The sequence below is a fragment of the Hippopotamus amphibius genome, chromosome 6, assembly GCF_030028045.1.
Source record: "Hippopotamus amphibius kiboko isolate mHipAmp2 chromosome 6, mHipAmp2.hap2, whole genome shotgun sequence".
Classification (NCBI taxonomy): domain Eukaryota; kingdom Metazoa; phylum Chordata; class Mammalia; order Artiodactyla; family Hippopotamidae; genus Hippopotamus; species Hippopotamus amphibius.
The window spans coordinates 102,524,750-102,668,928 of NC_080191.1; the positions used below are offsets into that span (position 1 = coordinate 102,524,750).

Below are 144,179 nucleotides of genomic sequence, written 5' to 3' on the forward strand. Positions count from 1 at the left end.
CTGCTGTAGCTTGGGGATCAGTCCCAGCCAGACAGTGGCTGCAGACACCGTGGGAACACACCTTGAGCTCCTGTCCTGAAGGACTTTCTACTCTGTGTTAAGGAATTTCTATTTCATTCTTCAGAATCAAGATGGGGGAGGGCACATTGAGTACATTTAGTAGGGGAGTTCACTCACTTAACATTTCGAAATACTTATCCAACACTTGCTCTGGACTAAGGCTTGGGCTTAATTCTGGGATAAAACTGCTGAAGACAGAAACATCCCTGCTTCAGTTATAAAACTGTCGTAGCTAATGATGGGAACCATCTTTGTGCCAGGCAGAGTCAAACTCTCCACCTGTGCTCTTTACAACAGTCCCATGAGATAGCTGTTATTACTAACTTCACTCAAAGTGAAAGAACAGTTAAAGAAATGAGTTCCTGTTTAAATGCAGGCCACCTGGCTAAAAAAAATTTTTATTGAGGTGTAATTAAGAAAAATTAGAAGCAAACACTTATCTTTTTTTCGCTATATACCAAAGTGATTGTTATACATATATACTCTTTTTCATATTCTTTTCCATCATGGTTTCTATATACAGTAGAACCTTGTTGCTTATCCATTCTGTATACAGTAGTTTGCATCTACTAATCTGAAACTTCCAATCCATCCCTGCTCCCCGGCTCCCCGCAACCACAAATCTGTTCTCTATGTCTGTGAGTCTGTTTCTGTTTCATAGATATGTTAACTTGCGTTGTGTTTTAGATTCCACATATAAATGATATCATATGGTATTTGTCTTTCTCTGTCTCACTTCACTTAGTACGACGATCTCATCCACGTTGCTGCAAACGGCATCATTTCATTCTTTTTTATGACTAATATTCCACTGTATGTATGTACCAACTCTTCTTTATCCATTCCCCTGCTGATGAACATGTAGGTTGTTTCCCTGTCTTGTCTGTTGTAAATAGCGTAGAAGCACACATTTAAAATGTACAGTGTGGTGGGTTTTAACAAATGCATGTGCATTTTGACATCACCCACCAACAAGATACAAAACATTTCCATCACCTCCAAAGGTTCCCTCATCCCTTCCCAACCACTGATGTGATTTTGTCACTGGATGGGATCTCCTTGAGGGTGAGAGAGTGGGCTCTTGTCCAACACTCGGAAATGAATTGTCCGAGGAGACACAGTACAGACAAAGCAAAAGCCTTTATTGGAAAGGGGCCCTGAGAGCCACAAGGTAAGGGAACCCGAGAGAACTTCTCTGCCTCATGGCTCCAGTCTCAGGTTTCATGGTGGTGCAGTTAGCTTTCTGGGTTGGGGCTGTCTCTGGCCAATGATCTTGCTTGTGCCTTCATCTGGTCCAACTCAGGGCCCTTCCTGGAGCACCCCTCCGTCAAGATGGTTTCCAGCATGAGGGTTTGGAGTGGGGGGATTGGCAAGCCATCCTATGGACTGGTGGTCTCCTCCCCTTCGTGGTCCCGCCTGGGTTTTCCAGGGGCTGGTTGTGGGCCCTTCACTGGCTTTGTCTTCTTTTGAAGCATCGTGGGTGGGAGGCTTAAGCAAAGGTGTTATTATGGTGTCCGGCCAAGGCAGGCAGGTCTCGTCAATGTTTCCCAGACAGCTGCTCACGGCATGGATTAGACTTGTCTTTGCTAGTGTTCCATGTAAACAAGGTCACTCAGTCTGTACTCTTGCGTCTTGCTGCTTTGACTTAGGGTGATTTCTGAGCTTTGTCCATATTGTGGCGCCTCTCCCTAGTTTATGCTGATTATGGCGGAATTCAGAGTTTTACGGGAAAGAGAGAGACAGTCATCAAGTAATCACCTAATTGAGTATTTAATTACAACAGTATGAGGTTAACGTAAGGAAAAGGACACGGGAAAATGTATTACCTTGTTTGTTGACAGTTCAATCAAAACCATACCCTGGCGGAGGTATACAGGGTTAAGACCCAGCTTGTGGCTATAAACGCTATTAGAAAGGATCACATAAGAATCCTATGTCCTTACTTCACTTCCCTAATTAAAAAAAAAATCAGCTCAGATGATGTATGGAAACACCGCTCACCTCCTCTTTACACTCAGAGAGGCGACGGCTCCGTGGCGCGCATGCGCCCCTGCGCCCAGTCTGGCCAGCAACAGCCTCCACAGGAACCGCCCGGGCAGGCAGGCGGCGAGGCCGGCAGCCGCTCGGACGTGGCACCGCTACTGCCGAGCCAATCTGGGGCGCCTCGGCGGTCACGTGCACACGGCCCCGCGCAGGCCGGGCCCCGCCCACCACCCTCGCCCTCCCCGCCCCATCCACTGAGCAGGGCCTCGGCCGGCTTGGCACCCCAAGCACCTGCGCGGGCCAGGCTGCGCCTGCGCAATGGGGCCGGTGGGCGGGGCGGGGAATGCGGCGGCCGCGGAGCAAGGCTGCCGGCAGGCCGGGAAGCGGAGCTGTGCCGGTCGGCCGGTCGCCGTCCTCCCTCAGCCGCCGGAAGTGAGCTCCGCCACTCCTTCCGCGCGGCCCGGGTCCTCACCCGGCCCCCGAGCGCGCGGCGGCCGGCGGCGGGCCTCGGCGTGGGGCCGCCATGGACTCGGCGGCGCTGGAGCGGGACGCGGTGCAGTTCGCGCGGCTGGCGGTGCAGCGCGACCACGAGGGCCGCTACTCGGAGGCAGTGTTTTACTACAAGGTGGGCTGGGGGCGGGTCCCCCTCCCGCTGTCCCCGGCCGGGCGGTGGCCGGACCGAGGCGCCGGGGCCGGCCCGGGGGCTCGGTCGCCGCTTTGGCCGCGGTCGGTCCTGCTGGCGGGTGCCCGCTGCCCGCTGCTGAGGGCGGCGGCGGCGGGGCGGGCGGTCAGCTCGCCGCTTCTCATCATCGCGATGTGCGCGGATGTGCACGGAAAGTGCCCGGGAAGGACGCAGAAAGTCAGTCAGGAAAGAGGACAGCGCGCGCCCCAGTATCTGACATATGTGTATCTTTTGTCTTTCTACGCGCGTGTGCACATACCTTAAAAAAAAAAAAAAAACCTTGGATCGGACTGTTTATACTTTTTTGTTTGTTTGTTTATACTTTTTAAAAATCTGTTCTCATTTGAACTTTTAAAATTTTTAAATTTTTTTAAAGTTTCGTGATATAACCTTGTTAATGATGGAGACATAGTATTCCATTACGTGGGTGTGCTATAGTTTCTTTACAAACTCTTCTGGCCATTTTCTCTTCATCTTGGATCCTCAGCGTCGTCCTACCCTCGTAGCTAATGCTTTACACTTTTCTTTGATATTTCCCCTGGATAAATGACTGGGGCCAGAGTTATTAAATCACAGTAGGAGCTCACTGTCCGCCGTCTGCGCCCCAACGCTGAGGACCTGCAAACACACCCCTCCAGCTCCAGCGTGCCCTCCGCCTCCCGGTGGAGGTAGCCGTATCCTCTTGATAGTGTCCTCTTTGCTTTTAGAAAGAATGGCAGGCTTTGATAATACAGTAGTAGTAATTTTTTCCCATAAATTTATGTGCTATCCATACTGTGTGGCTGGCTTTTCTCAGATTAGTATATGACTGCCTTCATCTTTTAATCTGTATTTACAGACTTTGGGTGTGTTTCAGAATCATTCTTTTCGGACTTTTTTTTTTTTTTTGACAATTTCATACCAATTTCGTGGTATTTCTTTAAAACTAAAACTGTGTTTTATTAGTTTTGTGAGATAACTGACAAACGTTCATAGGTAAATATAGTGCCATATGAAGTAGCTTTTTCTAAAGCGAAAGGAAATAATACTGTGCAGTGCCTCTTGTTTTGCTATAGGATTCCATTCATGTTATTATGAAGAATTTCTTTTCCGTGAGAGAATCCGAAGAGTGATTGTGTTTCTAGGAGCTATTTATGTAAACTGTATCAGATACTTAGTGTTTTCTGTTTTCATGCTGTTCTGTTAGGAATTCCTTCATTGTTAATCACTTTTAAGTGTAAATGAAATGAGCAAGAAGATAAAATTGATACCAACAGTTTTAAAAATTGGTTTTAATATTTGCATGTTCAGTTATATTTTCCTCCCCTGAAATATCTGAATTGCAGAATCTGAGGAAAACCTCTCTCTTCTACCCCCAATTTCCATTTGGATCAAAACTGTACTCTTCTTACTGATTTTGTAAGTTCAGGGAAACAGGTCCTGCTCCAATAACTGGATTCAAAAAGTGTTGCTCAGTAGGTGGCTTCTTTGTATCCAGGTAATGAGGCTTGAGGTTCCTTGAAGCGGAGGCCTAGATTCCTGCAGGGAAGGTGGTGGTGCTTGGGAAAGTCTCTCTGTTGTGTGTGTGGTAGCGTTGGTCACCCTACTGGAATGGTGATGGTGAGAATGGAGGCTTTTCCTCACCAGTGCAGCCTAACTGGCTGAGGAAGTCACTGGCTGAGGAAGTCACTGGCTGAGGAAGTCACGGACTGAGACGCATCCAGGTTTTCTTAATTAAAATAAGTTTACTTCATACAACTGAAATCTGCCTTAAAATGTGTCCCCCTTTGACAGTATTTTCTATGGAGAAAAAGATTTTCTTTCCAGAGATATTTAACCTTTATAATTTCTTCCAACCTTTTATTGATGTTTAGTTTAATTGTATCAGATATTGTCTGTTCTAATGCTTTCAAGACCCAATTCACCTTTTCACAGTCTGACCTATTGCATAAAGAAAAAGGAAAACAAAGAACATATAACTCACAGTTATTCGAAGAAAATATTTATAATCAGCCCCTTCTATCTGACTTCATGTATTTTCAACAGTATGAGAAAATTGAGAGCATTGAGAACTGAAAAATATTAGTAAAGGAATATATAACTAATTTACTTTATGAAAAAAAATTACTGGTATCTTAAAGACATTCTTGTTTTGTCATTCATAGAAACCAATAGTGAGTTAGAAAGTAGTAAAGAAAACTCAAACTGCAGTTCATCTGATTCCTTTGAATTCTTTTATTTTTAGGAAGCTGCACAAGCTTTAATTTATGCTGAGATGGCAGGATCAAGCCTAGAACATATTCAAGAAAAAATAAATGAGTATCTGGAAAGAGTGCAGGCTTTACATTCAGCAGGTTGGTAAAGAACTACTAACCACATCACTGTTGTTTTTTTTTTTTTCTTCTCTCCCGTTACATCTTACTTTTCCCCTGTGTTTCTCTTTCCTTTTTGTTTACATCCTTGATTTTTGATCCTTACTTGTTTTTGCTTATTCCTTTTTTGGTAATTACATCTTTGAAAATCATAATGCGGGAATAAGTGGTAGATCTGTGAAGAGGAACCTTAGAGGTGGTATAGCCTGATATCCTAATTTCCCAGGGGGATGAAGATGAATTATGTGCATTTGAATAGTGTATCATTGGCAGAATCAGTATGAGGACCCTGTTAAAATCTGCTTTTAAATATCTGTCCCATGCTGTATCCTGCTATTAAAATTAAATGACTCCTCCTCTTCAGTGTCTAAAGACTTCAGTAGTGGGTTCAGTCTTTACTATTTTGATATCCTCAACCTCAAGACCTTAGCTAAACTCTTGTTTTAAATTGTATCTTGGAAAAGTGACACGTAAACAGAGACCTGGAACAGCCTGTATTTATTTTTGCAAACTGCCTGGCAAATGCTGTAAAACAAGTTCACAGGCTTAATGATCACAGTTCTGTTAGAGGTAAGTGGTTCCTGGCAAAATCTACTGTTCACGTGGTAGGGAAGAAAATGACCACCTATCGACGTTTTGTTTTAGAAATCCATTCATGTCGCTGAGGACTCTTTCTTTTTAACCCCTTTTTTCTGTGACTGTATAATAAAGGCACAAGCTTAGAGGAGGCTTATTCAGCATTCTCTGTTGGACTTTGTGCTACTTTCCACCACTCATTCTGAATAGATACGAGCAGTTACAAGCTCATAGTTAGGATAAAGTAGATTTGATTGTTGGGTTTCTTGTTATGACAGTCCCTTGTCCCCTTATAGACACGGCAGTTTCCTTTAAGATAGTGCCCAGAAATTGCATGCATTGAGAAGTCGACTGCCTTTGTGTCAGGGCCTCACTTAATACAAAGTTATACTGATTCGTGTATTCAAAATACTGTGGAATTGAGGCACTTCATTTTCCCAGCTAAGTAAATGAAGTTTTTAAATTTATAAATGTGATGTTTATATGATACTCAGGCACGGAATGAGACAGCCCTAATCTCTGGAAGAATGAAAACTTCCCAGTGAAACAGAAGTTCAAAAAGGATTTTTAAAGCATAATATACCTTCAATGGTTTGCCAGCTTTTTGACCCATTTGTTCAACAGGTGGAGTGTAATCTGTAGAGAATTAAATGTTTTACTTAATTATCATTTCAAGCAGAAGAGTCCTTTTTCAAATAAAAATCTTGTTCAGAATCCCAATTTTTAAAACAGATGAAGTCTGCTGACAGTCAAGAGACTTTGAGAGATGGCTTGACTTTGGGGTTGGGGAAAGGTAACCCAGCTTGAAATTCACCAATGTAGTATAAAAAAGTCAAGACTTGGAATTAAAAGATGTAAGTTGCGTCCCTACCCTTCCACTTGTAGTTGTGAAACCTTAGGCTAGATAGTCGTTTTCAGCCAGCATCGGTTTTGCCCCTCAGGACATTTGGCAACGTCTGGAGAGATGTTTGGTGTTTATGCTGGGGTGGGGATGCAGTACGCTACTAGCATCTGGTTGGGTAGGAGGCAGGGATAGTGCTACAGGGAAAATCCTACAATGCATAGGACCGTCCACAGCAAAGAGTTATCCAGCCGAAAATGTCAGTAGTGCCAAGGCTGAGAAACCTTGAGCTAAATATTTTAACATTCTTTTAAAAAAGATTAGTGCATACTGTAGAGAGGTGTTACCCAGGGTTATAGTTTTTAAAAGATCAAATGCAATTTTGAGACAAACAAAATTTAAAGCTTTTTTTTAAAAAAGATAACAGTTTTATCAAGACAATTCACATACCATAAAATTCAGCTTCTTACAGTGTACAGTTTGGTGGTTTTTAGTGTATTCCCAGAGTTGTGCAACCATCACCACTACCTAACTTCAGAACATTTTTGTCACCCTAAAAGAAACCTTAGCCACTAGTAGCCATTCCCCATTCCTCTCACACCCTAGGCCTTAGCAACCACTAATCTATTTTCTGCCTCCGTGGATTTACCTATTGTGGACATTTCATGTAAATGGAATCATCCAGTATGTGGCCTTTTGTGTCTGGCGTCTTTTATTTAGCATAATGTTTTCAGGGTTTATCCGTGTTGTAGCATGTTTCAGTACTTCGTTTCTTTTTGTGGTTGAATAATATGCCATTGTGTTAACATACCACATTTTATTTATCCATTCATGAGTTGGTGGACCTTGGCTTGGTCCCACCTTTTGTTTGTTATTAGTAATGCTGTTAGGAACACTTGTGTCTAAGTTTCTGTGTGGACATATGTTTTCAGTTCTCTTGGACATATACCCAGAAGTAGAATTGCTAGGTCATATGGTAGCTTTATGTCTGACTTTTTGAGGAACTGCTAACCTGTTTTCCACAGTGGCTATTCCACTTGACAGTTCCACCAGCAGTGTTCATTTCCTTTGCATCCTTATCAGCACTTGTTATTTTCTGCTGTTTTATTTTAGCCATGCTAGTGGGTATAAAATGGCATCTTACTGTGGTTTTGAGATGTATTTCCTGATGGGAGATGATGCTGGGCATCGTGTGCCCCTTGGCCGTACTGTATCTGCTTTGGAGGAATGGCGGTACAGATCCTTTGCCCTTTGCCCGTGGTGTAAGTCAGGGTTCTCCAGACAAACAGAAACAGCAGGATGTACTTAAAGAGATTTATTATGACTTGGCTCATGCAATTATGGAGGCTAAGAAGTCCCACTGTTCGCCCTCTGCAAGCTGGAGACTCAGGAAGGCCAGTGGTGTGGTTCTTCAGTCCAAGTCCAAAGGCCTGAGGGCAGGAGAAGACCCGAGGTGTTGGGCTCAGGCATTCCTGCAGTGAGGGCAGATTCTCCCCCTCTGCCTTTTGTTCTTTTCAGGCTCACAGTGGATTAGATGGTGCCCACCCACATTGGCGGGGGGCAGTCTGCTTTCAGTATCAATTCAGATGCTAATTTCATTCAGAAACATCCTCACAGGCTACCCAGAAATCTTGTTTAGCCAAATGGCTGCGTAACCTGTGACCCAGTCAGTTGACACAGTTGATGATGTAGTCATCACACCCATTTTATATAGGGTTTGTCCTTTTATTGTTGAGTTGTTTATATATTCCAGATGCAAATCTCTTAGGGATACCTATCTATATTAGGGCACTCTGGCTGTAGAATTTATAGAAGTTTTAATATAACCAGAGTGCGGATAATTTTTGACTCACCCTCATATTAAGAACAAACAGAAGCACTTATTTCAAAGAGCAGTAAAAATATAGCTTATTCTGGACCCAGGTGAATGGGAAATAGCATGAATTTTACCATCGAGGCCTAGTATATTATATAATTATTGTCTGTACTGAAAAAAAATTTAAATTACCTTAAAACATAATTGTTTCTTTATATTTCATGTTTTCCAAGTTTCCGTTTTAGTGGGGAGAACTACTATGTTTTATTTTTTAAATAAAGTCTGGTAGGGACAGATAGAAATTCGGAGAAATTTTTTTTAATGATTTTTTTTGACCTTGCTAAGCTTTTTTAATGAAGGATTATAGAGTTTTGGTAAAGAATGTATTAAAATGGTATGTTGTTCCCTGGATATATATATAGGTATATGACTTTTTCCCTATTCTAGTTCTTCTACGTGGCTTTTTTCCTTTCCTAGTTCAGTCAAAGAGTGCAGATCCTTTGAAATCAAAACACCAGTTGGACTTAGAGCGTGCCCATTTCCTCGTTACACAAGCTTTTGACGAAGATGAAAAAGGGAACGTTGAAGATGCTATAGAATTGTATACAGAAGCTGTAGATCTCTGTCTGAAAACCGTATGTATAATAACAAGTTAAGTTTGGTGGTATTATGCTAAGAAATTTCTCAGCTTACTAGTGAATTTTACTTAATTCCTTAAATAAAAAAATTATCCTGTTGCTATACATGTAACTAAGTTACTCCTCATTAAAAGATAATGAAAAGTAGAAAATTAATAATGGATTTTAACATCTTGTTAAAAATTTGACAGTATTGAGATTGAGTCACTTGGCAGTTGTTTTTTATTTTTATTTTTTATAAATATTTATTTATTTATTGGCTGCATTGGGTTTTTGTTGCTGCGCACGGGCTTTCTCTAGTTGCGGCAAGTGGGGGCTACTCTTCATGGTGGTGCACAGGCTTCTTACTACGGGAGGCTTCTCTTGTTGCGGAGCATGGGTTCTAGGTGTGCAGATTTCAGTAGTTGTGGCACAGGCTTAGTTGCTCCATGGCATGTGGTATCTTCCCGAACCACAGATTGAACCCATGTTCCCTGCATTGGCAGGTGGATTCTTAACCACTGTACCACCAGGGAAGCCCGGCAATTGTTTTTTTAAATTACGGGTACCATTTTTGACGTTTTTATACCCCTATAACTAAAATTAACTTATTACAGGAGGAATTCACCATCACAATCTGTGAATTTAAAATAAACTTCGTGGGGGAGGGATAAATTAGGAATTTGGGATTAACAGATACACACCACTGTATTTAAAATAGATAACAAAGGCCTGCTGTATAGCACAGGGAAGTATACTCAGTATCTTGTAATAACCTGTAATGGGAAAGAATCTGAAAAAGAATAGAAGTATATGTATAACTGAATTACTTTGCTATACACCTGAAACTAACACAACACTGTAAATCAACTATACTTCAGTTTAAAAAAAAAAAGGAAAATGTTGGTTCATCACACACACACACACACACACACAAAAACTTCCCCCTTTTTTTCAGTTTCATACACTAATAAGTTAGTGGTTTGGGAGAGCTTTATAAATTTGCAGTGTAGAGTCTATATTCTGAGTGGTTTTTACTGCTTCCCGAGGAGCCCGGTGGGCCTGTTAGCTCTACTGGCTATCTGGTGCATGAGACTAACACATTGACCGGAGGTGTGATGTGGTAGACAGTGGTGTTCTCCGTATTGTTCAGAGGGCCGGCTCTTTGTCCAAGGTCTTTTATTCAGAGGAACCGTCTAGCCTCATTCCTGTAGGTACCGAGATTACGGGTGAGTGCTGGGGTTTTTGTTTTTTATTATATAAGTTTCAGTGCACAGTACAGCGTTATAATTCAACCTCTGTATGCACAGCAGAGTGATCACCGCCACAAGTCTGGTTACCTCCCCTTACCATACAGTTGACCTCTTCACCCATTTTGCTTATCCTTCAGCCCCCTTCCCCTCTGGAAACCACTAATCTGTTCTCTGTACCTGTAAGTTTGTTTTATTTTGTTTGTTTTGTCTTTTAGACTCCACATATGAGTGAAGTCCTAAGGTGCTTGTCTTTCTCCTGCTGACTTACTTCACTTAGTACAGCAGCCCTACTCTTCTGGGGTTCCTGCTGCTCAGCCTTCTGCGGCGCTGTGATCCTAGGGCTGCGTTCCACTTACCACCTGTCCATGTTATGTGGTGTTAGGGTTTACCCTCAGTGACGAGTTTTCAACACAATTTTAAATGATACCTTTAAGGACAAAAATAAAGTGTCTTGGTTCATTCTTTCATAATTTTACGAAGTGTAATGTGCATTGTAATTTTTTTTTGCTTAGAAATAACATAGATCAAGCAAGTTAATAATTATGCTTTGGAATGTCTGTCTCTGTTTCTCTTAAGTCTTACGAAACCGCTGATAAAACTCTGCAAAATAAACTGAAGCAGTTGGCTCGACAGGCACTAGACAGGTGAGTTTTGGTCCCTTGAGTTGTCATCCGTGGGTGGCAGTGCACTGTTACCTCAGGGTGACAGGTTTATCTGAATGTGCGGTGGAGCTCGCAGTAACAAGCCTGAGATCCAGAGCAAGCTGCTGTCTTCCTCTTAGTGAATTTACTCCTCTCTAGGTCCCTGCTGCTTTTCTCTACATGTCATTTTGGCTCACTAGATGGTAAACTCCTTAGGGGAACAGAGAGCAGCTTATTCATCTGCGTCCTCAGCCCTGCTTTAAACACAAAAAATGCATCAGTCAAATGTTTTATTTAGTTTTTGCTGTGTCTAAAAAAAAATGATTATGGTATTTGAAATGGAACACTTCCCTTCTGTTGTGTAATATCAGACTTCCAAAGAGAGAACTTCCAGAGAGCCTTCGAGAGCTACTACTAGAAATGGGGGCATCAGGAGCGAGCCAGCCATTCACATACCCCAGTTTGTACCTGTGTGCAGCTCCCTCGGCTCTTTGCTCAAATGTCAACTTCTCAGCAGACCTGCCTTCACCATTCTGTTTAAAACTGAATGTCCTCCAATACTTCTGTCCTGGTCTGTCTGTTCTAATATTCTTTCCCATAACTCTGTTTTCTAAGGTGTATGAAATTTACCAGTTTATCCTATTTGTTGTCAACGTCTGTGTCTCTTCCAGCCCCCATCCCCCAAATATAAGCTGTGTGAGTGCAGAGAATGTTATCTTTGTTGAGTGCTGGAACCGAGCGCCTAGCAGAGAGCCAGACATACAGTATGTGCTCAGTGGCTACTTGTCGAAATAATGAACATATTTGCACAAGAGAATTAACCTCTTGTATAGACAAAGCATTATAGACAAAGGAAAAGGGTGGAATAGCATTTATAGTTACAGCACAAATTAATCAAATAGCTCCTTTTGAGGCTCAGGCTAGGTAGCTGTGCTGTCCCCAGTCCTTCTTTTTTATCGAGCTGTAGTGGTCATCCCTCCTTCACTACCATCAGCTAACATTCAGTTTGTTTCTCCAAATTCATGAAGCTATGGGCACTCGACACATAGACGTTCTCCATTTTGACTTTCCCCCGTCAGAATCATTAGGTGGCCTTTATTACCTGTGGGGGTAACCCATCTAGTGCTCCTTGAGGGCATCCTCAGCACAGGGCGTGGGGCAGCCATGGGCTCCTGTGAGGACCTCTAAGAAATGGATACACTCTAGGCAAAAGATAACAGTTTATTTGCATATAATTTCATAGTATTAAGACTCCTAAATCTCATATAAAGACCTTAGATTAAGAACTTCCGTTTTTTTAGCTTATTCTTTGACAGAATGAAGTCAAAATTCCCTTAAATACCATGTGAGGCCTTCTGTGATCCAATCCCTGCCACCGGCCTCATCTCCTGCTGCCTCTCATTCTTCTGAAATCACCTCAGCTTGTTCTGCTGTTTCGCACGTCCGCACATTTGCTCGTGCTCTTCTCTGCTTAGAACCTTCCTTGTTGTGCGGGTGGACTCCTCTGCAGCTCAGATGTCAATTTGGCAAAATGTTGCCTGACTCACCCTCTTCCCATCATTAAGTCAATAACTCCTGCTGTGCATTTGCACGCATAGACTACTTCCAGCCTCGCATCTCACTTTTAATGCAGTTGTCTTTCTTTCCCCAAGACACTAAGGGCACCTTGGGTTTGTGTTTCATACATTCTTGTATCCCCCTTACCTTGCATAGGATCTGACATGCAATAAGTGCTCAATTAATGTTGTCAATATAGTGTTGTTTGCAGAAATACTCCCCTTACTTTTGGGAGTAGCTTAGCAGTGAACTGTTGAGTGGTATGTAAAAATTTTATATACTGATTTTATTGGGGATGCTTGACTGGTTCTTGAAGTAAACTTTGCGTTCTAGAAAGCTTAAATGTGAGAAGGAAAACTAGAATGGTTTTGCTGTACCTCTCTCTATTATAGAGCAGAAGCACTGAGTGAGCCTTTAACGAAGCCATCATGCAAAATCAAGGCAACGAATGTTAAACCGAAGCCACCTCCAGTGAGGGCACATTTTCCACTAGGAACTAATCCCTTCCTTGAAAGACCTCAGCCGTTTATAAGTCCACAGTCATGTGATGCACAAGGACAGAGATACACAGCAGAGGAAATAGAAGTTCTCAGGTAAATCAGTTTATGGTTGGTGGTAATGAACAGTTTTGCTAACATAATCAGTGCAGGTAACGTTACTTTCATTAGGTTTGCAGAGTAGTCACATCTTGGTTATAATGTGTCGTGCTATTATGTAATTATAAATTATGTCATCACATAGTTACAACTTGAAATAGTTAAAATTTGTTGTAGTATATCTCAGTATTTGCATTGCCGCTAGATGTATTTTTTTTCTGAAAACCTTAGCGTTTTTCAACATTGAATAATAAAGGTTATGGGGCAAAGTAGAGCTATGGCAATTGGCAGACCATCCATCATCTCTTCAACCTTGCGACCAGAGCCCTAATAGGAAAAAAATTGTTACCTTGAAATAGCAGTCTAGGCCAGAGTCAGCAAAGGGCAGCCTTAAGCTTTGAGTGGTTTTCCACATTTCTTTAAAGGGTTGCAAAAAAGAAAAAACAATAGCCCACAATATGTGACAGACCTCATTGCAAAGCCAAAACTATATACTGTCTGGCCCTTTACAGAAAGAGTTTGCCAACACCTGGGCTGGGAAGCCAGCTCAGTGTCTGGAAGCAGCCTCAGGGGATGTTAAAAATGCAAAAGAACAGGCTGTGGAAATCCTCAGTCGCCTGTTGTGAGCCAGTGCGGCTGCTCTTCACTTGGAGATCAGCCTGCTTAGAGCTGCCGCTCATCGTGAAGAAGTTGCTCTTTCCGGAGTCCTGAAATTGCACTGGAAGGGCTCCTTCCTCTTTAGCAGCCACCTGAGGGCATTTTTCTCTCTTCCTGCTAAAGATTTTAATTCTACACCTACTAATCTGGCTCTCTTTGCCTAGAAAAAATGTGTATGAGCCAACACAACACAAAGCAGGACACAAAGAGTGGTTTGGGGCCTGAGAGACAAGTCAGTAGCAGCCCAGCACTGTGGCTACTCAGCGTCCACGCACTCCCTTCTGCACGCGTTTGAGATTCTGCACTGCAGCAGCCCTGTGTTCCTACCTAACAGGATGCAGCTGTCCTTCACTCAAGTGAAAAGCTCTCACCATCTCAAAATGAGGATACACAGACGTTATGTTCATCACCCGTTGTATTAATTAGTCCTCAAAGTCAGTCATAGTCTCACTGTATATTGTTACCTAGAGACTAAATTAAGTTACCTTGCAACTCCTTCTAAGTAAAGTGCGGGAAAGAAACAGAAGGAAATAGCTAATATGTGTGAATAAACACATACACTAAACAGGAAGAGTGTATGCAAAGCTACTGCAAGCCACATTTCTTGAATTTGTCAAGAGGCCATAGCTGTTATCTATGCCACTTCCTTCACTACCCATTCTTTAGTCTCATAACCAGAAAATATAAGAACATATTTCCCAGAATTGTAAAGGTCATGTTTTTTAAATCCTCAAAGAACTAAGCAATTGCTTTTTCTCTTTAGGCTTAGGATATAAGTTGCTTTGTGTCCTGGTGACACTTTTTTTTTTTTTGGAGTATAATTGCTTTACAGTATTGTGTCACTTTCTGCTGTACAACAAAGTGAATCAGCCACATGTATGCATATATCCCCTCCCTCTTGAGCCTCCCTCCCAACCTCTCTATCACACCCCTTTAGGTCTTCACAAAGCATCAAGCTGATCTCCCTGTGCTCTGTAGTAGCTTCCCACTAGCCATCTGTTTTACATTTGGTAGTGTGTATCCGTCAATGCTACTCTCTACTCAGCCATAAAAAGGAATGAATTTGAGCTATTTGAAGTGAGGTGGATGGTCCTAGAGTCTGTCATACAGAGTGAAGTAAATCAGAAAGAGAAAAACAAATACTGTATGGTAACATATATATGGAATCTAGAAAAATGGTACTGATGAACCTAGTGGCAGGGTAGGAATAGAGATGCAGACACAGAGGATGGACACTTTTAATACCTCTACTGTAGGCCTATCTTGAGACAGTTGTTTTGTTGTAAAGGATGTTAGTCTTAAAAGAATAACTTATTGAATTGAATTGGATTATTTTATGGTATTTCACTATTTGAAAATTTTGTTCAAATGAAGTTATCAGCATTACAGGAGATTGTGAGTTTAATTTTATTACAGTACCATACCTTGTCATTTAAATTTTAAGGAGTTTAAATAAAATTGATAATTAAGGTAGACTTGAAGATTTACTTTAGACTTTTTTCCTTGTGTTTTATAGGACAACATCAAAAATAAATGGTATGGAATATGTTCCTTTCATGAGCATTGATCTGAGGGAACGTTTTGCTTATCCAATGCCTTTCTGGTAAGTAAGCACTATTGCAATTTTTACTCTCAAAATTGTTTTAATTATTTAGTACTTTTCCTATCCTCTGAAGTACAATTAAATCCATAGCCTTGAAACTAAAATTTGTAATAAAGAAATTTGATTGGAAAAGAGGCGTGGCTGTGGGAAGGAGGTGGGGCAGCCTTGCGCGAGCGCTGCTGAGCGTTTCCTGGTGAGAGGACACAAGGCGCCTCCTTTTGCCTGAGGTTATACTCATAGTGTGACACGGTACCTGGCCAAGGTAAGTAAGTAGTGGGTAAATATTTGTCCAGTTGGTGTTGGATCACAACAGAAGTGCAGGTCAGCAAGGGCATTGAATAGAAAGGTGGGATGGAGTGACAAGATCGTTGTTTACTAAGATCCAGTTCAAGGAAAGGGTTCACTGTGAAAGTGTTATTTACCACAGCCTTCCAGGACAGTGGCAGCTTATGTCAGGCACCTTAAAACCATTGTTTGTTTCAGGACTCCCAGCTTCCAGTCATCCCAAGGAAATTAAAATTCGATTAAAGATGTATATAATAAGAGCATTTATCAAAGTGTCTGTTACAGCAAAAAATTATTGAAACAAACTTGGTATCCCACAGTATGGGATACCATATGGGAATGATTCAATAACGGCATGTTCATATTATTATATTACATATTATGCTACCCATAAAAAATAAGTCTTTGAAAAATACAGGAAAAATGCTTACATTATGTAAATTTTAAAAGATAGAAAATTATACATAACATCCAAATTTTGTTTTTCCTTTCATGTATTTATAGATATACAGAAAAAAATGATGTAGGTTATACATCAAAATGTTTACAGTGGTTATCTTTAGGCAGCAAAATTAGGTGATTTACTTTTTAAAACATTTTATTTTTCAAAATTTCTGCAGTGAGCATGTCATATTTATTATCAGAAAGAAGCAGAGAGTTGAATGCTTATTGTGTACAAAATATGTAAAGACTGTAAAGAACAGAAGAGCTGCTGTCTCATTTCTAGTGTTTTGCTCTTCTTGGGTGGGCAGAATTTAGACATCTCAAAGCCAGTAAGTTATCAGCCAAGGTTTTCACTCAAGGCACCCATGCGATGCTAGTGACTGATTTGGATCTGGGGAATGTTTAGATCTAAGAAGCTTAGCTGACGTTAAAGTCACGGAGTCCAGACCCACACTCTCCATTGTCATCTCCTGTGTGACACTTCAAGTTTTTTAATCTGCCTCAGATTTTAAACTAATGATAGAACCCTTCTCATGGTGTTACTGTGGTGATTAAATGAGTTAATAAAATATAAAGCACTTATATTGGTGCTTGTTCTATAGCAAGCACTATGTAATAAGGATTAACTGTTAGAAAATAATTATTCTGTTAAATACTAAATTATACTACATAATTTGGCTGTATGTTTCAAATACTTTAAAAATGTTTATACCCATGTGACCAGTGATTTCACTCCAAGAAACCAATTCTAAAAAGTATTTACAGATCTCATCAAAGATTTATATAAAAGATATTCATCAATATTATTATAATTATGAAAATGTGAATCAGTTATTCTAAGATGCTCTTACATGGTTATATCCAAGTAGAGATATAAACTTGTAGTCCCAATCTTTGTGTAACATATTAAGATAATTCGTATTTAGTGCTCATACAACAAAATTGTAGTGCTCATACAACAATTCTTCTCTAAGAAGAATTTTGTACGGTCATGAACAGTCAAGTTTTCAAGAAATTGAGTAACACGGGAAAATGCTTGCGATGTAATTGAAACAGAAAAATGTAACTGTACCAACTCCCTTGAATTAGCCATGGCACTTGTCAGAGTTGGGATTTTACACAGTGTATGTGATCCCTTGCTCTGTGCTTGTCCTCCACACGGCACCACAGGCTGCATGAGGACAGAGAACCTGTGCCTGCACAGTGTCTGGCGTGTGGCAGGTGCTCAGTGAATACTTACTGAGTTGATTAAATTTTAAGAAAAATCAAGTAAAATTAAATGCTCTAACTGGCAAGATTCTTCCTTCCTTGTTTTCTGGATTATTTTACAGTGAGAATAATTAGAAGAAAAAGTAACCGTAAACGCTTTAAAATGCAAAGCTAGCAGACTGATGACAAAAAGCTCCTGGTGTATGAATCTTTGGCTAGAAAGATTGGGTGACTAAATTTTTTTCTTTTTTGGTCATGTATTATAATAAACATTATAAAATATTTTAAATATTTTTAAAGTTCTAAGAAGTAAACATTGAATCTGTTAATTGAGTGGTGACTTTTGAGAGAACACATATTAAGGAGTCTTGTATTTAACTGAACTATGGTTAATATGGCAGGTTAATAATACTAGGTAATTTGGTTGTAGATTTGAGTCAGGCTTATTTTTTCTCCTAAAATTTTGTGATAGCTGTCCTTAAATTCTTCTGAATTCACTCAATTCACTGTCTGTTTATAGTCAGGTCCTGATATACACAGAACAGTGGTGGTTCTATGAGATATATGAGATGATGATCAAAAAAGTTTGCAAAGTGTTATATACCATATTCTGCTCTAAGAGAGTTCCGGTAAACATTGGCTTATTAAAGGTTCAGAGATGTCCTTCCAGTGAAAAAGCCAGTACTTTAACAAGGAGTTTTCAGAGCCCGCTTGATCACAAAACTCTTTCTCCTAATGTCTATCAGCAGTCTTTTTTTAAAAAAAAAAAAAGTTATGTTTTCTCAGTTTGCATATCATACACTTTATATAACCCTAGAAATCTTCTGAAACCCAAAGATTTGTTGCCCTTGCTGTAGAAGCAGTTTGAAGAAAGGTAGATTTTAAAATTTTTGTGTTGTACATCAATTTTAGAGAAACATTACACAGTATATTCCCTACACGCTGTGAGTAGAGGATAATGGATAAGATGGTGGATTTGACACCAGAGACCTGGATTCTTTCTTCTGCTTATTAGCTTTGTGATGTCGCAAGTTATTTAATCACTTAAAGCTTTTCCAGAAAATTTGCTTTAATAGAATTGTTTTGAAGATTAAGTGAATAATGTATGTAAAATAACTTCTTTGTGATGCCTGGCACATGTTTATTACTCAGTAATTAGATACTCTTATCATTAGCTTTGCAGAGAAGAGTTTGTCAAGAGCCAACGTAAAGATCTGTAGCTTCCTTGGTGCTTTTGAATGAATCAGATTGTATTGTTGTTAATGGCTCCATTTTGTTGAAGCTGAATTTCTTGAGTATAACTGTTCTAAATTAAACTCTTAAAGTATATTCTTAAAATAAATATAGAAGAGTGTAGGAAGCTCTTCTGTTTTCAGTTATCTATGTACATTTTTTTAATCAAGGAGGATGATCAGATTGGATTCAAGGTTAAGTGTAAAGAGCCAGATTTGACCAGAGAGTTTTTTAGGGTTATATAGTTCAGCCGTGATCACTATACCAAAAAAAAAGTCTCTAGGAAATTTAATTTTGCTTTTGAGTCATCTTTTAAGATTAATTTTATCATTATTATTATTTAATTTTTATCACCTCAGTGATAGATGTGGCAAGCTACCATTATCACCTAAACAAAAAGCTACATTTTCTAAGTGGGTACGACCAGAAGACCTCACCAACAATCCTACAATGATTTATACTGTATCTAGTTTCAGCATAAAGCAGGTAAACTATTTTTATAATTTTATATAAAAAGCTAACACTTTAAAGTATTTTGAATATGCATTTGCCTTTTTTTTTAGATTTTTTATTATATATTCATATGCATTAGTATAATTGGAAAAATTATTCATCCTGCATGCTTAGACATGCTGGAATATGATAACTCTTGAACAATTACAGATTTTTCTGTACACCCTGTTTATTGTTATGTGTTCGCAGATGAGAAAGTTGAGAGTCCAAATTTCACCTTTGATAAGAGAATAGATATAAAAGATAGAAGGGTGTTGGGCTTATTTAAAACACTTCAGTGGTAGAACAACTCTGTGACTTTATTGTAAAACTTTATTAATGACATTTTAGCCTTGAAGTCACAGATGTTTTCCATATTAGTATAAAAATAATGGTCCTGAAATACTGATTCAAATCTTTTGATGTGCATATACATTTTAATAAAGCAACTTTTAAAAAATGCGTGTAATTTTTTTGTGATTAAAAAGAGTGTGGTTCATTTGAATGTGCTTTTATCCATGTAGGAGTGCATCATCCATGTTTAATTATTCTGAATTAACTTAATTGAAATACTTGGTTTTTCCTAGGGTTTGTTTGAACAAAGTATGTGCTAGTTGGCATTATGGCATTTCTATTTATTATCTTCCTGTTCAAGCTACAGTCAAGATGTTTAGTATAAAAAGTTAGGCTCTAGATGCAATGCTTAAATATCATGATAATGTTGAAATTGCATGAATCAATGAATGTATTAATAAATTCTTATTAACAGACAATAGTGTCAGATTGTTCCTTTGTGGCATCACTGGCTATCAGTGCAGCTTATGAAAGAAGATTTAATAAGAAGTTGATTACCAGGTAAAATTTTATATTTGTCCTTTTAGCTCTTTTCATAAAATTGTCTCTTAACTAGAAATTAAAAGCTTAGGCTTTATCTGCACAGAAAGTGAGGAGGGCACATCACTTAAAATATTATGATCCTTGTGTGTCAAGCAAATGGTTTGTGAGCATGGAAAGATTTGCTAAGATAGTCTAAGAACATATGCACATATAGTTAGCATAATATGAATGAAGTAAATATGTTTTGAAATAAATGAAATTGGTCAAATTAAAATCGTGTCATATTTATAATTGCATTGTACTATATAGTAGCCACAAGCCACATGCGGATATTATATACTTGAAATGGGCTAGTCTGAATTCAGATAGGCTGTAAGTATAAAATGGATCAGATTTTGAAAACATAGCACAAAATGGATCAGATTTTGAAAACTTAGCACAAAAAAATGTCTATTGGAAAAGATCTCAAATTGTTATTTATTGAAATCATAATGTTTTCGATATACTGGGTTAAATAAGACTTTAATATAAAATATAATGTACATAATATAAAATAACATTTTTGTTGGCTAGAACTGCATTGTACTGAACTGTTACTGTGAAATACTTTTTCTTTCCATTTTTAAAAGTTTTACTAGCTTAAAATTATTCATTGTAAAAATTAAGCATTATAATTTTTTTGTACAACTCTTCCTGAGTGGTTTTTGTTAAGTCCTGAAAGTACAAAGATGAATTAGATACAGACCTTAGTTTCAAGCCATTTGCCATCTTAGATAAACAGACCGTGTAAGTAAATAATTTGCCGTTTATCAAAGAAAACTGATACTGATAGTTTCTACAAATATTTTATTAGATAATTTGGTGTACTTTATCAGAGTTCTCCTAACTTTATCTCTGTCAGAGTTGTAGTTTCCTTACTTGTGATTAATTGAAATGGGCTTCTCTTTTTGTCTTGGGGCCAATAGTAAGTAGATTATTTTAACTTGCTTAAAATATATCCACCTAATAGAAAATTAATTAGAGTATATAATTAAAAACTGATCATTTTCCAGAAGATTGTGAAATGTATGCCCTGCTGTATGACTCATAAGATACTTCTCATTTATTTATATTGAATAAGAACTTTGACTAGGGTGAAATTCTTTTTCAGTTACAGGCCTATTATAGACAACTATTCTTATGTTTATTTTTATGAAATCGCTAAGGCAATAGCATGTGTCTAAAAAAATGTGATATTCTGCATAGTAGTTTACACGAATAGTAATGCTGGTGTCTTGCAATTTCTCTTCCTGACTGAAGCATAATTTACCCTCAGAATAAGGACGGTGAGCCAGAGTACAACCCGTGTGGCAAGTACATGGTGAAGCTGCACCTCAACGGCGTCCCCAGGAAGGTGAGCACTTCTCCCCTTCGGCCCCCCTCTCTTCCCCACCTCTGACTCTTGAGTGGAATCATTAAGAAACGGTATTTGTGTAAACATTTAAAATGTCAGTTTAGTTGATTTTGATTCTGTGATATTATACATGTTACTACCAATAACATCATCAATAATAATTAAAAATAAAAATCATGACAAGCATAGAGTCTTTTAAAAAATGGGTTTGGGAAAATGTACAGAATGTTCCAAGAAGTAACACTGAGCTAATGATTGCTAATGCTTAAAATGAATTTTAATCGGATGGTTGTTAAATTACCTTTTTGATTAAAAGGATATCAGACATACTAAGTCTGTTAGGTCAAAACAGTTTATGTGTGTAGTCATCAATTGAGATGCAAGATACCTTTAACATTGTTTTCCTTTGGGAAATATATACATAGTTTTAAATTGCGCATCTTTAATTTCTTTAAGGATTCCGAACCATGGTGTAAGGGCCTTGTGTGGTTAGCATTCTCTAGCTCCTGTGGACTCACAGAAGTCCAGAGATCCCCACCTGGGAATTTGTTACAACTGCAGAATTTAGGCCTCATCCTGGACCTGCTGAATCAGAATATGCATTTAAATAACGTCCCCTAGTGATTCCAGTATGAGAAGCTGACAAGTTGCTCTGTAGTTGAGTAATAATCAAATTTGAGTGTTAACAAGATCACCTGGAGAGCTTGTTAAAAAAGATTCTTGGGCCCCATCCCCAGAGTATCTGACTCAGTAGGTGTGTGTGTGGTGGGGGGAGGGGTGCAGAATTTGTATAGCTAACGGGTTCCTAGGTGATGCTGCTGCTGCTGTTGTCTGAGGACACCCTTTCAGAACCACTGGTCCAGCTGATTTCTTAAAAACTAAACAAAATTCTTGACAGTGGTTTTTCTGAACTATAATTTTTAAATAACCTCTTGTTTAAAGAATCTTTCAAAATGCAGTTGCATAGTTCTGTTAATATTAAATCAAAATTTTTCTTATCCTCTTGTTTCCCAGATCACTCTATAATGTGAATTAGAAGCCATATCTTTGTGGTGATTACTTCTGTATTTCTATATTATTTAAATGTATTTTTTAGCCATAATATTTTACAACGAAACATAGCATGAATCTTTTTGCAGGTGTAGGTTAATACTATTATTTACCTTAATAGTGAGAGGCCCTTTTGCAATTATTTTAGATATAATATACATTTCTAGGATCCCTAATAGTTTTGCTGGTAGATCCATAACATTTAAGCAACCAATTGGCTCAAAGTTAATACCTGACAAGGAGATTAACTTGTAAACCTGAAGGAAAAAACATTTTATAATTGATCAGATTCTAGAAACATCAAACTGTCACTACCTTAATAATAGGCATAGCATACCTTTTATTTTATCAGTGTGAAAGGTGTGGAGGTTTTTTGATAGAAAGAATTTTAAGAGATTTTGTACCACCTAAGGAAATTAATGTTCTCTTTCTCCAGGTGATAATTGATGACCAGTTACCTGTTGATCATAAGGGAGAATTGCTCTGTTCTTATTCTAACAACAAAAGTGAATTATGGGTTTCTCTCATAGAAAAAGCGTACATGAAAGTCATGGGAGGATATGATTTCCCAGGATCCAATTCAGTAAGTAGTAAGATGATCCAGATGCAGACTTTTGCTATCTAATGTGACTGTTTTACTTTTGAAAGATTATAGATGATATATTTGGTTTAAATGAAAACATTATCAACCCCTGAAAAATGTTGATCAATCACCATATTATGGGAGTACATATTTTCTCTTGTAAGGTTGTTCACACATTGTATAGATTTGGTGTTCAGGAAAGCCTAAAGTGTATGTGCCTACTGTTGTGGTGGGATACGTGGCCAGTTAAATACAGTATAGCTTTCCAAAGAAGCCTCTGCAGATCAAAGGTGGATGTGTCATATTGTCATCCTTGTGTATTTTTTTTTTTTTTTTTTGTAAAAAACTGACAGTGGTATGTCTTTATTTGGAATAAGCAAGTTTAAGAAATAGCTATTTGTCATCTTTAAAACAATGCACTGAAAATAAGTCTTAATTTCAGAGTTTTATTGTATTGCACTAAAGGAACAGCAGGACGGTTATACAATGTTCTCTCTCATTCAGTTTTGAAACTCTATAGTACTTGCAAATTCTTAAGACTACCTTTACCACCAGAGCATTAAGTGTAATAACCAATTTCTTAAGAAGTAATGGCTCACAAATTAAAACACATTTAAAATAGCTTTAAATGCATTCTTCACAAGTAAGTCAGCATATATTTTTGTATCATGTTCACGTATGCTTAAGAATTAAAGCAAGTATGTTACTCTGGTGGAAATATGGGAAATCTCTCATTCATGCAATATATAGGGATATTTCAAGTCAAAGGGAAAAAAAAAAATCTCACTCTTATTTTTTTAATGTATCCATATATAATCACCTACATGATAGATGAGGAAACCCATGAAGTTCCCTACAGGTTAGATATATATTTTCAGTTCATCAGAAGCACCTGATATCTACAGCTAATTTATAACTAAATGGCATTTCAATAAAACCAAAACGAGCCCTACCGGTTCCTATAAACGAAAGCTTCCGATGGACTGAGGACAGTCAATAATTAATGCAATCATTCAAGGGACTGTGGCTGTTCCTTAAGGAGTGCAAGTTCAAACCTGTCAACACCAGAGGTATCATTTTATATTAATTTATATGTAATTCCACTTAATTCTTTATCCGAGTATAACATATGAAAACAGTCTTTCCACAAGCAAAAAATGTGGAAACATTTAAAAAATAAGGAGTCATTTTCTAAAGTAACTGATCAGATTCCACAGGCTACTCCTGGAAAGAGGCTCTTGCTGCACAGAATCCCTCTGTTCGGCGCTTTTTGCATGCACGTCACTGGACCAACTCTTCTGAATGCTGTTCTAAGAGCTCACCAAAACATAGATCATGCCATATAGGTAGTAAAAAAATGCTAGAAGATAAAAAGCTAATTTGCACCATCCTTCTTTCTGACAATATGCTAGAATATCTGCGTTCATGATGGTTGTAGGGTCATAGAGTCCTGGTCCACTCATCACTGATCTACTCATATACCTCCAAATATGATATGCCAAGAGGGGCATATTGAGACCCAGTGTAAGCCTCTCTGCTGCACAAGGAAACATAACACAGAAGAAAGCATGGATGAGGTACTCTGGAAGGACAAGAGGATTCAGGGTATTACACTGGTCTATAGGATTCTTGTAATGTCTTCAGCTCATCAAATGCTATAATGTGCCAAATGGCGAAGAAGATGAGCGCGGCGGTGAGCAGCAGCGCCAGCATGTAGCAGAAGGCCGCGAACGTGAACGCCATGGCCGCGGCCGAGGAGCAGCGCGCAGCGCCGGGCCAGCGGGGAGCGGCGGCGCGCGGCCGTCTGGGTAGAACCGCTCCCCTCCCGCGGCCCCGCCCCCGCCCAGTGCGCCTGCGCACCAGCCGCTGTGGGCGCCGTGTATATTTTTTTGATTTGTAAATTTAGGTTCAGGGAGTTTGGGGTTAGTTTTTCCCAACCTTAAAACAACTTAACTTGTAAAATCAAGGTATGTGCCAGTGTCCTTTAGTTGTAAACTACTGGCCTTATGCTAGAAATTATTCAGACTAGCATGACTTTGAATTATAACACTAATCAGCCTGTAGCCTTAGAAAAGATATTTACCCTTTCTTAGCCTCTTTGCTTGTCTGTAATATAAGGATACTACCCACCTCTCAAGAACTGTAAAGATTAGGTGAGGTAATATAAGCAAATCACCCATTATTCATACCTGGGTAGTATCCTTGCCTAATACCTGGCCTCCTTCATCCTTCTGGTTCTTAACGATGCTAGTAGTCAAAGAATGTGTAGGTTGTAGTTAAAGGTAATAGGATGTTAAAATTTCTTCCCAGCCTGCATGTTCAGTTGCTCTGTCCTTCAGATATTTTTAGTTTAGCTTTCTAATCCATTGTCTGTTGATTTACCCAGTCAGCTTAGAGAGAGAAGGAATGAGCATATATATAAAATGTTAGTAAAAGTGACTGTCATATTGTAAAAACTCACTAAATGGTGAGCGACTGTCATCATCATCAAAGCAGTTTTTTCTGTAAAATGTTTTGAGTTTTTGTCATATTTATCAGTAAAACAATTCTTTGTATTCAGGAAAAACAGCAGAGATTGTAAGGAGAAGACAGGCTTGTGCTTAAATCCAGGTGGAAACTTGAGTTGAATAAGGGATTTATTATTGGTAGAGAACAACTTACTACCTTCTGATTTATTCCTATCAGAATCATCATATCAGATCAATGAGATTTAGTAGCTACCCTGGGGACTTATTTAAGAGCTTGAAAACCACATTGACCGTCCTGACTGTGTTTGAATTGCAGAATATTGATCTTCATGCACTGACTGGGTGGATACCAGAAAGGATCGCCATGCACTCGGACAGCCAGACTTTCAGTAAGGATAATTCTTTCCGAATGCTTTATCAAAGGTAAACAGCTCTCTGTCTCTGTCTCTCTCTTTTGTACTAAAAGAGGCTATTTAAAAACTTTGTGTCTTATTTGGAATGGATATTGCAGAGGCTGTCATTTTCAGTTATTAGGGAAGTTGTGTTTTTAAAATAGATTTCACATTATGTACTCCCTCTAGCCAGTCCTCGGTCATCTGCACTGATGCTTACAGTTGATCCAGATGGTAAATAATCCAAAACATTTGAGTCTAGGATATGTAATTTTATACTTCTTGAGTACTTACCAATTTGAGGGAAGGTCAGAAAAGAGAAGGTTGGGAACATAAAGAGGAAGATGGCTTAAGCCTTAAATGGATAATCTGTGTGAGGAGCTAGAAAACTGTCTGTACAATAATACACATTCAGCCTTGAAACCAGTGATTTGAAAACTAAAATGATGAGGTTTTGGGAGAAATACATTTGGTATTTCACATCTTCACCTTTATTTGTAAATCATTTGAAAATTTAGCATTTATTTTCGTTCATTGATAGGTTTCTACCTCAGAATTAAGTTGTGTAAAACTGGAAGGGAGAAGAAAGAAATGTGATAGCTTTTCCAATTTGCTATAAAATAGAAAAGTACTTGTTAATAGTTTTCTGGCGGTGTTGGGAATAGCTCGTTTTAGAAAAGATTTCCACTTTGTGGAAATTTTCATGGAAGCCATGAGACTAAAGGAAAGATTGTGTGATCTGAGATTATAGATGTGTTTTCCTTTGATTATTGGCCTGTCGGGTCCGTTCCAGGTTTCACAAAGGGGACGTCCTCATCACCGCATCCACGGGCGTGATGACTGAAGCTGAAGGCGAGAAGTGGGGCCTGGTTCCCACACACGCATACGCCGTGTTGGACATCAGAGAGTTCAAGGTTTCGCCTTATATTTGTTTCCCATGTTTTTCTTGTTTGCTAGTAAGATGTTGCAAGGATTCCAAGTGATACATGAGTCTTTTAAATACTGACATATCAAAGTTTAAGCCAAGTTTTAAAATCATTCCACCTATTACATTAAGCAACTTGACCTCTACCACTGGAAATTATGAATAAAAAGATGGGAAATGTAATGTCAGTGGCAGCACAGATATTGACGACAGAACAGGAACGTTGTATGCCTCTTTTTTTTCCCATAAAAGTAGCAGGGTCAGGGACTTCCTAGGTGGCGCAGTGGTTAAGAATCCGCCTGCCAATGCAGGGACACGGGTTTGATCCCTGCTACAGGAAGATCACATGTGCCACGGAAAAACTAAGCCTGTGCACCACAACAACTGAGCTTGCACTGTAGAGCCCATGAGCCACAAGTATGGAGCCCATGTGCCACAACTACTGAAGCCCACGTACCTAGAGCCTATGCTCTGCAACAAGAGAAGCCACGGCAATGAGGAGCCCGGACACCACAATGAAGACTAGCCCCAGCTTGCCGCAACTAGAGAAAGCTCGTGTGCAGCAACGAAGACCAAACACAGCCAATAAATAAAAAAATAAATTTTTTTTAAGAAGGAGTAGGATCGAGGTGAACACATGTCCCTCAACATTCTGGGCTGTCTGTTGGCATTAGGGGTCAATCGCAGTGTCAGGCTGTAGAGCATAGTAGACATTCAGTGAATACTTGTTGCACAGACAAAAAATAAGAGGATACCTATGAATAAGAAACATGCCATGTGTGAAGCAATTATATTCCAATAAAGAGCTTAAAGAAAAAAGAAAAGAAATATGCCAGTGGGTTTGTAAGTGTTTTCCTGACAGCCCTTGCATGCTATGAGGCCTTTCTCTCTGTTCGGGTATTGGCATGGTTGACCTCATTACTTCTCATGTTATTGATTAGTTATTTTTCACTGAAAAATGGATCTGTTCTATGGATTAAAAAATACAAAATTATTAAGGAAGGACTCTTTCCCCCTGATGGTATAGAAACTAAGCTGTCTAGTTACTGGGAAGTTTAGCAGTGAATTCCGGTTTCTCCAGCTTAAACTTACAGAAAGCAGTGATCACTCAGCAAGAGCAGGCCTACCATGTGTTAGTTAGACTGATGTTCTTATGTGGCACATGGAACTATATGAATTATGAAGGCAACCGGGACCTGCTGCAACATTTTAAAATTTATAGTCTCAAAGTTTTGTAAATCAGCCACCGTTGTGGTGCCCCCAGACATTCTGTTCAGAATTGTCTCTTCCTTTAAAAGTGGCATAAAAATTGACTATGTAAGGCAAAAAATAGATAAAAATTTATGTGAAATTGAATAAGCTGAGAGGTTTGTGTTTGTTCTAGAAATGTAATTTACCACAAACACTAAGTAAAACATTGGAAATAACAGTTGCTATTATTTAGTCATAATTTTGTTGTTAGAACATGCTTTGAGATAGGTGTTAATGAATGTGTCTGGCAAGAGATTTAAATTTAGATAATGAAACAGTCCATATGAAAGTAAGCTTGAATATGAGGAAAATTTCTGTAAAGACATATCACTTACTTCAAGTAATAAGACTCTTTGTTATGATTGTTCAGGGGAAACTAGAAAAAAAATAACATATTTAAGAGAAAAATAGGTACCTGTGGTTTGACTTGAAAACTGAACATTAAAAAATTGTTAAACTTGAGTGAAGAAAGCATTTCAAATAATAGCCTTGTTAAAAACTGGTAGCATTGTTCACACAGTATCAATTCCATGTGTCAGTTATTCTGTAATGATTAAGGCTGCTTGTTTTTTATTTTTTATTTTAAATTCAGGTATGAAAGACGTACAACACTACATTAGGTCCAGGTGCACTGCTAGTAATGCAGTATTTCTGCACATTACAAAAGAATCACCACAATAAGTCACCATCTGTCACCAAAGTTATTACAGTATTATTGACTGTGTTCCCAGTGCTGAACATTTCATCCCCGTGACTCATTTATCTCATAGCTGGAAGTTTCCGCCTCTTAACCTCCCTCACTTATTTTACTCATCCCCCCACTTCTTCCCCCTCTGGCAGCCACCTGTTTTTTCTCTGTATCTGTGAGTCTGTTTCTGTTTGTTATGTTTGTTCATTTGTTTTGTTTTTTAGATTCCACACATAAGTGAGATCATATGGTGTTTATCCTTCTCTAACATTTCACTTAGCATAATACCCTCTAAGTCCATCCATGTTGTTGCAAATGACAAGATTTCATTCTTTTTTATGGCTAACATTTCATTGTATATATGTATACCAAATTTCTGTATCCATTCATCCATCAGTAGACACAGGTTATTTTCGTATCTTGGCTCTTGCATATAATGTTGCAATGAACATTGGTGTGCATATGTCTTTTTTGGATTAGTGTTTTTGTTTTCTGTGGACAAATACCCAGAAGTGAAATTGCTTGATATATGGCAGTTCTATTTTTAATTTTTTCAGGAATCTCCATACTGTTTTCGTAATGGCTGGACCCAATTTACATTCCCACCAAAAGTGAGTGGGGGTTCCCATTTCTTCACATCCTTGCCAACGTTTGTTATTTGTTGTTTTTTTTACTTTGGTTATTCTGACAGATGTAAAGTGATATCTTATTGTGGTTTTGATTTACACTTTCCTGATTAGTGATGTTGAGCATCTTCTCATATATGTGTTGGCCATCTGTATATGATCTTTGGAAAAAAATGTATTTTCAGATTCTTTCCCCATTTTTTAATTGGGTTATATATTTTTTTAATAAATTTATTTAACTTATTTATTCGCTGCAGGGGGGCTACTCTTCATTGTGGTGTGCAGGATCCTCACTGTGGTGACTTCTCTTGTGGAGCATGGGCTTCAGTAGTTGTGGCACGTGGGCTCAATAGTTGTGGCTCATAGGCTCTAGAGTGCAGGCTCAATAGTTGTGACGTGTGTGCTTAGTTGCTCCGCTGCATGTGGTATCTTCCTGGGGCAGGGATTGAACCCATGTCCCCTGCACTGGCAGGTGGATTCTTAACCACTGCGTCACCGAGGAAGTCCCAGGGTTATATTTTTTTATGTTGAGTTATATGAGTTCTTTGTATATTTTGGATATTAACCCCTTATTAGATATATTGCAGATACCTTTTCCCATTCAGTAGGTGGCCTTTTCATTTTGTTGATAGTTTCTTTCACCTTGCAAAATTCTGTAGTTTGATGTAGTTCCATTAGTTTATTTTGATGTAGTTCCATTAGTTTATTTTTGCTTTTGTTTCCTTTGCCTGAGGAGACAGATACAAAGAAATATTGCTAAGACTGATGCCAGAGACCATACTGCCTATGTCCTCCTCTAGGAGCTTTATGGTTTCAGCACTTACACTTAAGTCTTTAATCCATTTTGAGTTTATTTTTGTATGTGGTGTAAGGTAGTGGTCCAGTTTCATTTTTTTGCATGTAGCTGTCCAGGTTTCCTAATTTATTGAAGAAACTATCTTTCCCGCACTGTATATTCTTGGCTCGTTTGTCATAAATTAGTTGACCATATAAGTGTGGGTTCATTTCTGGGCTCTATACTGTTCTATTGATGTATGTATCTGTTTTTGTGCTAGTACCATACAGTTTTGATTACTGTAGCTTTGTATATAGTTTGAAATCAGGGAGTGTGAGGACTTATAGTTTTGTTCTTTCTCAAGATTGTTTTGGCTGTTTGGGGTCTTTTTGTGTTTTCATACAAATTTTAAAGTTACTTGTTCTACAGTAGTTCTGAGGAAATTGTCATTGGTATTTTAACAGGGATTGTAGTGAATCTGTAGATTGCCTTCGGTTGTGTGGTCATTTTAACAGTATTAATTCTTCAATCCATGAGCACAATGTATCTTTCCATTTGTTTGTGTCATCTTTAATTTCTTTCATCAGTGTCCTGCAGTTTTCAGAGTACAGGTCTTTCACCTCCTTGGTTAGATTTGTTCCTCAGTATTTTATTATTTTTGATACAATTGTAAATGAAGCTGCTTTCTTAATTTCTCTTTCTTATAGTTAGTTGTTAGTGTATAGAAATACAGCAGATTACTGTATGTTAATTTTGTATCTTGCTACTTTACTGAATTCATTTATTAGTTCTAATAGTTTTTTGGTGGCATCTTCAGGATTTTCTGTATATAGTGTCATGTCTTCTGCAAACAGTGACAGTTCTATTTCTTTCTTTCCAGTTTGGATTCCTTTCATTTTTCCTTTTGTCTGATTGCAGTGGCTGGGACTTCCAGTACTATGTTGAGTAAAAGTAGCAAGAGTGGACATCTTGTCTTGTTCCTCATCTTAGAGGAGATGCTTTCAGTTTTTCACCGTTGAGTATGATGTTAGCTGTGAGCTTGTCATATATGGCCTTTATTATGTTGAATTATGTTCCCCCTATACCCCCTTTGTTGAGGGTTTTTATCATAAATGGATGTTGAATTTTGTTAAAAGCTTTTCTGACTATAGAGATGATCATATGGTTTTTATTCTTCAGTTTGTTGATGTGGTGTTATTACCTTGATTGATTTGCAGATATTGAATCATCCTTGCATCCCTGGGATAAATCCCACTTGATCATAGTGTATGATCCTTTTAATGTATTGTTGGAGTTGGTTTGCTGATATTCTGTTGAGTGTTTTTTGCATCTATATTCATCAGTGATAGTGGCCTGTGATTTTCTTTTTTTGTGATGATTTTAGTTTTGGTATCAGGGAAATGCTGGCCTCCACAAATGAGTTTGGAAGCATTCCTGCCTCTTCAGCTTTTTGGAATAGTTTGAGAAAGATGGGTGTTAACTCTTCTTTAAATGTTTGATAGAATTCACCCATGGAGATCTCTGGTCTTGGACTTTTGTTTGTTGAGAGTTTTTAAATTACCGATTCAGTTTCATCACTGGTAATTGATCTGTTCATATTTTCTATTTCTTCCCAGTTCCATCTTAGGAGATTGTATGTTTCTAGGAATTTATCCATTTCTTCCAGGTTGTCCCTCTTATTGGTGTGTAATTGTTCGTAGTAATTTCTTACTATCATTTGTATTTCTGTAGTGTCAGTTGTAACTTTTCCTTTTTCATTTCTGATTTCATTTATTTGGTCTCTGTTTTTCCTGATGAGTTTAACTAAAGGTTTATTGATTTTGTTTATCTTTTCAAAGAACCAGGTCTTAGTTTCATTGATATTTTCTATTGTTTTTTTAGTCTCTGTTTCATTTATTTCTGCTTTGATCTTTATGATTCCTTTCCTTCTACTAACTTTGGGTTTTGTTTGTTCTTGAGATTTTTCTTATTTCTTGAGGTAGCCTTGTATCACTGTAAACTTCTCTCTTAGAACTGCTTTTGCTGCATCCCATAGATTTTGGATTGTTGTGTTTCTATTTTCATTTATCTCAAGACATTTTAAAATTTTCTCTTTGATTTCTTCAGTGACATATTAGTTGCATATTATTTAGCCTTTATGTGTCTGTGGTTTTTGCAGTTCTTTCTTGTGGTTGATTTCTAGTCTCATATTATTGTGGTCAGGAAAGATGCTTGATGTGATTTCAGTCTTCTTAAATGTATTGAGACTTGTTTTGTGGCCTAGCATGTGATCTGTCCTGGAGAATGTTCCATGTGCACTTGAAAAAAATGCGTATTCTGTTTTTCTGTGGAATGTTCTATAGGTATCTATCAAGTACACCAGGTCTAATGTGTAATGTAAGTTGTTTTCTTAATGATTTTCTGTCCGGATGTAAGTGGGGTGTTACAGTCCCCTAGTATTATTGTGTTACTGTTGATTTCTCCCTTTATGTCTGTTAATCTTTGTTTTATGTATTTAGGTGCTTTTATGTTGGGTACATATATATTTACAGTTGTTATATCTTTTTCTTGGCTTGATCCTTTTAAAATTATGTAATGTTCTTCTTTGTCTCTTGTTACAGTCTTTGTTTTAAACTCTATTTTGTTTGGTGTAAGTATTGTTACCCCAGCTTTCTTTTTGTTTCCATTTACATGGAATACCTTTTTCCATCCCCTCACTTTGAGTCTGTGTGTGTCTAGATCTGAAGTGAGTCTCTTGTAGGCAGCATATACATGGGTCTTGTTTTTTTATTCATTTAGCCACTGTATGTCTTTTGATTTAGTCCATTTACATTTAAAGTACTTCTTGCTAGGTACATACTTACTGCCATTTTGCTCATTGCTTGGGGGTTATTTTTGTAGGTTTTTTTGGTTCCATCTTCTCTTGTGATGGACAACTGTCTTTAGTGTTATGTTTGGATTCCTTTCTTGTTTTTTCTGTGTATCTGTTAGAGGTTTTTGTTTTCTGGTTACCATGAGGTTTGTGTATAGCAGCCTTTATATATTGCTGTGTGTGTGTGTGTGTGTGTGTGTGTGTGTGTGTGTAAATTCAAATGTGTTTTAAGAACTCTGCATTTTTACTGACCCCCTCCACATTTAATGTTTTTGACATCACATTTTACATCTTTTTGTTTTGTGTATCCCTTAACCATACTTATTGTGGATATAGATGATTTTACTACTTTTGTTTATTAACCTTCCCACTAGCTTTAGAAGTAGTTGATCTACTACCTTTACTGTATATCTACCTTTACCAATAAGATTTTTCCTTTTGTAATTTTCTTATTTCTAATTGTGGCCTTTTCTTTTTCACTCAGAGAAGTGCTTTTAAAATTTCTTGTAAAGCGGGTTTAGTGGTGCTGAACTCTTTTAGCTTTTGTTTATCTGTAAAAGTCTTATCTTTTTCTCAGATCTAAATGATAACCTCACTAGGTAGAGTATTCTTGGTTGTATGCTTTTTCCTTTCAGCACTTTGAATATATTGTGCCATTCCCTTCTGTCCTGCAAAGTTTATGCTGAAAGTTTATGCTGAAAGTCATCTTATGGGAGTTTCTTTTTATATAAGTAGTTGCTTTTCTCTTGCTGATTTTAAGATATTTCTCTTTACCATTAATTTTTACTATTTTAATTACAGTGTATCTTGGTGTAGACCTCTTTGGGTTCATCTTGTTTGGGACTTTCTGTGCTTCCTGCACCTGGATGTCTGTTTTCTTCCCCAGGTTAGGAAAGTTTTCAGCTATTATTTCTTCATTTAAGTTCTCTGCACCTTTCTCTCTTCTCCTCAGACCCCTATGATGTGCATGTTAGTATGCTTGATGTTGTGCCAGAAGTCTCTTAAACTATCCTCATTTTTTAAAATTCTTTTTTCTGTTCAGCTGGGGTGATTTCCACTGCTTTGTCTTCCACTTCACTGATTCGTTCCTCTGTATCATCTAATCTAGCGTTGATTCCTTCTAATGTATTTTTTATTTCCATTATTGTATTCTTTAGCTGTCTGTTTCTTCTTTGTATTTTCGAACTATTATTAAACTTCTCTCTGCATTCATCCATTCTTCTGAATGCATTGAGCATGTTTATGGTCATTTCCTTGAACTCTTTATTAGGTAGATTGCTTATCTCCTTTGCTTAGTTCTTCTGGGGTTTATTTCGTTCCTTCATTTGGAACATTTTCTTCTTTTTTCTCTTTCTGCCTAATTTTTTGTTTTTATTTCTGTGTATTAATTATGTAAGTTATATTTCCTAGCCTTGGAGAAGTAGAGATGTCTTTGGGTAGGAGACACTCTGTGAGGCCCAGCAGCACACTCCTCTGGTCACCCAAGCTATGTGCTCCGGGAGGTGCCCCCTGTGGGCTAGCTACATGAGCCCTTCCGTGGGGCTATCGTGAGCTCATTTGGATGCCAGGCCCTGCTTCACACATAGGCTTGCCAGCCACCAGTGGGCAAAGTTGGGTCCCAGCACAGCTGGCTGCACAACCTGGGGGGTCATAGAGCTGGTGTTGTTGCAGTGATGGGTGGGGCTGTGTCTCAAGATTAAGGCACTCAGAGCATGTGTAGATAGAGTAAACTGTGTCCTGGGGACAGGTTTCTTTACTGTGATGATGCTTACTTTCACATTGGAATTCTATGAAAGTTACTAATCAGAAACAAAACCAGCTTGTGCAGGTGTCTCACACTATGGAATTGATTGTTTCCTTTTGTTTGTATGAACTCTTTGTAGTCAGGGTTGATCTTTATCTAAAGGCTTCTTCACGTGTGTTAAAATTGATAGGGGTTATTTATTCTCTTTGGGTGTGTATTTGAAGAATTTCCTGCGTTCATCTTTTTTATGTTATTTTTTTCCTGTCGATTTTGAGATACTTCTGTTTAAAAACATTTTCATATTTATCCATTCAGACTTTTTTTCTCTAGGACTCTTGTGCCAATTCACCTCATTTTGGCTAAAACTATTCCCAATCTTATATCATTTGTAACATTCTTTACTTAGTGATATGTTCTTATTAAGACTTGAGTGAAAGTGTTATCCTTTTGTTTGACTGCTTCTAACTTCTTACATATTTTAAGATCTTCATTTTAGCCTCAGTGAACCTCATTTGGGTCATTTTTTTGTGTCCTCCTTGAGGCTATGTTCCATAGTCTTCTGTGATGGTACATCTCTGTTTACACTGCTGTCTCTAAGTTCAGACAAATATTACCGAGGGATTTCTGAACGTGTCTAAGGCTTTTCCTTTGGTGCCACTTGGAAATAACTTTGGGAATGGGATGTTTCATCATAAACCATATTATTTTTTTAGTTCTCTAGCATTTCTTCCCCTAGTCAGGTTCCTCTGAATTGCTGGTTTCCTATCCAGACGAAATCTACAGCCATATCTTTGTGCCCTTGAATGTCAGTGATACCTGGGACCAGCTCTGAAAAGCTTAGCAGCAATTTCCTCTCCTTTATACTCCTTCTATTAAGAAGCGATAGAGTCCTGAAATAAGATTTCCTGCTCGTGTAGAAATAGGTTTTATGAAAAGAAAGGAGTTAGGTGTTCAGCATTTGTTGGCTGATGTGTGGCAGGGACAGGGTGAGGTACAAGTGATATAGAAGAGACTGAGAACAAAAATTATATGAATGAGATTCTAGGGAATATGGCCTAAGAGAGATCAGTCTGGCTTATGTCCAGAAATCACATCTTCCCCAGGCCATGATTTGCCACATTTAAAATGGCAAAGGAATGTGTTTTTTTTTTAAATGTCTTCCAAATAGTTTGATTTGTGACATCATTAGGAAAAGAAAACAGTTTTCTAAGTTGACTCCTTGAAATAGGACAAATCTCTTGGATTTATAAGTTTTTGTTTTTCTGAATCAATGTAATCAACCCTGTAGACATGCCCAGTATTTATTGAGCACCTACTGTGTTCCATAAACTCAGCAGAGACTTCTGAAAAAGGATAATAGTGTTAGCATTTCAAGGAGTTTATAGTCGCATTGGGGAGACAAGACTCCTGCATTTGCACAAGTAGGAAACGACGTAAGATAGGATATTATTTGTTTTAAACTAACGTAGTACAGATTGTTAGCACTGTGAAACTTTAAAGGAGAGGTAGTAATTAAAATGAGAAGGGAGTTACTAAGTGCTAGTAGCTCACAACACTTAACCTTCACAACAGCCCAGAGAGAGTAATGACCAACCAAGGCCCATAAAGCTGATAAATAGTAGAGCTGGAATTTGGTCCTGTTTCATTGACTCCAAAGTTTGTGTTCTTTTCATTGCCTCAGTCTTCACTGAGAGACAGTGGGCGAAGAAGCTAAAGAGGATCTGGAAAGAAGAGTAGTTAAAAGGGATCAGAGAGGGCCTTCCAGGAACAAGGGTAGTATGAGCAAAGGCATTCAGAGGTGAAACTGAATAAGGATCATCTGTGGGATTGTAAGAGGAAGGCCTCAGTTAGAGCCAGATGCATGGGGCATGGGTACTGGAAAACAGGGAGGCCAGAGGAGAGTAGGCTGTGAAAGGAAATACCTGATGCTCTAAGACAATGTGGTGCAACAGAACTTCCTGTGATGATGAAAATGTTCTTTGTGCTGTGTGATGCATTAACTGCTAGTACATTTGGTCCTTGAAGTCTCGAAATGGGGCTACTGTGACTAAGGAACTGATTGGTAAACGTAATTTAATTATACCTCTTTTTTTTTTTTTTTTTTTTTGGGCCACACCAGGAGGCATATGGGATCTCAGTTCCCTAGCCAGGGATCAAGCTTGTGCCCCCTGCATCGAGAGCACAGAGTCTTAACCACGAGACCGCTAGGGAAGTCCTGATTTAATTATGATATAAATAACCACGTGTGATTAGTGACTGCATATGGACAGCATAGCTCTAGGGATAGGTAGCCATTTACAGTTCTTTATCAGATATGGGACTCGGGGAAGTGTTGATTAAAGAATAGTAATTTCAAATTTATTTGCAGGGAAAAGAACTGGTAAGGATTCAGATTGCATCCTCACTTGAAGAATAATATAACTAATAAAAATATGGTAAAATGATTGTGCAATTTTGTCATTTCCTGTTTTTTTTAATAGGGGCTGCGATTTATCCAACTGAAAAATCCTTGGAGTCATTTACGTTGGAAAGGACGGTATAGTGAAAATGATGTAAAAAACTGGACCCCAGAGTTGCAGAAGTATTTAAACTTTGATCCTCGAACAGCTCAGAAAATAGACAATGGTAAATATCTTTAATAATATTTGATCTTTAAATAAGTAACATACTTTAACAGTGTGCAATTGTACTTAACTGACAGGTCATTGAGTTTTTTTTTAGACTAACAAAGACATGTAATTTTCAGGAATATTTTGGATTTCATGGGATGATCTCTGCCAATATTATGATGTGATTTATTTGAGTTGGAATCCAGGTCTTTTTAAAGAATCAACATGTATTCACAGGTAACTTTTTTGCACGTTTCAGAATATGCTTTATAGTAGTCTCCCTGTTTTCATTTAAAACGATGTTATTTGGGAAGACTAGTATTCTCTCTTTGTCATGCCCACAGATGGCTATGATGTAACAGTTATTTTCTTTGTATGATTCTTGGTTATGCCAAAAATAAAAAACAAGAAAACCCAATAACCTAATTGTATTTGAAACACAAAACTTTTTAAAATAGTATTTCACTATAGGTCTATGAGAAATTTAACTACTGTGTTCTTTGTTGATCTTGTCTTTTAGTACTTGGGATGCTAAGCAAGGACCTGTGAAAGATGCCTATAGCCTGGCCAACAACCCCCAGTACAAGTTGGAGGTGCAGTGTCCACAAGGGGGCGCTGCGGTGTGGGTTTTGCTTAGCAGACACATAACAGACAAGGTACTGGTACCTTCTTATATCCTGTACAGAAATTCTTTTAAATATAATTAGACCATCGTGAGCGAGATATGTAACTTGATCACCAACCTGTTTCATTTATATAGGTGGCTTGAAAATAGTGTTTTATTCGATAAATGAATATTTTCCTCAAAGGAAATTGATAATTTATAATTATACACTTAAAATCTCATTCAGAAATCATCTATGAAGAAAAATATGAGGGGGTTTATGCTTCTGGTGAGGGTTTTAATGTTGATTATACATGTTTTAGATCTAAAGACTTAACATTAAGATATGCTAAAGGGGTTTGGAAATGCTGATTCATTGGGCCTGATTTTGTAAAGGGTAACCATAATTTTAATGGCTTTATAGTATTTGTAGTATATTGCTTCATACAATATGGTCATTTATTGAAATGACCATTTAATTCAGAAAAATGACATTTTTTATGACACTGAATAGAAATGCTCTTAAACTTAGAAATAATCTCCTTCCTCCCTTCCCCCCCCCCCCCCCCCCCCCCCCCACACACACACAGAGGAGCATTTTGAGCCCATTTTCCTAACCATATTGGATTCTTTGTGCTTTTAGGATGATTTTGCAAATAATCGAGAATTTATCACAATGGTTGTATACAAGACTGATGGGAAAAAAGTTTATTACCCAGGTATGTTTAGTAAACAGACATTCAAACAAACATTAAAATTCTATCTGTGTGATTAATTTTAAAATGACAAATTTTATGCAGCTAATATGCAGAAATTAATAATTATGTTGACACTAATAGAAACCACTCAAACAGATGGGTGGGTATTTATACTACTTGTGTGTTTTGTTTTATTTTTAATTTAGAGACCTCAGGAATTTGGGATTTCTGCAGTCTTGCACATTGCCATCTAGAGCTTTATTTCTAAAATTTAAACCCTATCTTTTTCTCTGATCAAAAAAATCTGTGGTTTTCCATGGAGTCTTGGATAAGATCCAGGCTCTTTGGCATGATGTCCAAGGCTTTTTAATCTCCTGGCCTTCACCTCGCTGTCCCCCTTTGTCTCATGCCCCAGTGTTTCACAGCACCCTCAGCACAGGTCCAGCTTCTCCTGATCTCACCATGCCCTTGTGGCCACTCTTTTCACACAGTTTCTTCTGCCAAGAATTTCTTCTCCCTGTCCCCTGCCCACATATTCCTTTTACCCTATTCTGCATAGTGAATGTGGTTAAGATCCAGTTTATGTTACTTCCTCTGTGATGACCTTCGTGCCAGGCAAAGTGAATCTTTCCCAAAGGCATTAACATATTGTGCTGAGACCATTTTGCTTTCACGTTAAAAAAAATATATCACTTACTATGTGATAGGAACTGTTAGTCTGTGTTCTAGTTTGGGAGAGAAGTAAGAATAAACAACCTGGTGGTGACACACTCGTGTAAAGCAGTGCACAGGCTCACAGTTCCGTGCCCGCTTGGTCGCTTTGGTTGGGTGGCCGTGGAAAGCCTCTTTGAGAAGGGATAAGAGGAACTCTGAATGACAAACAGGAGTCAGTCACGCAAAGAAATAGAGGTAAGAGCATTACAAGCAAAGGGAACAGCAAGTGCAAGGACCCTAAAATGAGGAAGAGAAAGGTGTTTTCGGGGAATAAAAAAAGGCCAGGAGGCCTGAGAAGTGTGGTATCAGAAGCCATCAGAGGTATGCAGGCTTAGATCACATGGGGTTCTGTCAGCCCAGAGAAGGGTGGGATTTTGCTCTAAGTGTGATGGGAGATCTTTGGAGGGTCTTAATCAGGAAAATGACATCTGATTTTTTTTTTTTTTTTTTAAGAAAATTCTTTGTAGAACATATTGAAGGGGACAAAAAATGGAAGCAGAGAACCCAATTAGGTGGTTTTATTTATGTGAGAAGTGATGGTGGTTTGAACTTAGGGTGGTAAAGTGGAGATGAGAAGTGGACAGATTTGGGTTTGGTTAGGACTGTCAGGACTCGTTGGGTTAATGTAGGGAGCGAAGAGGAGTCAAGGATGATTCCTGTGTTTTGGCCTGAGCAATAGAAAGGTGTAACTTTTACCGTGATGTCAGGGCTGCTGGGAGCAGGGAACGGAGCAGATTTGCCATGGAGTAAAAATTTAAGACCCCTGTCTGCTCTCCAAAGTGAAGGTGCAAAGCAGGCAGTTGGGTTTCTGAGCAGCGCTTTGGGACAAGGATAGGGTTGCAGGTACAGACGGAGGAGTGGGGGGGATAAAGATGGCATTTGAAGGTAGGACAGGGAGAGTTGTAGGTACAGAGATGAATACCCAGCCCCTGGCCCCTGGGCTCTGGCATCTTAATGTTGAGCAGAGAACACGTTACCAGAAAAGCATTTGAACAGAGTACCTGATGGGTTGTGTGAAACCTTACTCTATCTCAGGGGAAGAAAATATTCCATGGGGGGAGTGGGCAGCTCTACCCATTGCTATTTCTGAGGTCCAGTGAGATTGGGTTAGAGAAGAGACGGTTGGACTTAGCGCCCTGGCAGCATCGTTGACCTTGACAGGAACAGAGTTGGCCAGAGGTGGGCTGGAATCCCAGGTAGAGTGGATTGAGGAGGGCCTGAGGTAAGGTTCTTTCAAGAAGGCTGTGCAGAGCAGTGGGCACTGATGGGGGAGATGGGATCAGAAGCGGTTTTGTCAAGTTGCGTTTTGCTTGATCATAGGAAAACATGGCCTTCCTCCCCAGTATGCTGCATTGAGGGCATCCCAAGGTTTTTTGGGGTGTGCATAGCACACAGTAGGTCCAGTGATAAATGTCAAACTAGCCACATTTTCCATTTTTCATGTTGGTCATTATATAACCCAGAAAGCACAAATGTTGTGAGTATATTCCTAGCATTAACATGTTACACAGCTTTTGAATTTCAAACAACTTGTTACTATTTGTACTTGGATTTTAAAAAAAAAACAATGCTTCCTCTCTTATACATAGTGACTCTGCCATTTCAGGGTACTTTCTGGTTTAGTTTTATTTTCATCATAACACTCTGAGGTAAATCGGACTGTTCTCCATCTGACAGAAGAGTAAACTGAGACATAGGTCAGACCTGTTCAGGATCACAGACGTGCCCATTCTTTTCCCCTTCACACTTTTCCCACTTCAACCTCTAAGCTTGAGAGACTTATTAACTTTATCTGTTTGAGATACTAAAATTTCTTCTACAAACTGCATTATAAATACTCAGTGTTCCTAAATCACCTCAGTGATATAGCACTGATTTTCAATGACTTTTCTTAATTGATATGCACAAAATGACTTTATGGTATTAACCTCAACTCATGAGACTGTCAAAGAATCTATGGGGCAGCATTGTCTGTAATAGCAAAATATTGGAAATAATCCAGATCTCTACATTGTCTGAATAACTACATGGGGGGTACAGATAAAATATGTCCTATTCATATGATGGCATATGATATTGTACATGCGGTTTTAAAAGGAATAAAATGTATCTATGTAGATCAACATGGATCTCAAAAACTTGAGTGAAAAGTGAAAGATCTAAAACAAGACATATACTGTTTTCCATTTTTTTAGATATATGCTCGTGTGTAAGTCTGAAAGACGCCCATCAGATCCATCAGAGTGGAATTGAATAAGATTTAAGGGTGGTGGTTGAAGGAACTTTGTTTTATATAGAAGCTATTATGACAAAAAAATGTTAATTTAATTCTGAGTGGTGGGGAATATAGATATATGTTCATATACTTCTTTGTATCTTTTAAAAAAATTTCCTCAAAAGAAAAGAAGTTAATCTTGATTTTAAGATCCTCTACCAGGAGAGAAAAATACAACATAGGGCAAATAGCAGGGATTATCATATACCTTGTTGAATGTATTCCAAAAGATTTTTTTTTTTTTTGCTTATTGGAAACTAAAGTTTTAAATTGTTTAATTGTAAAGTTTTAAATTGAAATTGTAATTCTATAGTACCATTATATTTTAAAGATAGAATTAAGGAGATGTACATCCATTTAATTATTTTTCCTACATCAACCATAAAACTTAAAAACTAAAGAAAATAAAGTCCCGTCTTCTGTAAACCTACTTGTTTATTTGCAGCTGACCCACCTCCATACATTGATGGGATTCGAATTAACAGCCCTCATTATTTGACTAAGATAAAGCTAACCACACCCGGAACCCATACCTTTACATTAGTGGTTTCTCAGTATGAAAAACAGAACACAATCCATTACACAGTCCGGGTAAGTAAACCAACGTGACAGAACAATAATAGAAAGTCCATAACATCTCTGTTTTGTAAGTGGGATTATCTACAGAAGAGGTTTATTTTTAAAGATAGATCTCTGTATATTGTTGAGTGTGTGTTGATAACAATTCAGTATTATGATGATGCTTCATGCAGAAAGTAGTGCTTTTGAATAGTAAAGTTTTTATTCTGAATAACATTTTGAATGAACACTTTAGTTTTTAAAGTAGTCGTCTAGTCCTGAGGTAATGTGGTATGTTGGACTAATAGACTCAGAGAGCAATAAAAACTCCTTTAGTCTAAATAATACTTTTATTGACTTAAGAAGACCTTGAATTTAGTGAAAAGAAATCAACTGCCTATAAACATATGGCTCTCATTTAGCTGGGAAGGTCATTGTAATTTTGTTCTGCATAGATTTGTTTGCTGTAGATCAATAAAGAGGCTCAATTCGAATCGATTTTTTAGTGACAAAAGGGACATTGGGGAGCTGCTTTCACCCCTTCATCCTTCAGATGCAGAAGCCAAGACCTAGGGAGATTGTGGTGTGTCCTGAGGCACAGAGCCCTAGCTGCGCAACCCGCGGTTCTTTAACCCTGCCCTGATGTCAGGCCGCCTATAGAATCAGGACTGTTATATATGCCAACTGATTTCTTAGTCTTCCAAAACGTTCTTTCATCACTTTAGTGCTTTTATAAGTATAAATTTTATCAATATAATATATATTTTTTTTACTCTAGGTATACTCAGCATGCAGCTTTACTTTTTCAAAGATTCCTTCACCATACACCGTGTCAAAACAGGTAAGAGAATTTTCCTCTGAGCCATAATCTCATGGAAATCTTAGAATTCCCTTTCCTTTTTCTCGTTTTTGTTTTTTGTTGTTTTGTTTTTTTCCATATTTGACAATTTCTTACAAAGTAGAAACATTCTGGGACTTGTCAGGACTACAAGGAAAATGTAGTCTCCAGTCTGGGTTGGAATACAGGCTCTTCAGTGAGCACCATTAAGTGATCCTCTGGGAAGAAATTAATTCAGAGAAAGAAGATTCATGCAAACCTTGGTCAGTAGGGAAGGCCTTAAGCAGAATTTGGGATTGACTCTGCAGGGTGGGCTGAACGTGTGGAAGAAGATTTGAGGGAGAATTCTTGGCAGGGTGGACTTGAAGGCTGAGAGATGGAGACAGGGCTGAGAGTAGCAGAGTAGCCAGGCTGACTTGGAGAGGTGCATTGGCTGCAGGTGGCAATAAAGCCTGGAAAGAGAGGCTGTGGCCACGGTGGAGAGTTGCTTCTTTTTTTTTTTTTTTTTTCTTTTTTCAAGGCACAAAGGAATTTTGTCTTTAGAGTTATAGAATGTGAAGTTTTGTTAATACAAAAGCTTTGTCTTATTAGATTAATGGAAAGTGGAGTGGTCAGAGTGCTGGAGGATGTGGAAATTTCCAAGAGACTCACAAAAATAACCCCATTTACCAATTCCATATAGAAAAGACTGGGCCACTACTGATCGAGCTAAGAGGACCAAGGTTTGTGATAAGTAACTTTCTTAAATTAATAATGTTATATTAAAAATGAGTTTAGTGGAACAGAATAGGGTTTTGAAACATACATATGTGCGGACACTTGATTTATGATTAAAGATGGTATTGCAGAGGAGTGAGGAAAGGGCACTGTTCAGTGATGGTGCTGCGATAATTAATGTCTGTGTACCAGGAAGTTGATCCAACCCCTGTCTCACAGCCAATCGGAAAATCAGTTCCAGGTGGGTTACCAACACAGGCAGTAATAACCTCAGGATAAGGAAAGACTTAAGACACAAAGAGCACATAAAAAGATTTGTAATTACCCTACATTAGTAAGAAAAAAGTCTGCAGTTTTAAAAAATAAAAACAAAACAAAAACTTGAACAGGCATATCATAAGGGAAATAATCCAAATGACCAATAAATTGTAAGAGCCAAAAATTAGAAAAGCCAGTGCCCATCAGTGGCGTTTAAGATTATAAAACATAGAGTCCTGCATACCAATGAAAATAAATTACAGCTCCCACAACATGGCTGAGTCTTAGGAACAAGCTGAGCAACAGAAGCCACACAACAGAATGTTATACTGTGTTTCCACTTGTGTGAAGTCAGGAACAGGTAAAACAACCTGCGGGAGTACGCACACTTAGGTAGGCACACTGTAGACAAAGCAGGACGAGTAAGCTCTGCGGGACAGCGACTGTGATCAGAAGGGAACGCACAGGGACTTCCGCGGTGCTGAGAGGGTTTTGTTGACTGATGTGCAGGTAACCCAGGTGTTTGTTCACTATACGAGTTATTTGTTAAGCTATGTATTTGTTTTATGTGCACTGTGTTATATTTCACCATTTTAAAATGTTTAAAAAATACAGAGAATACAAATAAAAAAATAAATCTAGGCTTAATTGTGCCTTCCTGTAATTACAGACTATTTCAAAAGAAACTAATAATCCTTTAGGTAAGACTAAGCTATTTTTTCCACAGTCATTTTAAAAACCTTTACCTGTTTGATAGGTGAAATAAGGTACCTCATTGCCCTTTTGTATTTCATGTCCACGTAGCTTGAATATGGAAAAATTGACAATGTGTATTTTTCCTTTATTCAAATATCTATTCATGTCTTTTGCCCATTTTTCTGTTGGACTTGTCACGTTTTTCTTAATTGTAAATGTGAATAAGGGTAGGTATGTAAAGGTATTAAGTCTTTCACATATTTGCAGGTATTTTTCCCAGATTAATTTTCTCACATAAAAATTTTTCATTATAATCATTTTACTGTCATTATAAAGCCCCATTTTGCTGTGGGCAAAACTCTCACCCTACTAGCAAATAAATTTTCACTGTATTTTCCTCTAGTTCTTTTATGGTTTTATTTTTTACATTCTTTTTTTAAAGTCCACATGGAATGTATTTTATATTTGGTGTGAAATAGTTTAATAGTTTTTTCTAAGTTTTTGTCACCTTATCACCACCTATGTAAATAATGCTTTCCCTACTGATTTAGAATGCCATGTCTGCCATAGGCTAATTATTTCTGTAAATTTATAGCTTATTTCAGGGTTCTCTCCCATTCTACTTTTTCTGCCTAATACACTATTTTATCATTTAAATTTAACATTATTCTCTGGGAGCCTGTGGTAAAAATACAGCCTCTTCTAAAGTAAGTTTAATAAAGTATTAATCTTTATGGCTTCAATTTAAAAATATAAATGGTGTTTTCTGTACTTAAGAGTAAAAATAGTATGAATGTATCTCAGAGCACTGTTTCCTCCTCCAGGAGTTTTAGAAGCACGTACTGGATTTAATAATAGTCCATCTGCAGTTCAGGTATAGTTATTTTGAGTATGTGTTTGAAACGACTTAATAACAGCAGGAATTTGTTCTTTTTTACTGCTAGGCAATATAGTGTTGGATTTGAAGTTGTAACAGTTTCTGTGGTGGGAGACCCTGGTCCCCATGGCTTTCAGAGGAAATCTAGTGGCGACTACAGGTAATGTTGGCATTTTGATAGCTCTCTGACTTACACTTCACTTGCTGTGGCATCATCGCCTGAAAACCTTGTTCTCATTTTCCCTGAATACAGGTGTGGGTTTTGCTACCTGGAACTAGAAAATATACCTGCTGGGATCTACAATATCATTCCCAGTACTTTTTTGCCTAAACAAGAAGGACCCTTTTTCTTGGACTTCAATAGTATTATCACCATCAAGACAACACAGCTGCAGTGATGGAGAAACTTCAGCAATTGCTAGGTCTCGTACTCAGCAAACACCAAGTCTTCAAACGAGGACACAGATCTCCAGGACACTAAACACATCAGGACAGAATTAAATCTCTAAAAACGTTCCTGTGGAATCTGGTGCTGAAGTCAGGGTATATGTTGAGAACTGTATGTAGGCAGAATTATCCTACGTCACTTAGAAGTACCATCTACATGGTTTTGTGTATATATGGAGTGGGCTTGCATTTAGGGCCCACATTGTATTAAAAAGTGTAGATGATTAAAGATTAGACTCAGTCAAGCACTGAGATAGATGCTCTTGCTTAGAGGGAACCAAAACCAGAGGAGGAAAATGAGGGATGTAAACTCACTGAGTGGAACAGTAGGCTGGGGTGATATTATCAAATATTTATGTTACGTTTGTCTTCTTGGCAGAGCATGTTGTTAGGTACACCTGCTTGTGTTGCGACTCTCCTGTACATACTGGGCAACTAACTACCAAATGAATCATGTTACCATAAGATTCTAATTCTGCATTATTTATGACTTTAAATGTTGACCATTGCCCATAGGTTATGAAAGGATAAAGCTTTAAGAAACACTGAGTCAGCATGAACACGCTCCTGCTTAAGAGTGGAGGTTGCTGAGGTCAGACACCTGTCTCCCACTGACGCGTGTAAGGAGAACCGAGGTGTATTCATCAGTGTAGTTTTCATTTATCAGGTTGATGAAAGTAGTCTGAGACATTGACGACATTACAATTTAGTTTGTATGGTCTTTTTTTTTAATTGCTGTGTAGTTCAGTGTTCTTATGGTAACAGCACTCTAAAGAAAATACAATTGAGAATTTAATATATGGTAATTGGGTTGCATTTGAAAAAATTGCCAAGATACTGTTATGTGTAAATTCCCAGTTGTTTACATAAAAAGTCAGAGTAGAATGTTGTTCAAGATTTTAAAGATCTAAAAATTAATACAGTGGGATTTTTCATCTCTAATTATTAAAACTTCTTTTGTATTTCTATTACCTTTAATTGAAATAAAATGTTTATACTTATGGAAACTGCATAGTTTAACCTAGAGAAATTATTAAAGGATTTCACACGGTATGTTCCATCTAAAAGAGAACTCATTACTTGCGTGAAAACTCACATTTTTACAAAAAAAAAAAAAAGTCTGTTCTTTTACATTCGGGATATAGTGGTAGATTGTTGTATTAGTGAGATTTCACTTTGGTAAATACTTAGTGCTTTCACTTTTAGCATGTTTTAGGTGGATTAGTTTTCTATGACTTTCCAAAGAAAAATCTAAAGCATAAGAGACATATTTATTATAAACATGATTTGAACCTTCTGTGTGAAAGATCTTATACAGGATGCAAAGACCTAATCCCTGCCCTCAAAAATCCCATAGAGGAGACCTATATAAACAATTTACTGTATTATAATGTTGAATTCTGTAACAGAGCTCCAAATAGGGCTCATGATGTACAAGTACAGATTAATTTTGGTTGGACCAATACAGAAAGAGAACAGAATCAACTGGGGAGCTTTTTAAAGTCCAGTGCCCACGTGTACCTGAACCACTAGTCAGCCTCTGGGGCTGAGAGCTAGGAGATGCCCAGGTGTCGCAGACGTGAGAACCAGGCCGCCACCATCAGCGCCTCATCTTTGTTTTCCTGCCACTGCGTCTCCGTACTGCTCGGCTTTAGAAGCAGCAGAAGTGGAATTCTGATTCACACCTGGAAATCAGGGCTTACATTGTTAGGATCCAGGACCTTAAGTGAAAATAAGAACAGATGACCACTGCATTCCACGCTCTTCCTTTTGGCAAGAGGATTGCCTGGAACAGAAGATTTGGGCAGCATCAGGATTTCTTATTTGAAGTCACAGACATTTTCTTAAAGCCATTTTTATTACACTCAAGGTATTAAGTACAAAATAACCTTGTAATTAGGATACTGTATCAGTCATTAAAAAAGGAGAAAACAGGACAGTATGAAGATTTACAAATGACATATATATATAAGCTGACAGACTTAATGGGCAACTTGAATGGGGTTCCTTTTTTTTTCTTTTAGAAATGCTGTTTTCTTAACAAAAAAGGACAAATAAAATACAATGCTCTAAATATGTGTAACCGTGAAAACAGGAAAAGCAGTCTCATAAACACTTATACTATTAGCACAACAGACACCATTGCTTCTATTAACAGCCTTTGCCAAAATGTGCCTACTCCCTTTCCTAGCTGTAAGGAACAATCTCCTCTAAGAAATACAAGTGCAGCATAACCCTTAAATACTTTTTTATTTTTAAAGTTACAGCCTACAGAGAAATTAACACCTTGTCAATCTAGAACAACACTGGCAACCATTCCTCATGCACTTCTCTTAGAATAAGTCCCCTGTGCTGGTAGGATGAGGTTTATGCTATAGAACCTTCTCTCCCACAGCCATGAACCCCCTTCTATGACAGGCCCCTGCTGCCCTCGTCCCCCCATCCCCACACTGGCATTCACCTTTCCCACCCCAAAAAGTGCAGCTCATGGTAACCTTTTATAAAAATGATTTTAATGGGTGTCCCAGCAAATTTACTTTTTTAAAAGCCCCCCTCTGAAAACCAGAGATGATGAAAATGAATTGTGTTCTTAGATTTTTTTTTTTTTTTTTAAGCCTTCACTGGGTTGAAAAAGGTGTTGTTCAGAATATTTTAGTTTTGTCTTGTGTACTTGTTTTCCCCTCGGATCTAAAGGAGAGAACAAGGCCATTTTCCCAAACGAGCGAGCCGCCAAACCTGCTGGGGCTCAGCTTCCCGGCCCCTTTCCTGGCTCGGGGGTCTTCCCCGGGAACCAGTTATTGCTTCCGCAACACTGACAGGGAACGTTCCACAAAGCCCGTGTGCCTGGTCACAGCCCACCTGGAGCAACAACTCTGCGCTGAAAAACACACCAGCCCGAGAGCTCTTACCCAGAAGAAACGTCTCCGGCCCTCAAGCTCACTGAGACGCCATTAGTGCAGTTTAGAGGAAACGTCTGGGATTTGGCCTGTATTAAATGATTATTGGCACAATGTTCTCCATACAGTGTCACGTATAAATACTGATATGCACGTGGGCCAGGGCTGCGGCCGGATCAGCCGATCTGCACCACGCTTGTGTCTGCGATGACCCTGTCCCTACCCTTCGAGCCCTGCAGGGACAGCTGCCGCATCCTGTCCTCCAAGGCCTGGCCCTTGGGGGACGTGCCCCTCGGGCTCTTGCCACTGTCACCGCTGCTGCCGCCGAGCCCCCGATGGTTCCTGGCTTTGTCACTCGTTTTATTCTCTGCCCCTTCCGCCCTGTCTCCTGTAGAAACGTAAAGATCATGGAATGAGTACTGGCAATTCCAAGGGTCCCCTGGGCCCACCCGTCAGCCGACTCAACCCCCAGACTCCCCGTGTGGCCCCACCGTGCGTGTCACAGAAGGGCCTCCATCACAGAACTGCCTACTGCTTCCATCCCTCGGGAAATTGTATATATCCCTTATCTTTGGAGATGAAATCTGTCGTAAGAGCTGGGAAACAGACACCTCTCTAGCAGGCTCGTCAAGAGGACTGTCGTGTTGAGAGACACGGAAGGAAGCAGGTCGGGAGCGGAGCCGGGAGCCGTCCCAGGCGCCCACACCACAGCACGTTCCTAGGCCCTGAGCGCGACATCCAGGGAGGGCACCCTGGGGCAGGGGGCTCGACTCACCTCGCTCCACCTCGCACTCGGGGGAGGAGGCCCCACTGCACTCGCTGCGGGGACCCAGCACTGGGAACATCATCCCAAACTCCGACAGGGACACAGAGCTGGGCAGGTCCAGGCTGCCAGGCCGCACGGCCGCGGGGAACGGCTCAGGCATCTCTGACAGGCTTGTGGGTCCCGAGCTGAAGCTGGACACGGACTGGGTCTCCGAGTCATCTTCAGACACAAAGGTGCTGCAGTTGTCATCTTCGAAAACCTCGGAGGCCACTGGGAGGAGAGAGAACAGCCGTCACCCGGGCCTGACGAACAGCTCACACTCCCCCAGTCGTGTCCGCTGCAGGCAGGAGCTAGCCGGGGCCTGGCAGCCGCAGGAGCCGGCCTCCGTGGGCGCTGGAGAGAAGGGACGCGGCCCTCCTGAGCACGCGGGACCAGGCTCCAGGGCACCTGGAAGGGAAGCCGCTGACCCCGTGGATACCTCAGTGTGCTCACTGCCACTCTCCAGCCCCTGCCCTAGAAGCCACTGTCGCCAGGCACTGCCTGAAGGTGGCAGGCGACTTCGGCCACAGATCAGGGGCTTTTCTCCACCCCAGTCCCCCAAACAGATCCCCACGTGCACAGGAGGAGGGCCAGGCTGCCTAACGCACGCTGAACCAAGCCAGCCGGGCTTCAGGGCTACTCCTTCCTTCCGCAGGACGCGCGGCAGGCGCTGCTGGACGAGAGGGCCCTGCGTGGAGTGTCTGCTGGGCCCTCATCACCTTCTGAGTAACTTGTGACCTCATAAAAGACGTGCCCAGAGCCCACTCAGATCGCCATGTGTCACAGGAGAACACAGTTCCCTCGTGGCGCTCTGCAGCGTGTGCCTCCAGTTCTGTGGTCCCTCATGACCAAGGTCCAGAGACACGTCATTCTCACGGCGTGGAAGCTGCCTCAGCGCTGAACTACTTCCCCATCGGCCCACGCGTGATCCCACTCCCCTTTCCTCCTCCCTCAGCTTTAAAAATAGCCTGGGGCAGCCCATGGAGGATGACCATCCACGAGAAGCGCTGTGACACTGGGCACAGAAAATGGGCTCAGCCCAGCTCAAATCCCATCTCCACGACTCGCTGTGTAGCCTTGGTCAAGTTATCTAACCTCTCTGAGCGTCATGCTCCTCTCCACACAGGTTTATGAGATGATGTACACTAAAGTCCTCACATCACTGTTCCTCAAGTTATAGTTTCCTTTTCTTCTCCTTGGGGCCTGACATTCAATGTTTGCTGGCTGAATTAAGGAACACCAGAGGAAGGAGTGTGGGGAGAGCCAGTAGCCATCATTCCACAGAAAAGGCAAAGAAGGATGTGCACAGTGACAGTGCTGGGGGGTTTCTGGATTGACATACAGGGAGCTACAGCAGCCCTCTGTATCCATGTCCCAGGGTGGCCCTGGAAAACAGGTCCGCGTGGTCAGACACCACGCGTGGACGGACCATGGGGACCGGCACGCCTTCATTTAATTCTGACCACCGCTCTCCGCAGCAGACAGCAGGGACTGTCACCTGCCCCACTCTATAGGGGAAGAAATGGACAGGAAGTTACACCCTGGCCCATGTCACGTACTAGTCACCGTGGGAAGGCCAGGACTTGAATCAAACCTGATTCCCAAGTCCCTGTTCCAGATGATGCGTCTTCCCTGCGGGACATCTCGGAGCCTTCAGTGCCCTCACATGTACTTGGGATCTCAGGGGTGAAAGTGTAACATTTTCCAAATATACCCAACCGCAGAATCCTGACTCTGAAGATGCTCAGTAGCATCTTGGTGGACACAGTGTCCCACCAACAGGGGAGGCCCCCAGAAGCAGGTCACGCTAGACTCACACACACCCGACTCACCAGAAACGGCGTCAGGCTCGGGCTTGCGCCCCGACAGGTCCTCAGCGGCAGGGCTGCCACCCTCGGCCCCGACGCCGCGCCCACGGGGCCCCATGGCGTTGGAGCGCCGCCGCTCGTGGATCTCGTCCGAGATGGTCTCCAGGTTCCTCAGGGCCGTCTTGTACTCGCCCTTCGCCAGGGCCAGCTTGGCCTGCAGCTCATCCACCGTCTTCTTCAGCTGCTGCTCAGGAGAGGGGAGGCTCCGTGGGTGAGGTCGCCCCCGCCGGCCTGGCAAGTGCTCGAGTGATGGCTTCAAACACCCGCGCCCATCACTCTCAAGACGTGGCCGGGGACTGATCCCCACCCGCAGCTCTCCACGCACCCAACAGGAGTGCAGCCACCACCCCCCAACTCCCGCCAGGTGACAACACAAGCTCTGTACCCAGGAGCTACCACTGGAATAAGCCCATCGGGGAGCAGCGGTGCACGTCAAGGTCCCACGGAAGTCCCACACTCCAGCCATCTGATCCTGGAGCTGTGGTCCTCCCCTTCGGGCTGCATCAGGACCCCCTGGAGGGCGTGTTAAAACCCAGAGGGCTGGCAGCCTCTGTTCAGTCGGTCTGGGGCGGGCCTGGGGATGTGCACTGCCAGCAAGCTCCCGGCCCTGCTGAGAACCACTGACCGACCACAGTACAGAAAGTGACTGAAGCATGTTCAGAGGGCGTCAGGGAGTGCTGAGGAGGCAACAAGACCATTCTGAGGCTTGAAGACTCGGTCAAGGATGTGTCCCTCTCCCCAGCAGCCGTGGGGCCATTGGAAAGCCCACTACAGAAAGAGGGGGTTTGAGGGCAGAAAACTCCGATCTGCTTCAAAGCCGAAGGCCACACGTACCTCAAGTTGCAGGTAGTACTTCGCCTTGAGTTCAAAGTAAGGCCTGTAGAAGACAGGAAGGAAACCCATAAGAGCACGATAACTGTGACCCCAAAAACCTCCCCAGGGCATCCAGGGGGCGGTGGCTGCAGCTGGCCAGGCCACCCTCCAGCCTTTACTCAGCTCCAGTGCGTCGTGAGATGGCGGCGGGGGGGGGGGGGGGGGGGGGGGTGTGCTCCCAGCTCCCAGGCCTGACAGATACAGATGCTCACCGAGGGCCAAGCTGTCAGGAGGCCCATCTCAAGACGTGGGAAACCCACACACGTGCACGGGTATCCCAGGGCCCTGCACCCTGCTGCCCTGTCCTCTCTGGGGTGCTGTTCAAGGCCACATGGGGTGTGCCCAGCAGCCAGGGCGGCCCGACCTCCTCTCCTAGGGCTCACCAGCAGATGAGGCCAAGAAGAAGCTGCCCCAACACACACCCGCTCTGTCGGGCTCACCCGGGGAAGGGAGTGCCACCACCATCCCTTGCTGAGCACAGCGGGGCCACCGCAAGGACAGGGGCTCAGGCTGGCCTCTTGGACTCCGTGCAGGACTAGAGGGGCTGGACGGTGTGTAGACCCAGCCAGGTCATGGGCAAGGGAGAGGACAAGAAGGGCCAACACTCCATGGGTCCTGGGTCAGCGGGAAGATGCTGGCTCTTTTCAGGAACTCAGGTGTCTGAGCATACAGAGTGGACAAAGCTTTATTCCTGAGCCCTTGACCCTCCAGGAAGCTCGGGGTCTGTCTCTGGCTGTGGGGTCTAGGCCATCCCAGGGCCTTGTCTCTCTGCTTGGAGGCCCAGCAACTGTGAGTGAAAGCAGGACCTGCCCCCAAGATCAGGGCTGTGTAACAACATATAGGAGTGGTGGTGAGAAGAGCTGGAGGAAACCTCCATTGAAACCAGTCTTCACAACACTGTAAATCAACTATACTTCAATAAAAAATATATTTTTTAAAAAATTATTCCTTTGGGCCCATCTGTGTGTGTAATGTAATTTTATAGTATTAGATGAATTGGGCTTTCAGTGCTGTTTTGTGGCCCTACCTTTATTACATATAAATATTATGAACATATTTACATACTAGTGAAGATAGAATCTATGTTATTATTTTAACTGCTATAAATTATAGCAATGTTTGGAAGTGTCAGGACTTATTTAACCAAAGGCTATATACTGCTGGACAATTTCACTGTTCTTAGTGTTGGTATAATTATCACAGGGAAGAGCAAACTCTCACTTCATGTTGGATCTGTTTCTCTGGCTTGAAGTTTTGTTTTTGTTATTATAAAAGTTTTATAATAGTTTGAAAAAAGAAGAAGTTTTGCTTTTGTTATTATAATCACACACGATGGCCTGCCTCAGGGAACCCTGCCCCTCTGCCTGAATGTTAAAGCGCCTCTGCTCAGCTCACAGGGAGACAGTCTGACCCTGCCCACCTGTGAGTGGATGCAGAAAAGAAGAAATTAACACACCCCTCCGCGAGGCTGACCAAGCCAGGCAAAACTAATGGCCTTTTTACTTTATTTCCTCACTTCCTCCCCTTCTCTGTTCTATAAAAGAAACTGGCATCCAGACCCTGATGAGATGGTTTTTGGGGACACTAGTCCGCCATCTTCTCGGTCTGCCGGCTTTCCAAATAAAGTCACTATTCCTTGCCTCAACACCTCGTCTCCCAATTCATTGGCCTGTCGTGCAGTGAGCAGTGGAAGCTTGGACTCAGTAACATTATACAAGTAAGAAACTTTTGGAACAGGGAGGAAGGAAGGAAAAGAAAAGAAATGAAACCAGTCTTGCACCATTTCACCTACTCCTGATCTATGCAGAATGTGTGTTATGTACATAACTCACCCCCACTGTGCTGACAGGTAAACTGAGGGATGGGGCCTCGTCCATACCATCAGCCACAGAGCCAAGGGCACAACCTGAGTTTCCCAAAGCCCAGCCCCAGCCCACAGGCCAGGTAACAGTTTGCTCCTGAAATTTCTTTTCCGGTGCTCCGGGTCGGAGCAGCCCCACCCCCGGGGGGTTACAGAGACCTCGGGGGCAGAGGGAGCCCAGGCAGGGGGCTCTGATGGGGTGGGCCACAGAAACGGGTGAGAAGATGGAGCAGAGGAAACAAGCACCAGCCCGGGACCCGCTCGCCCAGGCTCACTTGGACTTGTTGATGGCTCTCTTGAGTTTCTTCTCCAGCTGCCGCATGCGGCCCATGGCCGCGTTGTACCTGGCCGCCGTCTCCTTGTGCACCTGCTCGCTCCTCGTCTTGGTGTGCTCTGCCTCCATGACCTTCAAATGACAGCAGAGGTCAGCCTGGCCAATCCCAGAACCGTCCCTTATTGGGGTATTACTTATGTCATTTAAAAAAATTAGGAATTTGGGATTAACATATACACACTAGTATATATAAGGTAAACAACAAGGACCAACAAGGACCTATGTAGAGCACAGGGAAGTAAGCTCAATATCTTGTAATAACCTATAAAGGAAAAGAATATGAATATATATATATATGTATGTATATAAATGAATCACTGTGCTGTACATCTGAAACTAACAACATTGTAAATCAGCTATACTTCTATAAAAATTTTTAAAAATAAATGAAAAAAAAATTGGAGGAAATTAGCAGGCAAGATTAAGATGAAACGAACTTCCAAAGAGAACAGGATTGATTGCTTTTCCCTATTCATGTGTTCTGGAAAAGTCATGTCAGATAAGATTAAATAGATTGGCTGAGGCAATGAGCAGGAAAGAAGAGAAGGAAAAACAAAAAAATCAGAGAAAAAAGAAAAATAACATTCTCTGATTCAGTAGACGTCCACGTCCTCTAAGTAGCCACCATGGGCTCCTCCTGCGCCCACCCGGGGTCAGGGGCTGAGGGGCAGGCAGGTGGTACCAGCGGGAACTCAGACAAAGCACGTCAGGAGGGCAAGGCGGTGGTGACCTCAGCTGTCCGGCCTCCCTCCAAATATCCTGAGTTAGCTGTAGACACACAAGAATCCGGGACCCAGAAGGGTCGAACTGAACAGATTTGGGGGTTCACAAAAAGTTGAGATCTGGTGGGAAATTCTTGTGGGAACATTTTAAAAATGAGTTCAAAACCCAACAATCACAGACCCTCCACGGCAGCTCAAAGGCACATTCCCAGAAATAAGGACAGTGTTGGTTCTGCCTGCCACCCATCCCCAACAACCCCCCGCCAGAAAAAAGCATTGGCACAAGGCCAGCTGCGAGGAGCAATGATGTAGGAAATAAACAGCAGTCTAGGCCACATAAGCGGCTCACAGCTTCCTTTCTGTCTTCTACTTAGAACTCACCCAAGTGTTACAGGATGAACTAGAAAGGCAGCGTGGAGGTGGGGCTAGAGGGCCGCACTTTATTTTACCCGAAGAGCAGCCAAGAGGAGCCCCGAGGGCGCTCAGGCTGTTGGTCCACTGTCTCAGACCCAGCAGGACAGTTTCAGGAGGACACCACCCAGCAGGCAGCCAGGGGTCAATCACCCCCTCCAGGCAACAGCCACAGTCAGCCCAGGGTAGTTTACTTACGCACTTCTAATAAGGGTTTTTTGTTTTGTTTTAAGTAGCAGGAGAAATTCTGAAAGCCCTTGATATGAGCATAAAATGACTGGGCGTCCGATGTAACACTCTCTTCCAGGTTATCTCTGCCTTTCGTTGTCTTGGAGCTACTTTATGACCCTGTAAGTTGTGGGAAACTGATAGTAACATGAATGACTCATCCCTAGAAATGAAGATTAACTGTGCCCAGTGGAGATGCATTTGATTACTGATTGCCCTGTAAATACTGACCAATTCTATATTTGCCTGAAATTCTTTTTGGCGTTCCTGACCTTTGCATGAGTGTGTTTTTTTAATTCTCCTCTGAAAGAGCTGTAACATCTTATTAGTTCCATCCTTAATCAATGAGTTAAATAAATTCTTTGACAGGAGAACATTTTATATTTATCAGAGTCAAATCTTTACCTTCTTTAAAATATATATCTTTTAACAATGGTTTTCATGCTTGAGATACTTTTAAAAACAGAATTAAAACAAAGTCAGAGAAGGGAAACATGGAACCGGGACAAGCTGCCGTGTGCTGACAGGCTTGCGAAGACGACCTCTCAGTCAAGACCAAGGGGCTCGGAGAACCCCTCCCCTTGGCTTCTAACACCAAAGATGTCACAGTGACAAAAAATGCGCTCAAAACCTCCCCAGCTTGGTCACTTAGGGAAACAGCAGTAACTCTTCAGTCTCGTCTTAAATCTTAAACTTTGAGGACTTACTGGTGTAACCTTTATGAACATGCAAAACTCAAGCCTATCAGACAGATGCAGACAACGTATTGTGGTGATCTGTTCCACAACCAGAGGATTCAATGCAAGGTTCACCTTAAAGGATCTGTCTGAAAGCATTTTAAATAGATGATCTACAAAAGCTGTGATGTGAGGCTACGGTACAGAGCACCCCCTGCAAGAAGCCGGATTCTCACCGACTGCACACAGGCCCTCGTTCTTCCTTGGCCCTTAGTCTGCAAAAAGCTCTCTAAAATTAAACACGCGGAGGCTCCAAGCACCTGGCAATATTTCCAGTGCAGACGGAGGCGGCAGCAAGCACGCCGTCCCCTGCTTCACCCTCCCCAGGCCGCGTCTACGACCTCCCGTCCCAACTCCCAGACCCCACGTGCACACAACCTCCTGCTCTCGGAGGAGAGCACCCCCACTCCGCTTCCTGCCTCCAGGGAGAAAGTCACCAAGCAGGTCACCTTGGCTACATCTCCTAGGTAACCAAGCAGCCCCTCTGTCTGAAACCTGGGATCAGGTTCCCAAAACCCGCAGACACGCACTCCACCCCTCGGGCCGGCTCTGATGCCCAAGAACTGACCACCCACTGCTGCCCAAAGGGGAGAGTCTGAGGCCCCAGGTGTCTGAAACCTGCAATCAGGCATGAACTATGTGCCCAGGGATGCGAAGGAAAGGCGGGGATGAGGGCGGATGCTGGGAAGGTGGAAGCCACAAAAGGAAGCATAACACAGATGTCCCCGCAGGCCTCAAGGTGGCCAGACGCATGCGCAACCCAGCCCCGAAGCACCAGGGCCCAGGCCTGCATGAAGGCCGGGCTGACGGCTATTTGGCTTGGACTCCAGGCCCCTGTGCCCCGCTCTGCGCCTTGTTCTTCAGTTTACCACCAGCATATTCAACTCAGGGCTGTGTACTCTGATTCAGCACCTACTGTGTACACAGAGCACACCAGAGACCAAACCCCAGACCACCAGCCTCACCACTTGGGCAGCTGGGATCCACGCTGTCATCGGGGCCACCACAGCCCAGGGTGGTGGGAGTGGGGGCAGCAGAGGTCACGCTGGGGGGCTCGGTGCGGGGTGCTGAGGGAAAGGGCGTGGGTAGGGGAGCACTTAGGGCCGAAGGGGGCTTGGCACAGCCACGTGTCCACTCTCTGCTCAAGCAGATCCTTGGTGCTGGGACACCAACAGGTACGGAGTGGGCTGCCAGCCGGGCTGGGGCCCCTGTCAGCAGAAGGACCTGAACCGACCAGGAGACGCTCAGCCAGCCCGGCACCTCTGCCTCACACTCAGCTCTACCAACCCCTCTCCCAACCCCGAGGCCATCCACCCTCATCCTCAACGTCCTCGAGCTAAGAGCAGGCTCCTCTGCTCTCAGGAAGGCAGTTCACGGGCTCCTCAGGTCCTCAGCCCACTCAGGCTGCTTTCTGATTCTTCCTGCAGCCCTCGGAGCACGGACCCAAGGAGGGGGCTTCTCAGGGCCTCGGGGCAGGCACAGGAGAGCTGGCTGCTCAGCTCAGGTGCATCCCCGGGCTCAGATCCACGCCCCCAGGCCTTAGATCCACGCCCCCAGGCCTTTCCTCTCCAGCCGCTGCTGGTTCCTAAGAGTTTACGCCTCCCCACACCCAAGCCACGTCATCGTCTTCTCTCTGGTCTCTCTGCACAGACATCAGAAGAGCCAACCCCTCCCTCCCCAGATGCCAGGCCTCCTCTCCCTCCTGGAGGATGAAAAGCTATCGCCTCCCTATAAGGGCTGCCTCGCAGCCAAACCAGGTGAAGCTGGAGGGGCCTCTGCTGCCTACAGCCCAAGCAGGAGCAGCAGGGACCCTGAGCCCCCAGGGAGGCCACTCAAGTGCACTGCGGCTTCCAAAGCCCTGCTGACCCCAGCTCTGAGTGCAGGACTGTTCCTCTGTCCCTGCCTGGGGTATTGCGTGCAGCCTAACAATGGGGACCCCGGGGCTCTGGCCTGGCTCCAAGCAGGGCTGCCAGCTGTCACCCTAAGTCTGAAGGAACAGAAGGGACACACAGATGGCCTCGGGTAAGGAATGCGGGGACCCCAGGGTCCTTCCACTGTGCCTGGAGTGAGGGTCATGCAGCCCAAGGCACTGCCACTTCCTCAAGACAGCCTGGACCTTTCTGAGCTCTGCATCTCTCTCTAGACTCTTATGTGGCACTTTCTTCAGAAGAAGAGGGTGAGATGATGCTCCCTTCTCCTGAAGAAACAGGCTTCCTGGAGGACCTAGAAGTTGGCCGAGGTCAGGGTTATATTCTAGACTTTTCATTGTCTTCGCCCACCAGCACTCGGGCCAGCATGTCCCTGGGAGCACGCTCAATCAGAGGGCAGCAAAGCCGCACACGAGTGTCTACACTGCCCATCACATCCCGGGGGCATGCCCCCTCCAGGCGGGGTTTCTCAGTGACACGGGCACATGATCGGGGACAGCTCTGCCGCGGGCTCTATCCCTTGCTGGTGTCAGTTTCCAACTCTCCTTCTCCCTCATCAGGTCAAGGAGCAGCATCTGAGGCCCATGAAACTGGGGAGGAATCTAGGGAAGGGGAACAGCAGCCCGACGATGGAAATCCTGGCCTGTGACCCAGAAAATCTGCTCACGTGCAGTGGTTACCCCCACGGTCAAGACACCTTCGGGGGCCTCAGTGAAGGCACACATCAGAGGACCCTCCCAGGACCCTGAGGAGCCCCACGGGACATCAGGAGGCTCAGGGCCGTCTTGTACAGCCCCACAAGTTGCACACTGCACAAGCCCAAGAGGCACCATTCCCAAAGACTGGTGTGAGCAGTGCTCCCCCTCCTTGACTGCCACTCACCATCCACTGCAGTCCTGGGACTTAAAAAGTAGAAGGGGAAAAAAAGCAGAAACATGTTTTGTTCTTTTTTAAAGAGCAGAGTAAGTGCTTTCCGAAACAACTCCTGACTAGCTGATTTGGATCTCGGTTGGGGTGGAAGAAGGGCAGGAAGGAAAGGCAGGCCTTCAGCTAATTTCTTGGAAGGAGCTTTTTTTTTTTTTTTTTCCTGTCCTTTTCACTCAGGCTATGGCTTGTAAATTTCCAAGATTTCCAACTTCCTCTTTTGGCCTTTCCCCAGTGGCCCCAGGAAAGCTGTGTTTGGCTCTCCCCGCATAATGTCCACTAGGTGGCAGGAGGCCCCAGGCCACAGAAGCCCGGCCAGGAGTCTGGGCTTCAGGGAGATGTGGTACAGAGTCAACGGAGATTTGACACCAAGTCCAAGCCCTTTGTGTGTCAGGCGTTCTATTTAAGGAAGCACAAGGCCATCTTTAATTATCAGGTCCCCCAGGACGTGAGCCCCCGTGACAGGTGACATTGAAAAGGTTCAACTCCAGCCCCGCAGGCAGCCTCCCGGGGTGTCCAGACCAGGGTGGCAGCCGCCACCCCCACATCCCCGGCCCCCCAAGGTCTCACCCACCTCCCCACAGCAAACCAGATGGAGGAGGGGGAGGAATCTGGAACACCCTGCGTGACTCCTCGGAGCCCAGGGAGTTGGGGAGAGGCGACACATCCAGCTCTACCCACCACTTCTGATTCTGAGCAACGTGGCCGGAGGGCAGATCGTGGCAGCTGGTGAAGGCACACAATGATGGCACCATACCTAGGAGTCAACGCCGGGTGACAGTGGTACACGACCCGCTTCCTGCACACACGCTGGTTCCCCAGACCCCAGCCCAGCCCAAAGGGCAGCCCACGCACCCCCTGTATTCTGGCCTCACCTGCCACCGCCCCCGCTTCTCACCGGCGGCACACCCGCCCGAGTCCAGGCCCAGGAAGGGATCAAGGTCCCCCACCCCGTGCTCCGACCCCTGCCAGTCCCCTGGGACTCAGACGGAGAGGCCCCTGGAGAGTGATCGGGTCCCGCGGGGAAGCCCAATCCACAGTCAGGACTGACACAGGTGACCTGAACCAGACGAACCTCAAACGACAGGGAAGGGGCAGCTCTGCCCGTCACTGGGTGACTGTCACCGCCGAGGACGGCTTAGTCCCAGGCCCGCAGAGTCCCCGTGGGGATGACCACCTGTGATACGTACAACACGCCTGGCGGTCTCTTTCCTCTGCTCCGGGAAGCCAGTGGGGAGTCCGGGTCTGACGGGCACCCGCACCCCAAGGGTGCAGGAACCCGGCGCGGACGCAAGCCCACCCCCTCCCCCCGCCCCACGCCCACGTGCAGACGCAAACCCAGCTCCCCACACGCAGGCGCACTGCAGACGCGCCCCACAGGCCCGCTCCGCAGACACTCACCCTCTGGGTGGCGTGGTTCAGCATCTCCTGCCAGGCCGAGTCGAACTGCCGCTTGTCATCCTCCAGCAGCCGCTGCTCGGCCAGGGAGATGGTCTCCTTGGCCGCGCGGAGCACCTCGGTGGCCCTCTGGAAGTCCTGCGTGGCTCTCTGCGCTTCCAGCTGCGCCTGTGGGAGAGAAACCTCATGAGGCCTCGGGCACCGCAGGGGCTCCCGCTGGCTCATCAGACCCTCCAGAAGGGGGGCGTCCCGACGGCCTGGATGGGGCCTGTCCTTCTCTGCCTGGGCAAGTCTGTGTCGACGCCGGATGGGGGAGTGGAGGGTCTTCACAGCCCGGGACCCAACACACCAGACAGACACGCCAGCCCTGGGTGAGAGCTACAGGCAGCAAACTAGCCCATCCGTGGTGACTTCGGCCGACCGCAGCCCTTCACAGAGATGCTGTCGTTTGCTCATGAGGCCAAGGATGTCAGCGTCCCCAACACCATGTGTCCCCAACACCACCCCTGAGTAGACTCCTAGTTCAGTTTACAGCACGTGAGAATCAGAAAAGCCCTGGAGATTCATGTCCGACAGCGTCATCCTGAGTGGGAACCGTGGCTCCCAGAGGCCCTGACTGTCCCTGAGCTCACTCAGCTGTGACCAGACCCCAGATGCTCCGAGTCCCCCCTACACCGCGTGCGGTGACGCTGCGGGACACCCCCACCCCCCAAATTACACACGCAGACACCAGCGATGGGCAGAGGGAAGAGGTGAGGAGCGGAGGGAAGAGGTGATGGGCGGAGGGAAGAGGTGATGGGCGGAGGGAAGAGGTGATGGGCGGAGGGAAGAGGTGATGGGCGGAGGGAAGACTAAGGTCACAACGCCCGTCCCTGCTTTCAAGGACCCTCAAGTGGGAGGATCAGCAGAAGCGGCCGCCGAGCCCGTCAGCCTGGACTGTGGAGACCATGAAACGTCACTGATGCAAACTGAGTGTAGAACACCCCACATTTTAAAGGCGTAGTACAAAAAGAGAGTAGTGGTCTCCTTAATAACGTCCACGTTGATCACACGATGAAATGACAGTATGTTGTACACACTGGGTTAAAACATATTATTAACGCTAATTCCACCTGCTATTCTTACATTTTTACTGGGACTAGAAAATTGTAAGCCACACAGTTGACTCACATTGTGTTGCTTTTATGCAGTAAAAACGTGTCCCCCCAGGCGTGGGCCATGAGGTAGCAAATCCTGGTCCCTGCGCTCAGCACACCCACCCGCAACGACCCGCCAGGGCTCCGGCAAGCCACTGCCAGACGCTGGCCTGCTGCAGCCTCCTGCCCGCCCACCCCCGCGGACCGGATCCGTAAATCAGTTACATAAGCTGGGGGACACCCCTGGGGCAGTCCCTGGGACCCAGGAGGTGGGCAGAACAACACCCCCGCATCCCCAGAGTGAGTTTCACATGACGGAGAGGAAGTGTTTAGATACCACAGGCCAAGGACACTTTCCCAAGACCGTTAAGAGGAGGAGCAGAGTCAGACTTGAAGCCCATCAGCCCCCAGGGTGAGGGATGGCTGTGTGATTCCTCGGGCACCCCTCTCCATCACTGCGATCACGTAACTGCGGGTCACACCCGACCGACCCTCAGGTGACAACGACCTGCAGGGAGCGGAAGCGGGCCGGGAGGGGACATTCAGAAGTAATGCAGTGGGGAGATGTGAAGGAGAAATTCCTTCCCGAGGGGGGAATCCAGGACAGCTTCTTAAAGGAGGAGGATCCCGACCTGAGATGGGGATGATCTGAAAATTCAGGGTGACTGGGAGGCCGGGAGGAAGCAGAGGTATAAAACAGAGTGTCTCTAGGAGGCTGGACAAAGGCTCCCATCAAGCCTTCGAAAGGGACTCAAGGGCTTCCCTGGTGGCACAGTGGTTAAGAATCCACCTGCCAATGCAGGGGACACAGGTTCGAGCCCTGGTCCGGGGGAGAAGAGGAAGCCCATCTGAAGTGGCACTGCAGAAGAACACGCGCTCCATCGAGTCCCTGGGGAGTTTCTGAAGTTTCTACAAGGTCCCTTCCCTCCTGTGGTATCAGAAATGTGCTTTCCGTGTCATACTGTAGATCCTGCTAATGTGAGGATTTGGTCTACATTTAACCCACAGAAGCCAGATGGCATCTCTCCATCACTTATCCCCTCACACATTTGTTCATTCATTCAAAGTGCTGGGTGTGTGTTCTGTACCCACTGTCTATTCTCTGCGTCTTTCTTGCAAATAGAGCCCTCATGTCTCTGGGTGAGGCAATGTCCCAGCTAAGACCCTACTTCCCAGCTGTCACTATAGCTAGTGCCCCTGTTAATAACTTTTAACTAAATGAGATGTAAATAAATACTGAGTGAGACTTGTACCCCTGTTACTAACCTTGTTACCAACTTTTAGCTAGTACTCATGTTACTTTTAGCTAAGGAAATGTAAATAGACATTGAGTGAGAGACTTCCAGGAGAGCTCCTTTGTCTTTCCATCTGTGATATTAACACAATGGCTGGTGCTTCAACAGCCATTTTGAGGCAACTCTCTTAAGGATGAAGGAACAGTAAATTAGGTCCCTGCCCTGAACTGACTTTTTACATGACAGAGAAAATAAAGTCTCATGTTCAAGCCAGTGTTATTTGGGGGGTTTCTGTTATATTCAGCCAAATCTAAACCTAAATAACACACCTTCCCCTCCACACAGCTGGGCTACCCTGCAAACCTGAGGGACATGACTACAGCAGCCCACATAGACTGGTCAAACCTCCCTCAAGTTCTTTCTGGCTGCTCACAGCCCATTTTACAACTATTAAGCCCAAGGAAACAAACTCTGGGGGCTTCCTAAACAACCCCAATGCACGCAGCCTCTTTGTGAGGCATTTCAGAAAACATTTTCTAAAACCACACACACAAGGAAGGACCAGGCGGGCACACACAAGGTGGGGAGGGGAGCCTGCCATCACCCCCCCCCCCCCAGCAGGACACAAGCCACTGGACATGGATGACACATCTCCTGGACACTGAGCTCTAGGGGGTTCCAAAATAAGGGGTTCCAGCTCAGTTGGGTACACAGACATGTTCATTACAAACTCCAACTCAAGGCAGACAGTGACAAGTGACAGGTATAAAGCACGTGGGAATGTTGGAAAGAGAGTGATTTGTCAAAGGTTTCTTAGGGAAGAGTCCCTGAAGCAGAGGGTGTCAGGCACCAGCACCACGGAGCACAGGAGGCACCCGAGAGCTCACACACACATGTAACGGAGGACGCTTAACTCAGAGACTGCTTCCCCGCCTCCTAACAGGACACATGACCTCAAAAACCAGAAGCCAATTCAGAGCCCCAAAAAAGAATGGGCTACCTGGTTCTCACCATCCTATGAAAGATGACGCCTAGAAATCCTTAGCATGACCAACTAGCTTTTACCTTCAAACTCCAACAAAGGACCCAGGCCCTGGTATTAATACATTATCTGAGTAACAGCCCTACACTCCCAGGCTCTCCAGTGTGCACACAGCCCAGCGGGGCTCACTCACGGCAGGGAAACACAGTTTGCAACTGGAGAGCTGAGGCCTGCTCGAGGCAGCGCTGAGGAGATGCTAGCAGAGCCAGGCGGGAGCTGTAAGATACAACACAGGAAAAAGGTGAAATATCTTCATGACTCGTGAACACCAATGGCTTTCACAGAAACAGCTCTATGGACAGCGTGTTAAAAGGCTGCTCGTGAATGGATTTGATAAGTGACCTTCATGAGACACTGGCCCCGCCAGGGACTGTGACTGAGACACTCAGAAATGCGTGGGTTCCCACGATGTCATCAATAAAGGGGGAGGGGGTGGAGGCTGTCGTCATGGCCTTGACTCCCCTCCGCGTCAGCCCACAGCCGGCCCCAAGAAGGAACAAAAGCACCTGGATGTTTGCGCTGGTCGCAACAGAAGCAGAAGGTGAAGGAAGGAAGTTTGCCGGCCACCAGTGCAACCCCTCATGTTTCAAAAGAGGGCCCAGAGGAGCAAGGCAACCTGGTAAATGTCACGCAGCGGCTGGGTAGCTGGCCAGAGCCAGGAGATCAGAGCCCCTGACCCTTGGTGGGGCGATGCCTGCTCTACCACCAGGTCCCTGCAACCTGGGTCACGTTGCCAATGCCATGACCGTGGGGCAGGTGGACAGTCTACCCGTAAATAAAACACAGCCAGAGGAGCTGCTGAGAAGCCAGACTCTGCAGGACCGTGCCCCTACCTGGGATTCACGCCATCCAGGAAACTGAAAAAGATGGAGACCACGTCACTCGGCTGCCCAAAGCCAAGCTCCAGCCGGGGGCGGCATGAAGAAAATCAGAGCAGCTACTGTTTGAGCATTTATTCTGAGTCCGATAATATATAGTAAGGTGTTCTGGGACACGCCTCATTTAGATCTCAAAGCTACCCTGCGAGGTAGTCCGACTGTCATCCCTACTTTATAAAGAAGGCCAAGCTCCGAAAGGTTAAAGCAACTGCCCAAGGTCACACAGATAGCAAGGGTGGGTCAAGACTCAAACCCTGACTCAGCGCCTTCACGCTCAACTTCTACCAAACACCACCTGCGGGGCTACACACCCCTGACCAAGAGGTGCTGGTCCGGTGAGGTCCCTCTTACGTCTCCTCCCTCATCACAGGGCCACACTGGCCACTGCTAAGCAGATGGGGACGGGTGGGGGGTCACAGGGAGAAAAGATGCCAGCCACCAAGGAGAGCTCACTTCCCTTCCACAGAGTGTGGGTGAGGGATGTGGGATTCCCAGTCAGGAGCCGGGGATCAGATGATGGGGTCTCGAGAGGCTGATGCTGGACGCTCTCGGAGAGTGACCTCTCCTGCACCCTGACACTGTTCCCTCACCTGCTCTCGGGAGCAACGTGGACCCCACTCCCAGGGGAGCACGGGGCAGTCACAGTTTCTCATCTATCAAAGCCACACGCCTGGGACTTCCCTGGTGGTGCAGTGGCTAAGAATCCGCCTGCCAATGCAGAGGACACTGCAGGCTCGAGCCCTGGTCCGGGAAGATCCCACATGCTGAGGAGCAACTAAGCCTGTGCGCCACAACTACAGAGGCTGCACTCTACAGCCTGCGAGCCACAACTATTGGGCCTGCGTGCCACAACTACTGAAGCCCGCTTGCCTAGAGCCTGTGCTCCACAAGAGAAGCCACCACCACGAAGAGCAGCACCCCCTCCACTCGCCACAACTAGGGAAAGCCCACGTGCAGCAACAAAGACACAACGAAGCCAAAAATAAATTAAAAAAAAAAAAAAAAAGATTGTTAAAACACACACACCCACACATCCATTCAGGTCACAGGCCTCTGGAGAGCTTTCCCTATTCCGTTCTGAACGCCTTTAGCACCTGAAACCCAAAGGGATTCTCTGGGTTTGCTTAGGAACAAAGGGGCTGCACCTACACGCACCTCCAGCACTCGACGGGAGCGATAACGGATCAACAAGAGGCTTCCGCAAACCTCTGGACGCTTGGGCGTGAGATGAACATGGGGGGCCCTACTGCCTCCTACAGAGGATCGGAAAGTCGCCAGCCTGGGGAGAGCAGAGGCTGCCCAGAGTGTGAGGGCAGCAGTGGCCCTTTGGTGGCCCCACAGGGAGGCCTGGTCTCCACGGCCCGAGTGCTCCGGCCGGGATGGCCTCCACCCCACAGGGGATGGGGACAAGGTCAAGGTGCCTGCTGCACTGGGCAACTGCTGCAGGGAAGCCCCCGTCCTTGCCTTTTTAATAAAAAAAATTTTTTTTAAAAGATACAATTTTGTCCTTGCCCCTTTATGGTGACCGTTGCATGTGCTGCTGGGAGAACCCATCCCCGGGCTAGAAGCGGGGGGAGAAAAGCCCCAGATGCTTCTCCAAGCCATCTGAGGAAGATCAAAGAACCCCAGGGAGGGAGGGAGGTCAGGATGAACATCAAAGCGGGCAGGAGAGCGCACGTCTGCTCTCAGCTTCACTCGAGCTCTAGCTGCCCGCCTGTCTTCTGAGCAATCCTAGGCATGGGCAGTTGCCAGAGTCTGAGACGTTCAACTCAGAAAACGTCCTCCGTCCACGCCCTTTCACACCTGTCTGAGGTTAACGGAAGAGTGGCCAGAGATGGGCACTGGCCAGTTTGACCCTAGGGATGTTCTGGACACACACATTTTAATCAGAAGCACTTTCTAGAGAGAATGCCATCAAGCCCATTTAGTTACTTGACCATTTTTCATATGCAATGTTCCCAATTTTTTTTATTTAGTCAACATTATTTTCATGAGGATCAGTTCTTTCCAATTTCAAACCAATTTGAGCCACTGAACAGTTTCATGCACAAACTCTACTCATTATAGCCTACGCCATGGAGTTTTCCATTATTTCTGTCAAGCTCAATTTTCCTGGACCAATTTTTTGCAGATCTAAAAATCTGTTGAACATATGGGACATCAATTTTTAATCAGCCCCAAATGGTAGCATGTACACTTTAAGCAGTTATCAGTTAATATTAACCTGTATGATATAAAACATATTAAACAATATATATTACAAAAGACAGATCCACGGTGCGTATTTCTCATTAGAGAAATCTGAGAGAGCTGTGAGCGGTCTTAAGAGAATCACACAGGGCCTGCAGCTGGTTTAGCGGAAGGCCACAGAGCTCTTCAATAAATCAGGATGTCAGAAGAGCCCCAAGGGATGAGAAAAAAGTCAAGGTCAAATAGTTTTCTTCTGTCCTGGGGTTAAAGATGAGCTGTTTAAAAACAAAAATTAAAAAGCTAGTATCTGCTTCAAAATAACACAGACGTGAGCGCTGGGGGGTGGGGGTGGGGCTGGGGCTGGGGGGACGGGGAGGTATAGATGAAACAAGACTGGCCAATGGGTTAGTGATTACAGAAGCTGGAGGGAGGGTATATGGGGCTCCACTACATCACTCTGCTTTGTATACATGTGAAATTTCCTACAATAAAAAGTAAAGGGAAAAACTATCCTCATTTGCAATTACCCACTTACTAGTCTCTAGAACTGCAGTGTCCTATACAGGAGCCACTGACCACAGGTGGCTATTTACACTTAATTACAATGAAATACATTAAGTTTTCAGCTTCTCAGTTGTACCAGCCATACTTCAAGTGCTCAGGAATCGCATGTGGCGGGTGGCCCCACCCTGGACAGGCTGGCCTAGACACTGGCCAACAATGAGTGAAGGCTGCTGGAAGGTCTCAGCTACCATCCACAGTTTCTGGTTTGTGTTCATCAAAACAGCATCTTCGAGCTCATCATGGCTAATTATTAGAGAAATGCAAATCAAAACTACAACGAGGCACCACCTCACACTGATCAGAATATCTGTTATTAAAAAGTCTACAAATAACAAATGCTGGAGAGGATGTGGAGAAAAGGGAACCCTCCTACCCTGTTGGTGGGAATGTAAACTGGTACAGCCACTATGGAGAACAGCATGGAGATTCCTCAAAAAACTAAAAATAGAGCTGGCATGATCCAGCAATCCCACTCCTGGGCATATATCCAGACGAAGCTATACTTCGAAAAGATACACGCACCCCTGTGTTTACAGCAGCACTGTTTACAACAGCCAGGACGTGGAAGCAACCTAGACGTCCACTGACAGAGGAGTGGATAAAGAAGATGTGGTGTATGTAACATTCAGCCATTGAAAAGAATGAAATAATGCCATTTGCAACAACATGAATGGACCTAGAGATGATCATATTACATGAAGTAAGTCAGAAAGACAAATACCATGTGATATCACATATCTGGAATCTAAAATACGACACAAATGAACTTACCTACAAAACAGAAACAGACTCACTGACATAGAGAACAGACTTGTGGTTGTCAACGGGAAGAAGGGTTGAAGAGGGATGGATTGGGAGTCTGGGATCAACAGATGCAAACTATTACATGTAGAATGGATAAACAGCAAGGTCCTACTGTAGAGCACACGGAACTATCTTCAATATCCTGTGATAAATCATAATGGAAAAGAATATGAAAAAGAATGTATACGTATGTATAACAATCACTTTGCTGTACAGCAGAAATTAACACAACATTGTAAATCAACTATACTGCAATAAATTTTTTTTAAAAAGCAGCATTTTTGTTCCTGCTCTGTACTATAAATAATCATACAGTTAAAAACCTATAATAAAGGAACCCTGAGGGGACACTGTGGTGAGACCCCGGGTGTGGGGAAGCCCGGCCCCTCAATAGGGTGCTATGACCCAGTTTCTGGCAGGACATTTCTCACTTCCCCTGGTCACCCAGGGCCCCAGACAGACCAGGGCTGGGTCTGACTCAAGGGTTTCAGTTGGGAGCTTCAGGGAGGTTCATCTGGGATGGAGCCCACCTTGTCTGTCTCCTGTGTGAGGCATCAGCCTGCGCCTGACCTCTGGGCCCGTCCACACCACACCTGGGGAGCACCTCCCGCTCCACTCACCTGCCACTTGCGCCTCGGCCTCCGGTGGGCACCACCTGCCTCCCTACAGAACGTCCCAGTCCACCCAAAAGCTGCTGGCAGGAGGGAGGGCACGGGGCTCTCAGCCCAAGTCAGCAGGTCAGGGCTGGCCAGCCGGCTGCTGTCCTTGACCTTCACATGCTGCCCCCCCTGCACGATCACTGCGGCTCACAGCCAGTGGGCCACGCACGGCGGGGCCTCTGGGAACAGCACATCCCACGCCGGCCCCCAAATCAAACCCTTGCTGATGCTGCGGGGACACAACAGGTGCCGAGCCTCTCCCTGTGCCCCAACCCCCAGCCAGAGAGGTGCCCCCACATCCAAGCCCCCGGGCTTCCTCTCGCTCCCACACTCATACTGGCTGGGCTCCACGCTGGCGAAAGTCGGTCCAGGGCAGGCCTGAGGCAGGGGACAGTGCCCAAGGTCAAGGCCCCGAGACCCAGCAGCACCCCGGGAGCCGCCACCACCACCCACAGACCCCTGGAACATGGGGGTCGAATCACGGAGTCCTTGGGCTCAAGGAGATAGAAACAACGGAGACCAAACACTATTTTACAGAAGAAAAATCAAAAGCCTAACAACTAAACTGGCCAAAGGGACACGTCACATACCACCTCTAACTTCTTCAAATACGTGCTACCCGGGGGAGCTTCTCTGCTGTGGAGGGTTCCCCAGATTCAGCAGGGCTGTACCTTCCTCCCCGCAAGTCCTCCCATTTATTCCCATCTCTGCCTTGCCCCCAAGCACCACCCCCCTCCGTCATTCCCAGGACACGAGACGCACAGCATCTCCAAGTCTCAGGGTCAGAAAGTCACAGGCACCCATCAGGGAAGCTTCCCTGGGAAACAGCGCAGATCCCAGGCACACAGGGGGCCTGACCACGGCCCGAGGTTTTAGGGGAGGGGAGGGCACTGCTTTGCAAAGGCAGAGCCCCGTGCTCTGTCATCACGCAGCTCAGGAGTGGCTGCTGTTTCCCACAGGAGGAGGGAGCGCAGGAACACGGGAGCTGGGAGGTGGGTGGATAAAGAATCAGGGGGACGGGATGAGGAATGGCATGTCCCTCTGCACAGCCACACACCCAGAGACGTCAGATGCCCTGGCAGAGCTCTGTCCCTGCCCTCACCTCCTACTTCTCCCCTTCCTCCCCGGTGGGGAGCCAGGTGGCCAGCTGGCCCTCAACCCGTTCTGCCTCCACGGGCACAGCCCTCCCTCGACCCGGGAATCATGAGCAGGGCTGCCGACATTTCCAGGGCCTGGCTTCCAGAAGGTGGGCCCGCCAGCACCACGTGGGCAAACAGGCCCCTTGCCGCTCTCCAACCCCAGGGGCCCAGCTCTTAACACACCAAAGTGCCGACGAAAGAAACCTTCCCCTGCCCTGCACAGAACTGGCATTGATCACCCGGCACAGCGGGCCTGCTGTGAGGCAGCGCCCTGTGTCCAAAGAACCGGGAGCAGCAGGGTACACTCCCGGCACCAACAATGACCATTGTCTTGGGTCTTCAACCTCGAACAAGTCACTGGATTTCTCAGATTGGAATGCCAAGGCCTCTGTTAACTCCCAGGGAGCCTGGTTCCCAGTACTGAAGACATGTAATTACAGCAGGATTTTTGAGGCCGTGGTCTGGAACGTAGGGTTTGGCTTAGACATGTGCAAACAGTCCATCAGCAGTTGAGTTCACTACCGAGCTATTTTGCTTTTGCTGTCATCTTTATTGTATGTACTTGCAAGTTTTCCATAATAAAAAGCTTACAAAATTGCTTCTTGATGCACTTCTTAATCGGCTGTTACTTTGCTATTTATCTACCACACAGTTCTCTGCTTACACTCAAAATTATGTCACTGGGTTGAGTAACGGCATCACATGAGGGAAATGGGGACGCCCACACTATTCACCAAAACAAAATATAACAGCCATTTCCAGGTAAATGCTTTAAACCAATCATAAGAAAACACATTGTTCAAACAGCCAGGGAAACCGGAAAAAGGACTGGGCATGAGATGATACGAAAAGAACTGTTTGTTACGTGTAAAAATGTGATCCTTTAAAAGGTCCTATCTGCTAGAGATACACACAAGTATTTATGGGTAAAGTGATACAGTATCTGTGAACAGCTTCAAAATAAAGGCTGGGGAGGGTAGGTAAGTGACTGCAAGATGTTAACCACCGCTGACACCGGTGACGGGTGCGTGGGGTTCACTGGTATTCTCTCTAGTTTTGTGTACACGTGAAACATTCCATGATAAAAAGTGGTAAAGAAATGTTTTTTGAAGCCTTTGGTTCATCAGTTATCACTTTTGCTATTTATCTGCCACGTAATCACAAAACTCTAGAAAATGCTACTCACGAAAAGATCAGGGAAACCAAAGGTATTTGTCAAAGGTGGTCCTCACGAAAGGCAAAATTTAAGTTAGATAAATAAAAATAAAAAATAAAACATCTATAGAATTGCCAATAAGGGCAGGTAAAGAGCCCCTGGAAGGGCTCCCCATCCCTCAAAACCCACCTTGCCCAGGTGCAATCTTTAAATACAACGTATCAAAAACATGGGGAGTCCAACACTGACCCCACCCCCCCACATCCTGTTAGTGGCCAAACCACTCCGGATGTCCAAAATTTCTCATCTCTAATCTTGATCTCTTTGCCATGATTTAAAACCCTCATCAGTTTCTCTGTCCCTGGCAGAGACAGAAGGAAAAAAAAAAAAATACAATGACAAAGCACATTATCAGCACGAAGCACTTCCAAGGAGGGCAGAAACCAAACTGCAGAAACCTGGGTACGCCCTGCCCTGCACCTCACGTCTACTCCTGAGAGGATAAAAGGAACTGGGGCAGGGGTGTTTATTAAACCCCTGCTGTGGGACTTCCCTGGTGGTGCAGTAGTTAAGAATCTACCTGCCAGTGCAGGGGACACAGGTTTGATCACTGGTCCAGAAAAACCCCACATGACGCGGAGCAACTAAACCCGTGCGCCACAATTACTCAAGCCTGCGTACTCTAGGGCCCATGCTCTGCAGCAAAAGAAGCCACCGCACTGAGAAGCCCACGCACTGCAACGAAGAGTAGCCCCCCTCGCCACAACTAGGGAAAAGCATGCATGCAGCAACGAAGACCCAGAGCAGCCAAAAGAAAGGAAAAAAAAAAAAACCTGCCATACCTACAGAATATACCCTATAGCCCTGTTGGTAAGTATTGCCGTACCCATCTTACACCCAAAGAAATGAAGGTTAAGGAATTGATCCAAGGGCACACGGCCACAAAGAAGACAAAGCAACCTAAACATGCACCGACAGAGGAATGGATAAAGAAGATGTGGTTCACATATACAATGGAATATTACTCAGCCATGAAAAAGAATGAAATAATGCCACTTGCAGCAACATGGATGGACCTAGAGATGATCATACTAAGTGAAGTAAGTCAGACAGAGAAACATAAACACCATATGATATCACTCATATGTGGAATCTAAAATATAACACAAATGAACTTAATTACAAAACAGAAACAGACTCACAGACACAGAAGACAAACTCATGGTTGCCAAAGGGGAAGGGGGAATAAATGAGGAGTCTGGGATTAACATATACATAATACTATATATAAAATAAACAACAAGAACATACTGTACAGCCCAGTATAGTATAGAACTGTAGTTAATATTCTGTAATAACCTATTAGGGAAAAGAATCTGAAAAAGTATACATACATACATATGTGTATAACTGAATCACTGTGGTGTACAACCTGAAACTAACATGACATTGTAAATCAAAAGGAAAAGAAGGGGACTTCCCTGGTGGCACAGTGGTTAAGAATCTACCCACCAATGCAGAGGACACAGGTTCGAGCCCTGGTCCAGAAAGATCCCACATGTCGTGGAGCAACTAATAAGCCCATGTACCACAACTACTGAGCCTGTGCTCTAAAGCCTGCGAGCCACAACTACTGAGCCCAAGTGCCATAACTACTGAAGCCCATGTGCTAGAGCTCGTGCTCCACAATAAGAGAAGCCACTGCAGTGAGAAGCCTATGCACCGCAACAAAGGGTAGCCCCTGATCACCATGACTACAGAAAGCCCACGTTCAACAATGAAGACCCAATGCAGCCAATAAATAAAATAAATTTAAAAAAAAAAAAAAAAAAAAGAGTCCTCCTGCTAATGCAAGGGACACGGGTTTGATCCCTGGTCCAGGAAGATCCCATATGCCATGGAGCAACTAAGCCTGTGTGCCACAGCTACTGAGCCTGTGCTCTAGAGCCTGTAAGCCACAACTACTGAGCCCATGTGCTGCAACTACTGAAGCCCATGCACCTAGAGCCCATGCTCTGCAACAAGAGAAGCCACCGCACTACAACGAAGAGTAGACCCTGCTCACCGCAACTAAAGAAAGCCCGCGCATAGCAAAAAAAAAGACCCAACATGGCCAATAAAATAAATAAATAAATAAATTTAAAAACAAAAACAAAACAAAACAAAAAAACAGGAAGGGAAGGAAGGATGGAGGGGGGAAGGAGGGAGAGAAAAAAAGGAGACGGAGGCTCAGACCCAGGCCGGATGACTGCAGTGCCCTGGAGAGGAAAGGCACCAGCACGGGCCTGGTATCACTCCACTTCTCCGGCGGGGAGGCTGACAAGACTGATGTCTCTAGACCCTGATGAGAAACCACAGAGCCCACCAGGCCACCCTCAGTTTGATAAACTGTCTCCACAACGCCATTTGTAGACCCACTCTGCCGAGCCCTCTGACCAAGACGTTCTCTCCTTAGAACATCCAAAGCCACATAGTCCTGGCCAACCTCCCCAGCCCCAGCTCCGCACCAAGGACCAAACGGGCTCTGAAGATGTTCCAGCATCTACACAAATAAAATAAGTGGGTTCAAGAACATTCCTCCTGACTCTGAGATAAGAAATACTCAGAAGACATAATGGGGGTATCTGTCGAGGGCCCCTTCCCTGCCAGGCTGGGATCCACAAAAGGGGCTTCTCAATTGGGCAACTTCCTGACATTGGCCAGGACTGGCCTCCCACTAGCCTGTGTCTCCCTGGCACAGCTGCTTGGCTTCACTCCCAAGAGCCTGAAGTTATCAAAGGCAGGGGACATGCCCATTCCAGACAAAGCAGCTTCCATCACACCCCTCACTCAGCAGCTAAGGAGGGATAATTGGGAAGAGGGTTCTCAAAGCTTTCTACTCTTGGCCTGGACGCCTGGAAGACACCCACAAAGGGGCCATGACGGCAGATAGGGAGGAAGGGAAACAGTGGGGCCACTCGAGCCTTGTGCCACCAACACATGCTGGGTGACCAGAGACACCTGGTCAGTCCTCCAGGCCCTCAGAGTCTCGGGGGTTTCCATGATCTCTCTATAGCAGCAGTCCCCAACCTTTTTGGTACCAGGGACCGGTTTCGTGGAAGACAATTTTTCCATGGACTTGGGAGGGGTGGGGACAGTTCAGGCGGTAATGCGAGCGATGGGGAGTGATGCGGAGCCGCAGATGAAGCTTCACCAGGCTCCTCCGCTGCTCACCTCCTGCTGGGAATAACCCGGGAGCCTTAGTGATGGGCAGACTGTATTACAGACTTTGTAATTCCCAAACACTAGCCAAGTGGCCAGTAAATGGCAGATGTTTAAGAAATGTGTTTAATGTAGGTACCAAGCTAGGGTACAAATAGCTTCCTGGCGGTCAGTCATCCTAATGCACCTTGTGATTTCCTTCTTCTGTGGCTCCTACAAGCAGACCAACGTCTCTCTGGAAGTGCCCGTCTACATGATGTGAAAACTCACCTGAACAAGGACCTCACTGTACACACTAAACTGTGTGGCATGAATGCCATTCTCTCGAGATCTAAATTTACCTCCTCCAAACTGGATGATATATAACCCAGGTCCCAGTGGGTCTTTGGGAAATTCATTCCTGGGTGAAATTTTACCCCCTCTGAATTCACAGGACCAAATTCCTATACCTATATTACAGCAGTCTGCCATGTTATGAGACAGTGTACTTGGAAAAATACTTGAAGACTACCCAATACATGAACATACTGACAGCCAAGCTCGAATTACACGTATTTTACCCTTCACTTGGCCTTCCTGACAAGACTGCCAACCCCTTGCAGGCAGTGATGTTTCGTACATCTGTGAGTCCCCACTACCAGGACAGTGACTTGGAAACAGGAGCTATTCCAAGCCCTTCATCAGCCAGGGACCTAGGCTGCCCCCTCCCGGGTTTCAGGCTGCCCCGGATCACCTGGTACCACTGCCTGGGACACTTAAGCGCAGCAACTGATTCCCTGAAAAGTCAACCCCCTTCCCCTCCAACCCCAGCTTCTGCCTCTGGGTCAGCATGACTCAGCTTCATTTTAACCCCAAAAGAACACAAGATCGGGGGACACAGGTGAAAACAATGGCCTAATATAAATGAGAAGCACAGCACACCTTCTGCCTGGCTTGGTATATGCAAAAGCCAGCAGCCCCAGCCACAGCAGGCTGTCACCGAGACAGGATACAGGAGCCGCCCACCCAAGCCCCGGAGCCCACACCAGCTCAAGCCACCTAAGGTGCTCTGAGAAAGACAGCAATGGCCTTGTGACAGGGCCAGGGCACGTGGGGCCCCCGGCCTGGGGAGGCCAGGTGGGCACCCGCCGGCTTTCCCCCTGGGACTGCCAAGTAAAGCAGGTGTGAGGGACTTGGGGCCTCTCCCAGCCCTAGGGGGTCAGGAACAAACGGGGATCCGTGGAAGGAAGAAAGAAAAAGGGAAAGACACCCAGTGGAAGCATCCAAGGTCTCAGGGCCGAGACAACTTTGCCTTAAGCCGCCGTATAACTCGGGCAGCCCCAGCACCGTCCTTGCACCCAGCGCTCATCTCACCTCCGCGATGCACCGTGCGTCATGAAATCTGCAAAGCTCGGGAAGATAAGATGCAATTCCTGTCATCAAGGAGCTCATATTCAGGGTGGGCGGGGCTCTTAGCTCTCGTTGGAAAGATCAGGAAGCCAGAGGCGGACCTCGGGCTGCCTGGGTCATTAGCTGACTGACCCTGGGCACCTCACTTCTCCGTGCCTTGGTTTCCTCATTCGCAAAACGCGGACAACGGACGCCACCTCGTGGGGCTGCTCTGAGGAGCTAGTGAGTTCACACACGTGAAGTGCCACGGGCCTGGGCGAGAGGGACAGAAGTGCCAGCTGTTACACCAGCAAGCACGACACAGTATCAGCTCGTGGCTATGAACCCACAGGACACGGATGACCCTTAAGGGGAGCTGAGGATCGCCCTGAAATCGTGTTTATAACGTATACACCCACGCACACACACGTGTGTTCCCGGAGGATGACAGCACGGCGCTCTCATCAAGTTCTCAAATCAAAGCTGCAGGAAAGCTTAGTGCGGGAGGGGCCCCGCAGGAGGGGTCTCAAGACGGTGCACGGAGCCGTGCCTTCAATGTTAGCAGGTCATCAGGCATAGGGCAGACGCCTGAGCCTAGAACTTTCTGCAACAATGGAAATGTCCTCTGTCTGCACTGTCCTCCAATAGCCACCGTCGGCCACCGTCTGACGTGTGGCCGGTGGGACTGAACTCTTAGTTGTATTTCATTTATTATTCATATTTAAGTAGCCACACGTGGCTACCGGCCACTTTTGAATCTTACAGAACTAGTCAGTCCGGGGAGGAAAACATCGCGGGCAACAAGAACAGACTGTGCACAGATGCAAAACACCCCAGAGGGCAGGTGATGTGCCCAGAGGTTGTGAGTGACACAGCACGACGCGGCCGGCAACTGTGAGTAGCAGCCGGGGCGGGGGCAGCCACCCGCGGGGCTCAGCACGGAGAGGAGCAGACGCGGAGGAGGAGAGGGGCTGGGAAACGCCTTGTGTGCTCTGCTCAGACCCGGGCTTGTCACCAGAGACAGAAGCAGCGATGGGTCAGGCAACATCTCCAGAGAAACCGAACCAACGGGATGGGTACACACAGCCAGTCCCGACTCACGATGCTTCAAATTGTAAGGTATTGACTTTACATCCGTACGAAAGCTATATACATTCAGTAGAAAACATCGAAGGTGGACCCCTCCCAGGGCGACCGACGTGCAGCGCGACCCTCTCTCTGATCCCGGGCAGGGCAGCCACAGTCCCGAGATCACGTGGGTGAACAACGGATACACTGACAGCCACCCGCACGCACTCCCTTCTGTTTTTCCCTTTCAGTACAGTATTCCACAAAGTCCATGAGATATTCAACTCTTTATGATAAACTAAGCCGTCTGTTAGAGGGGTCTGCCCGCCCGCAGGCTAATGTGCGTGTTCTGAACACGTGTGAGGTGGGCCGGGCTGAGCTGGGATGCCTGGGAGGCTGGATGTATTAAATGCATTTTCGACCTATGATATTTTCAACTTATGATGGGTTTATCAGGGTGTCATCCCATGGTAAACTGAGCAAGATTCGTGTACAGAAAGAGACGTACACTGAGGAATTAGCTCACATGACTATGGAGGCTGGCAGTTCAAAATCTGCAAGGTGGACCAGCAGGCTGGACACACGGAGAAGAGCTGATGCTGCAGGTCAAGTGCACAGGCCTCTGCTGCCCGACTCCCCCCTGCTCGGGGGAGGGCAGGCTTCCTTCTAGTCAGGCCTTCAGCTGATTGGGTGAGGCCCACCCACCGCACGGAGGGCAATCTGCTTACTCAGATCCCATGGATGTAAAGGTGAATCTCGTCCAGCAAACTCCCTCACAGAAACATGCGGAATCATGTTTGACCACGCCTCTGGGGACCACTGTGGTCCAGCCAAGCGGACACATAACATTAACCATTTCATCCACTACAGGCTGAGCAGGATTATCAGCAGAACTGACTTTGCCAACATTCAGTTGGGGGACTTCCCTGGTGGTGCAGTGGTTAAGAAACTGCCTGCCAATGCAGGGGACACAGGTTTGAGCCCTGGTCTGGGAAGATCCCACATGCTGCAGAGCAACTAAGCCCACGCACCACAACTACTGAGCCCACTCGCTGCAACTACTGAAGCCTGCGTGCCTAGAGTCTGTGCTCTGCAACAAGAGAAGCCACCACAATGAGAAGCCCACTCGCCACAACTAGAGACAGCCCACTCACAGCAACGAAGACCCAATGCAGCCAAATAAATAAATATTAAAAAAAAAAAAAAAAGATTCAGTTGGGAGGTGGGGGAGAAGGCCAGCAGGGGGTGCTGGGAGGCAGGAACACCATCGGGAAGGGGATTTCAACAACCCAGGCAAGACATGAGGGCTTCCACCAAAGCAGCGGGGATGGCGAATGAGTCATTTCATTAGCATGTGTTAAAGCAAAGTATGAATGGATTCCATGACTTGAGAAACCACACACACACACCCCTTCATGGGAAGCTAGCACTTCCTCCCAGGACTCCAACACAATGCAAAGGAAAGGAAGTTTTCCACAAAGCAGAAAGGGACGGAAGTGATGGAGCAAGAGAGATACGGGGTTTGCAGCATTTCCCTCCTCAGAGGAGTCCTATGTCTGCTCTGTGGGTCCCATATGCCCACCTCTAAACTCTTTCCAACCCAGAGCCCGTCTAGAAGAGAAACCACAGCACACACATGGCAGAGCTAGCTAGCTGCCTCCCAATACCCATGCTTCCTTGTGTCCTTAGAAACATCCCTGCTAGCTAAAACACTCCAAGCCAAGCCTTTCTTGCAGCTACCCATGTGTATGCCCAGGGTCAGTGTGAAAACACCTCCCAGTCTTCTCTCTACGAAGAGGACCTTTACTCAGCTGGCTTGAACCTGAGATCAAGAGACTTAAATTCAAAGAATGAGAGAACCAGCAATCAAAGAGAAGCAGTGTGTTGCCTGGGACCTCCAGGTAGCCTCTTGAAAACAGAAGGGGGCGTACGTCCCTTCCCCTTCCTCTTTTCCTCCTTCTCTCCTGAAATAACAGATGTGATGGCTGGAGCTCCTGGAGCCATCTTGGACCAAGAGGTGACTTTGAGGATGGGACTCACATACTAGGATTGAGCAATAAATAGGACACTGGATCTCAGATGACCAACTCATGGCATCAACCCAGATCGCCTAATTCAGGTCTTCTTTCAGGTGAGAGAAAGTATTCTTGTGTGTTTTGGCCATTGCTTTTAAGTCCTCTCTTGCAGCAAAATACAATTCCTGGTTGATATAGGAAGAGACCATTATTTCGTGCATAAGGCAATAAAAATTTTAGAACTTTAGGCTGTAGAAGTTCATCTGTATATTTTCTTACGGGCTTGGGGTTGGGATGGGGCCAGAAAGGAGAGGAACCTACCTAAACTAACACAGGGCCTCACATCTCAACTTCCTTCCAACAACCACCCTCAAGGGAGCTGGCTACAGATGCCTGCAGCCGCCCTGGTTGAATGCCCAGGGTCAGTGTGAAAACACCTCCCAGTCGTCACTGTATAAAGAGAACCTTCACTGAGCTGGCTTGAGCCTGAGATCAAAGAATGAGAGAGCCTTAGAAGATACACCGTGATGTTCAGAAATAAAAAGGGCCTGGCACCTTTTCTGCAGTACCGTGCTTTCCCAAAAGGCTGGGGAATGCCCTTGAGGCCGGTAACAAATTGATGAACACATGGTATTTTTTTTTGTACTTTCATTTAAACCACTTCTTCAAAGTGAGGCTTCCCAAGCCAACGGATCACTACCTTAACTGGAGCAAAGAGGCACCCTTTCCTCTAAGAGAATGCAAGCTCCTTAGTGCCTAAGGAAGTCCTAAATGGAAAAATGAATAAACAAGCAAATGAATCAACAACCAAACTAATAAAGGCCCTCGAGGACGGGGACGGGGAGAGGCCTGGAGGGAGGCCGACACCCGGCAGAGGCTGCAGAAGTCGGAGGAAGAACAGCTGGGGAGCCCACCTTCTGGAAATTCCTTCGGAAGAGACCCAGGCAGCGTGGCCTCCCGTGGAGCCCTTCGGAGAGCAGCGATCAAGCTAGGGAAGGTGAGGAAGGGACAGAAGACATCTCAGATCAGGCACCTCTCTTAGAAACCCCATTTCCCCCTAGAAGTGCCAAACTGAGTATGTTTCAGTCATCTGGAATCCTCCCATGTGTGCCTGCCCTGCACCTGCCAGGTGGCAAGGTGGGGACCACAAGCCTCGGAGCACTGTGACTTCAGCAATCCCGGTGAGGGGTAGCCAACTCTGAAACGACTCTCTCCATCCGGTACACGGCTCAAACCACAACTTCCCTCCTCAGCAGGGCTGCCAGATTTAGCAAATAAAAATATAGGACTCCCGGGTCTATTTGAATTTCAGGTAAACAAATAATCTGTTTCAGTGAAGTGTGTCCCAAGCATTGCATAGGACAGAGTGATGCTAATAAAAAAAAAAAGAAAAAGAAAAAAAAAAAGATCTGAAATTCAAATTGAACTGGGTGTCCTGTATTCTATCTGCTGACCCTACCTTTAGGGCTTAAACGCCACAAGGACCTTCCACCAGGCAGAAATGAAAACTCATCTACGGCCTGGACACCTCAGCACCTCCCTCTTGATGTGACGGGCATGGTTCCCTCATACACATTTCAAGAAGCTCCCGCTGTGTGATGAGCCCCAAGCTGGGAACTGGCCATCCCACCAGGCTGGAAGCAGACCACCCCAAGCAATGGGAGTGTTTCTAAGCAGAACTATCAATACTTGGACATCCAAAGACCATACATCTCAGGACTTCCCTGGTGGCACGGTGGTTAAGAATGTGCCTGCCAATGCAGGAGACACGGGTTTGATTCCTGGTCCGGGAAGATCCCACACGCCGTGGAGTAACTAAGCCCGTGCGTCACAACTACTAAGCCTGTACCCGAGCCCTGGAGCCACAACTACTGAGCCCACGCGCCTAGAGCCTGTACCGCACAGCAAGAGAAGCCAACACAATGAGAAGCCCACGCACCGCGATGAACAGCCCCCTGCTCAGTGCAACTAAAGAAAGCCCTCGTGCAGCAACGAAGACCCAACACAGACATAAATAAGTAAAACAAGGACCATAAATCTCAAAGCCTTATCCACTGCTCCGCGCAAACAAGTCCATCAGGTTCTCAGCGGGGGTTTTCCTAGAAGGGAAGGAAGGACATGAAGTCACACTGGGAGCGGTGGGGAACGGGGAGAGAGAAGGAGGAAAGTGGGGTGGGCAGGGGATGTCCCCAGGTAAGTCAAAATGTTCAAGAGAAACGTCACCACTGGCTGGGGACCAAACCGTGCTGCCTGGCAACATATGAGGCCTACCCGTGTTGACAAAACTGGTAGCAAAAATACATCCCACACTCTGATCTTCTTCAACTGAGAAACCAGTCATCCTGCTGGTCCCTCCAGGGAATGCCAGCGGTTTACAGGAGGGGGAGGGAGGGGAGACTCATGTGGATGCAGCAATTTTACTGACAACAGATGGAAGCGGAGAGAGGAGGGAGAAGGAAGAAAAGAGAAAAAGAGAAATATCAGAGGAGCCTGCTGGTTTCAGATTTGGTACCGACCCCATATCCTGCTTCCCCTCCAACCGCTGTCTTGCGGTGACAAACCACACCTGTCAGCTTCAAGCAGCACTTACGGGAATCAGTCAGGCCTCAGCAAAAGGCCACTGAAAGGAAAAGGGGACTGTCCCCGAGAAACCCCCAAGTGACCAGGCATCGGGAGGGCAGCACCTCCAGCATCACACTTCCCAGCTGAGACCGTGTGGGCCACCAGCCCCACTCCTGGCTTCCTGCTGCCCACCAGGCAGGAAAGGGTCAAATGCAGGTGGTCCTCGCACCACTGGAGAGAAAACCTGAAATGAACCTCCCTCCCTCTCCAGCTGGAGAAAGGAGACGGCCTGAGGCACAGCCAGCCCCGCAGAAGGCGCAGCACCTCCAAAGGGGGGTGGGCCCTTTCGATGGAAGCCTCGAGACCTATTCTACGTCAGGAGGTTTCACCCTGGGTCCCCGACGACCCCATCTTGATGCAAGATTCTAGGCTTCCCAAACACAGCTGCTTCTTCCCCAGAATCTCCAATCAAGACTGCAAGGCAGGACATGGTCCTGCGGGCCAGGGAGGGTTAACAGCCCATCTTTCTCCTGCCGTAAATCACTGGGGACTCCGCTTCGGGACAGGTGCCGCGTCACCCAGCAGCCTGCCCTCCCCGCCTGGGTGCCGGGGGATGCAGTTCCCAGGGACTGGCCCATGGCCACCCAGTGGGAATGTCACCAGGGCCGCGGGGAAGGACGTCACTGACCCAGACCTCCTCACCCGAGCCCCCGCAGAGAGCTGCAGTCCAGGCAGGCATAGGCTCAGCTGAAACAAAAGTGACTGGGAACAGGGGAGGCAGGACAAAAGTGCACTCAGGTCCCAGGAGGGGAGGAAGTTTCAAAGGGCCACCGATGACTTGGCAAGAGGCTCCCAGGTACCCCCGGGTGGCAAAGGCAGGGAAATAACTGCAGATGAGCCCAGCATCTCCCTTTAGCCCTACGAGGCGATCATTTCTCTTACCTGATCCCCCAAGACATGTCAAGGTGCAATCAGGTTTCCAGCAGTCCCTAAATACTGTCAAACTGCCGGCACCAGCCTGCGGGAACAGCCAGAAGCAGGGAGACAAGGGTTCAAATCTTCGCCCCTTGGAGAACTCGAGGTATGGGAGGGGGCGGGGGGTGAAGGGGAAACTGAGAAGAAGCAGGAGAGTAGCACAGACATATATATACTACCAACTGTAAAATAGTCAGTGGGAAGTTGTTGTATAACAAAGGGAGTCCAACTCGAGGATGGAAGATGCCTTAGAGGACTGGGGCGGGGAGGGTGGGGGGGACTCGAGGAGGGGGAGTCAAGGAAGGGAGGGAATACTGGGATATGTGTATAAAAACAGATGATTGAACCTGGTGTACCCCCCAAAAAAAATAAAATAAAATCTTCGCCCCTCTCCGCAGGGCCTGTGGTCTGGGCACGTTCCCTTACCTCCCAGAGGCTTGGTCACTGTCCCCTCCAAGTGACAACAGAAATGATAGCATCACCTGGCGACCTTCTGTGAGGCCCCAAGGGGTTCATCTCCATAAGGGATCCGCCCTTGCAGGCCCAGGTGCCCTGCATATCCTAATAAATGCGGGCCGTGGGGGCCCCTTGAATAACCCGACTTCTCTAAGCCTCAATTTCCTCCTCTGCAAAATGTTTTGTAAAAGTACCACCCTGGTGCTTGTAAAGCATTTGGGAAAGTGCCTGGTGTACAAAGAGTGTTAAAACAACTCTCCTTCCCCTCTGCCCGGCGTCCTTGACCTCTGCCGGCTCTGTACACACCCTGTCTTCCAGGAAACAGTCACCCCCGTGCCGTCCACGCCCCGCCCCGCCCCCACCCCCGACGTGCCTGCACCACTGTGAGGCTCCCCCTCGGGGACCGGGTCTGCTAGAACCTTCAGGGGAGAAGCCCACCACCTTCTCCCAGGGTCACGGCCTCGGCGTTCTCATGACCCACTGGTTAACACTCAGTGCGATCCAGTCCCCTCCACGTCCTCCCAGTTTAGACCACAGCACCCAGAAGGCACACACGAAGGCCTGAGTGATAGTCTCGGGGCCCCGAGGCTAGTTTCCTCATCTGTATTATCGGGACGCAAGGGGGAGGTGAATGGCGACCCTGCACAGAGCAGGACACGTGGTGCCCAAGACACGGCTGTTCCTCCACGCAGAGCTGCCACCCGTAGGGACCCGACGTGCGGCATCAGTGCCCTGTCTGCTTCTCCAACACAACCTGAGCCCACACAAGAGCCATCGGGGCTGCTCTGCACCTTCCTCCCCCAGGCAGGAGGCCGGACGGCTCCACCCTCCCTCCTCAGGCCATGCGGCTCCCTCCCTGCCTTGTCCTTCAGCTGCCCCAGGCCCCACCACACAGCCCAGGAGCTGACAGACCCACCCCTGGTCCCGTCCATGCCAGCTGCCCCCTCAGATCAGGTTCCTCCATCCTTTACCCAGACTGTCTTGTGCACAGGGGCTCAGGTGTGTCTTTCCAAAGCCTTACACATGTGCACACACACCCCGTGACCTCACTCCACCGGGTTCCTCTGCGCGCTGTCTACACCCGAGCCGGCTACACCCGTGCCAGCTACAACCATGCCAGCTACACCCAAGCCGGCTACACCCGAGCCATCTACACCTGAGCCAGCTACACCTGTGCCGGCTACACCTGAGCCAGACACACCCGAGCCGGCTACACCTGAGCCGGCTACACCTGTTCTCTAACAAAGGAGCCTCCCTCCCCACTGGGCTCTGCACTTGCTGAGTACGTTGACTGCCATCATTCAATGGAGTCCACATTTACGAGTTTGCCTACCCACTACAATTTATTTATAACCCCAAAATCAGTATTTACTGCACTTTCGGAGTCACTCATGGACCAGCCCAGAGAAGCAAAAGAATGTGTCTTGATGTGCACGATACCAGCTGAGGCCACACAGAGCAGACCCCCTGCCTTCTGGTCCAGCTGTCAGGTTGCAAACACTCATCCTTCTCACGGTCTATTGAGTGCCATGCTTTTCACGTTCTTGTGCTTTTCGTTGGTAATCCCTAAGTCGGCCCCAAGCCTAGTGCTTAGTGCTGGCTAGGGTCCTAAACACAGGACGGCGGTGACGTGCCTTATGGAGAAAACACGTGTTTTACATGAGCTGCTTCCAGAGGTGAGTCATCGTGCTGTTGGCCATGAGTTCAACGTTAATGAATCAACAATACGGAACATCCAGAAAAAGAGGAAATTTGCAGATCCGTACAAGAGGCTGCTCCAGCAGGTGCTAACATCAAGTCCGGAGTGCAAGATGAAGCTATGGAGGTGTGGCTAAATGTGTGGATTCCCTTCGGCAACGATGCCTAAGAGGTCACGACCAAAGAAGCGCAACACGGTGTGAGGCTGAAAGCCAGAGAAATTTTTGCTCCCATCACCCAGGGTCAGGGAAATGTTCATCCCTTCTGGGTTAGTGTTTTATTGTAAAGAAACATTATTTGTAAGACATACAGATTAAAGGTGTCTTCAAAGAGAAACATACATAAAACAAAGTTGTGTATGGATTGGTTGATGAAAGTGTGACCAGAGGCTCTCAGGAGCGATCTTGTTTCCCTGGGAGCAATGCCTTACTCCATTTCTCAAATGGAGGGGAAACACACACACACACACAAATCCAGATCAGTAACAAAGATTCTACATTTGCTTAAAACATTCCAACCCACACAACTTTTATAAGACTGCTAAGAGAGGACTGTCAGCTCTACAGGGCAGAGTCTTCCTTCTATTCTTGATAAGCGGCTAAAATAGTGCCTGACACTTAGTAGGAACCCGGTAAATATTTGTCGAATAAAAGAAAATAATGAATTAGAAGGAAAAAAATCCCCCGACAAGTAAAAAGTATAACCTGCTCTCCACATACCCTTTCATTCTCGTCCCATCTCTGCAAAGCCCTCTGTTCTCCACTTAAGGAAGGTATTCTGCAGACAAAATCAACGTCCAGGTTTCCCAACAAAGGAAGACTACGGTAGTGATTTAACATAATTCAGGGGATTATCTGATGTACTTGACCTGTTTCTTTTCGTTGGAAACATGACCTCCCGTACACTCAAGGTCCCCACCACTCATCCCTTTGGGCTTGGAGGGCTTTCCACCAGTCACAAGGTAAGTCAGCTACCCCCATCATCATTTTCGATCCTCTGCTACATTTTATCTTCACAAACAACTTGGTAAGTACCCACCCTGCCTGGGGTCACCCTTCTGTCTCTACATCTTCCATATCCCCTCCCAGCCAGCAGAGGACTGTTTCTTCTTCTACCCATAGGGTATTTTTTGCGGTCGGGCAGTGGTGTTTTTGTTTTGTTTTTTAACATAGCAGATTCACCTAAGAGGTATAATATTTGATAGAAAAATACATCTGGAATAATAACTTAGATTCTTTTTCTTTCATCCAAAAGCTTTGTATGAACTAACAATAGCTATGGTAAATTGCAAAAATGGCCATAATACTTTGCAGGTAGAGCTTATTTTCTCCCCACCTCTTGCTTTGGGACTAGCCATGTGGCTTCCTCTAACCAATAGGACATTAACAAATGTGATACATGCAGAGGCTTGGAAAGGGCTTGCCCCTTCTGTTCCCAGAACCCCAGCACCATACAAAGAAGCCCACATGCACCTGTTGGATGAGATGCACAGAGACCAGCCACCTGATGCCTCAGCTGACAACCAGCCAACTGCTTGACAGATAAAGCCATCCCAGATCAGCCAACCCCCAGCCAACCCACTGACTGACTGTACATTCACGAGATCAGCTAAAACCCTAGATCAGAAAACCTGCCCAGCAAAATCATGAGCTAAATAAATATACTAAGCCACTGAGTTTAGTTTGTTTCACAGCAACAGCTAACTGATATACAGCCCCATTTTAGAGATGAAGAAACTGAGGCACATATATTCAGTAACTTGCTTCCCACAGCTATCAAGTGGTAAGCTGGGATTAAAAGCCAGGCAGTATTGGCTCAGAGGCTGAATTTTGCCAGTTGTCCTACCCACTTACTTCCCCAAAGGAGGTTAAAGGACGTGGACGTACCTGGTCCCATAAACACAAAACGGGCAACTGTCAACACTGAACAACCCTCACTATTTTGCATTTATGCTACCTCTCAGCGTTGCAAAGTCTCCTGACACATTCCAACCATTTAAAAACAACAAGCGTTGCCCGGAGGACCACCGATGGATGAATGAATAACAAAATGTTATTCGTCTTGGAATACTATTCAGCCTTAAAAAGGAATAACATTCCAACACAGGCCACACCATGGATGAACCTTGAAGATATCGTGCTGAGTGACAAAAGCCAGTCACAAAAGGACAAACTCTGCACAATTCCACTTCCATGGGGTACTGAGAGGAGACAAATTCACAGAGACAGGAGGTCGAATGGCTGCTGCCAAAGGCTGGGGGAAGAGAGGAGTGGGAGTTATTATTTCACAGGTACAGGGCTGCAGTTTGGCAAAATGATAAAGTTCTGAAGATGGATGGTGGTGGAGGTTGCACAACAATAGGAACGCACTTAATGCTACTGAATCACATACTTACAAATAGTTAAAACGGTAAACTATGTTAAATACAGTTTACCACCATTTTTTAAAAAGGAACAAAATCACAAGGGTTGGGACTGGCAGTGATAAAATGACAGGCTCAGGGCCACTGTTAGACCAGTCAGAACTCATCAAGCAGAGGCAGCAAGAAGCTCCCTGCCATTCAAGTTTGCTGAGTCACAATGTCCCCTGCTACTCACTAAAGGCCAGATGGGCTGGCAGATATGTCAAAGCCACCTTCAAAACAAGCTCTGGCTCACAGACAAAAACCCTCAGATAAATCAAAGCCAGTTTCCTGCCCCCACCCAGCCCAGGACAGAAAAAAAAAAAAAAAGGGTTCTGCCTCCTCTTGGCAGAATTTGGATTGGGTTTTCCGGATCACAGGACTGGATCTGACTCATGGTACAAAAATAAGTTAACATCAGGAACAAGTTTCTGATGAGGAGAGACAATCTCTCCTGGCCCAATAAGCACAAATCTTTGTAAACTTAACGCAAAACCAAGCTGTAGAAGTCTTGCCCTCTGTAAGTCTCCGCTGTTCACTGAGACTCTGGACTGGATGGACAAGAGCACTCCAGGCATTATAAAACCATCACTACAGTATTATCTCTTATTTGAAAAAAAAAAAAAAAAAAGGAGATATACGTTAAATATTAACAGACGGTAGGGGACTTCTTTTCTTCTTTTTGCCTATTTCCTGAATTTTCTTAAGGAAACCAAATCTAAGGTCATACAGGAATTCTGTCATCAAACATTACCTCATTTAAATTCTAAGGACACCTCAAGGCTCTCATGGTCCATGACCATCACTGTTTTACTATTTTCAGATCACTGCTTCCACGGAGACAGGATGCTGGGGCTCTGAGAGTACAGTGCCTCACGAGACACACTGGAGGAGATGCTCTGAAGGCAGCTCTCAGAGCCCGTCCCTGCTACACACAGTCAGAGGGGTTTGTAAATACAGAAATGAAGAGGAGGTGGGTAAGACCTGAGGAAGAAAACAGGAAGCCCCACTTGGCAGCAGCTGGGGGGAGGTCCCGCTCCCTTCACCACCAGGAAGGTCAGAGGGCACTGATGCACAGACAGACTCGGCGACCTGGCTGAGGCCAGATGGCCCACCATCCGCAGAGGTGAAAAGTGACATCCGCCCCCAGCCTCAGCCTTTGAGCACCCTTCCAGCTCCTCAGCCAGAGACCAATACGGTCCCTTGGGGCTGAGGGGTAGGGGTCACTCTGGGCCTTCTTCGCCCTCTTTCTGCAGGAGTTTAAGGGGGGGGGGGGGGGTTGCAGGCATAAAGCCGGGCAGGATTCCTTCAAGACTCATCTTGAGCTCTGCCGGCTGACAGAGTCGCTCAGTCTCAGGGTCTGTATTACCTGGTGAGGCCTGATGACTCTGTGACTTGCCCACAGGACTCGGTAACTGCACACCCACTGTCCTCACTGGCCAAGAGATGAGAGGAAGGTGCAAAGCCACGATTCACTGCTGCCAGCCGTGGGACCCTCCCAACCCAGCTCCCTCCTACCTCTTTTCCCACCAAAGAGGACCGTGGTGCGGGGGGGAAAAGGGAGTAGTGTGAAATCTACTCCAGATGTGTCACAGCCAACTGGGGACCCACCCACAAAATTAGATTTGAATGAACCCAACCCAGAGGAAGCTGGATTTGCCAGTCATCTCCTACCCCTCTGCTCACCTAGCCACGTGGCAGGAAAGATGTGAGTAAAGCAGCAGTGGAGAGGGAAAGCTCAAGGGAGGGCCAGCAGGAACATCTGGTCACCTCATCACTCACTCACTGGTTCCCTTGTTCGTTTCCTCAAGACTTAAACACCTTCTCTAGGCTGGTATGGTAATGACCCAACAGACCAAATTCCCTGTCTGGGAATTTGTGGAGTTTCACTACTATAAACTGGTAAACAGTAACAGGTCAAGGGGTGAGAACTGCTATGGAGAAAAAGCCAATCAAAGAACGAGGGTTGGGGTGGTGGAGATGGTGGGCTGGCAGTTATCACGTAAATGTCAGCCCAGGAAGGCCTTGTTGGTGAGCAGAAACCTGAAGGAGATGGAACAGACCACGCCAATCCTGCGGTGAAGACAACAACCAACAGAAGGACCAGCAAGTTCAGAGACTCTGAGGTAGGCGCACATGTGACATCAGCTCAGCCAAAGGAGGACACGGCCCATCAGCTGGGGCTGGCGACCTGAAGGGCCAACCTCCAGAGGCCCCCGAACACAAAGGTCCCTCCATCCAGCTCTGCTCCAAAATCTGAACTCAGGGGACCCAGTGGGGACACTCCCGTGGGGAAGCCACTGCTGAGGCTCCAAGGGGATGCTTTCAGAGACCACTGTGACGTCACCCCACAGCATGCGGACGTGGATGTTTCTAAATAGATATCTGTGTCCTCAAAAGGACCATAAATTCAAGTGTTGAAGACTTTCAGAAGAGGAGCATTCGTGACCTCCTCAGTATTGAGCCAATGTTTACATCATCAGAAATTTCTCCTTAAACCTAACCCTTCGTACTGCAAGGACAAGACCACTACCACCCTGGGCCATGGTGGGTGAGAACATCCCTGACATGGGGCACCTTGAAGGTTGTGGCACAGGGCACTTTGGACGGAGGATGCCTCAGCACTGCGGAGCTTCTGGGGACTGGTGAGCACCTTCTGGGGAAGGGCTGCTTCTCCCTGGAAAGCTGCAGGCCTGGGTGGGGCCCAGAGGGAGGCAGAGAGAAGGATGGCTGCTCAGGCTTGCTCCAGGCCAACGAGTCATGGGCACTTTCATGTTGTACAGCCCAGGGCAGCAGGCCAGGGAAGGAAGGGTTTCAGGCAGCTGGTCTGTCTAGGAACAAAGGCAACATTATCTGGCAGGTCTCAACCAGAAAGCTCAGCTTAGGGTTCAGGGTGCAAAACCCAAACACAGAGCTAGGATCTCGGCAGAACCACCGAAGCATCAAGGGGATCCCTGATGAGAAATCTGAGGGGCGCAAGGGGCAGGGCGGGGAAGAGGTGCCCACGTCCCAGATGCTTATCCTCAACGGCTCCCATCTTAACACATTCCTGGGGCGTCACTTCCCAGGGGCCTGCTTTTCCCACGGCCTGCCCTCCCGGCCCAACAACGCGCTGTACACACAGTGCGGGTGCACGGTAGCACCTGCACGCTCACCGAGGATCAACGCACAGAGACTCTAGGAAACAGCATCTTCTGTCACACAACACACAGCAGGGACAGCAACTCCACCTGGACCAACTGCTCAAGAGTCACCCGAGCGGGAAGCCCACGTGGGCCGAGGGGTGTGAGAGCCCCCAGCCCAGGGCCCGGCACACAGCAGGCATCGCTGTGTGTTGGGACCTCTTTTCTTTACAGTTCACAGCGCCTGGTTCTCAGGCTGGGAGGTCCCCACATCGGTGACGATCCAGAGAAGACACACTCTGACACCAGCAGCCCCAGCGGTCGCCTGACCACAGCCCCCTCTGCCGCCCCTTTTCAGGTCTTGGTTCCTCTGTTGCCTGTTTGGGCTCTCAGGACAAAGAACCAATGTTTGGAGAGACGCAAACAGCTGATTTCTCCCGCACCAGGGAGGAGAATCGGGGGCGGGGGAGGAGAATGGGGGCGGGGGAGGAGAATCGGGGGCGGGGCGCTCCTCCTGCTGCCCGACAGGCAGTCATCAGGGAGGGCAGAGGACGTGACATGCCTGACGTCCTAAACACAGCCTCCAGCCCACGTGAGCTGACCCCGCCTCCTGGGAAGTGGACCCGGGTACCAACTCCAGCAGAAAGGTGGCGTCCACTGGTGCGGGCATCTACACGCCAGCACCCACACCGTGCTAACAGTGCGGAGGGCTGGAGTGAAGGCAGGCTGCGAGGGGAGGGAAATAAGAGGCCAACTCCAAATCCACCTGTTGACGAAGTCCCGCCCTTTCCACGCCCCTGACCCTCTGCGGCAGGCCCGGGAGTCAGCGGTGTGAGCGGGGCGGGGCGGGGCGATGGACGGAGCTGGAGGGCTCACCTGCCTCGCCACCCTGCGCGCCTCCCAGTAGGGCTTCGAGTCTTCCACGGCTTTGCCCATCTTCTTCACCAGCTCATCGAGCTTCACCGTCGCTTCAACCAGCACAGAGCGGAACTTCTGACGAATGTCCTGCAGACAGGAAATTGAGGACACGGTTCAGGCTTCAGGAGGAACCTGCGGAAATCTGCTTCACTTAACCAGAAGCCCCCAGAAGGACCTCCATTTGGCCTACGAGGCCCTGAGGTAACACCTTCACAAGACCATGTCTGCAGCAGCATCACCCAAGAGAACCTTCCATGATGCTGGAGCTGTCCGATCATCTGCACTGGCCAGTGTCGCCGCCGCCAGCCACACGCAGTTACTGAATACTTGACACTGGCTAGCGAGACTGACGAAATGAGTTTTTAACTTATTTCATTTTAATTAACTGTATGTAAATGTAAACAACAAATGTGGCCAGTGACTACTATACCGGATGATGTTGGTCAGACTGAAAGGCTCCGTTCAGGAGAAGATGCCCAGTCCAGCCACTCCTGGCAGCTTCCCTCCCTAACGATGGCACCATGTGCTCTACTCCCACGACGTCCCCGACCGTGTAACGGGGCCGACAGTAAACAGTGGGTACAGATGCCCTACGTGCCAGACCCTGTGCTAGGCCTTGGGCTTGGGCCCTGCCTTCAGGGCACTTCAGTCTGGTGGGTGAGGGAGGCATTTACAGCCCATCCCAGGAGAGTCTGAGCCAGGATGGGTCTGGTGCAGGTGCTGTGGGACCCAGGACAGAGAGCCTCGCCAGGCCAGGGTCGGGGAGAGCAGGTCTGGGGAGCTCTGGGGGAGGGACTTAGGCTCACGGGAAGCTTCCAGGGGGTACTATCTGCACAGAAGCCTGAGGCACAGATGGGCACCTGGGCGAGAGGGGAAACGGTGAGCCCAGAGCAGGTGGCACAGCCATGCCCCCCAGGAGGGGAGGGAGTGGCGCAGCGTCGCCCAGAGACTGAGGAAGCTGGATGTCTGGGTCGTGGAGAATGGCCAGAGGGAAGGGTGCCTCCCACCCCAGAGACGCCACGAGCAAGGTGGGCCTCGGTAAGAGTTTGGGAGAGAAGAACGGGCAGGTGGGCAGTGCCAGGCTTAGCCACATTGTGAAAGTCAGGAAACCAGATCCATGGATGTCACAAGGAGGAGAAAAAAGACTGAGAAGAAGACACTGAATCCCAGGTCTCGGAGGACACGCTGGAGGGTCGGTCAGGGCTTCAGAGCCCCCAGGTCCCCTCTACTCCCTCGGGCACTGGCCTGACACAGCCACTCCTCGGGGTGTGTGCGTGCGCTTGAGAGGGGAAGTGGGTACTCAGGGAAAGAGAAAAAACACATGATCGCCAGCCGTGGGGCGGCCCCAAGAGCCGCCGGCCACCCTGCTGGTAAAACACGTGGGCTCCACCAGCTACAAGGCAACTGCCTCACTATCTGAAAACGATTTCTAAACATAAAATTGTAGGGGCCACTTGGATGGCTCATGGGGGTGAGGAAGGTCCCGACCACGTCTAATTTCCTTCCCCCCATCATCTTGTGCTGTGGCCTTTCTACATGGGTCTGAAAGTGCCAGGGCCGCAGCACATGAAGACATATACTTTGTCTTGCACGGGAGCTTCTCAGCAGGTGGGCCCCATCCTACTTCTGACACAGGCCTTGTCGCTTCCCCCAGGCCTGTATCCTCATCATCATTTTAACTTTCCCTGCCTTCCCTCCGATCTGGGCACGCCTGCAGTCACGCGCTACAGCTGCCCAAGACAGAGTAAGACTAGGCTTGTCCTCCAGAAGAAGCACCACAGATGCAGGCAGGCCACCGGGGACCAGCAAAGGCCCCCTGAGCTTCTGTGGGACTTGACTGCTAGTATGTGGGAGGGAACATGTTGTCTAACGCTCAGGATTTTTACCAGAGAGATGGATCCAATCCTGGTTAAACCTCTTTCCGTGAGGCCCCGACTAGGTTAACTTCCTTATGAATCATTTTTATTACCTATAAAATGGTTACTTTCCATCTCATAGGTAGAGCTGCTGGAAGGACTAGAAGAGAATGCAAATGTGAAACACCTAACAGTTCCTGGGCACACAGTAGGTCCTCAATAAATGCATACAATTTTTTCCACCTGGCATAAAAAGAGACCCATGATCCTATTAACCACCACCAAGGGGGTGGATGAGGCAGGGGTAGGCAATGGGATGGAAGGAATAACCCACTACCCTGTGTGGGCAGCTGTTTTGCAGGTGCACCCACACGCAACACTGAGTCCTCCCAGCCACCACCCTGGTGAGAGAGGGGGCAGCACCACGTCCAGACCACAGGAGGCAAAACCCGGGGCCAAACCAGTCAGCTGTGTGAGCCAGGGCAGGTCACACCATCATGCTGCACCTCCTCTGGGAAGTGAGACTTGGGCCCCAAACCAACAGCCTTGGGCCTACAGGCTTAGTGCTTTCGGCCTGTACGCTGTGTACTAAATGTCAGGAAAATTCATACATTTTTTAATAATGTGGATTCTCAAATTTCTCGTAAAAAAATAAATAAAAACACTGGGCCCCCATGCCTACCTGGCAACCACTGGCTGGAAGTAGAGAAGTCACCCCTTAGAGACTGTCCTTTCAGTCCCCACGCCCTGTGCCTGAGCCACACCCAGCCTGCTTCACTCACTGAGCTCCCCTGCCCGGCCCTCAGAGACTGCGGATTTGTCCAGAGCTGTGCTGGGCACCAGTGGATATAAGTCTCCTGCCTGCATGAGGGGGGTGCAGGGAACAGATGGACAGTTTTCCATGGGGCAGACGCTTTCATTCTATCAGAGTACACAATCACTAACTACCTTACCAGGTAGGTGCTATAGCTATTTTTTGTTTTTGTTTTCTTTTAATTGAAGTATAGTTGATTTTCAATGTTGTGTTAGTTTCAGGTGTACAACATAGTGATTCAGCTATCCATATACATTCTTCTTCAGATTCTGTTCCCTTATAGGTTATTACAAGATATTGAAAGAGGGAAACTGAGGCACAGAGCGACCAGGTGGCTTGCCCAAGGTCACAAAGCTGGGAAACGGCAGAGCCAAGATTTAAACTTAAGCAGTAAATAAATAAGCACCATGGGACTTCCCTGGTGGTGCAGTGGTTAAGAATCCGCCTGCCAATGCAGGGGACACGGGTTCGAGCCCGGGGCCGGGAAGATCCCACATGTTGCGGAGCACGTGCGCCACAGCTACTAGAGCCCGAAAGCCACAACTACTGAAGCCCACATGCCTAGAGCCCGTGCTGCACAACAAGAGAAGCCACTGCAGTGAGAAACCTGCGCACCGCAATGAAGAGTAGCCCCCGCTTAACACAACTGGAGAAAGCCCGCACACAGCAACAAAGACCCCATGCAGCCAACTAATAAATAAATTTAAAAAAATAATAAGCACCATGCAGTGTGATAAGTACCAAGACCTCAGTCTACACACTGCAGCGGACACACAACCGGGAAGGCCACACCCGGAGAAAGTGCCATCCCAGCCAGGCCTCGGAGGGAGGAGGGTTTCACCAGACAGAGAAGGGGCATCTGGGCTGAGGGACCAGCAAAGCGAAAGGCAAGGCGGCAGGTGGGACGGCTGGGGGTGGAGGTAGGAAGGGCACGTGGGCCACACCAAGGCCTCTGAACTCAACCCCACGCACAATGGGCGAGTCTCAGTTTACTTCCCACCTGCATGCTGTCAGCAATGCCTGAAGGATGTATCTACCACAAAAAAAGGAAATACCCCCCAAGGGAATGGCTGCTTCTAGCTGCAACAATGTCAACGCCCAACACTGACTACAACCGGTCCTGCTGGGAGTGGGAGAGGGGGGTGCGGAGGAGGACGACACAGCAGGAAGGAGACTAAAGCCTCATCTTCCACAGGGCGTGTCCGCAGATAAGAACTAAAACTATAAAGTCAAGAAAGAGCCACACAAAGCCTACTGTTTAGAGTCCCAGAAGTAAATACCTACATAATCAGCTAAAATATGTTAAACTGACCAATTAAATTGCCTCTAAGGGAGAAACAAAACGGGGATAGGGCGGGAGGCTGGGATACTAGTGGGGGGTGTGCTGCTGTTTGTTTTTTGCCCTTTCAAAAATTGTAGTAAAATATCACCGTGCGGTTTTTTTTAAGTGTCCAATTTGACTTTTTTTTTCTTATTAGTAATGTACATATGGCAATCCCAATCTCCCAATTCATTCCCCCCCAACACAGTATATTTTTAAGCAGAGGCATCACCAGATCAAATCCGGGTTTTACCAAAGAGTGGACTGAGGTCCTCAGGTGAGACTGGTCGACAGATTCAGGGACCACCAGCCCGGTCACGTGTGTGACCAACAAAGAGTGCTGGGCCCAAGTGATATGACTTGACATCCGCGTCTCCCTGCGCAGAAGGGGCTGTGCCGCAGGGCTGATGACACAGGCCTGGCTGACAGCCAACCCCCACCAAGTCTATTCACCCAAGATGCGTGAAAAGCCAGACACAAAGCCAGCCTTCTCCCTGATGAAAGCGAGCGGGCCTCGTTCTCTTCCCATCCCACAGAGGGTCGTGGCTACCTGCGTAATCATTCGCCACAAATATTGGGGTGTGGGAGCCCCCAAACCAACACCTGTCCTGCCTACCCAACACAACAGCCCTGGCGTTCTTGGGCCTCATCCCGGTCCCAGCACCGGTCCTGTGCCTGGCCAATCCGTCGGGGATACTCCCAGCCTCAGGGATTGCTGAGGGAGGGCACAGGGCCCATCAGAACCGGTAAGACTTCATTCTGGGACTTCTCTGAAACTGTTAGAAAGAGGAACATTTTCCCACTGAGACGGCTGAGAGGATGGAATGAAAGCTGGAGCAGAAGGCAGACATCTTGGCACCATGAGGGGAGAGCCTACGGGAGGCGGGGAGGGAGGGAGTCCCTGTGACACTTCGAGCTTTTGGACCTAGCGATGCTTTACAGTCTAACCCTATACTCCACTTTCCTAGAGCCAAAGCAGTGCACACACACACCCAGCTGGCACCCTTGCTTCATGCTGTATGTAAGCTAGTTGGAATTGGATTTCTGTCATCCGCAACTGAATTAAGCTTTTTAAAAAAATTTAAAAATACTGTATGCCTTAAGGTAGTCATATTAATGGATTCAAGTGGGGGAAAGTCAATCTACAGTCTGTATCGCGGCAAAGCACTGTAACTAAATTCAGGTACCCGCTGGGGGGCTTCTGCCCCTACAGTGAAGCCATGCTTATAAGGAACAGAGTCTGGGGAACTTCATTCGACCTACCCTGTATAAAGCATGTCTTTTCTCTTTTTTTTCAATCCATCTTAACGCCAGCTGGCCACAACTGAACTTGTGCTTTTTGCCTTATTTCCTAGTTTGAGAAAAGACTTGACCGTGGTTCCTTGTCTCCTTCAATTACAGGCAAATGTGTGTCCCAAGATCAGCGTGGGGGCTGCTTCCAGGAGTGTCCAGGGAGGCGAACGAGCTGATTTCCCTACAGGAAGTGATCCATGAAGGGAAGCAGTACAGAAGTACAAACACCTTGGGAGAACGAACAGACCTTCTACCAGTCAAGAAAAATAAGCCACGTCCGGGCCAGGGCGTTTAGCAGCTGATTTTTTTTAGATCAGCACTTGAAGGAGCTCTAAAAGGGCTCCCTCAGCCCGGATGAGGCCTCAGATCTTCCAATCTGAAAACTGTGTCACATCCATTAGGTGACTCAGACTGAGGGCAAATTATTCAAGCAAAGAACTGCTGAGGGTGGCAGTCCCCCTGTTTGAATGTGTCACACAGCCCTGTATGAGACGAACACCAGCCACACGACACCAGCGCCCGTGTGCCTTGTGAAACGGCAGGCGAGGGTCACCACCCTGGGGACAAGCCCGTCTTCCGGCCAGTCCACTCACCTAAGCCTCGATGATCTCACCTGCAAGCTGAGAAGGACAGCCTCTCCCTTTCACAAAGGTGTCCCCAGAACTAAGCAAGATTAGGACATGATGTCAGTTTTTAAAAATAACTGGCCTACAAATTAAAGATGACACCAAACTTCAAAAGATCCCTAGTAATGCCATTTATAAATACACTGCTTTCTGCTCATGGAAAGATTTCATAGGCAAGATCTGAGCCTCACAAGGTCCCCTGTAGGACAGGATTGCCAGGCTTAGCAAGAAGGATGGGGCCCAGTCTCCAGATAAAAGAACTCAGCCCCAGGGAGAAGTGCTGGCTTGGCCTGAGGTCACACACAGGGGACCATGAGGCTGCAGAGCACAGACCTCTAGTCCTTTGGTCCATGTGTCTTTCACTTCACCCATGGTTCTCAAAGTCTGGTCCAGGGAACACAGGCATAGGAGCTGGGGGTTCCTTGAGACCTTTTCTGAGAGTCTGCAAGGTCAAAACCATTTTCATAATCTAGTTCAACTTAATTTGCCTCTTTCACCTTCATTCTCTCATGACTATTCAGTGTAGTTTTCCACAGACTCTTCGATATGTGACATCATGAGACAGAATGCAGAAGCAGAAATGAGAATCCAGCTCTTCTATTAAGCCAGACAATGAAAGAGACTGACAAGAACCATAAAATGACCGCTTTCTTTTCACAAATTTTTGGGGAAATAGTTATTTTAGATAAGATGTATTCTTTACATTGACGTGTAATAGGTTTACTGCTGTGATTTTTAATGAATGAATACAAGTTTTTAAAACAACTTTGTCACCAAGAGAAAGAGGGAGAGGACTCAAATCAGTAAAATTAGAAATGAAACAGGAGAAGTTACAACAGACACCGCAGAAATAAAAAGCCCCATAAAACAACTTTGTCTTCGTCTCTAACACGGCAGATATCGTAGGTGTTACCCACAAAAACAAAAGCTCTCTGAAATGCCCAGGGATCACAAGAGTGTAAAAGGAACCTCGGGCCCAAAAGCATCAGGTCAGCTGCTGGCACCAAACCATCCCTTCCCCCTGGACCGCCCTGCAGAGACCCCGCTGGAGGGAAACACCAGTGTATTTTCAGTAACAGAGGAGCAGCTACTCCTCGTCAGGCTTCCCTTTACTCCTTCCCATTTTCCCAGGGAGAAAGACTCCGTGTGGGGCCACTGTCTCCGGAACCCTTTTGAGAAAGGGGGAGTTAAGTCAGGCTCAGAGCCTTCCCCGGAGAAGGGAATCGGCTAGAATTTGATAAGCAAAACCATACATCCACTGGAAACAAAGGAGCCTTGCTCTCACAGTCACCAAGCAGGGCCCTACGAGCTGGGCACGTCCTTATGGTCCTTCATTAAAAATCTTGCTTTAAACAGAGTTATCTCCCCTTTGATGCCTTTTCACTTATAGTCATGAAGTCTCATTTTCACACAAACTTCAGTACAAATGTGAATGCACGCAGAGGAAAATACAGAAGAAACCAGACATACAGAACTAGGATAAGGCAAACACTGTGACAGAGGCAGGAGAAGGAGAGAGTTGGGATGTAAAGTCTCAGTAGCCGGAACATTCCGGAATCCCACAATGAAAGGCACCACCAGAAACACTCCGACCCAACCAGTTCTATGCTAGCTGACATGCTTTCAGCGTTACTATAAATCGTGCTTTTCTTCCCACCCATCCAATCTATTCTTTAAGAGCACTCGTGGTAGCTACTAACACAAAGAAACCACTTTCGGACCGCTTGGGTGAACGGGATCAAGTGCCCTCCAGGGCTGTCTGCTAGAACTTTCTGCAACAATGGCATGCTCTGTACCTGTGTAGCCCACGACAGAAGCCACCGACCACTCGTGGCTAAATAAAAACATGAAATATCCTTAGTGCAGCTAACTGGATTTCGTATTAAATTTTAATTTGTAAAGTATAATTCAAATCTCCCCATGGGACTAGTGGCTGCCATTCCGGACAGCACAGGACCAGCTCCTGGAGCCCGGATGTCTCTCTGCTCTCCACTTGGAAGGATGACGCCACCCTCCCAGGTCCTCCCAGTGCCTTCTCTTCTGGCCTCTGCCTTGTGTTTCTTGCCACAGGGAGTGGCTGTCACAGCCCTGTGAGAAGGGCAGCCAGGACAATCTGATTCCACCTTCAGGCATTTTGCAGCAGGGGCGGAAGTAGAAAGACTGCACCAGGGTAGAGCCAGGGCCTGGGAAGCCAAACCACAAAGGCCAAGGCAGAGGGCCCAGGAGCTGGGAGGAGGCAGAGGTGGAGAAGGACAGCGAGGGCAGGAGCCCCCAGGGAGCGGGAGCCAGCCCCATGAGGACCACGACACCCCCAGCACCGCGCAGGCCCAATTCCGCATCAGCAAGTTTCATCCAACCAGGGAGCCTGGTGAAGGCTGTTGCGAAGGGATGGAAATGTGCATGGAAAAGAAAGGGGGAAGACAATACCAGGGCCTCCAAGTTGGAAGCAGAATCATTGCCGGGGACCAGGGCCTAACTCCCGCCCTCTGCCTCCCTTTCTTTCCCACCTCAACCCCCAATTTCAGAGGCAGAGGCTTCTTGAGGGGTCTTCCAAACTCACCTTCTACGGGGACGGTGCGTAAGCAGAGCCTTGCCACCATGCTTCTGACACAAGACCGTCTCCCAGGGGACAGACTGGAGGAAGCCAGAGGGCTCAGAGAGACCGGGACAGACACAGGCAGAGATGACCGAGAGGGAAGAGAAAGCACCAGAGAGAAGAGGAGGCAGAAGAGGAGGGGTGCGGGAGACGATCTGGGTTCCTGACCCGAACTCGGCAATTACACAGCCAGATCATTTACCAACCCAACCAAGGTGCATCTGAGAGTGGGGACCAGCGCCGTGAACAACGACGCCGGGGAGCCTGGTGTCCCTGCTCAAGGCTCTACAATGCCCGCCCCGCCGCGGTCTGTGAAGAACTCCTCCAGCTTTTCAGAAAATCCTGCCTTTTATTTACACTGTTTGAGGGGTCTGGGACAAAGTGCAGGGGATTCTCACCCCAGACCCAGACCCGGGGGCAGGCCCTGTGACGCTTGGCAGCCTTGGTGACAAGGCCAGCCCTGCTTCCTCTTCCCACAGCACCACAGCATCTGTCCTGGTCCTGAGCCACCAAGAGCTTCCTTCCACCGAGAGAGGAAGAAAGGAAAGTAAGAAAAAACGGTGATCTGCATGGTTTCCTGGTGCAAATTGGCCTCTTCCAAGGTGAACAAGGGTCTGGGGGCTTTTTTAGGCCTAAGTGGTACCAAGTTCCTCCTCCCAGGCAGAAAGGCTGTGTTCTGATTTGACCAGAACCCTGATCTGACTAGAGGATGTTTCCAAATAAGCAAGGGAGGACGGGCTCCCTTCCCCAGAGCACAAGCCGCGACCACAGCTGCCCCGCCACCCTGGACGACGCGGCTCTGGCCAACATCAGGACTCCAGAGCCATTTGGAGGCTGAGTTAAGGCAGCTAGTAGTTCTGGGAATGAGGAAAAGGCTTTTTTTTTTTTTTTTTAAGAACTTTTATTGAGATACAGTTAACAGACAATAAACTGCATATATTTAGAGTGTACTATTTGGTATCCCAATCTCCCAATTCATTCCCCCCCCAACCTTCCCCACTTTCCCCACTTGGTGTCCATATGTTTGTTCTCTACATCTGTCTCTATTTCCGCCTTGCAAACCGGCTGATTTGTACCATTTTTCTATAGTCCACATATATGTGTTAATATACGATATTTGTTTTCCTGACTCACTTCACTCTGTATGACAGTCTCTAGGTCCATCCATCTCTCTACAAATGTCCCAGTTTCACTGCTTTTCACAGCTGAGTAATATTCCATTGTATACATGTACCACATCTTCTTTATCCATTCATCTGTTGATGGACATTTAGGTTGCTTCCATGTCCTGGCTATTGTAAATAGCGCTGCAATGAACATCAGGGTGCAGGTGTCTTTTTGAATTATGGTGTTCTCTGGGTATATGCCCAGCAGTGGGATTGCTGGGTCATATGGTAGTTCTATTTTTAGTTTTGCAAGGAACCTCCATACTGTTCTCCCTAGTGGCTTATCAATTTACATTTCCACCAACAGTGCAAGAGCGTTCCCTTGGACGACGCAGCTCTGGCCAACGACAAGAAAAGGCTCTTTTTTAAACTTTTTAAATTTAAAATAATTTCAGACTTGGAAAAAATAAGAGTAAGATGCAAACGTGATGTCCCTTTACCCTAAAATACTTCAGTGTATATTTCCTAAAGAAGAGAACATTCCCTCACATAACCGGAGTATCATGGTCATGATCAGAAAATTAACACTGATGTGATGCCGTTAATCTGGCCTATGACTTTGTTCAAACTGCATCAACTGTCCCACCAACATCTTTTATAGCAACGGAAAAAAGATACTCTTCCTGGTCCAGGATCCAGCACAGGACTCGCACGGCACCTAGTTGTCAATCTCCCTCTCATCTCCCTCATCTGGAACATTCTTTAGTTTTTCATGGACTAGATAGCTTTCAATAATGTGAACCAGTTATTCTGTAGAATGTCTGTCATTTCGGGAAAGACTTACTTTCAATTCACCTATTTTGTTGTTACATAGGCAGGAGCCACCGGGATGGGATCTACTCCGTTACAAAAAATGTTTAAATAGCCCAAGGTCAAATTAATAAATAGCCCAAGGTCAAATTAATAAACAGCCCAAGGTCAAATTAATAAACAGCCTGAGGACCAAAGCACTACAAAGGAGAAAAGCTATCAGCCCTTTAATCTCTGGGCACAAGGGTCCGTTGTATGAGGCCCTGGAGGAGGGATGGAAGTTACAAAACTACTGTACACACACACATATATCCACACTCACACACACACACACACACTGACACACACACACACAGCTGGGACGGCTGACGGGACCTGCTGCTTTTTCATTCAGGGCCAAACACATTTTTAAACCCACAGGATTCTTCGTGTGAGAGGAGGCAGAATTGCTGAAACGGCATCATTTTACAGAGTTCAACCACAAGTGAACTATTTCCATGTTTATGCCGAGAGGCTTCACATTTCCTCAACTCTGACCCACTTTTTTTCACAAATTTGCAAATATTAGATTTCAGACAGATCATAAGATTTATGTGCGCATTCATCAGGGGTGATGTTCCAGCCACCCATCACGCGGTTATGCAACACAAGGTCCGTTTTAGCATCAACACGAGCGCCAGTATCAGGGCAGTGCGGGGAGTTCACAGCTCGGCCTCGGGAAGCTCGAGGGCCGCCCACTGCCCAGCATTCCAGGCAAGCAGCTGCCTTGCTCCTCTCGGAGAACCCGCCTTCTAACTGCAGCCCACGGAACAGAAAGAAAGGAAGACAAAGGATGCAAAGGAACCAAAGTCAATGTCCACTGCCACTGCTTTAAGAGACACAGAAGAACCCAGAAGAAATGGCTAAAAACATGAACGGTGGTTGCTTCTAGAACAACTGGGGGTCAGAAGGAATGAGGTAGAGGACTTTCATCTTCTCAGGGGCTTTTCTTCAACTATGTGCAGCACTGATTGACCGTCTTGTATGTCTCATCGTCAAGACTGAGGGGGACCCCGCTCATTCAGCACATGGCTAGATCCAAATCAAAATCTCAGTCATTCCAGTAAACTGGTGCAGCCACCGTGGAGAACAGTATGGAGGTTCCTCAAAAACCTGAAAATAAGGGCTTTGCTGGTGGTCCAGTGATTAAGACTCCACACTCCCAATGCAAGGGGCCTGGGTTCGATCCCTAATCAGGGAACTAAATCCTGTATGCATGCCACAACTAAAGATCCCGCATGCCAAAACTAAGACCCAGCACAGCCAAATAAATATTTTTTTTAAAAAAACTGAAAACAGAGCTGCCATATGATCCAGCAATCCCACTCCTCGGCATATATCTGGACAAAACTCTAAATCAAAAAGATGTACGCACCCCTCTGTTCACAGCAGTTCTAGCCACAATAGCCAAGACATGGAAACAAACTAAATGTCCATCGACAGATGAAGAGATAAAGATGTGGTACATATATACAATGGAATACTACTCAGCCATAAAAAAGAATGAAATAATGTCATTTGCAGCAACATGGATGGACCTGGAGATTATCATACTAAGTAAGCCAGAGAAAAACAAATACCATATGATATCACTTATGTGTGGAATCTAAAATATGACACAAATGAACTTATCGATGAAACAGAAACAGACTCACAAACGTAGAGAACAGACTTGTGGGTGCCAAGGGGTGGGTAGGGGAGGGATGGATTGGGAGTTTGGGATTAGCAGATGCAAACTATTACATATAGAATGGATAAACAACAAGGTCCTGCTATATAACACAGAGAATTATATTCAATATCCTGTGATAAACCATAATGGAAAAGAATATGAAAAAGAGTGTACATATATGTATAACTGAACCACTTTGCTGCACAGCAGAAATTAACACAACATTGTAAATCAACTATACTTCAATAAAATAATTTTTTTTAAATCTCGGTCATTTAATATCAGTGCTGGAAAAGCCTTTGCCCATCATTTAGCTGAGAGGCTGCTATTTCACGAAGGAAGAAACTGAGGCCTCTCTGAAGGATATGTGTTTGGCGAGTGTCAGGGCAAAGACTGAAAACCTGGTCCCCCTAAGTTCTAGATCACCATTCTTTCATCTCACCAGCCTCAGTGAGGACCTCAGAAGATGTAGCCTCCACACCCACAAACACACATCTTAAAACTACTTCAGGGCATGGGCCCCAGCCTCAGACCCCTGGATTCAAATCTTGGGTCTTCATCTCACTGGCCATGTGACCCATGAGAGCTGGTTCAATCTGCGCGTCTCATCAACGTCCTCAAGAGCTGTTGTGAGAACTAACAGGATCAACTATATACACCACTTAGCACAATGCTTGGAATACAATAAGCTTTCAATAAATAGTAGTGACTTTTATGGATATGTTGTTATTCAAGAAATAGCAAAGGTTAGAAAGGGAAGGACCAAAGCTGGTTGAACGTTTTATATGCTAGGTACCGTGCCAGGCACTTTACAATTATCACCTTATTTACTCTTTAATGGCCCTGTAAGGTAGGTATTACCCTTCCCAGTTTAGAGAGGAGGAAATGAAAAACCCGAAAAAGCTAAAAAACCTTGCCGAGACTGCGCAGCTTACGAAGAAGTGGAGGGAGAATTCAAATCTAGCTCTCCCGAACTCCCAAGCCCATGCTTTTGCTCTATCAGCTCCGAAACGAGTTTTCCTATGGCGTTTTGATCCCAAGGTTCACAGCATTAAAGTATGATTTGTTTGAACAAGTTCCAACTTGGGGAGTGGATCCAATTTCTAGCAAATGCATGCAGTACCAGGATCCTATTTCTGCAGTGAGGACGCTAGCAAAACCCATGGCAGGGAAAGAAAGCAGCACGTCAAGAGTTGTCCACGGAGCTGAAGAAGAACCTTTCTCCTGAACTTATAAAGTGTCTGTCCAGCTACTGTACTTTGCGGCTCTACGATCCACTAATTTTCTGAAATAGGCATTGAAGCCACAGCATAATGTTCTCTCAGACAAAATTTTTAAGAAACGGGCAAGGCAGCAGAGAATTCCCTATAGCAAGACCCACAGCACTGCTCAAAATTCCTCCCTCTTGCTTTAATTGTCGCTGGCTGGTTTAAGGGTCATTGAGGGTACAAATCAAAGTCCTTGCTCTGCTAGCTGGTTAACCATTAAAGCAACTCTGCAAGGCACGGTGAAAAGCGGTTGTTCACGAAGTAAAACGGACATCCTGCGGCCTCAGAAGGAGCCACTGTCTCTGTAACACCACCAGGAGTGTGGCCATTCTCAAATGGGACTCAAAATGCTTTGGCACTGCTCCCATCAAGAGATGGAGTCTGGGCCCCTTCCTCTTGAATCTGGGCGGGCTCGTGGCTGCCTGGACCAGCAGAATACACCAGAAGCTCTGCTACAGGACTTCCAAGGCTGTGATGCTCCCACCTGGTCACCTTGGGGTGCCTACTGCAGGAAGCCAGGCACCAAGAGGAGGTCAGAGTACTTGGGACTGCCGTGCTGGGACGGGCAGACGTAAACACTGACCCCTGAGCAGCTGAGCCCCCAGCCAAGAGCCAGCATCCCTGACCTGACACGGGAGCAGGGCTCCCCGGACAGCGGGTCCCGTCGGGCCTTCGGACGAGCACCGACACCTGACTACAACTGCACAAGACTCCTCCAGCGAGAATCGCCCGATGGAGCCCTCTCCAAATTCCTGACCCACAAATCATGGGCAAGAAAAGCATCTGATTTGGGGTAGTTTGGGGGTAATTCGTTAGGTAGAAATAGTAACCAGAACCACAAGGAAGGACATCTTCGTTTCATCTCTTCTTCCAAAAAAGCCAAAAACCAGGGAAGAGAACCACAAATCCGTAGGTTTCAAATCTATCGGAATGAAGCTGAAGGCTTCTGCATGCTGGCAACAAAAGGGTCAGGTGGACGAAGACACCCAAACCCCATTCATCATGCTTCGGGTGAGTCTGATACCATACGATATGCATTTACATTAAGTGGGTTTGGCCGCGGTGGGAATAAACAGCGGATATTCCTGTCATTGTCTCCCTGCTGGCAGTTTCTTTCCGTCAGAGCAAACATGAATATCTCTTGGATAATTCAGCAAAACACAGCAAAGGAAAAAAGTCAGGCAAGAATAGAACAAAACTGTTTTCCATCTTCCTTTAAGGAAATGAAAGAGGCTGATTCTCCGAGCTCTCTAAGAGTGCCTTTGCAAATTTGCAAATTATCGTTAGACTCTCAGTTAAGATACACTGCATAAAAGGGATACGGTCTTTACTGCTGGAAGCACCTGTGTGGCAACAGGCAGATTAAGCAACTTTCAGAGCGGAGGGCTGGGTGAAGATACCTGGGATGCTGCCAAAGGATGAGGTTCAATAGATGTTTAACTGATCCAGCCGAACATACACAAATACACCGCGATGTTGAAAGTTCCTACAATAAACGCTCAGAAGGAAAAATAACAGCTCAATATTAAAAGCCTGCAGGCCACAGGGACCACAGCTCTCTGACAACAGGGGTATCTGAAGAGTCTATCAACTGCGGGGACAACGACAGATCCGCCAACCCTCAGAGCCTGTCTTCTTTTGAGGCGGAGACACCCCTAGACACCCTGCAGTCAGAGGGACGTTATCCCAGATAAACCTGGGGACAAAGTCACGTCACTGTACTACAATAGCCAGTGTCCGCATTCCCACAATGGTGCCAGGAAAGTTTACATACTATCTCACTGGCCTTTATAGTTTAAAAGAAAGACCCACCTGATTTTCTTAAAGCAGTAGACTCCATTTCAATACTGAGAGCTACTTCTATATTCTAGCCAACAGCCCACACTAGCATCATTTTGCCTAAGTGACTACAGTGAATGGCACTATGCAAGGGAGGCTTTATGTGCCCACAAGTCTTCATCCTTGTGGCAAGGATGCTACCACTCAAATCCATACAATAACGAAGTTTGAATATATAAATATTCTTAACGTGTGGAATGTTTCCCACTGTTCTATCTTGGTGACTGTTCTTGTATTTTTATAAGTGAGGGTGTCCTGGCTGCAAACTATCCTAAAATGCCTTTGAGGCACTCTTCACCCCTCCATGAGTTACCACAGGAGAGTTTAAGAGTACAGTAATTCACCGAGCAAGCCCACCAACAGCAGGGGTTGCCTACAATTAGGGCAGGCACTACCAATCCGAAAGCTTCCTCCCCACCCGCCTTCACCGTCCCTAAAATTCCTTCCATAGAGATTCATTTCTTTGACTCAAAAGACATCTTGTTATAATACTGCTTCGTACTCCACCCACACGCCCTGCCTATGAAAAGAATAAAATATGGGCACTGCAAATCATTCAGAAAACACAGAGAAGTGAAAGACATCAAATCGCCAGCATTCTTAGCAACTAGCACGAACCACTACTAACACCTGAGGGTACGTACTTCTCACCCTTTTGGGGAACGCATCCCTCTGCCCTGCCACCAGCCAACGTGACTCAACACTTCTGCAGAATACAACAAAAATAAACCAGAAAAGTGAAAAGCCACTTGGGTGTCACAGCAAAGTCAAACTGCTAAAGAGAAACATTTTTAAAGTCTTACTCTCAATCTCTCTATGTACTTCACCTTAACTGGTAACAAGCAGATCAAAGCCTGTGGACCATGGTATGAAGCTCTCTGCTCTAGACCTTTTTCTCTCTTAAACGTACATGTTCTTTTACTGTATGCGTATATGCTTTTACATATACTCTGCACATAGCTTTACATAATTCTTTCCCCGCTGGATTTTCTTCCACTAAATAGATCATGTGTCCATAACCACGTCAGCCTATTTTAATGTGAAACACTCGTAAAACCCCAGCATCTCAAGCAGGGCAGAATCTTACACCTGAGGTAAGACCACTGGGAGTGAGGGGTTTGGGGAGGGGAAGGAGGTCACTGGTTTCAGCAATGTTGCCACTGTGCCCAGGGCTGGCTCTGCCTAAGGACAGCCCAGGGACCAGTGCAACTCCAGGGCAGGCTCTAGGGAAAAGGGACCTGCCTGTTCTGTAGGTCACTGCGTACGACAACGCCAAGAGCCACGAGTCCACGGGGCGTTTGGTTCTAACCGCAAACTCTAGCCATTCATTCCAACATTTGCCACACGCCTGTGTGCAGGCACCGCATGAGATACTGGGCACAAAGATGGGGAGGCCGAGCCCCGCCCTCCAGGGGCCAAGTCCAGTGGGGGAGCCAGCCGAGTACACAAATGGCCGGAACACAGCCTGACGGACACGCATGAGACTGCTTGCGCCAGTCAGGACAGGCTCCTGCGTGCTCCCATCCACAGATTCTGAGTCGAGAGGTCTGGGTGGGGCCCAAGGCTGCGATTTTAACTCGGTCCTGCAAGGACCACACTTTGATGGCACTGCTCTCGGGCACCACCAGGGGCAACTTTGCCCCCCTCCCCTGGGACCCTTGCAAGTCTGGTGACATGTGTGGTTGTCACAGTTGGGGCGTGGGGGGGTGGGGTTAATGGCATTTAGTGAGTCAATGCTGCTAGCCTGCTACCATGAGCAGGACAGCCCCCCAACAAAGAACGTCAACAGACAACGTCAACTGCGCCACTGGGCAACTCCTCGAGGGCAAGACTCCGGAACTCCAGGCCTCGGTCTGTTATCAGCAACATGGGGATGACAGTACCTGCCACATAAAGTCGTGCTGAGGATTCAGTGACTTTATGCAAAGCGCTCAGAACAGGGTCTGGCACATGGGAGGCATTTAGTATTATTATTACTATTAGCTATCATCATTATCAAAGAGCAGCTAGGAGACAAAAAAGGCAGAAAAGACATTCCAGGATAGACACACGTCCTTCCTGCAAGGACCCACCACGCTGCAGCCCTGCAGCAATGGTACTTACTGATGGCTTACTATGCACCATCAATGGGATGAGGAAACCGAGGCCCAGAGACAGTAAGTGACTTGCCCAAGGTCACACAGCCACGAAGGGGCAATCTGTTGAGATTCATCACTCAGACATCTACTGAGCACCCGTGATGTGCCAGGCAAATCCCAGGAGAAGACACACCCTATCACGGCAGGGCTCATGCAGGGAACCAACGGCTTTCCACACCCCAGCAGGCCAGCTGCAGGGCAAAACCCTGCAGCTCCAGAGACCGCAGAACCCATCCCGCTGCACTCCTGGCCTTACGAGCCCTCTCTCTGGCCCCTTGCCCAGAGCCAGTCTCTGACAAGGAGATGTCATGGCGGGAGGACGGCAGAGCCGCGGTGGGCCTGGCTCCGATGCACATCTCGCCGGGACCTTCCCTGCATCTTACAGCCAGCAGGCCCTGGTGCTCCCTGCCAGCCCTGCACACAGGAAGCCTCTCCCTCACCCACGCAGGCTGTGCGGCTAGCAAAGCCCTCCCTCGCAGCATCTCCTCCCGTCTCCCAGGCCACCCACGGAGGATCACGACTCAGACTCTCGGACGAGGTGACTCAGCTCCCAAGGGGCAAGTGCCCCCCAAAGTCAGCAGAGCTCAGGTTCTGACCACGTCACCTGATGCCAGACATCCCTCCACCCACCCCTTCCCCAGGACTTCGGGTTTTTTCCCCCTTTGACTGTAAAGTAATACAAATTCAATGCGAATGATTCAGAAAATATAGAAACGTATAAAGAGAATACATCTTACTCATCTCTCACCAGCGATAACTGGCATGCAATCCTTTCCAGATATTTTTATGCATATAAACGTATTTTTCAGAATAGCACCACGATTCTAAATGATTCCGCGCTTTTGGAATCTGTTTCCCACTCAGACGCCTTTCTAGGTTAATAACAAGCTGTGGCATCATCTGAAGGCCCGGATTCTCTCAGCCCCGCCTGGGCTCTGCGTTCATTCATTTCATCAACCCCCTACTAACAGTTATGCAGATTCACAATGTTTCCAGCATTTTTAAACAACGCCGCAGTGCATATTGTTGGATCCGTATCCTTGTCCAGTTATCCCCTTAGCATAAATTCTTGCAAGTGCTGGGTCAAAAGTCACTCTCCCCCGACATCCCGGCAGCAGTATGGGGACTGTCACCCAAGCAGGAAGCCCTAAGTCCCACTATTCTGATGGCCAACCTTCAGGTCAGAGCTGTGGGGACAGGTGCTGCAGCCCCAGCCTGGGTCCCCCAGAGAGCCAGTAAAGACCTCAAGTGTGCTGATCTTTACAGCCAGCCAGTGACCAAAGGGTCTCATGAGCCGTGCTCCTTCCCCGCCCACACAGGCTGCAGGGGATGTCTGCACCGACGGCGTCTTCCCCCTCCACTTGCAGGCTGCTCACCCTGCCAAATAACTCAGGTCCCCACGCCTCGACTCCAATGCCCCCTGTTGCAGCAACGTGTCCCCTGGCTCCCAAGACCCTGCCTGGGGCCCTCGCTCTGTGACCAAGGCCTGAATCCAGGAGACCCCGGCGAGGTGAGGACCCCACAGGGGACAGGGCTCAGCCGGCGGGGGGGCCCTCAGTGCCGGTTACAAGAATGCCTCCAGGCCACTGTTTCCAGAAACAGATCTCACCTGGGTACGAAGAGATCCCAGCCTCATTCATGCACAACACACACACACACACACACATATACACGTCTTAAAGGAGAAAGTGCTAAGATGTGACAGCACTGTCCTCTCGGAAAAGAATTTCTCTCTTCCCCTGACTTGTGCAAAAAATTCATTACGAGTCCAGGCTGCTCCCAATTCACCCTCTCCTCCCGTTTCCCACCCCGAGTTTCCAAGCTCAGGACAATCTTTTTTTTTTTTTTTTTTAATTTATTTATTTATTTTTTTGGGGGGGGGTACACCAGGTTCAATCATCTGTTTTTATACACATATCCCCGTATTCCCTACCTTCCTTGACTCCCCCCCCCCGAGTCCCCCCCACGACAATCTTTTTTTAAAAAAAAAAAGAAAAGAAAAGAAGAAAAGAAAGAAAAGAAAGAAAAGAAAAGAAAAGAAAAGAAACGAAAAGAAAAGAAACGAAAAGAAAAGATATGCTGGCTTCTAGCCGGGGAAAAGGCAGATTCTGGGTGCAGGCCTTAGGCCAGTCTGAGGAACACAGACATCCAGAACCAAATGCTTTTTCAAACCACCCCCACCCAAGCACTGAGGGGAAGAGCAAGGCCATTTACAATGAACTGCCTTTGCCTCCCCGCGGAAGGGCAGGCTGGAAAACTCAGCTTGTGATTTTTCGGAACCAGAAAAGCCGTCTGCAGAAGGCTGGGCCTGGCTGCGTCCTTCCCCCTCCTCGACCATTTCACACCCTAGAACAGCCCTCCTTCAGAGGAAGCAGCGGGAATAAGACAACACGACACACCACGGTAAAAAATAAATAACTGGCATGGAATATTACACATCTTGATTACAACTCAGAAATTCTCTGTGCTGCCTCTGGTTGTAACAAACACTTCAGAAGAGATCGCTCTACTGGGTAGGTATGTGTTGTAAAAGCGCATCCACACCTTCACCTGGCCTGCCTCACCTGGCAGGGTTGCTATGCACCAAAAGACCTGTTTATCTCACTCCATCCATCACTCGCCCCACCCCCAGCCCTGCTCCCACCTTAGCACTGGCTCTTCCCACTGCTGGAATGCCCCTCCCCCACCTGGCCCCTGGGCTCACTCCCTCCAGATGGGCTTTCACAGAAGCACATAGTAGGTGCTCAAGAAATACTCCATGAGTTAATAATTAAAGCTGATTAACCAATGTGCCTGTGGGGAAAATACATGTGTTTTCTCAAGTTGAAACACTGGGTTTATATCCAAGAGCCTCTCTGGTTGAAAGGTTACTCCCTTCCATAGCTTGAAAAAGCTGGCTCCCTCGATACAAATCAGAGCGCAAAGGGGATACCATGCTGGCCAGACAAGGTCAGAGCACACCGAGGTCGCAGGAAGGGGCAGACGTCTGCCTGCCAACAGGCCAACGTCAGACGCCTTTGGTCACCTCCCACTTAAACTGCTGAGACGTGGAATGAGATCCAAAGGCGAATCCCCGCTGACACCTCGGCTACAGCTGCCCAGAGGCGACTGCGCCACAAACTGGTCACCAACTCGTTGTTTCTTAATTTTTCTATACAATTTTGAAAGGTTACTTTCCATTTACAATCAGAAAACATTGGCTACTTTCCCCGTGTTGTTCACTCCGTCCTTGAGCCTGTCTTACACCCAATACTTTGTTCTCTCTATCTGTGATTCTGCTTCTCTTTTGTTATATTCACCAGTTGGCTGTATTTTTCAGATTCCACATATAAGCGATAGCACACAGTGTTTGTCTTTGTCTGACTTATTTCACGTAGCATAATGCCCTCCAAGTCTATCCATGTTGCTATAAATGGCATTATTTCATTTTTTATGGCTAACATTCCACTGCATATATGTACCACACCTTCCTCATCCATCCACCTGTCAATAAACATTCAGGTTTCCTCCATGTCTGGCATATTGTAAATAATGTTATGAACAAGGGGTCACCAATTCACCATAATCACTCAGAGTCAGGAGGGGCGCTGGGCCCTGCAGACCGTAATCAAAAAGCAAAGGAAAGGAAATGCAAACAGCAAAAGACCCTCCCCTAGAGGCTCCGAAATTATATACAGTCAATCCTCATTATTTGTGGACCCCAAATTAGTGAATCTGCCTACTCGCTAAAACTGATTCCAAAACCAACACCGGGCTGCTCAGCGGTCATTCGTGGACCTGCACAGAGTGGCATGAAACTTCAGTCACCTGACGTGCCTGTTCCCGGGGCGGATGAACACCTGCCCTCCGCCCTGATCCGGCTCTCACGCTGTAAACAAGCGTCCTTTACACAGTCCATTTAGCGCCACGCTTTCTGCACTTCTGTGCCTTGTGCAGGTGATTCTGCTTTTTAAAACGGCCCCTGAGCCTAGTGCTGAAGTGCTGGCTAGAGTTCTCAGCCCAGAAAAGCTGTGGTGAGCATTATGGAGAAAACACGTGTTCCATGCATGAGCTTTGATCAGGCTGAGCCACAGTGCTGATGGCCAAGTTCAACATGAATGAACCAACAATACACATTAAATAAGGTGTCCTTCAACAGAAACACACATAACACAAGGTTATGTACTGATCAGTGGGTGAAAATGTTGGAACCAGAGGCTCACAGGAGCCTAATGAGGGTTAAAATTCCCGAAAGCCTCCGGTCACAATATCTCCCTTGAGAGCCACGGTTCAGTATTCACTAATTCAAGGTTCACGGCAACCTCAGCAAAATACTTCGAATAAGGACAACCAACTGTATACTAAAGCGGCTTCTTCCGGCCCCACATCCTTTGGTACCCACCCTCCCCCAGCATCCCCACTGCTCTCTCCATCTGCCACCCCACACAAGGGCTCCCTTGCTTGGCAGGCTTCTGCTCCGGTGTCTTCCAGAGTCGCCTCTGTCTCATCCCTCTTCTATTGGACTCATCACAATCAGTAATCACTAGCCACCCCTCCATGTCCCACCCCCACCTGAAACGTAAACTCCCTGAGGCAAGACCTCTGTCTTACACCTGTATCTGCCTGTATCTCCAGGGGCCACAGTGCCCAACACAAGGTGGGTGCCCACTGCTCACCTGAAGGGACACAGCCCCCCAGACACACAGCCACCAGCTCCCCGGCAGTTCTGGTTGCACGACAAGGGTCCAGAGAGACTGCACGGAGGCTGAAACCCCACTGATTAGACCCGGGCTGCCACAGGCACCTCTTGCAAACTTGAAATGTGGCCAGTCCAGAGTGAGATGTGCTCTAGGTGTAAAAGATGCACAAGAGTTCCAAGACTTGGTATAACAATATACATAAAACACCTCATTCGTGATTGTTTGTATTGATTCCATATTGAAATTATTCTATCTTGGACATTCTGGGTTAAAGGAATAGATTAAAATTAACTTCACCTGTTTCCTGTCACTTTTTTAGCGTGGCTTCTACGGAAGTGTTCATGACATACGGAGCTTGCTCTACACTTGCCTGAGTCCACGTGAGTTATAATAATGCCACGGAAAGGGCAGCCAGAGACACAGGCCAGCCCTGACCACCTCTCTCGGCTGCTGCCCGGTGCTCTCCAGAGCCAAGCAGGAAACACCTGTCCCATGCCTCCTGTGACCCACAAAGACATACGTGTGTTCAGAAAGGGGATTCAGAAATCAGGGCTGAAAAGAGTGCAGAGAGGAAACAATTGTGCCCTGGGAAGGGGAGCGCCACCAGAACAGGGGCCAGCATCGGACAGGCCTACGGATACGTGTTGAATGCGTACATCAGTACTTTGCCAAAAAACAATTTCGAACTTGTCTGTTCGTATTTGGGAGAGTAGAATACGAGAGCTGGAGGCCACCTGGAAAATGACCAGCCCCTGCCATGTCGCTGAACTGTGAGGAGGCTGTGTCCTCCCCTGGAGAAGAGGTGGTCCCCGCCTCCCTACCTGCCAGGCCCACGCCGTCCAGTACAACTTTCTAGGATGATGGGAGTCTTCTCTGATCTGTCCAATACAGTGCCTACTGGGCCCTTGAAACGTGGCTACTGTGACTGAGGAAGTGAAATTTCATCTTATTTAATTGCACTTAATTTACATTTAAATTCAAATGGCCACATGTGGCCAAAGGCTGCCATCCTGGACAGCACAGCTCTGGGCTGTTGCGACAGGGAGGAAGGAGATAAAGCCTGTGAAACCACTTTGGAAACGCCAAATCCTGAGACAAATGGTAGGGGGTTTGTTGTTGAACGTATTACACATGTGAAATTCTGAGAGATTTCAATTACGCAACGAAGAGAAAATTTAAACACACAGATTGTACTTCACTTGCGGGAGAAGAGTATTCACAGACGCCTATCATCAGAACAGAGCAAGACCCCTTCACACACAGCTCAGAAAACCTGCTTTGGCTCTCAGGGCCACATCCAGATTCAGTACCCCTGGGGCCTCGACATGAGCAGAAATCACGGTTGCCAGAGTGTCGCTGGTAGATGACATTCCCATCTCCCACTCCCTCCTCGTAGGGACCAGCAGTGTCTGGTCCTTTCCGCTGACCTTCCCCACTACAGAAATGGGTCCTCCCACGGCTCTCAGACAGAAGCAGGGGTTGTTCAGATCTGCTGATGGATGGTAAAACCAAGCACTGCTGAAAAGTGATGGGGACGAAGTGGGAGCTGTGAAGAATGCTAATCTGTTTACACTCAGGTTGGAAGATGCTCATGAAATTCAAATCAAGTTCTCAGCTCCCAAGAGTCTTCCCAGCAGGAAAGCCCTTCCCAGTCTAAACAGCTTTTCCTTACCATTAAGATAATTATATTCTACACACAAGCAGACAATAAAGAAAAAAGCAGGGGAGTGGAAAGGGGCTGAATGATGAGGGCCGGAAAGTCAAAAAAGGTCTAAGTCTTTCTGAGGAAACACACAGTATTTCCAAGTACCAAAGTACGGAGCTGCCCTAAAATATTTAAAAGATTTTGTGAGCTCACTCATTCTCGTCCATTAAAGAGCACAGCTAATTTTCCCCTCGGTCCTTTTAACTTTTTCACAGACACATTAACTTTAGGGCTTAAGCATGTGTAAAGGCCCTGGCGTAGGCCTCTCAGAGCTTCCATGGTGGAAACCACCTGAAATTGGATCCACATGTGTTCCACCCACAAGTTGGCCTCAGTGGCGTAATTTATTCTGTCATGAAGCAGGCAGTTGCTCAACTTTAAGGGAACGCCAGCAACCACCCTCCAGCTATTAAAACAAAATGAACCGGCCTGGTGTCAGTGGGACAAACGCCACTTCACCATGAACAGGGACCCAGCTTTCTGTACCTCAAGTTCAGTCTCCCGTCTGTTGATGTCATCTGTGGATTGATTTAACTTCTCCAGTTCTCCCTGATGAAGACAAGGGACAGAAAGAAGATTTCAGGGATTTGTCTTTCGTTTCCAGTATGACTCAGCCCCAGTACCTGCAAATTACTCGGGCACAATTCATAGGAAGACAAACAAGTCAGTATTAATTCTCAAGGAAAACAGTTGAGCCTTGGCTGAAAGAACAAATGAATGTCAGCATTTCTGAAACGTTTTTGTTGATGGTGGCCTTTTTGAAAATGACTTGAGGTCCTAGGAATTTGTCTTGTCTCAGGTCAATTATCTATTACAGGTATGTGCCTTCAGGTAAACCCACCTGTTACAAATGGTTTAGAGGCTGCATTAAAACAAGGCTTTCTGCTTTAGAACAAGAATTTTGCAGAAAGGATAACAAAACAAACCCAATGAAATAATTTAAACCAAGGGTAGAATTCTGGCATTAACTCACCCATGGTTGAGTATTTTTCTGTAGAGAAGAAAAGTCTTTTCAAACTGCCAATTATTCAACCTACCTAGTTGTTTACAAAACAAACAACTAAAACTAGCTTTAATCCTAATCCTTTAAATAAACATTCAGACCGACATTTTGTAAAAAGTGCCCAGTATGAAGTTAACTCCTTTTACTCTGCAAACAAAGGATCTTGTGAACAGAATTCCCCTACCAAGAAAACAAAATTTAGTCGTCCGAACTGATTTTGTTTAATAGAACTCCTAGTTCAAAGATGTTTTCCACCTGAATTTTATCTTGCTAACCTGCCATAACAATTCATTTAAACGCAACAGCTGAGTTAAATGAGCTTTTAATTGATCTGCACACTGGAAAACCAATTAGGTCTCCAGAAATTGCAGCGCATGCTGAAAAACAGTATTTAAAAAAAAAATGATTTATGGAAAGGGTAGAAAAGCGGATCTTGGAAAGGAATGTGCTGTGCTTTTTGCTTAGAGGGTGAAGAGGTTAAGCTGTCACTCGGCGTTCTCGGCTTGGAAATTGTTTTTTAATCATCTCCGGGAGAAATGGAGGCACAGGAACCAGGCCAACCCTCTCGCCTTCTGGCGCGTCAGCTCTGCGCACGGGTTGTCCCCGATTTCTGCTCACACCCGACCTCGTAAGGAGGAAAAGCTGGGTTTTAAACCCTTTGAGGCCAAGCGGGGGGCTGAGCCAGTGGTGACAATAAACCCTTCGGTTTGCTAACAATGAATCAGGGGAGGAGGGAGATGACTCAGGCCGGGCACCTCTGCCAGGTGAAGGCTTCGACCCCCAGGCACGGGTGGCCGCCCGCCTGCAGGGACGCACGACGCCCACCGCCCCGGGAATCCGCGCCTACGCGGCCGGCGCGGCTCCCGGAGCCCGGAGGCTGCGCAAAGCCCGCGGAGCCACGGGCCCAGCCGGGTACCCCGACACCGGCGTGGCGCCCCCGCCCCCTTCCCTCTTTGTTGCACATCTGCCCGAAGCGCGGAGCACGCTACGGCGACCCCCGGGTCCTGCCGGGGGTACCCCGGCGATAGAGTCAGGCCGCGTCCACGCGGACACCGCAGCCTCCCACGAGCCGGGTGAAACCGGGTGCTCAGACCCTCCCCTCCAGCCCCGGACCTACGTGGCCGCCTCCCACGCGCGCAGGCACCGGGGGCGGGGGGTGCCGTGAGGCAGGCTCGGCGCAGATGCCGGGGCTCCTGCACAACCCCGCGCGCCCTACCTGGATCCGGGGGTCCACCTCTTCCTCCTCCTCCAGCCCCGGCTCCATCCCCTCCTCCTCCTCCTCGGAGTCCCGGGCAGGCGGCGGGAGCTCAGCCAGCTCCTCCGGACGGCTCCGCTTCGGCGCCGCGTCCATGCGGGAGGCGGACTTGGCAGCGCGGGGGTGGCGGCCGCAGGCTGGGCCGGAGCCGTCTGGCCACCGCCCGGCGCACTCGGAAGGCGCAGCTCGCCGCCGCGGTCCCCGGACCCAGCGCAGGAGGAAGTGGGCGCGGTCGCCCCCTCTCCGCCGCGGCCGTCAGCGCAGCGCCGCCCGCTCCGCCCGCTCCGCCTCCGGCCCGCCCGCCCTGCGCAGCCCCGTCTCCAGCCCGGGCCGGCCGGGGCCCCCGGGGCGCCGTCACAAAACCTCGCTCCCGGAAAGCCTTAGGATGGCGGAGTGGGGAAGCCCTCACCCCCTTTTCACGTGGCAGCCCGAAGAGATCACAGGCTACCCAGCGCCGGCCACCTGGTTGTCAGGGTGCTTTTCTCCCTCCCTCCCCTGCCAAGGCAAGCCGACTGCGTGAAGGAAAGTTTGGGGGTATTCCCACCATCTGAGGGCACCTTTAGAAGCTTGTACTCAGTGACCCTGGATCAGTTTCAGGACTCACTCAAACCCCTGTGTACACTCAAAGCGCTTTTGTTCCCTTGGGTGAACCTGGGGAAGTGTATCCACCTGAAGATTTCCCCAGAAAAGGGAACTGAAACATGTGCTAGCACAGACACAAAAGAAAGAACAAGAAGAGGAGCCAGCTGCAGCTCCTCACGTGGATTCCTTGTCCAAAGGCTGTGGCCCCCACTACCCAAGCACCTGTGCTCTCACAGGTGTGGGATGGTCCCACCTGAATAGCCAGGAAGCATGGAAAATCCACTGATCGGGGTTGTGGGTGGGTGGGTGCATACAACCTTCTCAAGGAGAGGTGAGTGTAACCCCTGTGAATGGCCACACTCCATCCAAGGATGTATGAACTGGTGCGGTTTCCTGCCCACCCTGAACCACCCGAGAGCCAGAACTTGCCTGGCCAACTCAGCATCACAAAAAAGCCAAAGAATAAGGGGTATGTCTGTGCTTTTATGAAATGTCAGGGCCACTGTGATGTCAGGGGAGCAGAAGGTCAGATGACCTTAGCAAAGCAGGCAAGGACATTGCCACTGGCCATTGCTAATGTCTCCTTCACTACAAAAATGCAGCACATACACACTTTCTGAGTTCAGAGGGCAGACTTGCTTGAGAAAGGAGCTTCTTTCTGAGAGCCTGTCATTAAAGCCAACCTTGGGAAACCTGCTTCTGATGGTTTTTTCAGAAGCTAAGTTTGGGGGTTATTCCTTGGGCAAGGTTCCACCCTACACACTTTTGCGCTGTGGTCCCCCATCAAAGAAGCTTCATTGCCTCCTGGAGGTAACACAGGTGTACGCCGTGGCTTTGGCTCTGAACAGGTCACATCTGTTCATTGTTCTTTAAATCAACCAAGAGTCAGCAGTTCTTTGTGAGATATTCTCAAGCTCCTTGCTAAAGACATACTTGCTTTTCATTTTCCAGTGATGGATGAAGGCAGGGTCAAGATGGCCATTAAGAGTCACTTTGGGACACAAGAGCCACCGATGTTTCCTTGGCGGCTTGGAATTGAGCCCATAACTGAGCAGATTGATCCTAGCTGTGAGCAAACTGAGACAGAGGATGAAAACAATAACAGTGAGGTCAGCCCTGATTCTAAATGCCTTCCAAGTGGTGGAACCTCATCACCGTTCAAACAACAGCCTCCAAAATACATTTCTATTGAAGGTTAGATCTAAGAGCAAGAGGGTGGTTCAAAATGCCTCTATGGGACACAAGGCAACTGCTCCCGAACATCAGTGTCGACTTTTGTTGTTTTATTTTCAGAAGACCTGGGCCAGTGATACCGTGAACCCCAGTAGTGTTCTGAAGATAAAATAAGGAAAATAAATAAACCACAGCAGTACTATATATTTCTGTTGACACATACATATGCACATCAATGCATAGAGAAAGGTCTGGAAGGGAGAATTCATATGCAACAGAGTGGCTAGCCCTAGATAAGGGGGTATGGAGGAGCCCCAGATTGGCTAGGATGGGGTTGGGGGTGTCAAAGGGAACTTTTAAGCTCTCAATGATGTTTTCATTTTTTACAAGGAGGATGTATTTATGATTATTTGTGTAATTTTAAAATAAATTTAAAATAATGCATACTGTGTTAGCTTTCTATTGCTGTGTAACAAATTACCAAAATTTAGTGGCTTGAAACAGTGCTCATTGTTACCTCACAGTTCTGCAGGCCTGACGTTCAGGCATGGTGTGACCAGCTCCCCTGCTCAGGGTCTCCCAGACTGAATCAGGGTGTCCACCAGGCTGCATTCCTTTCTGAAGTCTCTGAGGAGAAAATCATTCCAAGCTCATTCAGGTTGCCTGCTGAATTCAGTTCCTTGTAGTTGTAGGACTGAGGTCCCTGTTTTCTTGCTATCAGCCAAGGGCCAACCCACATTCCTTGCTACATGGCCCTCTCCATCTTCAAAGCCAGCTGCAGAGAATCTCTCTTGTGTGGAGTCCATCTCACACTTCAAGCTCCTCTTCAGGAAGAGCCCAGTCCCTTTTAAGGGTCCACTTGATTAGGTCAGGTCCACACAGGATAAAGTCAACTGTGCCATATTCACAACCTCATCATGGAGGTGACTGTCCCATCCTATTCACAAGCTCCTGCATTTTATAGGAGTATGTACCCCAGGGGGCAGGAAATGGAGCCAACTTATTCTTCTGACTACCTCACATACTAAGAAGGCAAGCCTTGTAAGTGGCTTGTAACCCGAGCAAATGCTTACTCTTTATTGTAGCTGCCATATTGATCTGGATGAGTGGTTCTAAAGATATGGGCTGGAGACCCCTGAAGGTCTCTGAGAACTTTCAGGATGCGCATGACATCAAAACTACTTTCAGACAAATACTGGATAAGACTTGCCTTTCCCACTCTCTTTATCTTACAGGTATTCATTGGAGTTTCCCAGAAGTTACATGACACATGATACCACAAGAGACTGAATGCAGAAGATATGAGAATCCAGCTTCGTCTTGCTAGAGCTGCACGTTAAAGAGATGAGCAAAAATGTAAAACAAGGCCCTTCTCACTATTTGTTTTGGTTTTTTGGAAATTATTTTATTTTTCATTTTGGAAATGAGTTATTTTTCATAAAATTATGATATTTATGTTAACATAATAAATGTGTTGTTATTTTTAGATAAATTAATTTTTAAAACTTTTAAAAATTGTTTTAATTTCTACACAGTAACCACCTGTAGATGCAACCACATAAACATCAGCTCTTTGAGTCCTTCAATCTCTTAAAAAATATATTAAAAAGTACTGGCAACAAAAAGTTTGAGAACCACGGAGCTAAAGGAAACATATCCTTCAGTTTGAGTTATCCTTTTTTATTTCTATTTAAATGTTCCACTGCCTCCTTCACGCAAGAGATTCATCACCCCTCCCAAGACCCCTGCTGGCCATTGGTGGAGTATTTGGGGCACGGTACATTTTTGCCCGTTTCAAAAGACTTTCAATATAATTTAACAACTTAAATGATTGAGATCATTAGATAAGGTGCTGCTCATGTGTGGTTATTTCCTGGGATCTATACTTTGTCAATTCCTATGAAGAATTCATCACCCAATTTTAATGTTGCCCCTTTGGAGAGAACAGTCAGCTTTTTAGTGCTTTGTGTGTAATGTGGTTTCCAAGAGCACACCTCTGCCTTTCCAGGCTTTGGGGGGGTCCGGGGTGGGGGGGCACACCTGCGCCAGAGCTGTGGTTTTGGGCAGCCTGATCACACGGTACATAATATGGGCAAAGTGGGGATGGTGACGTCTTAACAGAATCCCGAGGACTGGTTTACTAGGAGACCTACTCCCTGTTGTCCACTGAAGGAAAACACCACCTAAAAGCTGCGAGTTACGTTTCATTAGGGGAACTTACTGAGGACTGTAGCCGGGGAGGCAGCCTCTCAGACAGCTCCAAAGGACCTGCTGCTCCAAAGAGGCGGTGGGAGCCAGGACATTAAAAGTTTTTGCTGGAGGGAAAAAAAAACATGTAGTCAAACATCAAAAGATGACCGCTAATCCCGAAAACAGCAAGTTAATGATTTTCATGCTTTTCTATGTATGTGGAGATGCAAGAGTCTGGACTCATTGAAATTATTCCTTAGATATGCATCTTAACCATCTAGGGCCGGTATCCCGGTTTTTTCCATCCTGAATCCCCTAGGGGCTTGCCGGTGGGGCGGCTGCACAGCAGGTGGCTTGATGGCTGCAACATTCTTTGTCTACTGGAAAGGCAGCCGCATTCTTTGTCCACACTGTTCATTTGATTTTCACTATCTCCTTGCAGTTTGGTTAAACTGGGGGAAATGTGCTTTGTGTGTTTGTTTCCTGCCCTTCCACTTCCTCAAGCTGGAAATCTTCCTTGGTGAAAATCACAGCCTCTGTGCTGTCCCAGTTTCTACTGAGGACAGCGGGCCGACATTCAGAAAGAAGGAGGAAAAAGGTATCTGGCAGGATGAGCCTCGGTGTACGTATTTCTCCATAATGGGTCCTTATGTGTAGCGATCTGGTTTCTTTCATGGGATTAACATCAACCTTTCCTTTTGTAACCCCACTCCTTGCTGGTGTCACAGATTTACAATCTAAGCCTCCTCCTCCCCAAATTATAAAGCAAGCAAGGGTCAGCAAAGAGAGACCCTCTCCTTATTTGGTCCCCCTGTTGGAGTGAGTATTTGGGGATGTTTCCATTTCCATAGCTGTGGAGAGAAACTAGGGTTTATTTAATAAACACTCAAAGAAAATCCTGCCAAGTTCAAGGGAACTCACTTTCCTGTCTTCAGGTGAAGAGAGGGTCTCCAACTGTGTTTCAAATGTTCTCGGCCTTTTTTGTGAAAAGAGAAACGTGACCTTTTCCCCCAATACCATGAACACCCCGAAGTGGAAGCCAGAAAGGAAGTGAGGAGGTCTGCTGACCTCAGGGAGCTTAGATAGAGTTTAGGGCAGAAGGAGGGATAGTGTTGGTTGTTCACATGGGTGAAGGAACAGCCCTTTCCCTCCTAGCCGCTGCAAAGGACTGTGTCACACTCTGTGGGAACGCAGAGGTCATCCCATCTTCTGCCTGCAAGGGCCGGCATAGTTTTACAGAGAAGATGACACTCGGCCTTGAATAATAAAAAGAATTTCCACAAACAAGGGAGGAAGATTTTGCCAAAAAAAGAAAGAAAGTGCTTCCCAGATAGGCAATAGCATGGGGAAAATGATGAAGGGGTGGACCGGCCAGGAACAGTGGGGAGGGAGACCACCTTGACCTGGGACCCAGGAGGGACAGTGGGGAATGGAAGGGGCAGGTGCCCAAGGGCCGTGAGTGTCAGGCTCAACCTTTGGACTATAGACCATAGCCAGTGAGAAGCCATTCATTCATTTGTCCATTTAGTCATCCAACAGATATTTACTGAAAACAATATGTTTTAGACAATATGTCAGAGATCAGGGTATCACTCTGAACAAAAAACACAACCTCCCTGCTGTCATGGAGATAACAGATAAATGTGTAATAAGTCAGGGTGATCAGGGCCAAGGGCCAAACGGGGGAGGACCTGGGGGGTGGGGGTGCCGTTGTGGATATGGTGAAGGCTCTCTGAGAAGGACTCATGGAACCAAGCCCCCCAAAAATGAGACAGCAAACCCTGCGTCCCTTTGGGGAAGAGCACTCCAGCACCGGAAGCATGTGCAAGGCTCCCAGGGAGAGAAAGCAAGGTAGTTAGGCTGGGAGATGAGGACACCTCTTCTGGTTGCCCCCCTCTCCTCAGTGAAATCCGAAGTTCATCAACTGTGAATAAAGGGGCCGTGGGGGGCACAGGAGCAACCCTGGAGGCTAGGGGAGAGAGGTTTTGAATGGCTGTCCAGGAGAGCTGGCAAGTAAGTGCCCAGGGGAATGTATTATAATTGCCAGGCTGCACTGAGGACCCACCTGTGGCTGGAGATTCTCGAACAGACCAGTCAGCAAGGGTGAGTGGTTTTGCTGACCCAACTTCAGCTTCTGGATTCAGGTGGAACGTAGTAAGAATGCGAGATTTCACCGGGATGGGGATTATGTCGGGTTCCCACATAGTGGGGAAGAGGGGTGAGGGAAACGCGGGTGACGGCAGGTGTAAGGATTTCATGGTGGCCCGTGGGATCAAAGCTGGATCAAACGGGAAGGGCAGGCGTGAGGGGGTGAGGGAGGGGCTGTTAAAATATTTCCAGGGAGCGATGATGCATCCTCGAATCAAGGGATGGAGAGACGGGAATGGATTTGAGACTACACGGGAGCTGGTGGCTAGTAAGTTCTGGAGCGAAGATACATTTTTAAATGTTTTTAAAAGTGAAATCTGCCAGCTGAAAGTTGTCAGCAAGATGAACTCAATACATGCTTAAGCACCTCTGACGTGTATGCACAGTTCCAGGTGCCAATTTGAGGGTCCCAAACATGGAGATGACAAAGTCATACGGTCTTCCTACTTGGGGAGACACACCCCCACCAAACTTGTGCCCCAAGGAAACAACCACAGAATTTCTTACTGTAAAATTCAGGCCTTTTTTTTTTTTTTTTTTTGGATGCGCGCGGGCTTTCTCTAGTTGTGGTGAGCAGGGGCTACTCTTCGTTGTAGCGCATGAGCTTCTCAGTGCGGTGGTCTCTAGGTGCGCAGGCTTCAGTAGTTGCGGTGGTGCGCACGCTTAGTTGCTCCAAGGCATGTGGGATCTTTCCAGATCAGGGATCAAACCCATGTCCCCTGCATTGGCAGGCGGGTTCTTAACCACTGTGCCACCAGGGAAGTCCCTAAGGCTCTTTCTGTCAAACTTCAATGCCACTTAAATGAAGATTCCCGGCAACACAGATTTTTTTTTTAATTATTTGAATCTGCTTACTAACCCCTATGAATTAGGTACTGCTCTTCTGGACTAAGGAAGAATGGACCTGCATTCATACCACATCCTGGTGGCAGTGGCAGAAGAAATTGACATCAGCATCTTCTCTTGGCCTCCCAGCCATCTTTACCTGCTGCCTTAGGTCAGAGGTGGCAAACTGGGGGCTCCTGGCCGGGTCAGACTGGAGGGCATGTGTTGTCCGGGTGGCACAGTGCTCTATAAAGTTGAGGCAGCAGTTAAAATGCAGGCAACGGGACAAAAAATTCAGACTTCTCTGTTTGGTGAGAGTCCGGAGATGTGAGGAGCAGCTGACCCTCTGGAAAGTATATGTCAGCCTCAGAGCCCTGGAGGCCAACCTGCTCGCTCTCACAGGCCACACCCTGGCACTAAGGTGATGCTGTAAGGTGATGCAGAGATGCAGGTTCCCTCTGCCTTCCTCCCACCCTCCCTCCTCTTCCTACCAATCCCAAAGGACCATGGCATGTGGCACGAGGGAAGAGAACTTTAAAGCAGACCTCAGACACTTCAACAATGTTTTTTGCCTCCAGATGACTAGTTTTCAGATCTCAAGGAGCAGTAGAAGCTAGATCTTTGACAGGGATCAGGGCCTCCACATCACAAGGCGTCTGTTTAATTCTGTGACTCGGGGACATCAGTATACTGTGTTGCCAAATTGTCTTGCACTGTGGCTGCTCCCCTCTAGTTAGAACCTTTATCTGTGTTCTAAATTGAATTAAGCTCAAGTCTCTTGACCCAGATGAATTACAGGCCAGAGTACTTAGAGAACCCAGCAAAGAAACTTTCAATTTTTATCTGTGGTCTTAAAGGACCAGCATATATCTTAAATGATGCTGGAATCATGGAGACAGAAAAAAGTGTTCCATTAAAAAGAAAAAGGGGGTACTTCCCTGGTGGTACAGTGGTTAAGAATCCACCTGCCAATGCAGGGTACACAGGTTTGAATCCTGGTCCCGGAAGATCCCACATGCCTTGGAGCAACTAAGCCCATGCATCACAACTACTGAGACCTGAGCACCTAGAGCCCATGCTCCACAACGAGAGAAGCCACCGCAATGAGAAGCCCACTCACCACAACAAAGAGTAGCCCTCACTCACTGCAACTAGAGAAAGCCCATGCGCAACAAAAAAAGACCCAATGCAGCCAAAAAAGAAAGAGAGAGAGAGAGAGAGAGAGAGACAGAAAGAAAGAAAGAAAGAAAGAAAGAAAGAAAGAAAGAAAGAAAGAAAGAAAGAAAGAAAGAAAGGGAAAAGAAGGAAAGAGAAAGAAAGAAAGAAAGAAAGAAAGAAAGAAAGAAAGAAAGAAAGAAAGAAAGAAAGAAAGAAAGAAAGAAAGAAAGAAGGAAAAAGAAAAAGAAAGAGGGTTCTATACACTGCAAACCAGTGAGGGTAACAGATTGTAGGCACAATTCTGCAGTGGATTTTAAAGTGAAAGAACATTTCTGCGCCCCAGAAGAAAAATGATTGAGCACCGTGACCCAGCTTGGATTAACCAAGAACAAATCATGTCAGCCTTGCCCTCCCTTCCTTATTCCACAGGTTTATTAGTCTGGCCAAGGAAGGAAATACACAAGACAGGAGATCTTCATTGTTCACAGATAATCTGTGTAGGAAAAGGCCAGTTAAATAAACCCACTTATAAAGGAAACCAAAATTTCACATTAAACAATGAAAAAAAGGCTTTTATTGGGGCTTTACTCTGGACAACAAACTTAAAATTATGAAAATAAGCTTTTTTTCTTCTCCTTTAAAGACTATTTAGTTGACAAATATTTACTGAGCATCTGTTATGTGATGGCCTCTGGCAATGAAGACCCAGCAGTGGACAGAGTGGACAAAAGTCCCTGCCTTCCTTGTGGCTTATAGTCTAAGGGAAGGCAGGAAAAAGACTTAAACACATAGGGAAACAAAATAGGGACTTCCCTGGTGGTCCAGTGGTTAAGACTCCAAGCTCCCAATGCATGGGGGCCCGGGTTCGATCCCTGGTCAGGGAACTAAACCCCTGTGCCACAACTAAGAGCCCGCATGCTGCAACTGAGATCCAGTACAGACAAATAAATAAAATAAGTATTCTTTTTAAAAAGGTAAACAAAATAGTTGCAGTTGTGATAAGGATAATTGCTTTGATGAACAACAGAAAATATAGGATAACCAGATGAAGAGGCCAGAGTGTGGGGGCTGCCTCAGACGGGAAGTGGAGAAGGCTCTCTGTGGATACAATGTTTGAGCTGAGGTTCGATGAGGAGGAGGAGTGGGGCAGCCACACTCTGAAGGAAAGCGTGATCCGGCCGGCACAGACCCTGAGGAGGGAGCCGGCTGGACAGCCCTCGTGCTGGCCAGAGAGTCAACAGGGAGGATGGGGTGCTGAAATGAACACGGTCACACGTTAGATGATGTGGGGCCTGGGAGGCCACGGGAAAGAGTTTGGATTTTATTATAAATGTGATGAGAAGCCACTGGAGGGACTGAAGTTGAGGAATAGCAATTTCCATCTTACATGTTTAACAGATGACCGTGGCTGCTGTATGGAAACGGGGTGACCGTGAAGGCAGGAGTGGGAACAGGAACACTAGTTCGGAGGCTGTCACAGGGGTCCAAGCAAGAGATGTGGCCCCTGGCCTAAGTGGGGAGATGGAGCGCGTCGATGGAGGATGTATTCTGAAGACAAATTCAACAAAACTTACTATTGCATTAGATGTGGGAATGGCCAGAAGCAGAGGCACCAAGAATGACTCTTGAGATTTTGACTTGAGAAGTGGCTGAAAGATGCTGCCGTTTACTGAGCAAGGCAGGGAAGACTTAAGGAAAAGGTTTGCAGTCAAAAGGTGTGTTTTTGCAGCCTAAATGTCCATGGACAGATGAATGGATGAAGAAGATGTGGTACATATCTAAATGGGGATACTACTCAGGCATAAAAAGGAATGAAAAAATGCCATTTGCAGCAACACAGATGGAACTAGAGATTATCATACAAAGTGAAGACAGACAGAAAAAGACAAATATATGATATCACTTATATGTGGACTCTAAAATATGACACAAATGAACTTATCTACGAAACACAAGCAGACTCACAGACATAGAGAACAGACGTGCAGTTGCCAAGGGGGTGGGGGTGAGGAAGGGATGGATTGGGAGTTTGGGACGAGCAGATGTAAACTATTATATATAGGATGGATAAACAACAAGGTGCTACTGTAGAGCACGGAACTATATTCAATTCCCATGAAGGAAAAGAATATGGAAAAGAATGTATATACAGGTATAACTGAATCACTTTGCAGTACAGAAGAAATTAACACAACATTGTAATTCAACTATAATTCAATAAAAGAAATTTGTTAAAAACCAGATGTGTTTTTTGGACACCCATGTCTAAGAGGTTATTAAACACACAAGTGAGATGTCAAGTATACAGGGGGATACACATCTGAAGGCCAAGTCCACAAATATAAGTTTGAGAGTCAACTGCATGTGGATGATATATAAAGCCATGGGACTGGATGAAATCACTTAGGACAGGGGAGATGCCAAAGGGGAGAGGAGCAGGACGAAGCTGGGGGTACCCATCTAGAGGCAGGGCCTTGGTGAAGCCAGGAAAGAGTATTGCCACCAGCTCATCAGAATAGTAACAGCCACCACCACAAAAATGATCAATCAACTGCCAAGGATTTTTCTTTTCTGGCATATTTTTCTGATAAACTTTTAATATCATATAATAGGAAATTCTTCAATTAAGGTTTGACTTTTATAGCACAATCATAAACAGTATAATTTTGGCAAAAATATTTGAGGCATTTGTTGATTTTCTCCGGGTGTCTCTCTTCCCCTTTTGACGTTAATATCATTCTCATTCAAAGTGTCTTTTTGAGAAACATGTACCACAATGTTCACTGCAGCACTAGTTATAATAGCCAGGACATGGAAGCAACCTAAAAGCCCATCAACAGGTGAATGGATAAAGAAGATGTGGCACATATATACAATGGAATATTACTCAGCCATAAAAAGGAATGAAATTGAGTTATTTGTAGTGAGGTGGATGGACCTAGAGACTGTCATACAGAGCAAAGTAAGCCAGAAAGAGAAAAACAAATACCGGATGCTAACTTATCTATGGAATCTAAAAAAATGGTACTGATGAACCCAGTGACAGGGCAAGAATAAAGATGCAGATGTAGAGAACGGACTTGAGGACACGGAGTGGGGGGTGAAGGGGAAGCTGGGACAAAGTGAGAGAGTAGCACTGACATATACACACTACCAAATGTGAAATAGATAGCTGGGGGAAGCTGCTGCATAACACATGGAGATCAACTCGATGATAAGTGATGACTTATAGGGCCAGGGAGTCGCGGGAGGGAGGGGATATGGGGATATATGTATAAGTACAGCTGATTCACTTTGTTGTACAGCAGAAGCTGGCACAACCACGTAAGGCAATTATGATCCAATAAAGAGCTAAAAACAAAACATAACAAAAAAACAAAGTGTCTTTTTGGCTGTCATCCTCATTCTCTGATCTAACGCTGCCATCTCCTCATTTGCCAATGGCTTTGCAAATGATTAGGGCAGTTCCCCAAAATGGCTTTCCTAAGCTTGAAATCTAGCTTATTTTGCAAGACTGACAGTTTCACTTTCCATCAATATTGATATTATTTGCCTTGTGTTTGCACTATGTTGTTGTAGCCTGACAACTCTAGAGAGGATACAGGACAAAGATTTTAACCCAATAGACAGGGATGGAAGCTTGGTTTTAAAAGGGAGGGACGGACTTCCTAGGTGGCGCAGCGGTTGGGAATTCGCCGGCCAATGCAGGGGACACGGGTTTGAGCCCTGCTCTGGGAAGATTCCACATACCATGGAGCAACTAAGCCCGTGCGCCACAACTATTGAGCCTGTGCTCTAGAGCCCGTGTGACGCAACTACTGAAGCCCACACGCCTAGAGCCCGTGCTCCACAACAAGAAAAGCCACTACAATGAGGAGCCCGCACACCAAAATGAAGAGTAGCCCCCGCTTGCAGTCAACCAGAGAAAGCCCATGTGCAGCAACGAAGACCCAACACGGCCAATAAATAAATAAAATAATTTATTTAAAAAAATAAAAAAAAAAAATAAAAATAAAAGGGAGAGACGTGTGTGAGGTCAGTTTTTTAGTGATTAGTCTTGTGTTATGAAGACTTCAGCTCTGACAGCTGGTCAGAACCACCAACTGTTCACTGAATCCATTCTCCCTTTCTTTAAGCACTTAGCTAAACGGCATTTTCCTACCACCCGTTTGGCTGGATGTGGCTTTGCTAAGTGAGCGGCAGTGACGTGGCATTTTCAGGCCTGACCCACAAAAACCTCCCACGTGTGCTCTTTTATGCTCTTTGCACTTCTGTGCTGGGTGCACATGCTCCTGAAGCCCCAGCGAACAGCAGATCCTTGAGGTGGAGAGAACCTAGGTTCCCCAGGGGCTGCTCGGAAGAGAGTAGCAACCTGAGTTCCCCGAATTGTGACCTAAGATATAGACAAAATTCTATTGTGGTTAGCCATTCAACGTTTGGGTCTGTTTGTTACCATGGCTTTGCCTATCCCAAAAAACACTGCTCTACGTACCTTCAGGAATGGGGTAATGGGGCTCCCCTGGTGGCGCAGTGCTTAAGAATCCACCTGCCAATGCAGGGATTTGATCCCTGGTTGGGGAAGATCCCACATGCAGCAGAGCAACGAAGCCGGTGAGCCACAACTACTGAGCCTGCATGCCTACAGCCCGTGCTCTGCAACAGGAGAAGCCACTGCAATGAGAAGCCCGGGCGCCACAACGATAAGTAGCCCCCGCTCACCACAACCAGAGAGAGCCCGCACTCAGCAACAAAGACCCAACACAGCCAATAAATAAATAAATAAATAAATAAGTAAATTTATTTTTTTTTAAAAGGAATTGGGTAATGCATACGCAGTAATGAGGAGCCCCTTATATATTCCAGCAAGACACTTAGCTGGTGTCATGTGACTTCCTACAGACACGCTGAGAAATGGGCAGTTGCTAGCCCAGGTCAGAGGAGTAGTGACTGACTGGACGACCAAACCCAAAGGCTCATGAATCATTGTCTGACCACACACACTCCTTTGTGCTTGACTCTCAGCTCTGTCCCTTTCCACATGTGTAGTGATGACTCAGCTGACTAGAGAGAAGGCATGCTTCTCAAACCTGCGGGATACACGAGGCTGGAATGGGTACCCAGATTGCACAACCATGATTCAAACGGATCGTGGCACTGGATTTCCATCGTGTTGTTGTATGATGGCAACTATAGAGAAAATAATTCACAAAGACTTTGACCTAATGGGCAGGGGCGGAAGTCTTTAGGGTAAGTGGCCATAGACAACAGGATGAAAGTCACTGGGGCTAAATGTAAGGTCCTGAACTTAGTCTGAAATAAACTAGAGCAAGGTGGGGAAACATGGCTTAAGACACATTTTGAAAAGATTTGGATATTGTAGGCTGCGTTACTGAAGATATTGTGTCTAGAGTCAAGACACCCGAGGGAGACTCCTTCCCGGAGTCTGCAGTCAAGTGCCACCCTAGACACGAAGTGTGTTCAGAGGAGAGCACTAGGTGAAGGGACAGGGGTATGGATTTTAGAAAAATAATTTTCTGTTGCTTAAGTTTATCGAATTTCCAATTGAGCTGCAGCAATAGGTAGTGAGTTTTCTGTCACTGGAGGTGTTCAAATAAGTTAACCGGATGAAATTACTGATGTTCAGTCATTTTTGACCTACGAGAACAGTAATTTCATACGGCTTAACATAACCCTTGGTGGAGATGGTGGAGAGTGAGTCAAACTACTGAGCAAGTGACAGAAATGCAACTCAAACTGGCTTAAGAAAGGAAGGGCGATTTCCCTGGTGGCACAGTGGTTAAGAATCCCACCTGACAATGCAGGGGTCACGGGTTCGATCCCTGGTCCAGGAAGATCCCACATGCTGTGGAGCAACTCAGCCGGTGACCCACAACTACTAAGCCTGAGCTCTAGAGCCGTAAGCCACGACTACTGAGCCCATGTGCCACAACTACTGAAGCCCTCATGCCTAGAGCCCGTGCTCCACAACAAGAGAAGCCACCGCAATGAGAAGCCTGTGCACCACAACAAAGAGTAGCCCCCACTCACCACAACTAGAGAAAGCCCGCACACAGCAACGAAGACCCAATGCAGCCAATAAATAAGTAAATAAATAAATATATTTAAAAAAAGAAAGAAAGAAAGAAAGAAAGAAAGAAAGAAAGAAAGAAAGAAAGAAAGAAAGAAAGAAAGAAAGAAAGAAAGAAAGGAAGGAAGGGGTGACCGTGGAATGGCAGATGTACTGGTTCATGTAACTTAAAAATCCAAGGAAATTCTAGTGTCAAGTATGGCTCTATCCAGGCGTCTCAGCGTCTCCACCTCTTCTCCCAGCAGTCCCCTGCGTTGGCTCTGTTCCCCTTATGGTGGACATCTGGGTGCCCACCAGCAGCTCCAGGCTTGGGTTAAACCAGCCTAACAACCCTCACCCACAATTCCTGGGACTGACTCTTATTGAACAAACTTGGGTCACACATCCATCCCTGAATTGGTAACTGAGGTTGGCGGGTAGGGTGGGGAGAAGGAGAATGACCAATTGGCTTGGGTTTCATTGCAGGTTGATTCTGGAGTCCAGACAAGGGTGAGATGCAGAGTAGGTGTTCGGTCACACAGCCTGAGCAAAGAAAGGGTGGCTTTCCAAAACCAACAACAACAACAATAGCAAAACCCGAGATGCTATAGGTCAAACTGGGTGATGGAAAGGACCGGCCGGGTGAAGATCCGGGGGGACGTGTGTTCCAGACAGAGAGAGCAGCTGATGCCAATGGAGGAATGGGTTTGAGGGACAGAAAGAAGGCCAGTGCTTCCACCATCTACAGCTGTAAGACAAAGCCCCAACTCTTATGGCTTAAGGTGACAACCATTTTCCTCTCACAGTCTGTGAAATGACCAGACTCACAGGCAGCTCTCTGCTCTGTGTGATTCTAGCCAACCGCAGTCACCTGGAGGCTGGACTGTCCCAGGTGGCTCACTCACATGGCTGGGGGCCTGTGGGACGATAGCCCAGAGCTCCATTCTCCTCCACGTGGCCTCTGCGTGTGGCTTTTGTTTTTACACAGCTTGGTGGCTGGGCTCCAAGAGAGGAGGCACAAGCTGCCAGTTTTCTTAACTCCTCAGCTCAGAAGCTCTAGAACATCCTTCCCACCATTTTCCACTGGCCAAAGAAGTCGCGGGGCCAGCATGTGTGTGTGTGTGTGTGGGGGGGGGGGTTGGCATGAGTGTGTAGGGACCGAAGGGACCGGTGGCAGCCGCCTCAGGAGGCTTTCTACCCCAGCCAGCCCAGCTGGCCACAGTGATGGGCAGAGTGGTATGCAACAGGGTTGGAAAGGCAGAGAGGCGATAGATCGGGGTCAGCAAACGGTGACCCACAGGCCAAATTCAACCCACTGCCTTTCTTGTAGATGATGTTTTCTGGGAACCCAGTCACACTCCTTTGTTTGCCATGTTGTCTATGGCTGCAATCGCGGTCCAACAGCAGAGCTAAGAAGCTGCAACACAGACATAGCTCTCAAAGCCCCAAACAGGTACCACCCAACCCTTTACAGGAACGTTTGCCGACCCCTGGGCCAAGTCAGGGGGTGCCTTATACATCTTGGTGAGGGACTTGGATTTTATTCTAAGTCATAGGAAGCCATTGGAGGGTTTTAAACCAGTGAGTCACGTGATCTGACCAGTGAGTCACGTGATCTGACCTCTATTTTTAAAAGATCTGCTCTGGGAATGGATTATAGGAGGATACAAGAGAGCATAGGGAAACCAGTGGCAGGCTGTAGCAATCACCCAGCTGAGGGAGCACAGAGTGGAAAACAGAGACGAATTTGTACATCTTTATTGGAGTATAACTGCTTTACAATGTTGTGCTAGTTTCTGCTGTACAACAAAATGAATCAGCTATATGTGTGTATATATATATATATATATATCCCCATGTCCCCTTCCTCTTGAGCCTCCCTCCCACCCTCCCTATCCCACTCGTCTAGGCCATCACAAAGCACCGAGCTGATCTCCCTGTGCTATGCAGCAGCTTCCCACTAGCTATCTATTTTACATTTGGTAGTGTATATCTGTCCATACTACATAGACACAGAAGATGAATTTGGCACACATGTTGAGAAGAAGAAGCCCACAGGACTTGCTGAGCTGCTGGCTACGAGAGATGAGGGGAAAGAGGAATCAAACATGACTTCTGAGTTTTGGCTTAAACAACTGGGCCTATGATGGTCCCATTAATAAAAAAGAGAAAACGCCCAGGGAGGAGCAGGTTGAGTGAAAAGAGCGTTCAAGAACTCCGTTTTGCGCAAACTGAGTTTGAGATGTTTGTCAGGCATCCAAGAGGCAAAGTCAGGTTAAGCAGTTAAACACTTGAGTCTGGAGCTCAGAGTCTAAGTTTGAGAATCATCGGTAAGTAGGTAGTATTGAAAGCCAGAAGCCAGGAAGAAAAACCTCCAGGGAAGTGGTGTGGAGAGGGCCCTAGGCTGGTAGAGAACCAGAGGCCTTCTGCAGCAGGGAAATCAATGGAAAGATTAAGGAGTGTCTGGGGAGGTGGGAGGGAGCTGGGAGATGATGGGAAGGAGTGGTCCACTGGCTTGAATGCCACTGGGTGGCAGAGGGACAGGTGAACAGAGGGGACCAGAGCAGTTTCAGTGAGTAGGGGTCCTGGACACTGACTGGATGGGATTGAGGAAAACATGGGATGATGGGATGTGTGCAGATACATAGAGACCTCCTTTGAGAAATCTGGCTAATGAATGAATCAAAACCACGCATTTCCACTGCAGGCTCATGGCCCTGAAAGTCCCTTTCAACGCTGCGGAGTTTTGGCTCCATGAAACGCCTGCTCTGGGCCAGCTCACCACTTGTCTGTGACGCTGATGAGGCATTTCTTCCTGATGGTTCATTGGGAAGTTGGACGGAGCAAAACAGAAATCCATACACAGAAAATCAAGAAAAACCAAAATGAAATAGAAAGCTTGCAGCCGCAGACAGATGAGCGCAGATTTTCAAATGGGTTTCTCCCCATTGTCAGGAGGCTGCAAACCCGTAAGGCCAGCGGTTTCATGTCTGCTGGGTGGACACACAGTTCTTCCCGCCTCACTTTCCCGAGGAAGCTCCTTCACGCAAACTTCTGAAATCTGCAGCCAAAGATAAACGTGAGGCCCAAAGAATAGCAGATTTCTGTAACTAGGACACAAATGCATCTTGCAGAAGGACACAAAGGATCATTTTTGTTTCTTTTTTTTTTTCTGTGAAACATTTAATTTCTTATGACAAACATCCAGGACAAAACACGCACACATTCACGCACACAGAACCTATTGTTAATTTTAAAACTATTTAATCGCAGACTAAAGAAGACACAGAGATAATGTTGTATCTAATTCTATTCCCCAAGAGTCTTCGAAGAGATGACGTGACCCCCAAATCTGAGCTCTGAACTGTCTGCCATCCTATTTTATAGAGGTGCAGGCTAATCCTTTAGGGTGCCCGAATTCCTGGATGATAGAAAGTTGTACACACAGTCATACATGAGCCACATTTCCGTCTTTACCCACGACCTGGTTTAGAATCCCCAGTCTGCTCCTTATGAGGCTGTGTGACCCTGAGTGGGTCCTTAACCTCCATGAGCCACGGAGGCCTCATTTGGCAACTGGTAATAACAGATCTACTTTGCTGTCATGTATTAAACAAGCTAATATAAGTAAAGGTCTGTGTATGCGTTCTGAGTACAATAAATGGCAGCTGTCGTGAAGAAGAGTATCTGTGAGGACACCCAACCCTTAACTGAAAGGTCAAGTTATGCCATGACTATTAAGGGTCCCAGATCTCCTGGGTAATCCTATGCTACAGTACAGTTTGTCTGTTTGTCTCTTTTAAAAATGACCTTGGTGCTTTGGGAATCCTATGATTAGCAGCGTAATTTTAGGCAAGTCTCTTCAAAGGTCACAGGCTTTAGAAGGTCACCTGTTAACATAAGCATCTCCCACAAGTGGCACTCAAGGCTTCTTGCTAAGCCCCACAAGCGCCCCTCTTCCCAGACCCAAAGTCCTCAGCAGCCTCCTGGACTTGCTTCCGTTGCCCTAAAGACGAGGACCTTCTCCTCTCGTCTTCCCTAGATTGAAGACATCACCGTGAGGACTCCTTTGCTGTGGAAGTAAGGGCAGTCCCCATTTGGGCCAGTTTGCAGCTTGGCTTTGAATGTTCCTAAAACCACAGCTTGCACAGGAGGGGAAGGTTCTGTCCCCAAGCCCTGTGTGACTCTGGGTCAGTGTCTTACAGGCTGATGAAGAGTGACGACAGGGCTAGGGACGACCATCATTTTGGCCTGACTGTGGCTGGTGAAACGCATCTACCGTAAGAAGAGACAGGAGTTAAAGGACCAGGCCCTCCCAGGGGAAACGGCCCTTGCCTTGGCCCGGCCCTGACCGGGTGTAAGCAGGCTGTCTTCAAGCATTCCATCCCCTTGACGTGAAGAAACAGCTGCAGAAGTTACATCAGGTCTCTGGGATGTTTCCGTTTAAACATATTTGTTTTTTGGTTTTTGAGGGGGCGAAGAGGATTGTGAATAGAAGTCAGTGATTCTGTGCCCTCCACCACATCCCCTCCGCCTGCCTGGGGTTTCAGCTGTAGCCGGGGGGACATTCTCCATGCACACCGCCAGCATCCACCTTGAGCTCCTTCCTCAGGGCTCCTTGAAGCTTTGGTAGTCCACTTCGCCTTTACATCAGCCGCCCGAAGAACAGGGGGTGTTAATATTCCCAGGGCAGCCCTCAGCCACTGGGGGGATGGAAAGTCAGTGGCCTCAGTCTTCAGTTCTTCGGGGTACAATTCTGGGAGACATTCTATACCATTGCTCGGAGGGGTCCCAGCAAGAGGGACCCCTGATGCCCACAACAGTAAGCAGTGGGTGCACCAGCCTTTACTGGCTTTTCTCCTTTCACTCTCCCCACTCCCTCTCTCCTGCATCCCAGGTCCCCTCCTCAAAAGGCTTCCTGCACCCAAGACCCAAGTCTCTGCTGAGGTTTCGTTTGGGGGAGAATCTAAACTAAAATGTGCATCAATGACGTGACGGGCGTTTATCTTGAATGTTCAGAAATAAAGCTGCTCCTTTGCTGAACGAGAATAAAAAGGGAAGCTGCCCTGTTGGGAAGAGGAGCGTCCCAGCAGCTGAAGAAGTGGGGCCTCTGCTCTGCCCACTGGTGACAAAGTGAGGCCGTAAAGTTGACGGCTGACATGGGCCAGGGGAGGCAAGCCTGGGGATCCTGGGTGTGGACGTGTTTCTCATCCCCGGCCCCAGTGCAGAAGGTATGAATGGGAAAGGCTGTGAGTTGAGAGACAAGTGTTCCAAGCAGACCACGGAGGACTGGGAGGCCTGAATTGAGGTTACAGGGTCAGAGAATAAGTGGGCAGAGCAGACTTGTGAAGGGGAAGGGGTCTAGATTAACTGCAGGGACCAAGGGTGAGGGCCAAGGTAAAGGCATCTATCCTCTCCCCACGTTTGTGGGAGCGGCCTGCCGTGGAACCCATGGAACAATACGCCCATTCAGCCTGTGGCTCTAATGACAAGGCCATCCCTGGCTGTGGGGCTGTCTGTACGGCAGGAAATGAGGGGGAGGAGACAGGGATAAAAAGTAGCCCCATAGGGCCCAACAGGGACACCTGCTTCTCAGGGGCGCAATTTTAACCCACGGAAAGGAAGAGCAGCACAAAAGGTCACCATTAGCAAAGGGGGATTTCCAAGACCAATCAACAATAACCGCGAAAGCAAACAATCCCCTGCCTTCCTTCCCGCTGACTTTATAAGGTTGCTTTATTCTTATTTGGATCTGTGAGTCAACAGAGAAAATGTAGTTCTGGTGTTTCTGAGAATAGAAACATTTTTTCAGGTGTTCCAGCAGCAGAATAATTTTTATTTCCACAAGAAAGCTGGGTCGTCAGCTATAAGCACAGTTGTCAAAATTGGACAGTGAATACTGTAGAATTAATCGGATTCTCCCGTAATAAGACAGCAGATTAGGACCCATTCATGCCTCTCTAGTGTAAGAATCTTGACAGTATTTTAACTGGTTGTGCTATCCAAAACTGGACAACCTCTATCTCACCCCCCATCAAACCAAAACAAAAATGTCCACCCGAGACCCTCTCAACCTGTGGGTCTTTATCTGTGATGCTGTCATTTCTAGATGGCTGATAGTTTGCGGCCAATAATTACAATAATCAGACTCATCACTGTGGATCATCGCAGCTCTTCCCTTGCAAGGACAGAATGCAGGTTCCTGATAAAGGACATACCTTTAATCTTAACTAAAACCCTTGCTTTGTAACTTCTAGTCTCAAAATGCCTCTTTTGCAGTTAATTTTAAACATTGCCATGTGTGCTGACCATAGGGATTTAACTGCCAAGACCTGAAAATGAAACTCACTGAGTACATTAAAAAATCCTTCAAGACCATGTGGAAAATGAATTTTTTTTAAAAGTGAGGATCACAGATGAGTGTGGTTACACACAATCCAACATATATCTTTCCCTGTTTGTTTGTTTAATTAGCAGTGGAAGTCTGCATGAAAACCATTCTCTCTTCAAGCAATCTGAAGTCTCTGGATTATCAACAAAGTGCCTCTAGGCTTGAGCTGTCGAAGGCAGTAGCCACCTGTAGCTTTCCAGCACTTGAAAAGGCAGCTGGGACTTCCTGGTGATGCAGTGGTTAAGAATCCACCTGCCAATGCAGGGCACACGAGTTAGAGCCCTGGTCCAGGAAGATCCCACATGCTTCGGAGCAACTTAAGCCCATGAGCCACAACTACTCAGCCCATGTGCCACATCTACTGAAGCCTGTGTGCCTAGAGCCTGTGCTCCCCAATAAGAGAAATGACCGCACTGAGAAACCCAAGCACAGAAACAGAGTAGCCCCTGCTCACCACAACTAGAGAAAGCCTGCAACGAAGACCCAACGCAGCCAAAAATAAAATTAAAAAAAAAAAGTTAATGCCATCTGTTTCTTTTTTTAATGTGTCTACTAGAAAATGTAGAAGTACAGATGTGTGGCTCCCCTTGTGTTTCTAGGGGACAGTGCTGGTCTGAAAGGGCCAAGGGGCTGTCTGTTGGAGGGGAGGGCGAAGGCTTGTTTTGAAGTTCCTTTGCAAAACAGGTTAGTTTTCCCCTAGAGTATGTGTCGGGGGCAAAGATTTATTTGCAGGAGCTGCTAGATATTCATTGCGAGTGAAGGTGCTATAACTCGTCCAACGGGGAGCTTTTCGACCCCACAGTGACTAGAGGCTGTTTTCTAATTTTTTTTGCATTTTAGAAATGGTGTAGCAGTGCACAATTCCCAGTGCTTTTCTCCTTCCCTCCCTCCATCCCTCCTTGCTTGCCTCTTTCTCCTTCTCTTTCTCTCTCAAACAGCTTTATTGTATAATTTACACATCGTAAAATTCATAATTTGATGAATTTTACTACATTTACACAGCTATGCAGCCGTCACCACAATCCAGTTTTAAGACAATTGCATCACCCTGAAAATATCCCTCATGCACTTTTGTACTCAATCCCTGTTCCCAGCAGCCTCTAGAAAACCACCTATCTGCTTTCCGTAGCCAGAGTACCTCCTCTTTGCAGGAATTTCATAAACATGGGATCAAACAATATGTGGTCTTTTGTGTCTGGCTCCTTTCCCTTAGCCTGCTGGTTTCCAGGATTATCTGTGTTTGCAGTGCCCCTCTGGCCAGCCCTGATTTTTCAGCCTTCTTCTAGAGGAGACAGAAATGGGTGGTAGGAAATCTTGGGAAATTCCTCAGTGACTTGGTCTGAGCCGAGAAAAGTTGCCAAGGGTAATAAAAGCACACCGAGAGTTTTATGTCACACTGGGATTTGATGATAGGTTACCGCTGGTCTCTTTTTCCTCCTTCTGTTTTAAAAAGAAAATGGACTGTATTGGCAAAACAGTATTCATTTCCCCATTTTACCTTCCTGTTCTTACCCATGAAGTTACATAATTCATACATTATTGTATTCATCGTGTAGCTAGAAATGTGTATTCTGCAGTTCTTTTCCTTTACGGAGTGTTTTTTAAAATAATGATGGTAAATTTGCTCCCCAGCTTCTGTGCTCTCACCTGGAAACTGAGCAGATCTGCTTTTTATGGAATTTAACACCATGACAGTCACTCATTGATTCAAGGAAGTGCGAGCTCTTACGGCTCTGCTTATACTGAAATCTAACCAGATGAATCTAACATCCCATGGTCCTAAGATTTTACATTGTGAGTCATGGTGTTTGTTTGATTAGCAGACAACAGCAAAGAAGAAACGCTCCAGGGACTCAATTTTCTTTGCTAATAAGCAGGTACCAAAATAATGAATATATTCTGACACAAGCCCCCCACCCCCTTCACATCCCTGACAAGTTTACCCATAATAATATGTGGGCTTGGCAGCGTGGGTGGCTGGGATTTCTGATAAACACAGCTCATAAAGACCAAAGTCACACAAAAGTTGCTGCAGGAACCTCGAGTGAAAAATCACAGGCTGGGACAAGAAGGGCTGGGAGGGAAGGATTTGAAAGATACAGGCTGGGGTCAAACCTCTTCAGTAATATTTTTAATCAGACAAAGGGGAAACTCATCTGTTTCCTGTCTCGTTTCCCTTGCTGTCCCCACTGGAGCAGCCCCAATGTGCCGTGGCCGGTGGCTTTGGAAGGCGGTCCTGACACACTGGCTTTTCCCTCGGGCTGCTTCTGCCACAGCAGCTTCTGCACCCAGGACCCCCCCAGGCCAGCCCTCAGAGCTGAGGGCGAGGAGCTGGGGAAGGAGCCCACCGGCCCCCGCATGCTGGCGGGCCGCTGGGCGTGTGCCCTGCACAGCCTCGCAGAGGGGCCCCGGCAGGATGGAGGCCCTGCTGCCCTCAGAGGGAAGCTGCTCTTAAGCTCACCCTTTCTGGCTGTGCTCTCTCCCCTCCCCACTTCCTCCTTTCCCCCTCTGCTTCCTGGGACCACTTCCCAAATGTGACTTGCCACAAATCCTCTACCTCAGAGTCCACTTTGCAGGGAACCCAACTAAGACAGCTTACCAAAGTTTCAGATAAATACAGACATTAAAGGGAGTCCAAGACTACTTACTACTTTTTCAGCAGAATTTTCTGGGTCATCTTCAGGAAGACCCAGAGAAGAGAAACCAAAACGATGAGAGTTGTACCAAACAGTGGCTCTGTTCTCAAGTGGTGTCACCCGAGGCTACTCTGTCCCCCTAATTATACTGTAAATACACTGTGGCCTGGGACTAGGGAGCCGGACACTGTGTAAGCTTGACACACATTAGCTGATTTCATTCTCACAACAGCCCCCTGAAGTGAGTCCTACTGCTGTCCTCATTTACAGAGGAGGAAACTGGGAAGGATTCCAGCCCGGGCAGCCTGGTTCCAGATTCTCGGAGCATCACCTCTGACACAGGCCTGAGCAAGTGAGAGGCATTTGACAGATACTCGCTTGGTTGGGGAGTTACTACATGCAGAGAAAGGAAAGAAGATGGTCTATGTAATATCTTCAAATGTTTGACCATGAACCTTTTTGGCAGTCTGTGAGGCCCATAGAGCTTTTCCCAGAACAATAATTTTAAGTGCATAAAAGAAAACACATGAGATTACAAAGGAAACCAATTATACTGAAATGCATTTATCAAAATGTTATCACAACTTGTGACCTAGCAGTGCATACCTTCATCCTATAGGGGTGATTACACTTTACAACGGGCTCCATAAATGTGTCGTCAGTGACAGGAATGGGCTGAGCTGCCCAAGAGGCTGGATGGTTTCAGGAGAGACCTCAATGGTTGGTTCCAGAACCTGAATTACAAGACCTCTTCCCTCCAAGTCACCCTCCACCTTCATTAACTTCCTAAAACACAGGTTTGATTGTATTTCTCACCCATTCTAAACCTTTCAGTGCCGGCCCTCCATTGTCTCCAGAACAAAGTCTAGGATGGCCAGGATGACGTTCAAGGTTTGCATGATCTGAATTCAGGAGTTTACCTTACTAACCCCGGACCAGTGCCACCCATGTTCCGTAAACTCCAGGTGCAGTAAAGTCCCTGCTTCCTCTGCCTGGAATGAGGGAGGGCCCCATGGCAGAATCCTTTCCTTTCGGTTAAAACTTCTTTGCAAAGTCTTCCCTCATGGCCCCTCTCCCAGGTGAAATTAATCTCTCCTCTGAGTGCGCGAAACCCTTCCCACACACCTCTACGATAGCATAAGTAACACGTGATGTTATAGTTACTATGGACATATATTTAGGATTATTACGTGAATAATACCTTGTAAATCTTAAACAGACCCAGCAGAACACCTAGCCCAGGATGAGAGTTCAGTTAATGTTGATTAAAACTGATTTGAGGGTGGGACGTGGGTCATTGATTTGACAGAGGTTTGAGAACTGTGTGGACTGTCTCAGTATTTCCCAGCAAAGAACATGGATCGTTAGGCGTCTGGGAACAAAGCTTGAAGTGACCCACCCAAATCATGAAACTTCCCTGAAGATGTGTTATCTTCAAATTTCGTGTAAAACTGGCTGTATCTTGCATAATATATTAACCTCTGTCATCAAAGTAATGCCATTGGTTTTGCTCAAGTTTTTAAGTAAAACGGACATTCCTAAAAAGATCTCTTCTCTTTCTCCTATGGCTTCTTTTACCCCCTGGCCTGACCATGATCCCGTGGGCACAGGTACCCAGGCTGAGACGCAGGGACCTAGGGTTCCTCTTCCTGACCCAGAGGTGAGGGTACTGTTTGGCTGACTTTAACCAGAAGTCCCAGGAGAGCTCTCCTCCCACCTCCTCCAGGCAGCTGGATGCTAAATATACCGCATCTGGCAGGACTCTGCCTCCCAGTGAGTTCGAGTGATTATTCCACAACCTACCCATTTTCTCGTCTTCCTCCAAAGCCTTTCAGGAATGACTCACTCTGTGACATGAAACAGCTGGTCGGGTATTTCCATGATATCCCTTTGTGTTTGTTACTATTGTTTTCAAGATTCTTTGGTTGCTGTTGAGACGTTATCACCCTGGACACGTGACTTCCTTCTTGTCCTCACACTTTTCTCTTGACTGAGGAGGGCCTTGAGCAAGTGCCCAAGTTTTTCCCTTTTATTTGAGTTTGATCTATTTCCTTATATTTTAACTATGGTGGAGTGGAAAGAGCGTGGGTTTTGAGCCACGCCAGGCTGGTTGCTGTCCTTGCTCTGCTACTAACTGGCTATATAACAGTGTGCAGACAGCGTCACCTCTCCCGGTCGCAATATACTCATCCGTAAACATGCAAACAATCATACCTATTTTCCAGGATGTTACGAGAAGTAAAGGTTAGGTCTGTAGACGCACCTTATACAGTACGTGGTGCAGAGTAAATACTAAATGTGAATTTTCATTTCCTTCCTTCTCCTGGAGAGCCTAGTTCTGTGGTCTGAAAGCGTTGGTGCCCAGTTAAGAGCTGGTGGCAGTGAAATCTGCAGGTGGCCACACCCCTGAGGGGTAGGGTCTGTGCCTTTGCCTCAGTACCTCCAGCTCCTACCCCGGTGGCATATAGTAGTGATTCAATAAATATCTGTTGACTGACTGAATGAATAAATGGACAAAGGAATGAGGGGATATATTCCTCCAAAATGATAAAGGATTGGAGGTGAATACCAAGTTACATCAAAGCGATCAAATAATTTGTAATATGTGACGCTTATTTACCAAAATCTGTCTGCTCCCTGCACCTCTGACACTGCATGGTAAGTCAGCAGTGGAAGTCCACCACGCTAATAGGGGCAGAGGTGGCCGATCCCCCTGGCGGGGGTCAAGTGGCCAGGGATGCCGGCGCAGGTGGGCTGAGCAGACCCGCGCGTTCGCAGGAGTCAGCTGTCGGGGCGATCAGGCGTCAGCAGGGACAGCCTGGAGAGGAGTTGCCGTGCAATTACTATTGTTTCGGCAGAAATAACACGTTGCTGTTTTTCGCTCTGGCAAGCAATTGCTGTGTTTCTGGACTGCAGCGACAAGCTCTGACCGTGGAGGTATCTTTGAGGAGTGAGCTCAGATGACGAAGCTCGGCTTGGCGTCACCATGGTCTGTCGCGGTCAGTGTCTCTGGCCTCCCAGGCGGTGTCCTGCCTCCTCCAGGGCTGCGCATCCCAGCCCCTTCTCCACACCTGGTCCCAGAGACCTCAACCTCCCCGCCTCCCACCCCCGCTCCTATTTCTGTGAGAATACAAATCCCACCGCCTCAGGGCTCAGCCCGAGCCCCTTGGTGACCCAGCCTAGCCCCCGCCCAGCCTGCCCAGCCCGGTAACCCCCACCCCCACCCCCACCCAGCGGCTCCTCAGACACGCCCAGCCCAGCCCCTCACGGCCTCTGCAGCTCCCTCCCTCTGGAAGGCTCCTCCCGCCCTTCCTCCAGCTCTGGGTTCATCCCTCACAAAGCCCTTCCCCGACTTTGAGCTAAAGGAGCTCTCTCCCTCCCTCTCTGTGCTTCTGCACTCTTATTTTTTCATATCGCTTGTCATCACCTAAAATCCCCTTATTTGTTTAGTTTTTTGGTCTGTTTTTTGTTCATTTTCCCTTCATCCACCTGGTTCACTGCTGTCCCCAGCACAAAGTGGCCCTTGTAGGGGCTCAATCATTACTCGTTTGGTGAATAACAAATAAAACCTGTCCCACTGAGAATAAACAAGCTCGTGTGAGCTGGAATCTCTGCCAGCTTCTGGCCATTGTTCCTGCAAGGTGGA

General features: G+C 46.3%; 2 protein-coding genes, 1 non-coding gene and 1 pseudogene across 7 annotated transcripts; 2 read left to right on the forward strand and 2 right to left on the reverse strand.

Moving 5' to 3' along the window:
* The first annotated feature begins 2,379 nt into the window (after positions 1-2,379).
* CAPN7 (calpain 7) lies at positions 2,380-46,511 on the forward strand. Of its 4 annotated transcripts, none has more exons than XR_009054208.1 (22): positions 2,380-2,668; positions 4,950-5,058; positions 8,787-8,944; positions 10,756-10,823; positions 12,770-12,970; positions 15,147-15,233; positions 18,764-18,890; positions 19,666-19,751; positions 21,033-21,126; positions 22,613-22,759; positions 25,544-25,650; positions 26,413-26,533; positions 29,041-29,094; positions 36,960-37,104; positions 37,226-37,325; positions 37,609-37,744; positions 38,336-38,411; positions 41,825-41,970; positions 42,716-42,778; positions 43,458-43,497; positions 45,391-45,483; positions 45,577-45,621. XR_009054208.1 is itself a non-coding variant. In XM_057737861.1 (22 exons), exons 1-22 carry the CDS (start codon positions 2,567-2,569, stop codon positions 45,719-45,721), a joined length of 2,496 nt encoding a protein of 831 aa, XP_057593844.1. In that variant the 5' UTR covers positions 2,380-2,566; the 3' UTR covers positions 45,722-46,511. The 4 variants fall into 4 exon arrangements, 3 of the variants coding, with proteins under 3 accessions (XP_057593844.1, XP_057593845.1, XP_057593846.1); XM_057737861.1 differs by having other exon boundaries at positions 43,367-43,497; positions 45,577-46,511; XM_057737862.1 differs by lacking the exon at positions 29,041-29,094 and having other exon boundaries at positions 43,367-43,497; positions 45,577-46,511.
* Positions 23,122-24,550, reverse strand: LOC130855044 (protein cornichon homolog 1-like; annotated as a pseudogene).
* Positions 46,512-47,755: 1,244 nt separating the features above from the next.
* Positions 47,756-117,650, reverse strand: SH3BP5 (SH3 domain binding protein 5). 2 transcript variants are annotated; one of them, XM_057737864.1, is made up of 9 exons: positions 117,325-117,650; positions 115,592-115,654; positions 91,302-91,430; positions 60,760-60,924; positions 54,350-54,480; positions 52,175-52,217; positions 51,305-51,524; positions 49,443-49,703; positions 47,756-49,055 (listed from the first exon to the last, which is right to left on the reverse strand). In XM_057737864.1, exons 1-9 carry the CDS (start codon positions 117,457-117,459, stop codon positions 48,844-48,846), a joined length of 1,359 nt encoding a protein of 452 aa, XP_057593847.1. In that variant the 5' UTR covers positions 117,460-117,650; the 3' UTR covers positions 47,756-48,843. The 2 variants fall into 2 exon arrangements, with proteins under 2 accessions (XP_057593847.1, XP_057593848.1); XM_057737865.1 differs by lacking the exons at positions 91,302-91,430; positions 115,592-115,654; positions 117,325-117,650 and adding an exon at positions 68,573-68,623.
* An 8,599-nt stretch (positions 117,651-126,249) lies between these two features.
* TRNAW-CCA (transfer RNA tryptophan (anticodon CCA)) lies at positions 126,250-126,323 on the forward strand. Its single transcript has one exon. It is a non-coding gene; the product is annotated as a tRNA-Trp (tRNA).
* The last annotated feature ends 17,856 nt before the right edge of the window (positions 126,324-144,179 follow it).

Excerpts from the sequence above, each read along its gene's own strand:
- SH3BP5 (XM_057737864.1), bottom strand. The coding sequence starts at position 117,459 with ATGGACGCGGCGCCGAAGCGGAGCCGTCCGGAGGAGCTGGCTGAGCTC. Across the intron at positions 91,431-115,591 it reads GACGGGAGACTGAACTTGAG|GACATTCGTCAGAAGTTCCG; the intron begins GTACAGAAAGCT and ends TCCTGTCTGCAG. Across the intron at positions 49,056-49,442 it reads CGAGTGCGAGGTGGAGCGAG|GAGACAGGGCGGAAGGGGCA; the intron begins GTGAGTCGAGCC and ends ACGTTTCTACAG.
- CAPN7 (XM_057737861.1), top strand. The coding sequence starts at position 2,567 with ATGGACTCGGCGGCGCTGGAGCGGGACGCGGTGCAGTTCGCGCGGCTG. Across the intron at positions 18,891-19,665 it reads CTAGTTTCAGCATAAAGCAG|ACAATAGTGTCAGATTGTTC; the intron begins GTAAACTATTTT and ends TCTTATTAACAG. Across the intron at positions 26,534-29,040 it reads TGGACATCAGAGAGTTCAAG|GAATCTCCATACTGTTTTCG; the intron begins GTTTCGCCTTAT and ends TAATTTTTTCAG.